General features: G+C 37.0%; 9 protein-coding genes and 1 long non-coding RNA gene across 22 annotated transcripts; 4 read left to right on the forward strand and 6 right to left on the reverse strand.

The window, feature by feature from the left end:
- Positions 1-1829: 1829 nt before the first annotated feature.
- On the reverse strand, positions 1830-9464 carry LOC143450047 (mannan-binding lectin serine protease 2-like). Its single transcript, XM_076950446.1, has 17 exons — positions 9305-9464; positions 8197-8464; positions 6688-6874; positions 5777-5935; positions 5490-5593; positions 5256-5348; positions 4982-5144; positions 4625-4816; positions 4341-4458; positions 3874-3989; positions 3599-3706; positions 3342-3435; positions 3130-3202; positions 2922-3041; positions 2624-2720; positions 2356-2506; positions 1830-2156 (listed from the first exon to the last, which is right to left on the reverse strand). The coding sequence occupies exons 1-17, from the start codon at positions 9307-9309 to the stop codon at positions 1955-1957; spliced, it is 2250 nt and encodes a 749-aa protein (XP_076806561.1). The 5' UTR covers positions 9310-9464; the 3' UTR covers positions 1830-1954.
- A 197-nt stretch (positions 9465-9661) lies between these two features.
- LOC143450051 (complement C1r-A subcomponent-like) lies at positions 9662-17771 on the reverse strand. Of its 4 annotated transcripts, XM_076950452.1 has the most exons (13): positions 17607-17771; positions 16734-17409; positions 16336-16495; positions 16121-16236; positions 15146-15241; positions 14881-15043; positions 14584-14784; positions 13961-14161; positions 13398-13510; positions 12957-13055; positions 12472-12631; positions 12133-12333; positions 9724-11992 (listed from the first exon to the last, which is right to left on the reverse strand). In XM_076950452.1, the coding sequence occupies exons 2-13, from the start codon at positions 16779-16781 to the stop codon at positions 11961-11963; spliced, it is 1590 nt and encodes a 529-aa protein (XP_076806567.1). In that variant the 5' UTR covers positions 16782-17409; positions 17607-17771; the 3' UTR covers positions 9724-11960. The 4 variants fall into 4 exon arrangements, with proteins under 4 accessions (XP_076806569.1, XP_076806568.1, XP_076806570.1 ...); XM_076950454.1 differs by lacking the exons at positions 16734-17409; positions 17607-17771 and having other exon boundaries at positions 9662-11992; positions 15169-15241; positions 16336-16473; XM_076950453.1 differs by lacking the exons at positions 16734-17409; positions 17607-17771 and having other exon boundaries at positions 9662-11992; positions 15169-15241; positions 16332-16473.
- Positions 17772-24980: 7209 nt separating this feature from the next.
- On the forward strand, positions 24981-27269 carry LOC143450024 (carbohydrate sulfotransferase 10-like). Of its 2 annotated transcripts, XM_076950411.1 has the most exons (6): positions 24981-25184; positions 25265-25464; positions 25900-26045; positions 26274-26481; positions 26676-26856; positions 26931-27269. In XM_076950411.1, exons 2-6 carry the CDS (start codon positions 25398-25400, stop codon positions 27121-27123), a joined length of 795 nt encoding a protein of 264 aa, XP_076806526.1. In that variant the 5' UTR covers positions 24981-25184; positions 25265-25397; the 3' UTR covers positions 27124-27269. The 2 variants fall into 2 exon arrangements, with proteins under 2 accessions (XP_076806526.1, XP_076806525.1); XM_076950410.1 differs by having other exon boundaries at positions 24981-25464.
- Positions 27270-34264: 6995 nt separating this feature from the next.
- Positions 34265-63231, reverse strand: LOC143448924 (grainyhead-like protein 1 homolog). 2 transcript variants are annotated; one of them, XM_076948876.1, is made up of 20 exons: positions 63060-63231; positions 50653-50705; positions 45699-45906; positions 45409-45464; positions 43125-43246; positions 42647-42783; positions 42397-42516; positions 41590-41813; positions 40031-40113; positions 39608-39678; positions 39044-39155; positions 38446-38594; positions 38234-38335; positions 38008-38077; positions 37525-37725; positions 37247-37380; positions 36585-36671; positions 36330-36452; positions 36139-36203; positions 34265-35921 (listed from the first exon to the last, which is right to left on the reverse strand). In XM_076948876.1, the coding sequence occupies exons 1-20, from the start codon at positions 63069-63071 to the stop codon at positions 35795-35797; spliced, it is 2256 nt and encodes a 751-aa protein (XP_076804991.1). In that variant the 5' UTR covers positions 63072-63231; the 3' UTR covers positions 34265-35794. The 2 variants fall into 2 exon arrangements, with proteins under 2 accessions (XP_076804991.1, XP_076804990.1); XM_076948875.1 differs by lacking the exons at positions 50653-50705; positions 63060-63231 and adding an exon at positions 48090-50604.
- Positions 63232-63900: 669 nt separating this feature from the next.
- Positions 63901-65684, forward strand: LOC143450481 (uncharacterized). The gene is made up of 2 exons (XR_013114700.1): positions 63901-64868; positions 65027-65684. It is a non-coding gene; the product is annotated as an uncharacterized LOC143450481 (long non-coding RNA).
- A 1579-nt stretch (positions 65685-67263) lies between these two features.
- Positions 67264-95007, reverse strand: LOC143448828 (uncharacterized). The gene is made up of 16 exons (XM_076948727.1): positions 94768-95007; positions 93843-93970; positions 93583-93688; positions 93197-93313; positions 92971-93055; positions 92668-92750; positions 92498-92588; positions 92369-92423; positions 92056-92134; positions 91932-91990; positions 91673-91744; positions 71890-72004; positions 68987-69145; positions 68689-68820; positions 68437-68610; positions 67264-67403 (listed from the first exon to the last, which is right to left on the reverse strand). The coding sequence occupies exons 1-16, from the start codon at positions 94837-94839 to the stop codon at positions 67320-67322; spliced, it is 1611 nt and encodes a 536-aa protein (XP_076804842.1). The 5' UTR covers positions 94840-95007; the 3' UTR covers positions 67264-67319.
- LOC143448826 (protein unc-93 homolog A-like) lies at positions 72241-84477 on the forward strand. Of its 4 annotated transcripts, none has more exons than XM_076948723.1 (5): positions 72241-73479; positions 82055-82216; positions 82476-82640; positions 82784-83557; positions 83877-84477. In XM_076948723.1, exons 1-5 carry the CDS (start codon positions 73410-73412, stop codon positions 84362-84364), a joined length of 1659 nt encoding a protein of 552 aa, XP_076804838.1. In that variant the 5' UTR covers positions 72241-73409; the 3' UTR covers positions 84365-84477. The 4 variants fall into 4 exon arrangements, with proteins under 4 accessions (XP_076804838.1, XP_076804839.1, XP_076804840.1 ...); XM_076948724.1 differs by lacking the exon at positions 72241-73479 and adding an exon at positions 73501-73554; XM_076948725.1 differs by lacking the exon at positions 72241-73479 and adding an exon at positions 79638-80657.
- Positions 88830-93877, forward strand: LOC143448825 (protein unc-93 homolog A-like). Of its 3 annotated transcripts, XR_013114484.1 has the most exons (7): positions 88830-89177; positions 89374-89538; positions 89674-90723; positions 90970-91555; positions 92453-92705; positions 92957-93037; positions 93863-93877. XR_013114484.1 is itself a non-coding variant. In XM_076948722.1 (4 exons), exons 1-4 carry the CDS (start codon positions 89078-89080, stop codon positions 91500-91502), a joined length of 1848 nt encoding a protein of 615 aa, XP_076804837.1. In that variant the 5' UTR covers positions 88832-89077; the 3' UTR covers positions 91503-91811. The 3 variants fall into 3 exon arrangements, 1 of the variants encoding a protein (XP_076804837.1); XR_013114483.1 differs by lacking the exon at positions 93863-93877 and having other exon boundaries at positions 92957-93073; XM_076948722.1 differs by lacking the exons at positions 92453-92705; positions 92957-93037; positions 93863-93877 and having other exon boundaries at positions 88832-89177; positions 90970-91811.
- Positions 95008-97960: 2953 nt separating the features above from the next.
- On the reverse strand, positions 97961-100423 carry LOC143448654 (uncharacterized). The gene is made up of 4 exons (XM_076948475.1): positions 100244-100423; positions 99690-99853; positions 98470-98561; positions 97961-98361 (listed from the first exon to the last, which is right to left on the reverse strand). The coding sequence occupies exons 1-4, from the start codon at positions 100264-100266 to the stop codon at positions 98227-98229; spliced, it is 414 nt and encodes a 137-aa protein (XP_076804590.1). The 5' UTR covers positions 100267-100423; the 3' UTR covers positions 97961-98226.
- A 267-nt stretch (positions 100424-100690) lies between these two features.
- On the reverse strand, positions 100691-108215 carry LOC143448653 (homeobox-containing protein 1-like). Of its 3 annotated transcripts, none has more exons than XM_076948473.1 (11): positions 107933-108215; positions 107647-107800; positions 107470-107550; positions 107045-107198; positions 106610-106810; positions 106328-106450; positions 104505-104595; positions 104045-104172; positions 103202-103297; positions 102871-103004; positions 100691-102617 (listed from the first exon to the last, which is right to left on the reverse strand). In XM_076948473.1, the coding sequence occupies exons 1-11, from the start codon at positions 108112-108114 to the stop codon at positions 102408-102410; spliced, it is 1554 nt and encodes a 517-aa protein (XP_076804588.1). In that variant the 5' UTR covers positions 108115-108215; the 3' UTR covers positions 100691-102407. The 3 variants fall into 3 exon arrangements, with proteins under 3 accessions (XP_076804588.1, XP_076804587.1, XP_076804589.1); XM_076948472.1 differs by having other exon boundaries at positions 107647-107803; XM_076948474.1 differs by having other exon boundaries at positions 102403-102634; positions 107647-107803.
- Positions 108216-120911: the final 12696 nt, after the last annotated feature.

Consider the following 120911-nt stretch of genomic DNA (forward strand, 5'->3'; position numbering starts at 1 on the left):
AGTGTTCACACGAAGTTATTCAGAGCAAGTTTCCAAATATCAAACAATAGTTGAAGTGTTATCGAAAAACAAGTTCATAAACTTCAATCAATAACTAGAAAACACTTTTCCAAAAAATGATATAATGGTTTTAAAAATGCCACTCAGGTCGCTACAGTTGTATTCCTTTAGCCGAACTGACATACTTGGAGAAAGATCGCGAACTGTTCCGCGATAGAGCTGTTGCTTCGATGATTCTCCTGAGAGAATGAAATGGGTTTTCAGTGGAGGGAGAGAGAAGGATGGTAAAGATCTTTCTGCATTCAAACATAATTTGAATTTTCTCATAATTTTTTTAAGGCGGCGAACTTTTCAGTAAGTATTTGAAAGGTATTTTAGGGCCATTTACCATGATTATTTCTGACTTTCTAGATACTAGTTACTAGATACTTGTTGATTGTTACGACTTCTTCTCCCGTATCCCTCTTCGTGCATTGGAAATTTCCCAAGTTTTAACAACCTGACATGTTCAGTAAAACTTTGGCATCTTATCGTGGGTTCTCAAATTACATTGAATTATCCTGTTGTTATTCTGTGTATCTTAATGACTTATGTCCTAACAACAGTCCAATGGTTGAACTACGTTTCTCTGCAAAGTCCCAACGTAGGATTGAAATTCTTGTGCGATGGAAATTCAACAAACGAGACTACAGTTGTGCTACTGCATGTGGAATTGCATATCAACACGACATTGTATTAAATCAGTCAACTTAACCAATACCACAGATTGTTTTTTATATCCTTGAACAAGGTTCATCAACATAATCTTTAACTTTGTAGCGAAATTATCTCCAGTTTAATGAATTCAGTCTTTTTGCCTATTTGTGCAAGTAAAAGATGATTGAGTAGCAATGGATTCCACCAGAAATCCCAACGATTCCCCATTCTTTGTTACACATCGTACTTACAGCGAGCATGTTCTGATATTCTTCGAATCCCAGAGATTTAACCACTGAACTTATTTTAAGAACCACTGTCAAAGATATTGATCGAGCGGACGATATAACGGTATTAACGCAACGCCTTAATAGTTGTAGCTTCATCGATTTGAGCTACACGAATCCGAAAACCTGGATGTGAGGCTTGCAAGTGGTAAATGTGGTATCAAACGTTTACGGTGTGAGGAATTATTAGAACAAGGTCGTGGTAGTTCTAAGTATATTTCTGGTCACTCCCGAAAGCCACGCTTGGCATAAGGTTTACGAAGAGGGCTTTCTCCTACGCTAAAGCATAAATCTTACTAGGGATGATTTTTGGTAACTCATATTAACAGCTTTTACGTCATTGTTTTTGAAAAAAATTGTTTACCGTAATCAACAATAAGTTTGTTCTCATTAATCTGCTCATATGACATTCCGCTAAAAATACGTCGGTTATTTCAATTCAATTACTTAAAGTTTGAAGTTGTATAACTATTTTACTTTCCATTCTATTCCCCAGGTTTCCATGGAACGGTACCCATGCAAAATTCATGTTTAGTACTCAAATGAAAAACTTTACAAGACAAAAAGTAATGCTGAACAGGTTAGAAAAGTTTCCATGAAACAGGTTATGTCCATAGGTACAATACCGTGTTCACCGCTTTTGCTTTAGTGAAAATTTTTAAGAAATTATTTGCATAACTTAGTAATGAATATCGACTAGCAAATTGACTACCACTTGCCTCAGATACTTTCAAATGTAATCTGCTTATTGAATTAGCAGTTTGCACAAAGGTGTTTTTGATGTAGTTTAAACTTCAACCTGTACTCTATAACTTGGTTGTCTTAAGCAACGTTGCCGTGGGCGAGTATGAGTCTGCTTTTTTATTGTGATAAGCAGCAAAGAGCAAAAAAGAAATTTAAGATTTCTTTTTAAACGCTGAAAATGCATGCGGTAAATTTATAGCAGACTGCTGGCATGGTTTCGACCACCACTAAGGAGGAAGGATAATGTGGTTATCGAGAAACTCGATATAATTGCCAACCGTTGTATAAACACCAATAACGTAGGCACGGCAGCTATTGAAGGTTGTGCCAAATGAAACGATACCACTGAGGTACCATTTGCTTGTGTCGTCATCACGGAACATAAGAGGCCCACCGGAATCTCCATCGCAGGCATCCTTAGATTTATCCCTGCATGAGCAGATTGTAAGTTACAGCAGTTATCGACTGAGTTATAGTTTCGCTTTCTGTTTTACAACACCACATGCAACACGTCGAGTACTTAAAGCGTTAGCTATTTCAAAACAAAGCCTACTGCGAGCTCTATTTACTCTAGTTTATATTGTTAAAAGGTAGTTCTACTAAATGTTTTCCTGTCGCTTTTACTTACTCGAAACCAGCACAAAAGTGATTCTGTGTAATCTGCACATATCGAAAAAGTTGAAGTTTTTGGCTTTGGCGTTCGTAAGCTTCTAGACAGACGACACGACTGACGAAGGGCACCCGCACCATTTGTAGCCACTGAGCTAGCCGACCACTTTCTGAAGAGGTAGCAAATTCCATTAAACATGTGATATCTTTTATCAAGTTTATACATTTTGTGCATGTGTCTGCCCGGTAGTCTCAACAAATAAACCTGAACTGATATAACATTATACCTGTTGTGCGGCCCCAGCCTGCAACCACCCCTCTCTTTCCACTTGATTCTTGTAAATTCTTTTCCTTTCGATTTCGTGGAATGCAAATAGGGTGTACCTAAATATGCCCCAATACCAAAAAGAATCCAATTTAATCTAAATACTTTATTTTTCATTTTTAAAATGTGCTAAAAATTTTAGCAGTTAAGCACTTTCTGTATAGTTCCACTTCAGTTTTCTTTTTAAAAACAACCTAAATATTTTTCACACAAGACGTTATGTTCAGGTTGATTACTAAATTGTCGAAAGGAAGTCTTACGTATTTTCCGATGACAGCCTTTCTACTGAGCTTTAGGACAGCCACGTCATGATCTAACAAAGATAACGGGTCAGGGTTTGCGAATTCATCGGGTATCACTATTTCGGTCACGTTGAATCGCTGTAAATGCATTTAAAATTTCTTAAATGCGATTCAATTTTAGACAAGACCGAACTTGTAATGTTAGTTTGTCGGACCACTTACACACCTGCATATAAGAGTTACTTTGATTTCGTCGATTGGTGACCCCTAGATACACCTGCATGTCTTCTGCATATATCCTGCAGGTATGTGCAGTAAACAACATGAGTAGAAAACAATATAATGTAAACAACCATTTTGTTGTTACCAAAAGCATTTTACAAACAACGACACCAGTCAAAAACATTCAGTAGCAAAACATTGACAATGATTTCTTACCCGTCAACACAATGTGCGGCCGTCACCACGTACTGTTCATCCACCAACGATCCTCCACAAACGTCATCTGTATCTTCGCCGAGCTCATCGTTGTCTACATAAAAATCTTATAATGCAAAGTTGATGGTGATTTATCAATCACAATTTAGTTATAAAACACAATAATTTCCGTAAATCACGTTTAAACTACATTGGTTCTGTTATATTTTATACATAAGCATCACGACAAACAAGATTTAGTTTTAATCTTTGCGTACCAAGGGCAAGAAATGCCATCCATGGCCATTCTCCGATCTTTGCTTTCTTGCCTCCAATGATATGTGGACCAAGAATACTGACTTTTCTTCGATTCTTCATACCGCAAACTGCAATGTGATGTGATAAAAGCATCGTGGAGAGAACGCACTATTTATTACTGTTTCGGAAAACTATTCTCTCAGTGATTACTACTGTAGCTACATGTCGTTTTGATGTAGTAAATGAAGTTTAATTGTTTTCTTACATGAACGTGTGCCCGCTTTAAAATACTTACTTGGCCGACATTCTGGTAAATTGTTGTTTTCATTTGGAGCAATCACTCTTGAATATGGGATCCAAATCTCATCTTTTGAACACACCCATTCAGCCGCACCAGAAACCATTTCATACCTTGATAAATAGGAAAAAGAATGCTTAGAAAGGCTGACCTTATTTATTAACCATTTCATGGTTGCAGCTTAGAGAAATGCTTTTTGAAAATATGATACGGTATGATTTCACACTTGCCCATAATGAAAGTGACACTTAATTATAACAGGAAAAGCAACAAGATGTCATTTTAACTCAATGTTACTACAAGCAATGTCATATAGGCTGGCGGTTTACCGGGCTAGCTGAATATATGTCATTTTTAGGTCGTCTTAGCCAAAGTTGCTACAGAAGTATACTTTATTAAAAGGCTGAAGTTAGACGCACGCAGGCTACAGCGAAATTCCAGTAGATTGTGATGTTCCGGCTTACCATTCATTCTTGCAACTGATTGTGACTGTGGACTGATATACCAACTGGATGTTATCTCTTGATTCTACGACGGTTCGCTGGATATTGACAAGATGGTCAGGGTATGGACATGATTTTACTGAAAACAAATGCTGTATTAACAATCAAAATAGCGGCGGCTTTTTTACGAAAACAGATCAATGTGTAAAGGAATGATTGAATGGTGCTAAAGAGAAAATTAGAAAGATGTACCCGTTCGGAAAATAACTTGCAAAATTTGCATGAAACATTTCTATACCACTCACTTTCACATATTGGAGGCTTGTTGCTCCAGGTACCGTCCTGCTGACAAGTTGTTTGCTGAGAACCAATCAAACGAAAACCATCGTCGCATTCGAAGTTAATGACGTCATCAAACCGATAAATTCCATCGTCAGGTGCAGCAGAGGCTATAGTGCCATTTTGAGGCGGCTGGATTGCTTGGTGGCATTTTACACCTGAGATAGATCAACGTGACGTTAGAACAATCTTTAACAATCCCAGTCACATGTCGCTAAACCACACTATTTTGTCAAAGTCCAGCTTCTGCACACTGTAAGTTTTCGGTAATATCAAAGAATGTGAAAGTATAACTGATTTTGTGTTTTTGTACTGATGCTTACTGCCGTTTGTATGGTAGTAAATCTTGTATCCCGCTAGTTCGAAGGTCAGATCCGAGTGGAAAAGAACAGCAACTTCATTTGAGTTTGTATCAATCCAGCTTCCGTTTTGTGGCGCCATGTTGCCGCAGAGCTTTCCAGACTCGTAGCCATTGTTTCCGTTTATCTACGCCATCAAAAACAACGATTTACTGTACAAGTGTACATAGTCCAATAAAATTCAGCTACTTGCAAATATAATTGTTATAACTATAGCTGTACAAAATACGTTACTTACAGTAAGCCAATCATATGCGCAGCCTTCTTCGTAATGCTCTTCAATGTTAAACTCTTGTTCGAAACGTACTTCGACAGCATTCCCGGGCGTCGCCTGAGGCGGTAAAACAAAACATTGAATTACTGTCGGTAAGTCTTTATAGATGTACTGTATACTGTGTGTCGAAATTTTGTAATGAATATAACCTTATGTAAAAGCAAAACTTTCGCTTGAATATAAGGGCGTTGTTTTTACCTGAATTGTTCTTCGACAATCGGATAACTTTGAGTAGGACTTGGGATAATCGGAGGATGCGAGGAAACCTTCTGTTTCGGTAAAAGTTTCCGGCTCGCAAATTTCTTTTGGAAAGAAAAATAACTTTTTGTCTTTAAACTTTGCAAAGTTTTGCTGTAGAAATCGATTTATTAACAGTGAATTGAAAATATTTCCAATACTATACAACAGTATAGGCTAATCAGAATTGCGTTTTAACGCCGTAAGTTATTGAACGTGTGTGACGTCTTACACTTCTAGAAGCTTACCCACGCAGGTGTGCTTGTTTTTATTTAACTCAAATCCGGGCCTACAAGTGCAATAATAAGAGCCAGGCGTGTTATGACAGTAATGGTTGCAGTACAATACTTGATCCCAGTCATCACCAGATGTAGCCGCGATTTTCAAATCGACACATTCGTTGATATCTAAAGTTTTACAAGACTTATGAAACAACCACAGTTTTTATCAGGATTTCTTTAAGCTTACAATTAAATTATTAACATTAATTTATAGTTATTAGTAGGGCAACCAGTTTTTTGACCTAAAAAGTTAAAATTTTGACCTTAAAATTTGCAAATTTTGACCTTATTTTGACCTAAAGAGTTTAAATTTTGACCTTATTTTGACCTAAAATGTTTAAATTTTGACCTTATTTTGAAAAACGCTATTCTGTACTGATAGTCTCTACACTGTCTATAGCAACTTTCTAATCTAAAGCTGCAATTAAAATTGACAAAACGCTTTTCTAGTGTTGACTTTTTTTCGTTTCTGCGTATTAAGATTGACAACTTGCAGTTTCAAATGCAATGCCTTCACATCGTGACGTCACCAGACGCGCTGAAAGGCCTTCCCTCTCTTTGTGGCTTTGGTTCTAAGTATAATTTGGGGCACTGGAATTGTTTGCGGTACAAGAAAAGAGAAAAACGGAAGAATAATATTACAAAATGGTTACAAAATTACAAGTTTAATAGATTTTGACCTAAAAAGAAGACCAAAAGAAACAATTTGACCGTATTTTGACCTAACGTAACATTTTGACTTTATTTGACCTAATAACTTCTATACCACACGTCGTACAAAGCTGAAATTTGTTTTGTGCTTGTTTGATAGCATTCTGAGCAGGTTAAAAAAAATTGACCATATTGACTTTTGGTTGCCCTAGTTATTAGTTAGTAACCTTCTTCGACAAAGTGCGCTTCAAACCCGACAGGTATTGGGTCCTCGTTGGAATAATCAGACACAAAGTGGACGGTCATGGTGTTGTCAGTTGATAGGAAAACTTGGTGTTTGGAAGGGGCGTCATAGGGATAGAGGTGAAAGTTTCCACAGTATTTCCTGCCGTCTTGATGGGTCACTCCCGATATCTTAACAATAAACAGGACCGAATTTAACGATACGGTATCATGATTATTGTGACAAGGAATGATTGCCACGACTGATAAGACGCTGGTCAAGGTAAGCAACCATTTTCAATAGTCATGAAAGTCATCGTGGCAGCCGAAATGTTTAACCGTCTTTAAAATTGTGTAGCTGTAAGGTACCTGTACCGAATAAGGCCCACCTAACACTTTTTTGAAAATAACTCAAGAACCATAAATGAGAATAGACTGAAAAATCGTATTGTATTAGTGAGGGTATATGACTACAACATATTCAAACCGCAATAACTGACAACCCCTCAAAAAAATTTTATAAAGAAATTAAAAATTCCAAAAAATGGGCCTTATTAGGAGCATAGGCTCCTAATAAAGCCCACCAATTTTGTGAGTATTTTGATTCAAAACATAGTAATAGACAACATATAACATTATTAGAAATTTCACATTTTAAGTTGTACAAACATTTAAAAAGATTCCACTAAGCGCATCAAAGTAATTGCAACAATTTGCCAACTGATGACTGGAACCACTCTTGAAGTCTGGACATCAATTAGCCAAGCATCTTGTATGGGCCTTATTAGGCGCATGTGGCATCCACGAAAAAAACGTCACATTTTTATCATCAGAAAAGTTTTAGCAAAAAAAAGTGCATTATCCTTTACAATACTAAGTTCGTTGTTACATGAAAACTTCAGCCGGCAGACAACAGTTCATTTAACCGGCCAAATTCTCACTTACTTTTTTTCTAAATTAACAAAACCACCTTAACTGCAAGTATCAAATTTTTGTTGTGCTCTAGCGAATCGGTTGATCACTTGACAAGGATGAAATCTGGTAAACCATCATGAATTTATATTACTTTTTATGTAGGGACAAAATCTTTTATTTATTTGCACGGGTTTGCGAAATATGAGCAATGGGCCTTATTAGGGACCGGGCTTTATTCGGTACAGGTACCTTATATGCTACCTATTAAAGATATTAATCGTAAGAAAACTTGATATCAATTAAAATTATCTTAGAAATTACTTAAATTGGCCAGGTATTTTATACCGAGCCCTTGTTTCCCTGTAACTTTGGGTTATCTATGTAGAAAAATGTTTTGAAGGTTATAGCTGTCTTCTAAATACCACCTTTCAAAGTATTTACCAAAACTCACACAAACGACGCGTATATTGCTTATAACCAACGAGAAATGTTCTATGATGTTTAATCTCATGGTCGCACTTGAATGTTCTGGAGGCAGTTCTAAAGAAATTACTGCGGAAGCCACAAAGTATACTTAGATGGCATAAGATAGACAATACCTGAACGTAATCATAAACGCAGGAGCCACCAAGTTCTTCGTCGTACGAATCTTCGAGATTGAATGTTGAGAAATATAGACGGACCCTGTAGTTCTCTCTGACTGTTATCTTCCATGTGATGTCCATGTTATCGCTGTAAGAATGCGGAAATCCCCCGCTCATAAACCTGCCGTGTCTTTGTCCGTCGATGTTAATGATCTCTTGTGCAGAAACATCACAGAATTCGTTCAGAAAAAAAATTGCCAAAGCAATTAGGAAGGAAGATGCTCTTGAAAACAAACGTTCAAAGTTATTTTGTATGGTTACAAATATTGTTTACGTATGCATTTATGGGAAACGCACAAGAGCGAAAAATGAGATGGGAGTAGATACTTTACAATAGGCTTTTACGACCTACTGTTTAACACATTAATCGAATGACGTATGCATTTTTCTGCACGAGTTGAAATTCGTCTTTCATGAACCCTTTCACGTTATAACGTTTGCTATCAATGTACATTGGCACTAAGAGTTTTAGTAATTTAATAAAAGGAATATGATTAAAACGGGAATAACGTTTTGTATTAGAAGTATAATATCTTTAAAAGTGTTAGAATTAGACCATCGCCGAACGGAATAAAGCCAAAAGCGTAATTTCTTTAGAATAGAAAAGATACGAAAACTTGAGGATTTGATATAATTATTTAGACAAGTGTGAACTTATTCCGGTGAGGATATTACCCTGTTATTGATATAAAACGCGTCCTCATGGAGGTATGATACTATTATCGTAACAACACGGTATTATGAAGCAAGATATATAATACTGTAACTACGTATTGTACTTGTTACGTTGACTGTGAAACTCAGCTGCAGGTTTTTTAAGGTTTGGCGACCGCTAAGAAATACTAAAAGCCCGAACTACTTTCAAAGTCTAGCAGCTTGTATTTTGCTGTTTTTACAAAGGATAAATTTCAAGCGGTCGTTGAAGAAATTTAAGAAACCGTTTCGGTCTGTCAAAACACCTTAAAAAATTCACAGCTGCTTGAGTAAGTGTCTATATACACAATAATAATTATAGCACGACAAAAAGTACATTTCAGTTTACAACAAAAGTACACCAGCTTACCTCATGACTTCTCGCTTCTACTTTCTATATTCGTTAATAATGTTGTTCGATAACAACAAGTGAACGATTTCCTTATTCTTCGACGTCCTTGACTAGTTTGTGTTACTTTATTTGCCCGATCACGATTTAGGCCTGCAGGCTTCTTTTTTATCCGATAGCTTAAGGTTTGACTTGTTTATCAAAAACGGTTGACATAAGCGAGAATAAGGAAAAAGGTCTCATACGCGCAGAGTTGTTCTCACGGCACGCTTGTTGAGCAATCAACAGCTCGATGAAGGAATTCCTTTTTCTGCAAGGCATTTCAACAAGTCTTGCGTCATGGAAAGTTTTTGCTTGTATTCAAAGCTCATTTCTTAAATTCGACAAAAACAAAGTTGGTAATGTTTCGTGTTATACGTCATTGGCTCAATGTTTTGCCACTTTCAGGATGGTGTGTATTATGTGTTTTTTTTCTAGTGTGCTAATGTTGTACAATTCGAAAACAATATAAATTTCACACTTTGAAAGTGTTATAGAGCGAGATCGGAAATTCGTTCGTCTGAAATATCCCAAATGTTTATCGGAAGTTTGTTTGTGGCCAATAATTCACGATACTGTGTTGGAAACGTGTATTCTGACAACTACAACTGGTATGTTCGTTACACCGACCCATGAGCATTTGTTGGGCTGTCGTTAACACTACGGGTATACTGACAGAAGCCAGACAGACCTAAAAGCTTTTACATCCGAAATGACGCTACTACTGTGTTCGGTCTATTCTTTGCAAAAGGAAGCCCTGTATCCAGAAGTTATAGATACCACACATAAATAAAACATGTTTTGGTTCAGTTGTGTATTCCTCGTTTTGTTCATCCTGCAACGATCCAGGTGCCATCATCCCCAAAAGGAAATCAAAACTCTTGGCTATTACTTAACTAGTTAACGCAGACCTGATCGAATGCGGTCCGCACAAACACTGATTTTGCCGCCTTTGTCCGGTCTTGTAATTAAACTTTATGTATCTGAATCGAATTCCATGAAGTGATTGGTGTTTAGTTCGGTCAAGTTTTCCCTTTTGAACCACCAAAAAGAGAAGTAATAAATCACATCTAGAACTTTTGATAAGACGAGGTTATTAATCGGAAATTTTAAGATAAAAAATTGATATCAACCGTTTGCAATCTGCCAAGGCGTGATTTAATATGGCCCACGGGCCCATACATTTACAACTTTGGGCACCACTGATTTTACTGGTATCCATCAAATACATAAAACAGTCAACAACTTCATACAAATTACACAGCAAAAACAAAATAAAATTCTTGACCGAATGACCATAAAAGTGCGCTCACTGTTGCAGGCGTTACAAATGGGATTTTTAAAAAGACTTTTTTGGTGTAATGCTACTAGACCAAATGCGTAGCACAGAAATCCATAAATCTCTAAATGTTAAGCCTCTACTTCTTCGAGTTGAGAGGTCCCGACTACGATGATTTGATCACGTCACCAGAATATTTCAGGAAACACTTGCATACCAAGTCATACTTGTCGCACCAACCGGTTAAAGACCAACGGGTCGACCAAGAACCAGATGGTACAATAACCTCATTGACCTGGTCTAGTCACGACTAGGTGTGCAGAGGCTTCACATATCTTAAATTATGTTATGTTAACTTATCTCACTTTGCTTGTTGAATTATCTGACTCTATTGTTGCGTGCGGTTAGAGTACTCTAACCTTTTGTCGGCCATATTACAACAGAAATAGTGCACAAGAAAAAATTTTTATTGTATGTGCTGTTTACCCTTTCTCAGTATTACGCATAGCCAAGAACATAGTAATACTACTGCTTATAAGATGTCTATTGAGTTGCATTCACCATGGCTAGCGTAGACAACTCATCTGTTGGTGTCGATGATTCACTCGGCTAACTCTGCCTGCTGGTAGAAGTACGAGCTTATATAACGTGAAAACAATGGGAGTTAAAATGTTTGACATGAAAAACGTAGCAAGTCGTAGTAGATACAGTGAACAGAACAATGTTTTGACAACGTGAGATATATATAGCTAGGCTGACACATTGAGACATAGATAAATGAATAATTATATGAATCAGCGTTAAGGTTAAGAAGTGGGCATTTCCAATAAAGAATTCTTATCAGCATTGATGTTGGAAAACAAACAAGTTCATGAACTTCAATCAACAACTAGGAAACATTTTTGCAAGAAATGATGTAATGGTATTAAAAATGCCACCAAGGCCGCTACAAAGTAAACCTACTAATTCCACATAAAATGAAAAATTGGAGAACATTAAATGCTTTTCAAAGAATAAAAACCGCTGCATTTTTGTTGATTTTATTTTTTGTCGGCTTTCATAAATATGAGAAATACTACAACTATTAAACTTTTCTAAAACATAAATACTATTAAACTTTTCGAAAATGTGTTCCACGTAAGTTTTGGCATTTCTCAACTTGATGTGTCTGGCGTTTAATATTTGAATTAAAGGTTTAGCGAATATACCAAAAGCTTAAAACATGAAAAACGGATCTCACAACAATTCAATTTGAGCGAGAATAGTGGACAAACTTGTTTTTGACGTTTCGACAAAATTGTATAAGAGTTTTTCCAGGTAAAGCTTGAAAGAAGCAGATTCGTTTTTATCCAAAGTTTTTTATTCTTCTTTTGAATTCGATTGGTCGGCAACTGTAATTAAACGCGTTTTTAACTTTTAAAATAATCGGTATTATACTGTAACATTTTCTGAAAGTCTTACCGCTAATTCTCTTCATGATTGACCCTGCCGACTTAAAAATCTGTCAAAATATTGCAATAAATCAACTTACCGCAAGTTGCGATTGGACTATTCCAAGATCCAAACTTGTTACATTCAATTAACAACCGTTTTCCACCGTCACTTGGGTGATAGCCGTCATCACAAAAAAAAACCGCAGATTGTTGCACAGTCCAATAAGGTTCATTAATGTCTCTTTCAGGATCTATTTTGGAATTTGTCGGTGCTTGAGGAGGTTCGAAGCATTTTGCAGCTAGATATTCAATAAAAAAGTATTACTTTTATTTGTTAAATATTTACATATTGTGATTCAGTAAAATGTTCAATAATATAATCATGGCTTTCTTAACAACAAGTGTTTTTGGAGAGATGTGCACTGTACAGTAATTACGTTCTATGCGGTATTCCAGTCGGTAGCCCCAACCCTGTGTCGTCGAATCAGAATGGAAATGTACAGTAATTTCACTTGAATTCGTATAGATCCAGTCTCCATTATTAGGCAACTCCTCGCCGCAGAACAATAATGGGCGGGTTGTACGATTTCCAGTTATCTAGAAAAAAGATATCAAAGCATAATCCAAGCATTGCTCATCAAGGATTGTCTACTTAGATAGGCTTAGTACTGGTTCATTATTTCGCTGTTAAATGTACAAAATGATCGTTTGTTTTCATGCGCAAGACTTTCTTGTCTAATGTACGTCTTGGTTTATCCAGTATATATGGTAAATTGACATTTTGACAAGGTTTCGTGAATTGGAAAATATTTTGTGATCGACTATAAAAATGTGGTCGTTGTGATTGATCGAAGTACTGGCAATACTCAAACAGCCGAGACTATAATAATTTAACACTGTTGCTAATCTTGTATATACTTACGTTGAGCCAATCATAAACACAGTTCTTTTCTTCATCACTTTGGATGGAGAAGTTTTCTACGAAACGTATCTCGACAACAAATCTTTCGTGGTCTGTCGTCTGGTAAAATACACTTTTAAGCAAAAGCAAAGGAATGTAGAACGTAGATAAAAGCTATCCGCATAAACACTCCACTGTCGGAACTTAATTGCTGAAGTATCGTGGTAGAGCTGCTATAAAGCCCGGCAAAGACTTTATTTATCCAAGGATTAATGATATAAAATTTCAAATTACCTTTCATGGGCTACACAAATTTCATGTTAATATTTATTAAATCGTTCGTCTTATTTGGAACGGAACAACAGAACGTCTTACTAGGTTTATGTTATAGGTCTACAAGTATTATGGCTTATCGTAATGATAATAATGACATAATTAATTGATTTATATTATTGTATGTACCTTAATAGTTGTTTTACAGTCGGACGAATTTGGGTACGGATTAGAGTAATCCAAGGATGTGACCAATCCGATTTCGTTCAGACCTTTTACCAACACTTCGTTAGTGCAGTTAACTGCTCAATACAAGAGGTTCGAAAGTTATTTTAGAATCTCTTTTACCATGAATTTTTCAAGATTTATGGGTTTTATTACTTTTCTTTTTATTTCCAGGCCTGTTAAGAAGATTCTCCAAAAACAATCAGACGTATAGGCCTATGCATTTTTTTTCTCATTAATGTAGGCCTAGTTTTCCAGCAATATCTTGCATTACGCAAGTAAATCTGTTATGAAATGTTTTGCAATAAGTTACTGACATTAAATCTCTTTGTGGCCGTTGAAAGCTTTTACAGAATAATGTTGATAAACTTTTGCAATTTAAATCGAAAGTATGTGATAAGAAATATATGTCCTTAAAGTATTAATTCCACGCAAAAGGAAAATTTTGAAAAAATTGAATGATTTACAGTAGCTACAAAGTATGAAAAACCTACTGGCAAAAAATGTTGCCATAGCTCTAAGCCTACATTTGCAAGTTGGTGGTCCAGAGCTCCAGCACCCGTCTGCTTGGCATTGGATCGAAGAAGAATTTTGGCCGTTGCTTAATCGGTAACCCTTGTTACATTCAAAGTTCAGGAGGTCTCCAAATCTCGGAGTTTTTTCAGGATTTATTAAGGACGTTAGTCTGCCGTTTGTTGGCGCTTGGGGTGTCTTCAAGCATTTCACAACTGAAACGAATAAACAAAATTTATTATTACGAAAAGTAATCTGATGAAAAATGAATGTTTAACGTATTAGCTTTTATCTTAATAATATGGCGAATTTTTAACGAGCTTAAGTAGATAACTTTATGCACGAGTGTAAAGACATTTGAAGTGGAAGTTGATCATATCATTTGTCTACACAATACAGGAAGTCATATTTTGAGCAATGGTTCGCTTTTACAGTTTGGTAGAAAAGCCAATAAAATAATTCGTTGGAAAGCAAATTTGAATGTTGCCAACCTGGACAAAGAAGTTTTGGTGGATATTTAAAAACTTTACTAACTGTATGGAGAAATCCTGTTGAAGTTTTCATGTTAATTTACTTCGTGTCTATGCAGTATCGAAAACTGACTGGCCCAAATATGTTGCAATGGATCATGGCTTACTTTCGCAAGTTGTCGGTTCAGCGCTCCAAGTACCGTCTGCTTGGCATTGGATCGAAGAGGAATTTTGGTCGATGCTGAATCGGTAACCTTTGTTACATTGAAAGTACAGAAAGTCACCAACCCTCGGAAGTGTGTCATGGTTTACGATGGACGTTAGTCTGCCGTTTGTTGGTGCTTGAGGAATGTTCAAGCATTTCACAACTAAAAGAAATTTTGAAGATAGGCTACACAACCAAAATTTTAAGATGGAATATGTACCATTAATGTTAGTAGCAAGTTTCGTCTTGAAATAAATACCATCTATCCTGTATTCAAGTCGGTAGCCCGCTCCCTCAAGGGTCAAATCAGAACGAAAATTTACAGTAATTTCGCTTGAATTTGTATAAATCCAACTGCCGTTGTTTGGAGCACCTTTGCCACAAAGCTTATCGCGTCGTTCGTTGTATTGATTTCCAGTTACCTTAACAGAAGGCCTCAGAGTAAAGCTCAGGCAATGCCCGTGTCAAAACAAGTATAATTTTTACAACTATTGTTCGCTTTGATACAAAGTTATTTCACTTACAAGCAGCCAGTCATAAATACAACCTTCATCCTGGTGTCTCTCGATGTCGAACTCTTGTTCGAAACGTATCTCAATACGAAAACGACTCCGTGGTACCTAAATTTATGGCAAATACTTTATATTTTGGTGATTATCTTCGTTTCGGCACTTCCTATTAGTGTGGCGAACAGGCTCAGATTTGGGCCTGACCACAAAACAGAAATTATTAAAAAAACTCTCGGTTCTATAGATACTATGGCAATATAGCACAATTCTTTCCCAACCGAGACTTAGAGTGCACGACCAAAATCATGCAAAGACAATTTTCATGTGGAAAAATGTTACGATACTATACCGGTACTTTTTGTTAGAAATACTCAACGTTCAGTAAAGTACAGTAGATTAAGGCATATGGTAGGCTGACGATTTAAAAAAAAACAAAAATCGCGTTTTCCATAAAATTGCTTAAAGGCCAAAGTAGAAATATAAGTTTTTTTTAAAGAAGGGAAACTCATAGACACTAGACAGTCCTTTGGCCATGCACTAAAGCAAAAACTAAAATTATCCAATTTACTGCTTGTTTGTAGGCCCAATATTTAATTAAAGAATTTCATTTTACTGTTGCAACTTACCCTGGTGCTGGAGAATAACAAGTACGTATGATGATCAACCTAGTAATCTTAAAGTATTTTGTTTCAGTCGTATAGGCTACTTGCTATCATTTAAAAATAAAAATATTTCTAAAAATTTACTTGGTTTAAAAAGCAGAAAAATTCTCCTTAACTCTTACTAAGGAGTAAATATAAAACTAGCCATGTTGCAAGATTATGAATACTAAGATCGAATTGTGAAAATTGTTTGTTAATCGAAACTTTTGCACGGAAGTTATTTAGAAAGCTTTAGCTTACCCTATACCCCTTTCAGCTTAAGCTCAGGTCTCACAAAAAGTCATTACAATCAATCAGAGCTCCTTCTTAAGTTCAATGTTAGGCTTACTGTAATATTTGTTTCACAGTCGAATAACTTCGGGTACGAGTACTCAGAATATTCGGTAGATTGCAAAAACCCGCCTTCATTCAGCTTCTTATGTAAGACTTGATGAGTACAATTAACTGTTCAAAAATGTTTGAAAACTATTAAAACATTGTTTTACCACGGTTATGTCTGAGGTTCTAATTTTTCACTTTCTATGCTTACAAAAACTTACCTACACAAATTAAGTGTGGTTGTTCTCGTGCAATACAAAGCCAGGCCTGCAAGTGCAATAATACGAACCAGGCGTGTTGTGGCAGAAATGGTTGCAGTACAATATGTTTTCCCAGTTATCAGAAGTTTTAATTGCAATTTCCAAATCCGCACAATCGTCCACATCTAAAATTTCAGGTGTTGAACTGAAACTTGGCGCATGCCAAATTTTTAAGATTACTCTTAAAGAATTAAATGATATCGTATTTTATTGGCGAACGCGTTGGGACAGTTTGGGCTTACTCCAACCATTTGTTCACAACTTACATTATTCATTAAAAGTCACGGCAACAGCGTTTGACAAACCGTGTTACCACGCAAAATTCTATTTGTGAAAAATTTCTCTGTAAATACGAATAAAAACCTTCTTCTTTAAATTGTCCTGAAAATCCAACGGGAGAAATGACCCCATTGGAATAATCAGACACGAAGTTGATCGTCATGTTATTGCCGACCGATAAGAAAATTTGGTTCTCATATGGCACTTCGTTGGGAGTCAGGTCGAAACTTCCGCAGTACCTTCTATATACCGTTTGCAGTTTCCACACCAAATATCTTAAAGTTAAGGTAGATAAAGTGACAATGAATTAGGATTAGTCGAAATAGACGTTCATAGGCAAAAGAAATACACTACTTCTTTGTCAGTGTAAGCTTTACTTTGAAACAACTCTAAGCGAAACCTTGGATCATAATGGTAGTCTAAATGCATGTGGATTAACAACCATAACGTAGGTCTCGTACCAATATTTTTATAAAAAGCATGGCGTGGTACGTCACCTAATACCTGAACGTAATCATACACGCAAAAACCACCAAGATTTTCGTCGTAAGAATCTTCAAGGTCGAACGAATTGAATTAGAGACGGACTCTGTAACCTTCTCTGACTGTTATCTTCCATGTAATGTTCGCATTGTCGTCATATGGTAGAGGGTACCCGGGACTATTCAGCGTGCCGTAAGCTTGTCCATTTATTTCGATAACGTTTTGGTCCAACACAATGCTTGGAAGGATAATCCCGAAAGCGAATTCAAATGATGCTCTATCGAAAAGATTTTTTTGGGGGGTTCAATCAATTTCGCTATTTATTTGTTATAGCGGTTAATTTCATTCTATTGTCTCGTTGAACAGCCGTAAACAATATTGAAAATTATTCAAAACGTCTCGCATAGTAATACGAATACAGGAAATTCTATTTTAGGTGCCTTATGCATACAACTTGCACTATCGAAAACTTACCTCATTGTTTCTTGCTAATATCCGTGTATTCGAAGTTTTGATGCGATTCACAAGTATATGTGTTACGTTGTTTTCTGATACCCTTGGTTTGTCGTACCTCAGTCTTGTCTGTTTTCGGCTAGAACAACGAACTTATTTCGTTACGCCTCGCCTGTTGTAGAACGAGTACTGAAATCGGATATTGTGTACTGCAGGTCTCTTGGAACCAGTAATAAGAAAAGGCCGGAAACATATTCTCTATTTTTGAATCAATCGCTTGTTGACCTTAGGACAAACCTAGTCCACTTGAACGTAATTTGACTTTGGTTTGTAGTTGAATCCGTTTCGCATGTTTTTTTCTGTTTATCGTTTGAGTTTGACTTTGGCATTGCAGTTCATGTTGTGTTGTTTTCTGCTTGGTTTGTCGTGCCTTTGTACTTTTTGCCTTCGACCAGGAGCACTGATAAATGTGATTACGCCTTGCCTGTTGTCGAACGAGTGACCATTCTACCAACAATTCTACAACGTACTGCTGTGCAGACGTGCCTAATTTTTAACGTTTTGAAATACAATCTGATAGTTAACTGCAGGTCTCTTCGAACCAGCAATAACAAGAAGGTCAGCTAAATTTGGCGATCACGGCAAGACCTGCAGTTTCAAAACGTGTATAAAGAAAGTGTCCTGGACCAGGTTTTATCCACGATGAATTTTTTTTATCCTTTTCCGAAGTTTGAGCTTGGAGAAAGTTTTATCTCGTTTTTATCCATGTTTGAAAGTTTCTGCGGCAGTGTGGACGCAACAGCAGCTGCTCGAAATCATGCTTTTGTGCTGAGTTTACCGGAAGAATCTAAGTTGGAAACGAAATGCATTGATGCAGAAGTAGGTACCATGAACTATGAAGAACTAAAATTAATCGATCTAAAGTAAATCAATCATTTTATTTTTCGTCAAAAGCGCGGTGGGGACGAAAAAAAACAAGCCAGTTGTTACTAACACGCGCCAATGAACAGAAAAAAGTGACAAAACCGAAAAGACTTAAAACGTGCTCAAGAGAAATGAAGTGAATTTGGCTGTTAACAACTAGCACGGCCACTAAGCCAATGAATAATTAGTTACATCCATAAAACATAAGTTGAAAAAGCGGAAATCAGGCAGACGAGCAGGTGGTGTGTTCAAGCAACTGAGCAATGAAAAATGCTTCAATGCTGTACATTAGTGGATGGGAAAAGAAATCTAGTGTAAAAGAAACCCCATCCTGGGCGAGAGCCCGGTAGTAGTATAGAGTTGTCACCCTAAGAAACCCCCCTGCATGTAATTTTGAAGGCTCAGGTCTATTTTGATCGCGAGCGACACCATGCGTCTGACTGCAATACAATTGTACATAAGGTTAACCATTCTAACACCGCTTTGTGAAAAGAAACTAAACACCTTATATACAGTTTGCATCTGATTACAATAAGATTGTAGAAAGAAAAAATTAACCATTACAAACAAAATATCTCGCGTTTTAATGAAGTCAGTCGAGTGCGTTATCCAATCCGTTAAATTCGCTTAAATAAGAACAATAGAAAGCAAAATGCTTTGAAAGGATTATGACGGTTCATGTCAGTACTGAAACGCAGCATGTTAAACTTGTTTGATAACGTCTTGCACAATCTTTGTGAAAGAAAGGTTATACGGGACATGTTTTAGGCAGGGGGTTTCTTAGGGTGGAAACTCTATACTACTAATGATGTAATGGCTTACCTGGATGACATCATCACATATGCATGCACCTTTAAAGATCAGCTGCAATAGTTGGACGATGTACTTTCTCGACTAATTGCAAGTGGCCTGAAACTTAAACCGTCTAGATGCAATTTGTTTAAAGAAGAAGTTAAATTCTTGGGCCATGTGGTTTCAAAATCTGGTGTATCCTGCGATCCGAAGAAAATATCTGCCGTTTCCAAATGTTCTGTGCCCTCTTCCATAAAGGATGTAAGGCAGTTTTTGGGACTGGCATCTTACTATCGCAAGTTTTTCAGAGATTTTGTAAAAATTTCGGCGCACTGTTCGATTTGACAAAGTCTCAAAATCAGTTCTGCTGGAATGGTAAATGTTTACAGTCATTCAACTTGTCTGGAAGACACATTAGCAGGAAAACGCCTTCAGTTACTGGTTCCTAAAGAAATTCGTCCCAGAGTCCTGAAAGAGCTTCAGGACTTATCACATGGAGGAGGACACCTGGGTGTCGATAATCATCGTCGTATGGTCTTCACACGTTCGCCGTCATATTGTCAATCCAGTTTTTTAAGTTTTGGCCACATTGGTTGACGGTGCTGTAGCCTCCAGTCAACTTTGTATCGGGGCATTTTATCACGAGGTGGTCGGTATCTTGGGGAGCTTCGTTACATGCTGGGCATGTTGGGAGTCAATTAAGCCCCATCGATATAAGTTTGAAGGTGTTCTTGCCTGTCTTGATCGTATTCTGTTTGCCGTGGACCACATTTTTCGTGTGGCTGAAGAAACCGGGTAGTGCTTTCGTGGGGTCGGTTATCAAATCTGCTCCAACAGGTTTGCATTTTGAATGACTTGACTGAGTGGAATGTCGTCGGGCAGGTCGTCGATTTGGTCGTGAATCCGTTGGGTGGTTTCCTGTCTTCGGAGGTGTGGTGGAGCTATAGCTGCCATGGTTGGAAGCCAGATCTTGGGTGTGGATTTTAAGGACCCTGAGAGAATTCTCATTGTATTATTGAGTTGAATGTCAATTTTGTCTGTGTGTTTGCTGCGTTCCCATAGTGACGCACAGTATTCTGCTACACTATAGTAGAATGCCAAGGCTGATGTTCTAAGTGTGGTTTGGTGAGCACTGAGCACCCCAAGTTATTCCAGTAAGTTTCTTCAGAATCGAGTTCCTGGTTTTCAATTTCTGCGCTACATTTTCAGTGTGTTTGCTGTAAGTCAATGTTCTGTCTGGTGTTACTCCAAGATATTTTGGGTTATGCTCTGCTGGTAGCAGCTTGCTTCCAATGCGTATTTTCAGTGTCTGGTTTGCCCGTTGGTTGTCCAGGTGGAATACAGAAGTAACGGTTTTCATTTTCAGGTACCATTTATCGAAGAAACTATGGAGTGTGCTGACATCTTTGGATAGCGTATTTTCTAAGCTTTTGAGTTTTGTTGATTGGGTTGTTATTGCCCAATCATCAGCATATCCGAATTGTTTAGCGCTTGTAGTTGGCAAGTCACTCAAGTATATGTTGAACAGGGTTGGAGCCAGTACAGAACTCTGGGGAACTCCGTTTTTAAGTTTTCTGATTTTGCTCGTCTGCCCTCCAAGACATGCATAGAAGCGTCTGGTTCCTATCAAGTTTGAGAGTAAGCAAAGAGTCTTTTTGCATTTGATTATCCTGGCTAGTTTGAGCATGAGGCCATCGTGCCAGACAATGTCATATGCTGCTGAGAGGTCAATGAATACTGCTCCAGTTTTCGTTTTTTGTTCATAGACAGCTTCAATGTATGAAGTCAAGGCAAGTACCTGTTCTGTGGTGTTTCTATGTTTTCTGAAACCAACCTGTTCTGGTGGTAGATGTGGTTCAACTATGGGTGTGATGCGCGATAGTATGATACGTTCCAGAAGCTTAACAGAGCAATTTAGCAAGGATATTGGTCTGTAGTTGGCAGGATTTTCACTTTCTTTTTCGGGTTTCAATAGCAATTATTTTCGCTAGCTCCCAGTTGTGAGGCAGTTTTCTTGTTTGAATTATGTTGGTGAAAGCATGAGCTAGCCAGGTGATGGCCTTTGATCCAAGATTTTTCATCCTTTCCGTGTAAATACCGTCTGTTCCAGCTGCTTTGTTTGCCTTTGTGTTGTTCAGTGCTGCTTTTATCTCTTCCGGAGTTATGGCGGATGTTAGTTGTTCGTCATCATCAGGGCTTTCGTTGAAAAGGTGTTGGTACGTTTTCCTGATGTTTGTTTCAAAGTGATGGTTGGGGATGTGGCTTCCGCGTTGTTTGATGTGTTTTGCTATTTCATCAGCATTTATTGGTGCTGCACTTTGGGGTTTAGTTGCCTTAGTCGAATCAAGCTTCTGTATGAGTTGCCAAGCTTTTTTGCTCGAATGTTTGAAGTCAAGACTTTCAACAGTTTCAATCCATCGTGATCTTCTGGTATCTTGGAGGAAGTGGAGGAGTTTATCAGCGACGTCTGCACTGTGTGTGCGTTCATATTCTTCCAGGAGTTCCTCACTTTCGGCAGTCCAGCAAGGAATATATTTTGCATTTTTTGGATCTACTGGGCTCCTAGCAGCAGAAACACGGACCTTTTTAGACTGGTCGACGTCCGAGCCAGCATGGTGCGTTTGTTTGTTGACTTTCATAACGATGTAGGTGTGGGCCCAGGAGTGGGTAAACCCAGTTTGGGCACCGGGGTAGGATCACTCTTTGTCTGACTTCTCATCTTCGGCCGTTCCAGCATAATTGAACTTGGCTGGCAGCGACCTTAGAATCCTTGAGGTGCTCAAGCCCCGGCACGACAGCAACGTGGTGATCCTGAGCGCCGTGGAATAGATATTGACGTTCTGGGAGGACGTTCAGTGACACATTCAGGTAACCGTTACATACTGGTAGCCACTGGTACTTTGTCAATGGCTTTGCAGACAGCCCGACAAACGGCATTTGTTCTCTATCATAACTGAATGAGAATTCATGGTGTTCCGAAGCGTATTCACAGCGACCGAGAAGGAAACTTTGAGAGCTTAAGGATGTTTTCGGCTGCAAGAAATCAAGAACCACTGCATACCACCCTTCTGGGAACGGCGCGGTTGAAAAGGCCAACAGAACAATCCTTTCTATCATGCAGATTTATGTCCAGCGCGATCCAGTATCTTGGGATAAATCCCTCTCCTCAAATTGTGCGAGCTATAACGCCAGTCGACACGACGAAACATTTCTCTCTAACAGGACGAGAATTGAGGTTACCAGCAGATTTGATGACTGGACAGCCTTCAAGTCATCCACCATTGTCGGCAATGTTCCATTTACAAGACCGCATGGCGCTTGTCCTCGAAGTCGTGAAAACAAGACTAGACCAACGTCGACAATCCATGAAAGCACGTTACGACAATTAGTCGGTGTCGAGACAAGCGGTGTTTCAAGTATTGGAGACAAAGTCATGCTGCGAAACACTGTCATATCAAAAGATTAAAAGCGAAAATTTCACCTCCCGTATACGGGTCCCTACAAAGTTGTTGAGGCTTTGCCGCCCGTAAATGATCTCATTCGCAATCATGAACGAACGTTAAGGGTACATTTTAACAGGTTTAAGCTAAGCAGAGGAGACCATCAAACAGGAATGCCTTCCCATAGTCAAGCTAGTAGCCCAGAAGATGTCCCCCAGCAGTTGGACATGCCCTTGACTGGAGCTTACATGTTTAATAACCGGTCAATTGCAAATCGTCACGACAGTAACGATTTTAATAACGTAAGTAACTCCCGAAATAACGGTCGACTTCGCCGAAGCCTATGTCGACTTATTCGTTACCCAGACATCGAAACGTATTAATTCTTTTTTTGTGTAATGCAGATTTTATGTCTTTGACGATTTTCCGATGATTTGCGTTTTAAATATCACAGTTTCAAGTATGATCCTATTTTACTTTGGATCCGTTTATATACGGCCTACTTTAGCCATAAATCTCACGTTTTTGTACCTTTTGTAGTGTTATTGACATGAATTGCAACCCACCGATACTCTTTACTGTGTTTGTGCTGTTCTGTTGATATAGTCATCATATGTTTAAATTACTTTTATAACAAGTTGTTTTAAATTTTGCTTTGGTTTGTAATGTAGTGTTTGTGTTTACATCATCTGCATAGAAATGCTGTATACCTTGATTTTCGTTTTATATTATTGGTATGATAATCATAATTTCTGTCACTAGTGCACCATTTTGCTGTGGGTAAAGAATCGTTTTTGTAAACCTTTGTTACGTGGTCCACTTTAGTATACGTAGTCGAAAGGATTTCCTTAAAAATTCACAAAGTCATACTGGGTAACAAAAGTAATGGCTGTTGCTTCGTGATTACATTGTAGCTTATCTTTGTATTTACCACATGCTTAGCCTATATAGCCAGTTATGCTAATTGACGCTCAAACAATGCCGAAGCGATAATTATTGGAGGTGGAGGAGTGTTACGTTTTTTTCTGCTTGGTTTGTCGTGCCTTTATATTTTCTGACTTCAGCCAGAAACACTCATAAATGTGATTACGCTTTGCCCGTTGTCGAACGAGTGATCATTCTACCGATGCCTGTACTGCTGTGTAGACGTGCCTAATTTTTACCGTTTTGAAATACAATCTGATAGTTAACTGCATGTCTCTTCGAACCAGCAATAGCAAAAGGCCGGTCACATTAACGCGTCACGAACCTTTTCCTTTAATATCATCGCACATTTATCACCACGAAAGATTTGAAATAACATCAGGTAAGTCCCATAACAATCATCGACGTAATGGAAATTTTCGAATATTCCGGAAGATCTGTCTACAACTCAAGTCAAATCATAACTTAGTTTTTTGTTGACTCTTTCTTCGAAGTTCAAGGTAGATTAAAAATCATAAGATTTAATTTAAAAGCAATACACAGTGGCAACATTCAAAGACAATGTATCCTTAGGCTGTCAAACCAAGCATATACAGTTTCTAGGTTAAAGAGTGCAATCACATAGCGCAGTAATTTTCAACCGCTTCATGCTTGAGAGCCGTTAAAAGTCGGAAAAAATACTTTGTTGATTCGTAATACACAAATGTGATTAACCAATTGTTATAAATTGAAGAAACAAACAAAACTGATTGGGTCCACATGAAATGATTAGCAGGTCAGCCTGCCAGCATCACTAAAACTTAAAATGTGTCAAATCTAAGGTGCAAACAAAACCATCTATTCTGAATTTGCGCGAATCATTGCGCCCATATGTGAAAAACTTTTAGCATTTCGCTTGGTACTACCACGTTGATTGGCGGTCGCAAAATGTGGTTTGATAAACAGACGTTTCCCTTTGACTGGAGAAACTGGAGACAGCAAACGTATTTGAGTGATAACTGTAGAGACCACGGTTACTTGCGTCAAAGCAATTGCTTGGTTTTTTAACCAAATAACTTTTTATCACTTTCCTTCCTGAAAATTCTTTAAAGGTCTCAGTGGGTTGCAGTTTAGACAAAAGTGTTGTACTAGGCTACTATATTAAGGCAATGGCGTAACATAGCATCTGAAAAACAAAGCAACATTTATCATACCGCAAGGTGGCTCTACGTTTTCAACTTCTAACTTTTTGAAAGGAGTAACCTTGATTGACCATCATCATGCAATGATTTTTATATAGTGTTCAAATCAAGTGTTTTTGTTTTACAGATTAACGTAAAGTATCCTACGAAAGCGAATAAACAGCTATATGAATAGCTTATTGACTTTGTCAAAAATACAATAAACAATGAATCTAGCATTGCATCCTGTAACGTCATGCAGTATGCTATCTTGACAGTATCTAAGATTGCCTCATCATAAACACCTATTGCGGGAATTTGAAGACAGACAACTGAGATTTTATTTAACCTGAGATCAGGTACATGATATGGCCTTCAAAACATCAAAAGCAGTGATATATCTGACGTTTGCAGTAATATTAGTGACGTGGTTTTGCAGTTCGTTGTTCCTGATTCAAAAACCAACTAATCACAGCAAGCTTGTAGCCAAAAGTTACAACTCGTTGAGGTGGAAAGATTCAACATCACTTCGGGCTCCCAAGGGACCATTTATAGAAGACAGCAACTCTTTTATGAGGAGGATGGAGGAGAGAATGTCACGACGAAGAATGCACATTAAAAAAATCTGCAAAGCAAAAGGTAAGTTTGCTGTTTATTGAGCGCCAGTCGCTGGTGCAGTGCGATCTACTACTGATCTTTTGACAATTAAGCCAAATGTAATTGTAGAACGTTAACATTTAATTCAATACTTGCAGTGCTTAGTTTTCAGTTCTTTCAACAATAAAAGGAATTGTTGAGACCTGGAATTTCTAAAACTATTTTAGAATAGTTACCGTAGTAACGCTGTTTAATTCATGTTTGATGTAGCTTGCTCCTGGTGTTGTGTCCAACAAAGTCTAATCATTACAATGTAAACAGCTGCATCATGTATATGTGCTATTAATCTAAAATATGCCAGCTCTTTTAACCGTACAATACAATCCTATTGTCAATTGAAAATCCAAGAGCTGTCTGTATTAATGAATCGTTGTATTAAGGATCTTTTTGTTTTACATGATATGTTTTCTCTTGCAGGGTATTCGGACGAAGTCAGTTTAATAAGAAACCGCGTAATCTATCTGCAAAGCTTTAAAGTATTATTTTGTCAAAACCCGAAAACTGGAATCACAAACTGGAAGATGCTTCTTAACAAATTAGCTAACTATGAACAAGACTTAGAAGTGAGTAATATGTTTTACCGTTTTCTTCAATCTTTGAACTAAACGGGCCTTGGATAGGAAAAGAACGAAACTCTTTAATTAAAAAGCTATAAATTGCCTTACACCGCTGGCCGTGAACCTTCTTTGTACATTAAACGCTTGTTCATGCTTTCTGATACTTGACAAAGTTGGGATGGAAACGCAGTGATAACAATTTTAATGCAGGTATTAAAAGCTACGTTACCACAGGTGTCGCAGCAGAAACTATTTCAGTTTGATCGACCAACAATTTTTTACCTTCTGTCAAAGCCAGACGTTCTAAAGCTGACCGTTGTTCGTGAGCCATTTGAAAGAATCTTGTCCGCCTACCGTTCCAAAATTTACGTCGCTGAGCCGTGGAAGAAACCTTTCATTAATTACATTCATCGCTCATTCGGAACAGACAGTCCTGGTCCAAGTGGGTTTTTTGTGATTAATTATTCAACGGTTTTGCAAAGGAGTGGATGTTAATTGATTGGATACTGCTATGACATCCATAAGCTTCACAGCATCTGTGATTACAGTGGATATTCCGCGTGGATAGTTCAATGTTATAAAAGTTCCTTTAAAACGGTTTTGGTATAAAATAACCTTAATTTTCGACTTCCACAGCAACTTTTAGTGACTTTGTGTCTTACTTGGTAAACGAAGATCCAAGTGAACCCGAAATTAAAGGAATTTTAGAAAGATTGAATTTCAATTATCACTGGAAAAAATACCATGAGCTCTGTCAACCGTGTGCTATAGATTACGACGTCATTGCTCACTTGGAAACGATAGAAGAGGATTCTAGGTTAGAGGCAGAGTCGTCTGCACGGTTTTTATTTCTTAATGTTGCTGCATTTCTACATTTTGACTTATTCGTAGGTATTTGCTTCAGTTGATTGGAGCTCCACCAAATATTACCTTGGAAGGGGCCTATCAATCTACGCCGGAGCATCACAACATGAAAAGTTATTTCAACAGTGTTTTGCCACGCGAAAATCTTGAGCGTCTTTATCGAAAATTTGAAAGCGATTATTTGCTTTTTAACTATTCTGGTCCAACAGAATTCATCTAAAAGTCTCAGCTTTCAGCCCTTTCCGTTTATCTCATACCGCGTCGTAACAAAGAGTCACAGAACAGTGTACACAAAAGCTCGAGTTTGCTGCATAAAGTTGAGATAAATCTTTCTGGATTCTGTCTTGAAATGCGCGACAAAGCGAGGAAAAGGGGCCGCTAAAAACAAAAGTTTCATTTCTAAAGCTTTCAATACCCGATTAAAAACTCAAAGGCTTTTCACAGAAAACAGATAAAAACTATTAATAATATTCAAAATATAAAAGATAAAAACAGTAACTTTACCGTAAAGATACCGTCAATACCTATTCTATGTTTTCTTGATATATTTAAGCTTCGTGGAATGCAGATAAATGAAATGTTAAGTAACCAACTGCAAGTTAACATATCAGATTAAATTCGTGGTTTGTTTAATTGTTTTGTGAGTCATAAGCTATAATGCGTTATGTAAGCTAAAACAAGTTACAAGTTTTTTCCAGTTTTATAGCTTTCTATGTATAATGTTTCATTGTTCATCCATTGCTTTCTCTCTTTTTAAAAAAAATTTTTGGGGAAAGTCATTTCCATCCAGAAGTCGAAAACAACCCTTTATAATTGTTCCTCCACAACTTGAAGTTTATTGTAGACTAGCTTTTAACCCATAAACTTTTTTTGTAATTACGCCGTGCATGATTTCTGCAAACGGTATTTGCACTGCAAAGAATATTTACTCTGTGACCTCATCGTCCAACGAATAAGTTTAATTTGTTATACAGTATAAAACACATTGAAAAATTTGCACTTCAGGTCTTATCCGTGATCAACCTACGCGCAATCACAGGTTTGCAAAAACAAATCCGAAAAACTAACGGACTAACAGGTTAACTTTTTGTGATGGGTTAAAACGACGAGAGAGACGAGACGACGTCAAACAGCGATGAGCGTTAATCGATGATCTACCGGTTGAAGTTATCGTATTTGCCGTTGTTTATTACTATCTCAGTGATATTTCAAGATAATAATAAGCAAGTTCACTTTATAACAGGGGCGGGCAACATACGGCCCGCGGGTCGGATCCGGCCCGCGACGGGATTTTGAGCGGCCCGCAGACAGTTTCCGGTCTTACATGATAATGTTGCCTGCGGCCACATTCTGCCGCAATCCCTGTATTGCGTCACTGAATAAGTCCAAGTTTGCCAACCTGAGAAAGATGGCCATGAATCTACATGTTCTGTTCGGGTCTACATACATTTGTGAGCAAACATTTTCGACCATGAACATTAATAAGACAAAGCTGCGTTCCAATCTATTCAGGAATCCGGCCCGCCAAGTACTTCATTTTCTCATATCAGGCCCGCCGACCGAAGAAGTTGCCCGCCCCTGCTTTATAATATCTATTCTTGCATCATAATTAGGTCTAACCTTTACCATCGGCACTGCGGCAATCTAATCGTTTTTGGAAACTTCCATCGCACTTCCTTTACCCAAGCAACAGTAACTGACCAAGCAAGTTAGCTCACTTTAGATTGAAATTAACTCATTTATTCCTTGGTTCAACCAAAAACACCAAGATAATCGTTTTAGCAATTTTTTCGATAGCCAACCTATGGGCGCGTATGTTATTTGCATCTAACATGTGACGTGAAAGTATTTTAAACTGTAGAACAAACTAGATGTTGAGTTTTTTAAAAAAAAAAAACTCTTTTTGCGACAATTTAAAACTATCAGTTAACATTCTGCGAGATCACGGAATGAGTATCTTGGAAAAGTGAAATCCGTTTGCAAAAGCGAAGCTCAACATAATTATGTCAAATATGTATATATATATACATATATATATGTAAAGATTTTTACAATTTAAAACATATTTTAAATAACTGTAATGGTTTATCAGCGACTTCTCAATAGACAGATTGTTCCAAACAAAAATTATTTCAAAAAAACAACCAAAACACAAGAGTCTTGGTAACTTCAACAATTAAAGCTTCTGATTTGCTATTGTTCTTTATTATCGCAGCAATCTTCAATCAGTAGTAGACTTAACTTCACTTTGAGTTGCTAACTTACAAGGCAATTGAATCGACGGCTAACAGCGATCCTTTATCAGTAAACTATACCGGTTCAAGTTGTCTTATTTGCCATTGTTTGTTACCATCGCAGCCATTGTTTAAGTTACTGTATTGTATAAATATAATTTCACTTTCAAACATCTAGTTATGCACCCATATTAACCCTTATTATCGGCACTGATAATCGAGGCATTTCGGGGGAGCTCCCATCGCAATTCCTTTACCCAAGGGTAACCTGAGCAACACAGATCAAATTCCATGGAGGTTTTAGTAGTAAACTAGTGCAAGGGAAATTACTATCAAGAGATTCAAACCAGAATAACAAGATTTTTAATTGTAGGAAAAGCAAAGTAACACAAAAACGTTTTCCAGATTTACAAACTAATTAAGCATTTTTTCACTATTTTTTCTCTGCATAGGAACACCGCTATATCAGATGTGATTGTAAAAAAATCTCTTAGAATAATTATATATGATGCGTGGTTGATTTCTAACACTATAGTGCATACATTCTTTACAATAAAGCATATCACCCAAGAAAATTTCTTTCAGTACTGATATGTTATAGTTACCAGTTTTGCCGGTGAACTTTACTTATAAAATGTCTTTGTTTAACTGCCTGATATTTGTGAAAACTGGCTTTCTGGGTGCAGTCATATAGAGTCATTTTTTATTTGTTCCAAAACAATTTAAAACAAGATGGATTGATAAGCTTCGATAAGAAAACCTTTACCTATCCAGGCTTGTCAAACTTTGTGGGGCACACGCGCTAATATATTTGTGAACTTGCAAAAGTCATATAAGCCTTATAAATTTTTTCCTTTTGTTTTTACAACAGAATTTCTGATCCTGAATGACTTTTAACTTTTGACCATCGTGCAAGATATTGTTAAGGTAGAGTTACCAAAATATTTCATTGACTTGTCCTTGATAGGAATAAAGATACTCTAAATACGAAATATGATATTGTTTCCTTGAAAAAAATTGCTTTTCTGAAGCTTCATGTATTTGAATTATTCAAATGCTTTCGTTGATTATTGACACATGATCTCAAAAATGTGAGGATATGACCATATATACGCAAAAACCAAAGTTGTTCTTATCATAAACCAGTGTTAAAATCAGTGGCATTTGTAGCAGTTAAAAGATTTGGTTTACGTTTGACTGGCAACAAAAACTATAGCAGCATACTTGAATGTACTTATCGGTGGAAAATCTTTGTGTATGGTAGTGTACTGTGGGTGCGATTTTCCACATATAACAGCGCAATCTCACCTTCTCATGTTTAGTGTGAGAACTGGCTTTCTGGGAAGCGTTTTTATTGGCCCGAAAACAAGTAAGAAGAAACTATGAGGGGGGAGGGTGGGGGTAAATCGTTCAAAGAACTTTATTATAACGTTGCTTAAACGAATAATTGCCAATTGCTTACAAAACACTCTCTCTTCTATCATGAAAAATTAACAATGGCCCAGTGTAAAGGTTTTACGCATAAATAATTATCGTAAAAATAAAAAATGTATTAGTGTCCAGACAATGTTATGCTGTCATGTATGTGGATATGTGAATCTATTCAGTTCAATGTCCCCCCCCCCTCCATCATCTCGAAAGCAGTAGGCTAGGCTCCGTGGGATTTATCTTTCATGACGATTTCTTGTAACACAAATTACTTACCGTTAATTGACGCTCGCGAGTTTGTTTATCTGTGGCATCTTTTTGTAGCTTGTTGTAGTTCACGACATAAACATGGGCGACTCAATTGAAATCCTTAACAATGCAATTGATTTCTGTTCTATTGTATAATCATTATTTACTTCAATTGCTAAGTGATGTTGTCGGATTAAGTTGTTCATTTGTTTCGTAACAGAGAAAACAAAATCGATCTTTTCAAAAAAACAGCTTGTTTTTAAATCTCATGTACTGTATGGATTGTCGCGAAAAAGCATTAAAGTGATATTTAGGTTTGTTGTGTGTTGTAAAAGTGCGACAAATATAAATACATTAAGTGGAATATGATATGGTGTGGTATAAAGTGTAAAAGTGTATTTCAATTACACGTTAAACCTGCATTGAACTTTACCTTGTGGCCTCAGGCTCACAATCTTAATTCTACACCCGCTGAGAGGATGGTTCAGTAATAAAAGCGAATCACTTCGTCATTCTCCAATGAACTTCACTAATTTAATGGTCTCAATACTTCTTGCTCTCAAACTCAGAGCGTGGGTGGTGGTGAGCGTGGTCCGTAAATAACAATTCAAAGAAATTCCGTTTTCCGCGCAGGGGTATTTGACTTTCGACATCCGATATGAATATTCGATATGTTGTATGCAGTAAATTCTAATTTTTAAATCTTTTCTTTACCCCCATTTTCCCAGACAAGGCGGGAGAGGGTGCCGCGCTTTTGACAATATTTAACCCTTTCACAGGCCAAGTGGTTCTTTTCGCAATTTTTAACATGATGTCTGGATCAACTTTTCAAAGAAAACGTCACTCAGGCGTTTTTGACATTTCTTAGCTCGTTTTCTGGTCTCCAGTCAGCGGCTCAAGCGCCGGGGTCAAGACAATGTATCCCGGGTTCAATACCCCAATGTGCTACTGTTGTAATGATCTTGCGCAAGGCATTTTCGACACTAGTTCTTGTTCAGTGACCGTTGCAAACAGTGGCGAAAGCCTATCTAGGCAAAGAACCGAAGATCGGTCAATATACCCTATAATTTACAAGTAAAGTGAAAATTAAATAGACGAAATGTGGCAATGGGCAGGAGCGCAGTAATGCAGTGCATAATCTGTTCCAGTAAAGGTTAGAATTAGAGGCAAGAATTGCTTAAAAACTAAAGGTCAAACGGTTTAAAGAGCTCGGAGAGAAAAATCGACTGGAAAGCAACAACGTGATTGAAAACAGTGAAACCAATAAGTAAACAATAAAAAACAGAACAATGTATAATCAAACAACACAATAAGGGCGGAAAATAGCTGTTGCAGATTATACTTCGGCAATGAAGACAACCCGGTGATGAATGATCTTTCGGCTAGCGTAACGTTAAATACACTTAAAACAACACGTCAGACTAATTTTGGACAAACAACAAAGTGAACTTAATACCTGGGTTCGGCGTACTTATGAGCAGACTGTAAATATATAATTTACTAATACTGCGGGTGCAACTATGTTGCAATTTGCTCACATCTGTACATTAAGTGTCCTTGTTTTTATCTATATTAATATTTAAATGGCTGCTGCTATGATGGCCTACCAAACCTACAATTAAAATTTGCGGTTAACGAAAAGCAATCATGATACGTAATCTTCGCCTTTTGTCTATATATGGATCTGTAGTTGCTCAGATGTTGTGCCAAACATACAAACAAAAATTATGGTTAGCCAAAAGCAATCGTCATAATAAGTAAGAGCCGAAACTGTACAAACATGATTTGCAAACACTGGAATGTATAGTCAGAACGCCACCAAAAACAAGGGTTGAAATTAAGTTTCAGCATTTACGACTACCACCTACTTTGGTTAAACTTTAATCTTGTTTTGTGAATTTATTTGAACATTTTGTACCAACCATAATATTTTTTGAAGTTGCATAGCATTACGTCATAGTTCAGAAAAATTATGTTCCTATTTCAGACTTTCCGAAGTGCTTTTTGAGACAAATTATCGCATCAGTGGCACGCCTTAAACTAATGTAAATAATCTCTTATTAGCAGCGGGGCTCATTACAATATTTCCATTGTAAGCCATTGCTGCAAACTCTAAGATATTTTTATGAATAATAGTTTGTTGGTTATATTGGATGCTTCCTCTTTTTAAACCGTTCATAATTTACAATCAAATAGCTTCACGACATAATTTACCCGGCGTAATCCAAAGGAGGGGTTTGAGTTGTTGGCCGAACACATTCGCCAAGCTGTAAACTGGTGACCCCAACTACTGTGAATCCATAGAGATTATATGAGCTAGAGCACATTTCCATTCTCCCTGATGTTACTGTTGCGGTTTGTGATGGATAAAGAAGATCGTCCACTGCTTACTGTCGTCGAAGACAGCATCAAAAGCTTGTAGCCATAGTCGCAGAAGTTTAGCTTCTGTGTAAGAGTAGAAAATTTAAAGGCATATTTATCATGCATACACACATCTGCAGTTTTCCTGGCCACCTTCAAGCAAGCCTTTGTATTATTTATTTATTTGGCCTCGAATATAATCATGTATTAATCCGTGTCTACGCTTAAACACGCTGTTCCAGCCAGACGAATTAAATCTCCAGCTAGAATGTATACTTTGCCAAAAATAGCCCACGACCATCACGTTCATCTTATCATGATTGCACAAACTTTATCATAATAGAGCAGTGCTTTTTTAAATTTTCAGGCACAACCCAAACTTTAGCTTTAATTCCTCTAAAACTCTTGACTATATTTATATTTGTCACTTGCTATAGATGACACAATAAATCATAGTAAGCCTGGCTCTTATTTTTTTATCTTTCATAGTATTCAAAGCATTGTTTTAATGCAACAAAAGTTATCCCATACTGCAAAAGATTATGAAAGTGCTTGTTAAATTTACCTTACAATAATTAAAAATAGTCATCTGAATAGCAATCTTGAAATGTCGTGCAATATCAAGCATAAAACGCCACACCCATTCTTCGTACGTTGAGTCCAAATGCCAAAAATGTTTATTTCATTTGTGTTGGCGCTGGTGTTGGCATTGCAGTACTTAAGCTTAATTTTTGTTTCAGAGGTTTTTCTAATGTTTGGTGGACAGCCTGTAAAATGACCCTTTATGACGTAATAAGTGTGCAAGTTTTTCCATTCTGTGTACCTTTGGGTACAAATATAATCTTGCACTTAAAATCAACGGTTATATAAAAACATCACCAACTCCATGCCAACACCACAAGCTAATGTAAGTTTTAAAACTGTAAGTTAAACTCAATACCACAAGCTCTGTTCAATAGAACATTAGGAACCAAATTGAGTAACTGACTGCAAAATTCAGGGAGAAAACGCGTAAGCGTGACTGACATTCTGTGCTTAAAAATTTTGACAAGTTTTCTGGTATCACCTTTGCAGGGAAGATTACAAGCGTTTCTGGCAATTTTCATCACTTATTTTTATGTTTTATTTTATTTGATCGATCAGACGTGCTTTAATTGGGCGACGTAGCTATTATTCACCAACCATGCTGACATCACGAGAAGGAAACATTGCAACGCTCTTTAAAAAAAAAAACAGTTGAAAATTTTATCTCATTGTTTTGAGATTATCGGTAAAATGAAAAACGGTTTTGCTCTATCACTGGTTAACTAGTTGTCAATATCTGCTCAACCAGTCTGTTATACGGGTCTTATACATGTACCATAAAATAGAAATGTAACCATTGCAGTTATAGCAAACAGCGCAGCAAGTTCATTTGGAACAATTAGGCGCTGAACAATATACCACAAATAAAATTTTGTATCGTAGATCACATTCATTTAATAAGTGTCAGTGATACAAAGTAAAGTATGGGACATTTTTATGAGATGATCATGAAACAATTTTAAACTTGATTTTTTTCGACACGAGAACATAAGAAGTATATTTAACCACAAAAAGTTTTTGTAAAGAAAAGCTGATAAAAGCACTACAAGGAAAAAGAAAGCAAATCTCATGAAGGCGCAAATTTAAAGAGGGTGCTTTTAAGCTGAAATGGTTCAAGTAAAGGGCGGGCCGTGTATGCCTGTTTAAACGTAAACACGCAAGCATCTGCACGTTAAAAAGGCATAACTTCAAGCAAAGCAAATGAACTTATGAAATTGTATGAAACAGTTGTTGACAAAATAACTTGGGTTGTACTGCACGAATATCCTGTGATCTTATAAAAGACCTCCGGAATTAGTAAAATTTCAAAATTATATATTTATTTTATAGGTTAAACTTTCCCGAAGCTTTAGCACCACGAATTGTAAACAGCGATAGAAAATACAGTGAATATGATAAAATTAGAAAGTTTTAAACTTGCTATTAGAAAGGCAGCGGTTTTCTTTATTTTTAAAAAGTCGCACGGAGAGAAAAACCTTCCTATATATACAGAGTGTTAGCTTCACACGTGACGAAATTGGTAAACACTGGTAAGCATAAAACGACAAGGTATAAATTCTAAATTTTTGCAAGAGGGAACACTGCTTGACATAGTTCAAGCATGACTGTAATACTGCACTTTCTGTGCATATTCAAATGTATGTACAGTGACCGTATTATGGGGAAGATAACATTTGTATACGCAAGTGTGTAAAGTATAAATTTACGTGATAACTTTCGACATGCTTGGTACGGTGCCAATCTCATTGCGGCGTTTGTGAAAACATTTTTAATCTCAGGCTGACGGTTTTATAAACGAAAACAATGCATATATGCTCATAAACGTACAAAAGTATCTACATAGGTTGAACCTCAAAAAAGGTTTCGACTGCAAATTGATTTCATACTGAACGAGTGTAAATAACTTCGAATGGCATGCGACTCATGTGCAGTCAACCACCGGAAAAAAACTTGTGTTCCAATATTCCAGGACTTTCAAGAGAATATGACGCAATTTCTGCGTGACGCCATATTGCGCGTTAAAAGTGACCAGCCTCAGACGACGCTGAGAGTAACTTTATACGTGACGTCATCGCCCGTTTTTTCGGTGGCAATGTCTATTACAAATATATCTTCGTTGCTGTAATGACGCACAATGTTGTCATCGACGTTGACCAAAATCCTGAAATTTATTTATAGTTTTAATATTAATTTCAACTTTAGTATATATATATCGGTATTTAATATTTGCAAACATAGGACGCAGGAAAACCACGATGAAATACATAACATTCTTGTTGCTAGATTGAATATTTACAAATTTATTTTTTACAATTGCTTAAAAGCACGTCAGACAGTAATAAAAGTTGTAAACAGAGCACAGCTCGTGATAATCTTACCCTTTCTTAGATTTTTTCAAGACCTTGGTAATTTTTTCCGCCGTAATATCGTACTTTTCCTGTAGCTGATATAAAAATAAAATAAGAAAATACATATAAAAACATAAAATTTCAATCTGTGAAAAGAATTCTCAGCATGACCCAAAAGTAAAATAACTAACGCCCAAGCATTATCACGTCACAATACCCACCGCTTCTTTTAACCCGTTTAAGGAAGGTTCCTTCAACATGACGCCATCGTATACGTCATTACCTTCTTTTCTGACGTAAAGCAGAACCTTTTTCGGGATGTCAGGTTCCAGCAGCCGCGACATCTGTTAACAATGACGTCATTGGTATGGGTTAAAAAGTGAAAAATTTCAAGCAACTATAGAATACCACCGTATTTCGTTGAAACTGTTAAAGAAAAATCATTGTTTCTTCGCGAATGAGAATAATTCGCTCACCTTATTTGGCGGGTAATCCCCTTCTTCGGAACTGATTATCGAATGTGAGCGTTTGGTGCCCCCATGAAGTGGATCGAAGTATTCTATCTGTGAGACACAAAGAACAGAATTAATAACCGTGTTCGAATGCAGTGCACGTTATTACATTACGTTACATTAGTATAGTAGTACGCACGTGATTACATTAGTAGGTATTGTAAACTAGGGCACAGTTTTACTCAAAGAATTCGACCATTCGTCAGCAATCTCGGTGTTACATAACCAAAACAATAAACAGCAAGAAATTAAGGCATGTAGTCACCATGCTGACATGGATAAAAGGCGTTAATATGGTGTGCTAGAGCTTTGTAAACTTTGCAAAGTCTAGTTCGTTTACCATTTATGTGTTATAAATATAATAATAAACTGGGATTTAACTTTTAAAGCGCTTAATAACATCAGGCTAGCAAACTTGCACACATAAAAATAAGCTTCAAAAATGTACTGTACTTTAAACAAGAAACAGTCGTCATAATTCGGTGAACTTCTTGTAGATAAAACATTCAAGCTATTCTAGCTTAAATAAATAATTTACGGACTCACTGCTCCTCCAGCGCAGAAATTATGACGACATTTGACAATAATGAACATTAACATCTTAGCTAGATACATTAAAATCATACCTGGCTTGAGAGAAAAGCTTGTTCCAACTCTCCACCTCCGGATGACGTCAGCATTCCTCCGATGAAACCGGGTTCGCTTGGCAGACGACCGCCTGGTGAGAGGGTCACGTGATTTCGCATGCTGTTCGAATTGGCTAAAATTAGAAATGGCAGGTTAACACCAATTGTAGATTTAACGGTATGTGGCGCTTTGTTGTTTGACTTCAAGACTCCTACGCAACTAAGTATCTCAGCAATGCGTTATGCACACTGTAAGTTTTAGGGTTAAATATACCTACCGTAAATGTCAGGCACGAAGTACACGGCGGGAACGGAACAGTCGGTAACTGTCTTAAAGATCACCGTGTCTTGTTTTTTCTGCGACGGCAGACTGTTGGGACAGGTCACAAGTGGTTGCGGGGAATGACTAATTCCAGATGTGGTGATGATTGGTTTTATGTCGACGGGCGACAACGTGCGATGATGGGTAACCGCTCCTGCTGTATGGAACAGGATTAAAATTATCATCATGACAAAGGCTTTTCTTACGGGCTCTATTTCGAGTAGTTTCTCGTGGTGTTTGTCATGATTTTTATTAATATATCAGTTGCTGTTTTATTAGTGTTGCTAAATCTGGTTATTGAATCATTTTTGATGTTGAAATCAAGCAGTGAAAGTAGAAGTTAAAAACACGACAATCATTGGCATAAGTGCGTGATGGCACTGAAAAACGTGTCACTAAACTAAGAAATTCGACGTCTTTCGTCAACAGCTTCTCTTACTTTTTGATGACGTTTTTTGCCTTTTCCTCATTGCTTTGCGTTCTTCGTCGCGAATTTTTCTTTCCGCGCCCTTTAAAAAAGACATCACTTATTGTAGATAGAAAACAATTTACAGCTGAAGGGTATAAGATTCAGAGCCAAAATCAAATACATAAATTTTGTATAAAATTCTTTTCTCGTTAGTCATCAAAATAAACACAAGCGTCAACGCAATCATCAAAATTACCTTATCGCAGAAAACTTTGAGTTGACATACGCCTCTGTGGTCAGGAACACCCCCTCGTCTGTTGTCGACGTAGGTATCAATTTGCATGAGCAAAGGGAGACCCTAAGATGATGCAATTTACTCACAACCGACTGATAAAGAGAATAAAGGAATCCAGCAAAATTTGCATATAAGCTGTCGGGTGGAGAGATCGCGATTGTGACAAGACCTACCTTGATTCCCTTTTGGGCGCTGAAGTCGGTGCTGAGACAGTTACAGCTGACAAAGATCTTGGCAACGTCTGCTGCATCCCAGTTGAATCGAATCGCGTTGTGAGCGAATTCGTCGATGTCACTGATCATGCAGCTTTCCTTGTAGTCGGCTGGAGGTAATAAAATATGTTTTGAACATCGCACAAAGTGGAAAAGTAGCAAAAAATAATACGCTGGACACGCCCTGCCTTTATACCGAGGTCGTACAACTGTAACAGAAAATGATTTTAAGTATCCAGCAATGTCATCACAACATTGTATTCATCAAAACTTACCGCTTAATCGATCTATGTTGGCATATGAGACAGAGACGAGAAAACACACCATTATAACACGCAATAGTTTTTTAATTAACACATTTAAGTATACAGTATATATGCGCTCACATATCTTTGCTATGAGTTATCGTCGAATTAGATTAATCTTCGTGTAGCCTGTCCCAGGCCAAGTCGGTTTTATTCGTTGCCGCAAACAACACAATCCACAGAAAATGACAGCGAAACGTGCCGAATGTCATACAAAATTTTTTCCCAAACCGACTGGTTTGTATACAACTCACCGATATCTATTATCCGTTGTTTGGCGGTGTGTTGCCTGGCGTGCCAGTACTTCCAATGGCGAATCTGTTCATCCTCGGGTTTACAATCTCCAAATACAATCTGCACAACACTCTGCAAAAACAGAGTAAGAACTGTATTAATACATCCGTTCTAAATTGAACAGATCGAAGAAAGAGTTAATCTCTGGCCAACATCAGGATTGGATCGTTGATTTCATTTCATGAAATTCGTTGAGGATATGAAATTAACTACTGGCGTAAATAGATCAGATGGCATCCCTTCAATTGTTATAAGCTTTCCATAAAATGTTGACAGAAACGACTACAAGAATACATTTATGGATACAAGTTTTGTGATTTTATTTTGGAGTGTCTGTTCGAAAGTCACTGAAGGTAATTTACAGCTTGCTTGCGTGAGTCGCAAAATGCAGAAGGTAAATTGAACAACGTATAATCACCTGTAATTGGCTGCGTGAAACGAAACAATTATCAAACCGTAAACAAACTGCTACTATTTCAAGCCCATATAAGGAACTTAATGACATATAATGAAGTGTAACTCACCGTAAAGCGGGTGCTTTTGAACTTTGCAACCTGGCCGCCGCATTCCCGCAAAGAGATGCAATAAAATTGGCCTAAAAATAAACGTTTTGAGCTTGTTTGTAGAAAAGTGTCTTTTGATGAAAGGATTTTTAATTAAAACATTTGTTTGGCCGGTGAACAGGTGGATTTGGCAATCATGCTGCTTTTTAATTGCTTGTTTGTTTCGATCCCGCCAGTAATTTTGGAAAAAATATTTTCCATAAAATGACAAGCAAATGCTTGTCACGATATTGGCATTAACTCAAAGCCGCAAGCTTAGCCCCCCCGGCAACTAAGGCGTTTATTACACGTCCGCAATTGTCTGTGAACTTTTCCAACTAAATCAATGCTTATTGCGAAAAGACTTCATGGAAAAGTACAGCAAAGTGACTCAAACACTCTCACCTTTGTTTATATAGGACATGGTCGGCTCGCCTTCCTTTTGTTTTAGTGACTTTGGCGCCTCCATTGTGTATTCAAAGCGCTCTCTGCAAAAAAAAACAATTGTAATATAATTTATGGCAAGGATGAGTAAGCAACCGAATATGGACGTAGGTCTTAAGCTCTTTCTTGTGAGAAAAATAACTCAAATTTTTGACAAAATTTGATCTGCATAAGCAACTTACAAACCATTCCAGGTTATCGTTTTTCTATAACTTGCAAATGCAATTTTACGATAAAGCGGTTGCAGACAACTAACTTACAAATAATGACATAGTGGCGAGTCTGAAAATATATCGTGAAATCTTTAACCTCGGAATTGCGAGCCATATCCTTTGATCGAATGACGATAGACATGACCGGTCATAACCCTGCAGCGAAAATTATAATTTTCCTAGAACGGTAGCTGAGTGCGATGCGTAACTATTCTTACGTCCTTACCCTTAAGCTTACGTTGTTTGCGGTTGTTAAGTTGACGAAAGGTCGGAACGGTGTCATTGCCAAAATTGCGCCGTACCGGCCAAAAACTTCGCCGTGGCTTCGGGCGCCGTCACGAAGCCTTGTGGAATTTAATTCTTGGGCGTGCCCCGGACGCAGCAGCTTTGTGATAAGGATGCTATAAAACTTTTACTGCGTTGATGTGAACGTAAACCGTGAAGCGATGTGACGTTGTTGCTGCAATTATGACGTATGCACATCCCTGCTGAACAGAGAAGTTTATGGAGAAAAAAACATGGGCAATAAAGCTCCGAATTTGCTGAAATCATAATCCGGTCAATCATACTTCGACAATCGCTGCGCTAAATAAATTTAAAATAACATGTCAGGCCACCTTTTGGCAAATAACAATGTAAGCTGAATACCTGGGTTCGGCGTAATAATTACCACGAGTGAAATATGCAATTTAATAATTTTGCGAGTGCAACTCTGCCTAGCTTGCTGACATGTGTACATTAGGTATTCTTATCTTTTTAAGAACCTTCAACTTTTGTCTGTAGCTATAGTAGTTAAGATGTTGTGCCAAACATACAATTAAAAATTATGGTTAGCAAAAAGCAATCATCATAATAAGTATGAGCCAAAACTACAAACATGAGTTGCAGACACTGGATTGTATATAATTTAAACGCCACCGAAAGCAAGAGTTACAATTAAGTTTCAAGATTTACACGACTACCATATATTTTGGCAGAAAATCGAAAAAGTTGTAATGTCTGACAAACTTATTTGAATGTTTCTAACCAACCACAACAATTTTCAGAGTTTGCGTGGCATTACGTCACGGTTCAATAAACGCATCAGTGGCACGTCTCATAGTTTCAGGTTAATAATTTCCAATGGCACTTTTACCTATTAGCAGCGGCGCTCGTTACAATATTTTGATTGTAAGCCATAACATCGTATACGTCATGACCGTAAACTCTGCGTGATTTTAATGTATAATAATCTGTTGGTTATATTGGACATTTCCTCCACTTAATCTGTCAAAATTTACAATCCACTATTTTGGCGACAAAATTTACCCGACGTAATCCGGAGGGAGGGTTTCGAGCTGATGGCCGAACATATTCGTCAAGCTGCAAACTGGTGACCCCAACTGCTGTGAATCCGTTGATACTGTGGACAGGAACACATTTCCACTTTCTCTGCTGTTGTGGTTTCTGATGGATAAAGAAGGCCGTCTGCTGCTTACTCTGGACGGAGATTGAAGATGATATTTGTGACCGTAATCGCCGAAGCTTAGCTTCTGTACAAAGAGTAGAAAACGCACGTTTTAGATTCTAAAAGTTCTTTTAGCTTGCAGCGCCACACCTGCAGTTTTTGTGGTCGCCTCCAAGCAAGCCTTTGTTTTATTTATTTGGCCGCAAATATAATCATGTATTAATCCATGGCTACGCTTAAACACGCTGTTTCAGCCAGACGAATTAAATCTCCAGCTAGAATGTATATTTTGCCAAAAATAGCCCACGACCATCACGTTCATCTTATCATGATTGCACAAACTTTGTGCTACGAATGGGAGCATTGCGAAATCGGATGTTAAATAACTTAATCATATTAAGGAATGTTTAGCACTATGCTACTCTGTAGCAATTCAAATTTGAGCTTTGTGGTTCAAATGGTGTGCTTCTAATCGTTCACTTGAAGTTTATGTGCATTCATCTGCATTCAAAACTAAAACTTCGGTCGATTTATTAAGTATTTTGAGGTTTTACCAATATAATTAAGTCAACCTAATTTTTTTGTTTAAAGTTTATGCTTTCTGGCTCTTAGTTTGCAATGGCGTCGACTGTAAAACATATTGTTTATATTTAGCACATTTTTCATACATGGGGAGAAGTGGATTTGTTTTCCGACATCAGGGATTCCGAAGTCGGCTGATTAATCTTCAAATCATTGGGAGGAGCACGTCCGATGTTGAGATAGTCAGATGAGCTAGCGGCGGTTGTCTGAAATGTACGAAACAGTAGATCCAATGCGATGAAGAGAAGGTTAGGACAATATGCATCCTACATGATAGGAATCTATACAAGGGCGAGAAAATGTCGTGGCTGGTTCGCGAACACTCTAAAACCTCACCTCGGGGTGTAAAGCCGACTCCGATTTGACTGTTGTGAGAGGTGTGACGTCATCATTGCACCCACTAACACCTTGACTAAGCTGGGTGGGGGAAAAGACTCCGTCCGATATGGTGTCCTTCAAGGGGGTACCTAGTGCTGCGTGGAAAAAATCAAAAATGATCATAGGTCGTATTTGATATGTTAAGAAATTAGTTCATGTTTGTAACCGGTACAAACTGGATCAAGGTAGTTAATATTCGTTGCTTACAATTATCTTTTGAGGAGTTCAAACTCATTTCTACGTTATTTGCCTTGACGTAATTATTTCATTATTTCGAGTCTCGGCTAATAACAGTCGGGATTACGCATACCGGCGTATAGTTGAAAAACGGCAGCATGGTTCAGACTTGCCTTGAAAGCGCAAGTTCGCTGCAATGGAAAATTACAATCGCTCCGCGGTTGGTGGTTTGCTAAATCGAAGTATTTAGGTCATGTACCTTGGTTGGCGACGTGGGAAGGCGCTCTTGACCCGACCGTGGAAACAGGAGACAAGATTGACACTTCGTCTGAAAGCATCCCTGTTCCGGAGGAGTCGCCATCCTGACAGGAGGAGGATGACCTGCAAAGATGAAGATGAGTGAGACAACTGATTGGGAATGATTTTGAACTCATTCCATATCTTCTAAAAATTCAAAACCTACTGCACTGGCGTATATTTTCGGAGAATTGCTGATACTGATCGACTAACCGTATACAAGACAGGAATAGGAGAGTAAAATGGAAAGAGAGCATTGTTTTGTATCTAAAGGGCATTCTTAAAGGTTAAATTTCTCCCGGGATCGTTAAAAAAAGACATTCTCACTGATCATATAATTTGCAGAAATGTAGAATGATTTAAACAGCTGACTAATTTCTTACGATACTATCGCTTATGAGTTATTTCAAGAATCGAGGGTAAAATGGGTTTAAAACACCCGGCCCTGCGCACATACACTGGGAGATGCAAGAAACCTATGTGACTCATTATTAAAACATTCTAGAACTGGTAGTCGTCAAACATCTCTTTGTTTGTATGGGCGTTTACGTGAAGTTTAAACCAGCCCTTAAACTTGACGTGTACGACGCTTGCAGGTAGCGCTCAAAATTCAAACTATAAATATTTACTAAAAAGTTGTAATCATCTTAGATCCATAAACGCCGGCCGACATTGATAGGTTTAAGGGCCTGTTATCATCGATCAAGTAGCTCTAACCGCCGCCTTAAACAAGTTTGATTAGAAAGCCGAACGAGAAGCTATAATCCGAAAGAAAATCTCCAAGCCCATATGCGACAAAATCACGGGCGTGGATTTAAAATACCGAGATCACTGTGCGTTTATCCGCATAAAGACTTTGCTTTACAAAGAGCTTGTAAAAGTGGGCCGTGAGATGATCCATTAAAATTTTGCGGTTAATTTGTGAGGTAAGATTAAATACGCATTTCGTTGAGTTACGAATTAAAGCAATTTGACTTATCACGAAATGTTCCGGCGGTCATAAAGTTTGTTTTCGCTTAAAACCTAACAAGAGATGGCAGATTGATTTTCTTTGACCTAGTTAAATATCAATCAAAGCCCGCTTCTGAACGCGAATGAAATAAGCCGTGTATAAACGAATCTAAAACTAATCCGAGACGAAAACAAAAGGCTTAATTGTGATTTGCGAAACCCAAAACAAGTATTTTTAATGATAGAAAAGAATCACGACTGAAAGCTTCTTGCTTCATAATTTAAATTAATGTTTAAACCGAAAACATTATCTTGATCTGCAAGATCTTTACCTTCCAAGAATAAGTTTGCTCAGTAAAACCGGAGCCCGAAAACCGGTTGTTAATGTTAATCACCATCAATCTCCAGTTGACAAAGCACACATTGTATCGTGCATGCAATAAACACTGTGAGGGAAAAAGGCGTTAAATATGTTCATTCTATTACTTTGGTTGATTTTTCGCATTTCTACGTCTTGCGTTGTGCTTACGGGTCGTTTTGCATCGACTTATAATGAAGATCGCCGGTAAACGTACGAACAGAGACCTTCGGCGTCACAATCAAGATATTTTGAACGATAAAAACAAATAGTAGGCGTGAACTACGCCTCGTGTCCAAACACCGCCTGATTAAAAACTGGTAATCTATCTAAAACTTCAAATCACGCGATATAAATGCAATGCATCGCCATGGGCCCACACCTTTTCCTTATTTTTTATTTTACTGGTATCTGTCCGGAATGTGAAGATCATTAAAACAGTTTGAAAACAAGGAAATAATACTTGATAAAACGTCCTTTCATTCCACAACTTCGACGGTTCTTCGTGGAAGATGGACAAAGCCCGGATCGTTATTAACAACATGAAAAGAATCTGATTGCAGCCTTTTCCGTTGGCTTAACTTTGTGTACAGTCAGAACGATTTAGGAAAGCTTATAATTACGGGTATCGATAATTCACGCGATGTCTTTCTACCACCCAATCAGCTATGAGATAATCCGACAATGTCTCGACTCCAATATCGATAAGATCAAGCAAAGTTTGTTTTGCAAAAATTATTGTCGACTGTTTTTTACGCGTAGGATTTTGACCTATGAGCTGGCAAAAACACAGTGAAGCTATAGATAGTAAATTAGTCTGTTTGCAAAGAAGGCTTAACATTTGATGGTTTACTGCCACATGCACATATTTGGATTTTCAATAAACATTATTGCTAGAAATTAGTTTTCATTAGAAACTTTCTTGTAGGTTTCTCACCTCGTCTGAGGAATATCTCCAGGTTGGTAAGCCAAGACTCTCTTCTCACGAGGTACCTGACCAAATACCAAACAGTTTCATTAAACGCAATTAAATGCAAAGGCATCTGGATCGTATTTCGGCGCAAGTTGAATTTAGGCAATAGTAGTGTGGGATATATTTGCGGAATACCAACTAATGCGCCTATATAGTTCAAAGATTAACTGGCATCAGTTATCCAATTAGCGGTTTTGAGCTCACGTATTTCCAAACGATAGAGACCGGCTAATCGAGAAACCCGCAATGCGCACCTTGTAATAATCGTAGAGAATATCCAATGCAGCGGCTGAATCTTCATCGCCTTGTATAGACATAAGCGCGGTGGTGGCGGCGGTTACCGGGTTTTCAAGATAAGAACGCCACGCCTCGTCCTCAGTTTTGGAAAATCTCGGGTCCATGGATCCAGAGTGGACTGCGCCAATGCTGCTCGGAATTCCGATCGTTGCATTTTCGACAACACTGTTCAGAGAAAAAGATTTAGCATTAAGGCATATGACCTTTACCAAGGGGTTACTTTCGGTCAAGTTTTAATCGGAAGTGATCAGCGCATTTTTAATATGTAAGTTAAAGAGCGCCCTCATGAGTATAAAATATTTATAGCAGCAAGTCAATGTCAATGTCAATGTCAATGTCACCCATTGTTATTCAACAAATCTGTTGGTTTTAGTCATCTTGTTTGCGACTTTTCGCAGATAAACATGACGAATTAAGTGAACAAATACACACACGTGTCCTCTTATCTCACCAACGACTATATTTCAACAAACAAAGTAGCCTACTTTGCGGATCAACAAAACAATGCGATAAGCTGCTTGTGCTTCCCAAGCCACTTTTCAAATAAAAGTTGTTTGAAGCGAAAGGTCTAAACGCAGTTTCTTGTAGCTGATGCGAAATGTTGTTCGGTTGTTTGAAAAAAATAAAAACAGCTAACAACTGAAAACGATGATTCATTGCATCCAATACTAACAAACATTAACAGAAAGTAATAAGTTTTCATGATTTCAAATAAATTTATTTATCTGGTTTTATCTGGTTTTATCTAAGTTTTATCTGGTTATAAGGATTCTGTACATCTGCAACCAGAGCTGGTTCGCATCGTTAACAACCTGACCTTTTAAAAGATTTAGCTATTATAGAACAAAAAATGGGTTTATCAAGTAAAAGCTTAAAAACTAGGTATTTACAGCATAAGTTAAATTTTCCGTTTTTTAAGAGTATTTGTCCCCAATAGCTTAGGTTGCTTAGATAAGATAAAATCACGAATAGAATCTGGTAACCAGTAGGCTTGTTGCGTACCGATCTCAAGTGTTTGTCGCAACGCGAGCGGGTTTCCACAATGTTTAATGCTTTCAAGTAATGCTGCTTGCGTGCGGCTGCGGATAACTAAGTTTTAGACTGAAACCGCAAAATATGTCTGCAGTTTATATATTTATAGCAGTTTTCGCAAGTAAAGAGGTTGGTTATTAAAATGACAACCAACTAGCCAAAATTGTCTGGAAGTTAAAGCAATAATAAGGGCGTATGCTGATGACCTTTTTAACGTACTCGGTCGTGTTTGAAATCGGTTTATAATTAATAGTAGCGGGATGAAACGGATTTTGCAAGTGGTGATGCTTAATTTTCATAGATATGTGTCCTAGATATATACTGAGTCATACACCGTATTAAATCCCAAATAATCTCTACGCCTTAAATCCCTATTTTCATTAAATACTACTCAAGCAAAGAAAAGGGTTTGTCTACACTCCGGCGTTGCACACTTTATCGAACGTAAAGTAAAGCAATAGACAATTTATAGCGATTAACCGCGATAAACAACCACGGTGAAACAAGGTACCTGACATGCGGCATGTTAAAAGCGTAAAACCGATCTGTGAATCACAACCCAGTGCAAAGCACCCACTTGTACAACTTGCCAGCGACATCTTTAAATTGCTGCTGTGGTACAAAGAAAAATAATGCAAGAAAGACGTAAAAATGTAGAAACGTCTTGCAGAGATCAACCTATACCACACACACACACATGGATTTGTGGTTCGTTGTTATATGATATAAAGTTAAAACGTAATTAAGCCAACCTTGGATGCAAATTTAAAGGCTATTACCACACACTAAACTATCTCAAAGTTCTTTCCAGTATGCAATAAATAATTAAAGTTATAAAAAACGACCGACTTCGAAAAATAATTACGTAACAATAAAAACCGCGGTGACAGCGTAACGAGGTTCTGGAGTCACGCCCGTAGCCAACTCGACAACTTTGTCAATTTAATTGTCACGAAGAAATATTTTTCCAGACAAGTCGACAAGTTTACACCTCTCGTAAAAAAATACACCGAGATTTGATAAACAAGTAAATCTGTGCCACGAGATTTCGTCACCAAAAATTGAAATATTTTTAAAATCGCATTTTAATTGATAAAGATGTTATCAGTAACAAATAACTTCTTTCTCTCTTCCAAGTAATTAAAGTAAAAAATATCTACGAGACGGTTGTCATTACAGAACCTTAAGTTATTAAGCTTCTTTTTTCGACCTCAAACCTGTAGCTTTACTAAGAATGTGAGAATAATAATAAAACGCCGCCAACACTTCAAAGTTTATGAAATGTTTTGAATCGACTTATTTTATCCGTTAAATACCTGGTAATAGGTAGGTCGCAGACGTTTTTCTGTGGAGTTAACCCGCGTTCGGGACTGCACGCCGGAGAAACAAACTCAGTTTCGGCGCCATCAAAAAAAGTTTCCAGAGTATCGTCTGCTTGGAACTCCGATGTATGATCTACATCCGGAGTAAGAGTTAACATGGCGGGGTCCATGAACCCTAAATCCCCGAGATGTGGTTTGAAATTGTTCGATTTGCAATGAAGTTTGTTATCGACTTCGCGTTGAACCGCATTTGAATAGTCGTTTGAAAATTCCGTAACGTCCATGGACGAATCGAGTTCGAGAAAAGACGGTTGGCGGACGTGGTTGATTCCGCTGTCAGAGTGCAACCTGCGAATCGGATCCGGCCGGACCAGAACGTTCGAAGCTCGATTAAAGTTATTTGAGAGTGGAATTCCATTCGTGAGAGTCCCTACAGGATTGCGTCCACCTCGATGATCGCAAGAAGTGTCCAAGTCCGGCTGTGGGGAGCGGAACATCTCATCATCCAGTAAGTGGACATGGGATGGATTAATTTTATTTGGAAGTTTTCCAGCGTCGCGACGCAATGCACCGGTGGACTCGGCTAAATGAAAACCTGCATAGGATTTTCCGTATCGGCGCGTATCGCGTCGCGTAAACGCAGAGTTTTCCATCTGATAAAAAATACTTCCTGATTTTTCGTGATTTAAAGATTTTCGTCGACTCATGGGTACGTTGTTTCCGCTCAAAGGGCTTCGGGTTGCGTTTTCGTTTAAGGCTTTATCAAAAGTCAAGAATAGTTCTCCTGTGCTGTCAAAGTTAAGTGTGTTTGCCATTGTGGAATCGGCAGATGGCAGGTTGTGATGATCGTGTTCAAACCCGAGTTCCGCGGCGTCTGGGCTGTTGTTGTTGCTGCAATAACCAGGGTCCGCAGTCGAATCCCTGCGACTTCTGAAATCGTCTGAATGGTTGGAAAGTGTCGAATAAACGTTGACTGGCTGAAACATTTCAGAGCATTCCAGTGGCCAGTCGCGGGAGAATAGCCAAAGAGGAATTTCAGTTTATTTAAATCACTTTTCAAGAGAAGTTCTAAGTTGCTACCCCTACTTTGCAGGAGTCCTTGGCGATATTTACAAATTTTCTACAAATAAATACATTCATAGATCTGACAACGAATGACATATAGTAATAAACACTCACGAATTTTTAAAACAAAAACAACAGAGCGACTTGTCGAAAACAATGTAACAGACACTGCTTGAGCGGCAAGTGTAAACTGGTAGTAATACAGTGTTTACTTTCAACAGCACTTCGATGCGGGCATAGCGAGTTCAACCAAGAATAACAAGTATGGCGATAATGTTCGTGTTACGGCTTCAAGCGCAATTTAAACCAAAATCCTTTGAACTCTGAAAGTGACATTTATCGTAATCGAGCAAGAAGGAATTCGTTTAAGTTTCATCGTTTCAGGTGAGATCTCCGTCGTTAATTACAAGCGCGATGCCAAGTGATTACGATGATGTCAATCTGCACGAGATGATGCGCTTGACATAAATATATTTTCGTCAAGACTTTATGAAAACCGCACTTGGCATACAACACTAGAAATTACACGGTGATTCAAATTTCTAGTCGACAAATTAAATTTGACGCTATTAGACTTTTCTCCTTATTTTGTAATTAGCATCGTGAAAGTCGACCCATCTGTGATGTAATTTAAACCTAAACTCTACCATTTGAAACTTGGAAAACTAAAAAATTAATTTCTTTTTTCATAAAATTTAAAAACGTTATTCGATTCTTCCACCTAAAATATAATTGCCTCATATTTGTTCTTTTAAAAGCAACCTATATTCAGGACAAGCTATATAGTTAAACAAACAAGTGAACATGGTGATAGCAATGCTGCAAAGATTTTCCAATTCAGACTTAATAACAAACCTGACCATGTCATACTGAACGAAAGCGGTTTCTATGCTATGTTGTAGAGTACGCCTTGACACACAGATCTCGTCTGAACGTGGTATTTTCAATGTCAACTATTATATATGAATTTTTTTTTATCTTTTTTAGTTTTTATTACCATACGACCATGGTCGATTGAGATAGCCTCCAGGCATAATATCTTTGCAGTGATCTTGTATAAAAAACGGCGATGTTCACAGGCGAGTATATTGTAAGAAAATTGATCAATTTACCAGTAAAAGTAAAGTATTGCCTTACCGCGGTTTTTCGATAAAATCACCAGCAATCACCCGCAATTGGTTTAAAACGGGGTACATTTTCTTTTTTTGTAACATACACGACTTGTAATAAATTACAAAAATGTTTAAAATTCTAAATTTCAGCGTTGAAACTCCAGTAACCTTTTTCTAACCATATGAGAATAATTCCATCAAATTTTTGTGACTCTTATTGCCTTTACCATTTTGAAAACATTATCAAGTATTATAAAAGTGAGCTGCAAATGTTAGCAATACAGTATTGCCCAAAGTGATCATCGCTGGATTTAACGACGCTTTTGTTTATGATTTCTTTTAATAATGCTTACGCTCTCGAATAATAAAACTCTACTTACGTCGCTTTTGCGTCACTCAGATTGACGTCCTTACGTTGTATGTAGATATGAATCTATAAATACGTCAAACAATGAAACAGACGCAATAATTTAAACATATTTTTAGCAGTTATTCGCGCGTATCTATAACTAAAATCTATACGTAGAAATTAATGTGATAATAATAAACAGTTTGTTGAAGAGAAAGTAAAAATTATTCAACATTTTTATGTCACGGAAATCACCAGATTATAAATTCATTACCGTATAGCGAATACAAAAAATTTCACAATACAAAACCAAAAGGATTTTGCAGATTTAAAAGAATTTGTAAGGTAAAATTTCATCAAGTTTTCAAATCGTACATTGCGCATACAAGCATTTGAAAATTGAAATGCTGTGTATTTGTGTGTAAATAATTGTAATTGTAACAATAATAATTGTAATTGTGTGTAAATAACCACAAGCCGTAATTGATTTCAAAAGCAACGATGATAACCTGAGCTATGTAGTGAGCCTGACGGACTGTTCTTTTTGCTTTACATTGAAATTATTCCATGTTTTCAAAGCAAATTCGCATTTGAATACCGAGTAATAGCTGTTTTTGTCCTGAAATTATCACTTGTATTTAGTCAGAAAGAGCATTTCTATCAAAGCTTGTCTTGTAAAAAACACTTCCGAAATAGTTTGATGATTTGATTTGATGTTGGGCTATATATTAACAAAAATCAAAGAGCAATAAATTTCAAATGTTATCAACACACAAAGCCTTTACAGAATTATTATTATTATTATTATAGAACGGGCGGTTTTGAAAGATGCAGTGATCTTATATGGTTGGCCTATACGGTTCACTTGTATGTGCAATTTTTTCAACATTAGGAAAATCTTCAGGATTATTATACGCGCTTACCGTATATGAATTAATTAGAGTCTTAGACCTATCGTAAGACACAAACAGATATCTATAAAACAAAATTGTTGATTATTATAATTTGACTCTTCCATTTTTACCGTACGTATTGTTTTATTTTAATTATAAATCATAAAGATATGCAAGGCTCAGTCGTGTCGCCTCTTTGGTGCTTCAAAATACTTCTTCTAACTTGTAACAAGAAGAATTCTTCTGAATTAATGGAATTAATAAAGGAAATGAAATTTTCATCTAGTCTGGTTTTTGCTTATTCAATTAAAATTCTTTTTCTAAGGACACGTTGTTCGGTCTTTCAACAAAGACGTCAGAGAATTGTCTTTATGGAATTGGTGGCGTATGCGGTTAGTGCATGGCGTGAGACATCCGGCCTTAACTATTTTCATCTTATTTTCAGGCTCAGTGGCAAGATTTCAAGCTGAGATGCTTTTGAAGCTATGTTGTCTAGGTAAAGTTCATTGTAATTTATTGACTGTAAACGACTGTAAAATATGTCGTGACATTTGCATTTTATCGTATGAAGCGATTATGGCATTATCTTAAAATTTATTTAAATGATGTTATAGTTTATTATTCGTCCTTCCTGGACAAACAAAATTTGTAATACAGTGGTCCACGTATTTAGTATATTTATCATTTCTTTATGTCAAACATTAATCATGCAATATTAGGAATAAGAACGTTGCATATGTTCACCAGTCAGTGTTCTAAATTTGAAAACAGGTTTCCTACAACTAATCTCTGTGAAAGAGGTACGCAGCCCAAGTAGAAACAAACACATGCGGTTGGCACGTGCTTTTTGCCCATGTTGTCCGGGCTCACGGGTTACATTGCTTCGTATCACGAGGGCGAGCATGCCAGTAACACGCGTTAAGCCACAGAATTTAATCGTATTTTTTATCAAAAAACATTGGAGAAAGTTCAGTTCCCGACAAGTTAACCCGAAAAAAAAACAACGTCTGGAGATACCGTACAGTCAACCTAACTTCAGAAACAAGAAACTTTTCAACTAACCTCTGAGAGCCACTATTAAGCCACTTGATATCCAATTTGAAAACAACGCCCACACTTCCCGCAACCTATATTCGCAGCTGCTAAATTGTCCTGTCAAACGTTTTGTTGACCTTTGACAAAAGTATTTCACCAAGAACTACATTGAGACATTAAGGACAATCTTGGACGACAGATTGGGCGAAATCGACTCCATAAGTTAAAAATTCACCAGATATCGTACTATACCTTCGTACATGCAGCCAAAATTCGTATAGCCCAAATTATCGACACGGCAGCTTACGTAATACTTTTTGATAACTTCAAGCGGCCCAAACATGAAGCGAACACGTGGAAAGCACGCATTACTAAATGAAGTGTCTTATAACAAGTTTAAAATTTCAAAACAAGAATTTTCTATATATATATATATTAAATACAGTAAGAAAACTTATATGCTCAACAGAGAATCTACTTTCAGTAGAAAGTATCGTGTGAGTGAGTAAGGGATAACTATAACACTAAATCATGGACATTTCCTCACATTTGTTTCATCACAATGCAAAAGTGTGGTTTTTGCAAATCCCTTTTGTAAACTAAATGTTTATCGACTACAGCAATTGCACTACTGGGTGTCGAACACCGGCTGCATTATTTAGAGCTCACTGCTATCATCACTCTGTTACCGAGTCACCACAAACCAATACGATAAAACCGCATCAACTGTATTTGCATCGCATCAGGCTTTGGAGCGTTTGCATGAGTTATGTGGAAACGTATACGCTTATTTACCTGATGTGGTGCAATTGCAAATCATATCTAACACTCTTAACAGACAAAAATTGGATTTAAGTAAAGCAGACTTCTTTTTTACCTACACACTAGTGTTATGTAGAATATCAATTTTGTCGCAGAATTTAAATTTACACGACTGACTCAAACTTCTAAATAATGCTTGATGACAAAATATTTTCGCAAAAACATTGGGCAGTTAACAGCGTTTTGACAAACAACTGAACATAGCGCTAAAAGTTATTAAAAATCTCACAAGAATCTCATAAAATCATTATCATGCTCGAGCAATTCCATGAAAAAATTAATTTTACATATTTTTACAGTAGTTAAAAAAGGACTGATGGCTATATTCAAGTTACCAGTAGTAATACAATCATTTTAGCACAGCTTTGATCTTACTTCTCAACTTGATGGACTCGTGGGTGTTTTTTGGATTATAGCGCTTTTGCTAAACTAGAACATCTTTCTCGTTTAGTGAGAGCACAAATATTTCGGGTTAACTAACATATCGTTAACAGGTTTACATAAACTTTTGCTGAACCAAAGTCATATTTTTGGTGGGATAAATCGATAACCTATGACTGATTAGGGTTACAAAATAATGCAAGGGAATCAACAGTAGAATATTTTTGGGATGTTTTAATTTCAGGGTTATCAATTAGCTCGTCACAATGCAAACCGTGTGCTATGCAGGTCCTAATTGAAAACTAAAAGCTGGCTATCACGGTTTAATAACATTCTTCAAGTTTTTGGAAACTGTTGCCTTGGGTTTACAATTGCATCCATTATAATTACACGACTTCGGTTTCGGGGCATGTGGTAAAATGTTCTGAAACAGTAAATGCTCGGATAGTTGATGTGGCACAAATCCAAACCAACTCAGAAAATAAACTTAAATTCGCAAAAATTCACCCTCTCTAACTATACCAATGTTACCAATAATAATGGTATCACTTTTTTGAAGTTCTTACAACACTTGTATAAAAAGCTTAAGATGTATATTAGGTTACGTTTTCAACATTAATTGTCACAATCTTAATTTTACCCAAAGAAACTAACGTCAGTAACAGGTAGTGTAGATATAAAGTAAAGCACCAATTGACGTGCAACAGTAAATCACATGAGTAAAATTAGATGCCATCTTAAAGTGGTAAGAGCTTGTTTCTAATTAGCCGCCACAAAAATTCTCGTGCGTAAGCGCGGTTGCTGGGCATGCAAAAACAAGTGTCACACTCTACAAGCCTTAATTAATTTGAAATGGACCATATGGAATAAATAGCAATGAGTAAAAGTGTAAAGACATAAAACGTGGTACGAATACACTCACAACGGTATAATAACTATGCCAGGCACAAAGTGGTATAGTAGAATCATCCCGGACCGGACATAGGAGAAAAACCCAACGCCTACGCAGAAACATGTCATGAAACTCAAAGGTATAAAACGTAATTAGCAACAGAAATATTTATCAAATCCAACCTACAAGATAAGTAGCATTTTGCTTCGGTATAAAAAGGGCGTGCTAATGCCATTATTAGCATCAGGAGGCTTTCGCACGTCACTCGGCTACTGTCGCACTTCTCGCGATGTTTTCAGAAAGGGAAAGGGAAAAAACTTTAAAAATAATGAAAATATGCGGAAAAAGAAAACCTCGAACAACTCCGCAATTACGTTATTGAAAATCGGAAAAAATTTGTCTGTGAACGTTTGTTTACCAACCCGCCACGTATCAATGCAACAACAAATATGACATTTCAATAGTCCCAACCTCACCCTACATTCTAATGATTGATGGACCGTCAACAGTTCTAAATTAACTGGTATACGCAAGTATTTGTGCTTGCCAAGTGTAAAATTACTGTAATCAGTTGTTAAATCTCGTGCCTAGTCTGCGGTTTTCCGTCTAACTCCATCCGGTCCACTTGAAAATATCAAAACTTACAGAGCTTTCCTTAACGTATTTGAGCAACTATAGTGTCATCTTATCATACATGAATATGCAAGTTAAATATGTAGGACTATGCAAGTTGCAAATTTCAAAACAGTTTTAGGTAAAGCAAAGTTTAAAAAGCAAAATTGTAAACAACGCGAATGTTTTAAAAAAGGCAAAGGGCAAAATGTAAACCTGTGAATTTTTTTAGTAAATCCGTCGAAACATGCTGCTTATTTCACCTTAAACACGTTCCTAATTTCAGGTGTACAAAGATCTTGGCCGTTTTCGAAATACTTCATTTCTGTTTAAGTCGAGCGGTGATTCAAACAGCAGCATGAAGTGCATTTCCGGTTAAATTTCCAAATGTTTTAATCGAAATTCCAACACAAGTACCTGGTGGCACCGGTTTCAACAATCGGCTACACACATCGTTGCTAATTATACGTAGTTTGGCGGAGGTTATTATAGATTCTAGCGATTAAACTACAAGTTATTTTGACTTAATTGTCTCTATACATAAACTAGTGGCTAAATATACATCACTGGTTAAAGGAAAACAACCTCTCAGATGGGTGAGGTCGTCTCATAATCATTTATCAAACTGTTTGTTGAGAAAGTATCGACATAACTAAGTGACTTTGGTAGCCGACTGCAATTACTAATCATCACTTAACTTTACCTGAAATGCAAGAAAATTACACCTTGCTCTGACTCAAGCTTGGCAATAAAAGGATTACCTGTCGAAAAACATAAGATTAACACATCCCGGTTTTTACAAAAAGTATTGTGAAATTTTTACGAAACAAACAGCAACTGAACAAAACAATGAAGTCACAGTTCCGCGGAATTTGACAGATATGATGAGCATAGGCAATTAATGGAAGACATTTAGCTTTTGACACTTAAAAATTCTCAGGAGTTTCGATAACAATTTTGACCTAGACTTGATCCGTAATCAAGCTACGGAGAATTGCTTTCAACGCCTTGATCTGACTGGTATGTAGAAGAAGAAATAATGCCCTCGGATGATAGCATTGATTGTTTAACAATTCCCAGAACATCCGTTAACAATAAATGCAAAACTTCACGTTGTGGGTATATTTGAGACGTTGCCGAATTAAATACTTGTATTCTGTTGTGATCAAAGATTTGCCAAGACGTTATTAGATTTTTCCAGCGTAAGTGAAATACACTTGTACTTGATAATGTTTAGACTTTAGAGGAATCGGATTGCATGGAACACACATTTAAAGTATAGTTAAGAACTATAGTGAAAAAGGTATAGTTGAGAACTAAAATGAAAAGTAAAATATTATGTAAGTAAATTAAGGTAAAGTATATAATGACCAAAGATGAAAAGCATCATGATTAGGATCCTGTGAACAAACATATTTAGACAAAATAAGATTAAGGTAAGAGAACGGAACAGTGTCCCTTTTTCACAGCAAGCGTGTGGTAAGAGAGTTTATTGTACATACAAATTGTGCTGTTCCCAAGTAAGAGAAAATCTCCTTATAGTTAGTTTTACGGGAAACGGTGGCAGTCACCTCTGCAGAGCAGCTGTCAAGAAAAAAGTAATTTCAAAGAAATGGAACAAAACCGAAGTAATTTTGAAGAAAAGACCGGATTTGACGTTGATATTCATTCGCTTTTACGTTAGTAATGACTTTTTGCATTTATCGTTATAATTACCAAAATTTTAAAAGTTTTAACATAATCACAAAAGAAAATAACTTTTGCGCAGACACTGAATAAGTTTTATTTTTAAAAGAAAATCACATAGCTTATGAATCATCATCCAATATCGTGTCAGGAACGCAGAAGGTAGAGTTGTAGTGACGTATGCTATTACAACGATGCCACGGTTTATTTAAATTCAAACCTACTAAAATATGCTACTCACCTGCAAGAATTCTGTGCATAAATCTGACGCAAGCTCGTTCGCTTTTCAGAAAAAATCCGGGCTATTTCCGAAAATATGTGCTTAAAGTTAATGTCATTTATAGGTGACACATAGATAAGGATCCTATTGTTTTGAGAAATGTTATCTATTGTTCGTTTAATGCCAGTCTTTGAGCGCGCTACAGACGTAAAACAATGCATGACATGTGTTTTAGAGCTGAGTGATGACAATGGGCACAAAGACATAGAAAATATGCCGTTTGAAATTGAGACAGCATGATTTTGCTGAATAAGTAATAACTAAATAAATCCAACTTATCTGAACTCAATAAATGCCTCAAAAGTTGTCAAATGCCAAACTCAAATAGCTTCTAGTCGATTCAATCTCTTAATGCACAACGAATAATCATAATTGACCGATGGCATATGCGATAAATGATGTTTTTTTAAGACAACTTACTCTGCAAAAGGCAATGAACGTGTTTTCAAGTGACAACTAAAATCATCGGCGGTTATCCATTTACATAAAAAAATTTAAAACTTCAAATAGATTGTTTTTTCGTAGAACACGTGCTTGAAAATATGAAAATATCTGTTAAATTACGTTACAAGGTTTATGTAAACTCTTCAATGCGACACTTGCTTTAGACGTTAAAAGGTGAGTTTTATTTATCTCGCCTTGCAATTTACATTTTAAACCGGATTCTCAGATGTAAACGACAAGGCCGATCCAGGTCCTTATAGGACAGTAAAAAAAAATATTTTTGAAACCTAAGCCAAAGTTTATTATTACTTGAAGGATATTGTACTGGTATGATAAGGCGAACAGGGCAAACCGCAGGTTGACGCTGTTTATTAATTTATCAGTGAAGTGACTTTTAAAACATCTTGAACGGAAACAGTCCAACCATACGGAAAAACAAAGATTCATATATATATATATAGTTGAAACACTGCCTTATGGCGCTGTACCACCACTTTGCGGGAAAGTTTACGGCACAAACTGTTCACAAGAGGGAACTGGCCACTACGTTCTCGTCCATCATCGTTCACCAATTAAGGCTTGATTAAGGCATTAGTTATGTAAATTATTACAGACACCGAGCCAAGAGTGAAAGTCTGCTACAGTATTGAGGCAAGACAAGCTATTCTCACACAAGTTCAACTAGTAACTTACATGCACAAATAATTAGCCTTCTTGCAAGTTAAACCACAAATCTATTTGTAAGTTAGGTGAAATAATGTTTATCACATATACACATACTTATATATGTTATACAAAAACTTTCTTACTCTGAAAGAAAAGAAACACAGTAATTTGAAATTGGATGAACAGCGTCTTGCTGCAACTGCAATAGTGCAGTATAATCTCAAACGGTAAAAATGTCTAGGCCAATTACGGTTGAGCTCTTTTAACCTTTTCTAATAAGGTTGCGCAACCTGTGTTGGTACTACTAATAAACCCAACAAGCAATTTGAAACATCTCAAATTCTTTCTTTTGCAGCCCCAACTAATCAGTTTTACGCTTCAAATTTTACATTGGAATCTATAGCTGCAGAAAATAGGGCAAGGGGTTGCAGAAATAAAGTGAAATAACTTTACAGCGATTAGATCTTCCCTGTTGCCCCAACACTGGTGTGGAAATAAACCAATCATAACCTTTCATAAAGCCAAAACTTGCAGCTATCGAAGATATAATTTTCTGCTCGACCTTAACTCGATGATTGTACGAATATGATATGACCTACAAGCCCAAGTTCAAGTTTATCTTCAACGTTCGGGTTTCATTATCAACATCAGAAAAGAAAACAGGTATTTCTGAACTACAAAAGATAAACTTGAGATAATCAAATAAAATTCGCAAAAAGTAGTTGAAAATATTAACCGATCGACAAAATCTGGTACTTAGTACCACGATGACTCTTGGCAAAATTTTTCACTGAGAATCTGCCTTTTTACAAATACTGTAAATATTTTCACCTGTTCAAAAAAGATGATGTAGCTAGAAACACGGTATACGCTCATATACGGTGTTTATAAATATACTTTGCTATTTAAAACAGCATTTCTATATTTTTATTTAGTGCAATCACGCCTATTCTGTATATCTGTAGATACAGCACACCTCCAGAATATTTTACTCTTCTGAAATCATCTTACCATTAAAGTTTAATTGTTAACTCTGTGGCAAACTGGCATGAGTACTATATTTTCAATCCCGTTTGGCTAATCCTAGCTAGTGCATTTCTTTCATTAGCCCACTTGAATATTCTAGCATAAACTGCATGGCATGCGAACTTATTCAAGTGTTGCTTTACAAACTAGCATCAAACTTTTACCATGTAAACTTTTGCATTTGTTCAGTTCTCCTGTCCGCTTTTTCTTACACCATTCTCATCGTTGCTCAAGTGGTTTATAATCACGTGTTTGTCATTTTAGGGAGTTCCCGAAAATGCTTCCATAACTTTCTTTAGTTGACGTTATTTTTTAAACAATTTCTTACAATGATTCCACTGCCATTACTTAATATGTCAAAAGTTGGTTATAACCACGTGACTTTCGATTAACGGAATTCCCCAATTTTTCTTCAAAAAATGTTTATCTTTGGAAAAAAGCCACTTTACGGTGTTATCGCCAAAACGCGATCGCATACCAAAGATTTTTAAAACCTACACATTTTATCTTTGGCAAAAACTGAGACTGGGAATCCCCAAATGTAAAAATTGCGTTATTTTTAGCATATTAGGTACATATTTAGCCAACTTCTGATCAAAATTGTTCTAGCAAAAACTTTCAAAACGTTTTCCATGAATCACTCTACAACATCTTCGGTTCGGGTTGGAAGTTGAAATCAATTTCCAAATTTTCACAAACATTGAGGAAGTTATGAAAGAAAGAATTACTATTATATATATATAATATACCATAATATACATAATAATATGTATATATAATATTATTATTTGTGTTCAAGGAATTCCTAAAATACTAATCACGTGATTGTCAACAACAATAACCGGCTGTATTCACTAGCTACGTCAAATAAAAAACACACTTTCAAAAAAATTAACGGTTTAAAGGAGTTATTGTCGACGAAAGAAAATGTTGTTAACAATAAAGAAAAAAATTGGGAGAAAATCCGCATATATAAAATCGAAAGCTTTAAAAGTTACAGGTTCTGTTTATATCGACCAATAGTGCCGCAAGATGTCGCGGCGTAATATTGGGAAATTTGAGATAAAATGTTTTGAACAACTGACGTGAAGCGTTTGACGTAAAATTTATGTGCGCAGCGAAAGCACGTACGTCACGAACGATAATTTACGTCAAAAACAACTCTACTACAGTGAAAGCACATTTTGCAAAACAGGATCATTTTTAAAATCAACAAATACATTCGTTTGAACGAGACTAATGAGAGAAAGTTGACCGTTGTTTCATAATATGACCACAAAGCTGAAAACGACCGTACAAGCAACAACTTTAGTGGAAGTTCAAAATGTTTTTACACGAATCCCACAATTTAGCCAACTCCTCACCATGTACCAAGCAAGCCATTAACCATTTGCCGCCTTCCACCAACGACAAAAACTATCAGCAACATCATGCATGTTGTTCTGTGTCTAACTGAATACGATATCATAAATATAGCGCCAAGCTAAACTCACTAGCATCGAAATACAAACGTGTATGACTGCTTCAGTGCAAAAAGATTTAATTTTAAAATTATAAAAACTAAAATGGCGTAGACTTAGAGGAATTTCTCTAATTATGATAATCAAAAGATAAATACAGTACTTATATTTATTTTAAAGCAAATTAGTTTAAAACAGTAGATTATGTCTAAGCATACCATATACACAAAATCAATAAATTTTCTTTGCCACGATAGCAATCTGTTACCATTCATTAATTATGTTACACACGCTTGTATACACCAAGATACGTATGACGTTCTTATACGAAATGAACTTTAGTTCTAAGCAAAAATATATCGGGAATATTGCAATATTCAACTACAAGTTGACAACAGGAACTCCAAAAACACACCCTAATGTTTTCAATCTTTAGCTTGCTTCGCTTTGGAAGTGACGATTGCGCAGACGGATTAATTTTGAAACGTGTTAGGTGTTTATCGTACTTCGACAAGCGTTTAAATAACCGCATCATGATGTATATATATCTATTTAATCTGACATGGAATGTACAGGACTGAGACGTGCTGCCTTTTACTGAATCCAGTTGCGGCATTGCTATCGTTTGCTCCTGTTCATGCTTAGACGTCTTATCAAAGACCTTTATAAATAACTTTATAAAGGAAAAGTTGCCTTGTCAAGCAAATTACGGTCAAAAGCTCACAGAATCACAATTCACCAATCGAGTTTCGCTTTTTTATGCATTTTTATTTTCTGAAAAGTGCAAGTTTAAAATGAGAAAATGACGTCGAAAGGTTACATTCTGCATTGGATTAGATAAAAACATTTAAAATCATTAAACGCATTAAAAACCAAAGATTGCGTCTTCAATACCAAGACAACAAAGATTGTAACGATAGCTCCAAGTTCAAAATACATCAAGACAAAAATCCGCGGTTGTTACAACGAGAAACAAAGCTATCATAAAAACTGAAAGCGGTTTTGTTGTATATAGGGTAGACGATACGATATAAAAGGAGATATTTGCATTGAACTAACAAAAGAAATAGCAATCTTTAAATTAAGATCAAAACCCAAAACGCACCAAACGAAGGTAATATAACGTTAATTTTTATTTTATATCAATTTATTCAAATGCTTACTTTAATTGAAGCATTGAAATCTATCGTGTGTTACAAGCAGAATACTTTGATTTAATGATTTTGTCATGGCAATTTCAATTTTTTTGTGCACATTATATATAAACCTCTACTAATAGAGCATAGTAATTGAAGAAAATTAATCAAACATTTTACCATATTAAATTATATACTTAAGCTATATACGGTACAAAAGAATTTCAAGAATTATGAATTACAAAATCATTTAACAAAATATGTGAATTGCCAAATTAAGAAGAAGCTACGAGTTACATTTCCACAGCATACTATATCTTGAAAGGTGCTATTGCTGCAGCAATCAAAGTCAGTTTGACCACGCAATACACATAAAACACAGCACATATTTCTCAACTCAATTTTATATTGCTTTTTTCGTTGATTTTTTTTTCTTTTCACGTAATTGTTAACACCTATGGCAATAATAATACCATATCATACAACCATCAGCACCTGCGTAATAAGCCCTAAACCTACATTTTTCTCTGTGCAAAGTTGTGCGCTTGTTGTCAGTAGGATATAATAAAATGACCGTAAGTCCACAGTGTAAGTAAGACGTCAAAACATTGTTTTTTTTTCATAGAATTCGCATGGCATTGGTGACGATATAAGTATAACGTGCATGGAGCCAACGACCACGTATGGAAGAAAACTATGTACTTAGCTGCAGCACAAAAGCTAACCATTCAACTGAATTGGTCAAGACACAGGGTACCTTGACCGAAAGCAAAGAGCCCATGGAATTGGTTAGGATTACAATTACGTTATAATCCATGGAATATATAGCCTGAACTACTAACAATATAACAAAAACAGCATTAGACGGATTACTACTGCCAAATAGTAGTCTAAAGTTTTAAACAGTAAATAGTGGAAAATGAATTTATCAAAAATAATAATAAAGTACCGACAGAGAATATTAATCAGAAATGGTATTCCTGAAGTATTGTACAAAAACACATTTTGTGGCGCAATTATATATGTATGTCGGCGTTATGTTAATCAAGAATACAAAACAACTAAGTTATGTATACTAAACATAAAGTACAAAGGGTAAACTCACTTGTCTGTGCATTCAGTCTTGTGTATTGCTGTCATGTTTCTTGATACCTTTGTGTCAGTTCCTTTATTTATAATCTTGCTACCCTTTTTAGGTTCAAATCCCGCAAAGCCTGTTCCTGCACACTTTATTAAAACAGTGCAAATTGTTAACAGTAAAGCCACGCGCTGCCAGCGAACAGATACAGGTAGCCTAAGAGGTTAATCAAAATGCGATAACAATGTCTGCGAAAAACGCACCGGTCTGTTTGTGTTTTTGTGACGTATTAATGGCTCGTTTCGTATTGAAAACACGCTTTGGAAATTGTTCTGTTGCGCCAAATGTGTACAACGACACACAGTTGTTTTTAAAAAATTCAGTACTATTAATATGGTTTAAACTGTGCGGCATTTTTAAACTTGTAAAAGATCATCTTAAGTATCCGTACATGCGAAATACAGTCTCTTCATGACTGTCATTCACCGCAGACAAACCAAATCGACGAAAGCTCTGATTTTATCACAGTATTTTGCTGATACAAGTGCTGCGTGCCATGTGAAACCGAACAATTTGTTTGAGAAAATGTCCAAAATGTACAAAGATTTGTTTCATTGCAACATATGATGGCCAAGTTTCTGATATTTGATTCAAATAAAAATTCTTATGATAAGAAATTACTGTTTCTTTTACCAAAAGACGGTGGACGTTTCGCTTTAGTATTGCACCTTAACTATATGGTCAAATCGCACTTCACAACAACTTAAAAAAGTTTTGCATAATGTTCACATACCTGTTATTACTAACCAACATAAATTGTTTCTTATGCACAAAATTATAACGCGGTAAATCATATTATTCAAGTACAGCAGTTACCGTATTCTAAGAGCTGTTTCACGAACTGGACTAACTGCTTTCGGATACCGAATACTGGTCGGTCGTGTCTCTATACAGGTTTAACCAGTGCTGTTCGCATATAGCTTCTTACACTTGTCACTTTAGAATCAGTTGTAGGAGGAATCATTGACTGCGACTTGCTGCAAATTCTTGGGACAATTCTCGTTGCAAACAAAAATTATGACAAGTATTGGAACTGGATTGTAATGTGACACTTTCGCATGCGTAACAGCTAGGTTGGGAAACACTCAAATCATTAACTTACAGTGTTTGTACAGAATGAAAATGAGGAATAGCACGTATCAATCATTAGTCAAATCTCCGTCATATTAATACAGTGTAGGCAGCAAGACACAGGCAGCTTGCTTAATGTCATATTTCGAATTGAGTTTGAATTCCAAAAGACCTGCTGCAATTAACGTCAGTAGTAAGCCTACATGGATTTATGATTGCTGAGAAAGTGAAGATAATACGTAGTCTATAAGGGTGCTGGTGTAAGACTAACCAAGAAATTCTATTATACAAAGGTTAATTTCTAAACACTTAGCTACTGCAGAAGAAACATGTTCAAACGGGATTTATACGACTGGTAAAACGATCATGAATGTGCTGATTACCACATATCTTCAACAATCTTTGCAGGGTCTTGCCGTCTGGATGGACCTAATACGTTACTTTCAAGTCAAAAGATAAACGTTAGTGTTTTGTGTATCTTTCTTATACGTGGATTGAAGTCTCTTTGTGTAATGTATTTTGGCCGCCCAGCGTCAAAAGAAACAAATGGTACAGAAGAAACTTCAGGCGTTTCATCATGATAACAGGCAATTTAACAGCTTCGCCCCGGGCGTATAAAACTCCGGAGAACATGTACAAGCCAACAAACCGCAAGAACTTAAATTTTACGTTTAGGATTTCCCACACTTGCTATGCTTTAAACAAGTAAGAAAACATTTTTGGAAGGTATTTCTGTAATGCCCCGTGTCCAACCCTTTCCTTGATGATGATGACTATGTGTGTCGATCAACAAAAACTGACATTTTGTAGTTGCAAAAAGTTATATTTCATTGGCGTCTAACATTTTGTCGTTGCATTTGCAGTGAGGCAAACGCACAAAACTTGCGACCCGGGGCGAACGGCGAATTATGTTTTAACTGCCGAAAACCACTGCAATGTGTTTGCTTAAGAAAGGAACCATATTCACGTGACTTGCTGGGGAAACTGATCGCTGGTCATAACAAGATAAGAAAAACATCTTTCAAAACTGTGAAAAGATTTTGAAACCACACATGCAAAAAAACACATGGGATTATAATACTTTATTACGTATTTGCTAGCTCGTTTTCCTATAAAATTACATATTTTATTGAGATAGATAAAAGGGTCTGTTGATGGATAAAAGACAAAACACTGTAATTTAGTATGGTTTTTGACAGACTTTATGTAAACAATGTATATACCTGCACGTGAACTGACTAACGGCTATCAAACAGACCATAACTGTGTACAATAGCAATAACGCTTCTGTATTTGCAACGATTATGTGTTTTTTAATCACCAAAGTTGAAGGTATGTGCCTATATGTTTATGATAAGATACGGCCAAGTTTTGGGGAGATTTATTTGTGTATTTCTACTGTATATACTGTATAACATTTCATTTAACTGTGGAGCAAATTGCACTTTGCGCTTTGTACAGCAACTTTGTTTTGTTGAAGCAAATGTTGAAATTAAAACGATAACTATCTCTTGTAAAGAACTTGTCACGAATTTTCAACTTTAACAAGTTCATAAGAGGATTACACCTTTGATTTCGAATAATGTATGGTTTCCAGAAGAAATTTCCTCGCAAATGACCCGAGGTCTAACCATGCCATATTATAAGTAAAAACGGGGATTTTTGCTAATTGTTAAAATACATATTTATTTTCAACAAATGAAAAATAAAATATTAGTCTATTCTCGGGATCATTAATCAAGGATGATTGAAACTTTTGTTTATTTCAAAGGATGACTAATTTGTGCATGTCCAGGAAAGCGGTTTAGTTATAAAATAATAGTATATTATGTTTTACGGCAACCAAATTGATAGGTTAAAAAACATGTTTATTAATCAGAAAACGATCAATTTGTGTACAATTTTTGAACTTTTGGGCGGTTTCATATCATTTTATCCTGACAAAAATAAGCAATTCACTTAGTAATACTTTCTTAAATTTGTTGCTAGCGGGCAATATATTTTGAGGAGTGTCGTACACAAAGCGGTTTCCAATTTCATAATCCGCTTTCGATAAATCTAGAATGTCGTACATTAGTTGTCGTAAGCGTTAGTCATTGTACCAATAAATCAATCTGATTTAATTATCATGTTTAGTTCTTCACCGCGTATTCATCTCTTAATGATGCTTCATAATATCATTAGTCACTTAGACAATTAAACCGCGTACGTACGGTCGATTTAAGCCATGTCCTTTGTCCAGACAACACAGTAGAAAACGTCGGCAAAACATTGCGCAAAAAATGTGAAATAGCGACATCAACTGACGTTTAATAAAGTGTACAACGCGTCACTAGAGAGCGTTGTTTTAGTTTAATGGAGTATGAAAGGCTTTCGATCTCAACAGTTTTTTTTTCAATTGATATGTAGAACGTACGGCCAAAGGAGAAAAAATTCCTGTTCCAGAAGTTAATTGAACAAGTTAATTTAATTCTGAGAAGTTAATTGAACAAACTTTGTCTTTGTCAGTTGAATCCTGATTGTAAAATGTGAGGGTTAGAGCGCAAACAAAATATTTTGTGTATTTGAACTTAATCTATAAAAAAAAACTGTTTCAAAAGTGACAAAACGAAACAAAACAATGCATGCAATTTTCTATAGAACACAGATCGAGAAATAACAACAAAAATGTGCAACGAAAATTACAAGTGATATACGCCTAGCACCTTTCATCGCTTAAGCAAGACGAAACCTCGATTGAAGTAAATTGATTCATTGGATTGAAGCGAGGGCAGTTAGTTTTCAAGTCTCGGTGGAAAGATTCATATTTAAAATGACATGGAAACCATACATGCGGCAAATATGCGAATATTGTTTGTAGGGATATTATAAGATAACCCCTCCAAACCGTATGTGCATACATTTTGCATATTGAATAATTCGTTACAATGCGCTTATACTGCCGCTTATTGTACCCTTGGCATCACCTAACGGTATTTTACGCCGTATTTTAACATATTGACTATATCGTAATAAGCAATTTACGTTCAACCCACTGTGAGGAGTAAAATGATATATGCAGAAAATTTCATGAATGAATCCTAACAGTTGGTAGTATGACTTGGTACCGGCTGAGGTACTGGTACCGTGATAACTGATAAGTGTCCGTTCCAGGTTTTAGTTCTGAGGCCGTTCTAGTGTTGGCAGAAGCATGACTGAAGGCTGACAGTAGGCGGTTTGGCAAAAATCATCTTCATTCATCTAAACCAACACATGATATTTTTCTATTACGGTGATGCGATATTAAGATTTAGTCTGAATGAAATTAAAACATTGAGCGGCTAAAAATAAAAAGGGGGAAATATGGCTGGAATTAGCAAATGAAACAAAATGAACTGGACGTCCAAGGCTTCCACCACTTGACGATACCCAAATATGGGCATTCCGATAATTTCGATTCCATGACTCGACATATTTGAGACGAAGTGCTGGTCAGTGCTAGGTGCTTCAGGCAATTTATCTTCTTAATTCCGGTACGCTATAAACGGCGAGAAAATTTCGGGGAACGAGCTCTAATTACGCGACGATCACCACGCTTATTAGGAAGTTAAAAGCATTGTAAAACAATGCAGGCGGTAATTTATAGCGGACTTAGTCGCTGATACATAATAATTAGTGACGGCCTCGTACCAACAAGCTATTGTGTTTGGACACTCCCGAAAATGTCAGTGAGGTTGTCACAGTAAACTATTCGTGGGTTTAGGCGAGTTTCGGTAAAATCCAAATATGAGCGGTTCGCAGAAGTCGAAAAAAAGCGTTTTTAAGCCCTTCCCAAAAAACATGTAAAGCGACAACCAAAAACTAATAAAGTTACCAAATATTGTACAGAACGTAGTTTCAGTTGAACATTCTTAACACGTCATTTTACTGTATTTATATAAATAGTTGACTGTTACTTTAGCGTCGGATAAGGATACCACACAATATACCGTATTTGTACTTCTGCGCGCGTACACTCCGTTAGCGCTATACAAAAGTTACAAGCGCAAATGGAGTCCTCTGTAAACGTAATTTAATTGTAATTTAACATTCCTTGCAAATGGTGCTCTCTGTAAGACTAATGAGATTTCCTTAGTATGTTTTGCACAAGGGTAAGTTGTTATTTTTCTTCTATTAGCTTCCTATGTTAAACATCTGTTGATTAATTTTTATAACATATTTTTTCCTTTATACTTTAATGGATCTTTAAACGAAGTTCAAAACGGCCGTTCAACTACTGTAAATAGTTTCTTACCACATCATAGAAACTTTCCATTTCATGCAGCTTCTCATGTTGACGAAGGAAGTTCTTCTGCGCAAACCTCATCAAGCAATGCTGGCATTGGTGGGGCAGCTCACGTGAGTGCATCTGGGCGTGACGGTTAAGACTCTGACGAGTTTGTACTCTGATACCACAGACATCACAGACCTGAATATGTTGAATATTGTTATGAAAAAGATGGTTGGGGTTTCTGCCATCACGAATTGATTCTATTTCGGGACTTACGGTCTTGACTTCGGAATGCAGAAACTTGTAGTGTCGATCGAGATCTTGATGGACGGCGAAGGATTTCTGACAAAGCCGGCATTTGAAAGGACGAGACCCGGTGTGGGAACTCTCGTGACGTCTGAGGTTCACCTTAAGCAACAATAACCTCTGATCATTTTTTATAGCACTTTACGTAGTTTATTACTTTCAACTGAAAAAGACCTCGTAATAAGTTGCGATTGCGATTTACAGTACACTGCGTGTGATGCGTCACAATAAAATAAGCACTGACGCAGTTAAATGTTGAAAGTAATACCTTGCTGCAATAACTAAGTCCGCAAAATGAACAGACGTGTTGCTTTTCTTTGGTATGTACTCTGAAGTGTTCCTTCAAGTGGCCTTTCTGGGAGAATTTCTTTCCACATTCCTGGCAAGAAAACGCTTTTATTTGCTTGTGCGCTGTCTGCTCGTGAACCTGCAACAAAGGCAAGTCTTGATCATGCCCAACTGTTGGTCGCCAACTGTTCGGTAAATACAGGCAAACAAGTTAATTACTTAATAATCATAAAACACTGAGTGCACCAACACAAGGGGTACATTGGAAGTCGCCCTGCTTTGGAAGAAAACCACTTCAGCAGGAAAATGGGACACGCACGAACATTTGGAGAAAATCAAGTAACAAGGTTTCACAAAAAACAAAAAAAGCACTGGAAATGTCCACACTGGAAAATAACAAAACACACGCTTTCATTCAAAAGGACACTGGATAAGTTCAAGAAAGGAAAAAGTCGAGACAGATGCTAATTTCGTAAAACAAATTACACCATGTTGTACATGACCGAGGGCGCGCAAGGAGCTTTTGTGTAACACAAGAAACAAAAAAATTTCTAAAAACATCGGTATGGTAGTTTTCAGTATACTGAATGGTACGTAGTAATAGTATGGTACGTGTAATGGTAATGGAACGTGGTAATGGTATAGTAATACGGTACGTGGTAATGGTGGGTGGTAATGGTATGGTAATATTGTACGCGGTAATGATACGCGTGATACCAAATTATCAGTATTGTAGTTTCTTTCAGCTAAAATTCCAATTACTGGTTCTTTTGTTATGTTCTTTTTTTGAAAATTAAAGATTTTTAAAGATTTAAAATTAATTGAACGTTTTGCAGCCTACGTAGTTTTTCCGGGTGCTTTGTTTACTGCTTTGGAATTTTCGATTTGGTAAATTTTATTCCGGTATTTTCGGTTAAGCATTTGCATTTTTCTAATCATAACTACACCAACGGCAAGCTCTCCTAAAACTATACCAACGTTAACAAATATCTATAACATTCTACACGGTGGACAAACTCCCGAAAACCAAGACGCATAACCAGCGTAGAAAAACAATTAAAAACTAAACCAAAACGTGTAGAAATTAAACCTATGCTGGCATTAAAACTTTGGGTTTAGAAAGTAATAAACTAACTTCTCGTTTGGTGTGTGCCTTCCCCTTACTTTGGTCTAAACTCTAAATTGTGTGGATGATGAAATGTTACCTCAGTAACCTCCTTTCACTGATCTTTTGGCGTGTTTTAGAATATTTTCAAGACGGTGAAGTACAAAATTGTTCAAAAATGCGTTGATTACAGACATGCCAATAGTAATTACACAATGCGTTTGTGAAACTAACTTGATTCGGATTGGCTAAGTCGCTAATGCCTGTGTGAACTGCTATATAATGGGCGCTACTGTCTACTGCAGTCTAAACTAACGTCAGCGCAAATACTTTCCAACATATTGTTTCAAATAGAACCGAATTTTAGTGTTGAAGAAAATCAAAAGCACAGAAAATGTTTCCACTAATTAAAACTGGGCTGCACAAAACAGCGTCATGCCACAAAATTAAACGTACTGCGTCAAATTGGTCAAACCAGGGCTCTTGTGTACACATTCGTGTTCGCGTTCCAATGTCAAACGTTAAGATAACTCATTCAATAGCGTCATGTGACACACGTGAGAATGTTTCAACTTTGCTGGATGACGCCAAAGATGAAGGAGAAAAAGTCAACGAATTTTCGAGAAAGTTTGTTGCTACAAATGGCTGTGTGCAGATACACAAATCATCATCATGGGCATCCTTCGGTCTCGAGAGATCATGGAACTGCGTTGAGGTTTTTCAAGATCGAGGGTGAGAACAGCGTCTGTTGTGACCGACTAACTCGATACCGGAGTGACGTCATTGGAACCATGTGTACTGGCCAATGCGTTTTATTGGAATATTTTTACCAACGTGGAACGAGAAGACTTGTTGCAAGGAACAACCTGTCTCTTACGACTTTTTACCCTGGTCTGCGGACTGGAGAAGTCAGCCGAGCTTCGCTCACAGATACATAAATATAGAATTGGTATTCTACACATTGAACCAATACAAAACTGATTGTTAAGCGAAGGCCGACTTGCTTTTATGGCCACGGCTTGTTAACGACGTATTTTTGGTCGTAAAATCTGTAATAAAATGTTGTCAAATACGTGTTTCTGGCCGTAAAATGTTAACGTGGTTGCGTTAGCGAATCGGCTTGGCCTGAAAATGAAAATACACAAATATATAGCATACTGCAAAGTCAGAGAAGGTCAGAAGGTCTCAGAAAAAAGCGGTAGTCACATTAACATGTCTGTATACGGTTGGATGGAAGGGCAAAGTCTTTGTTGTTCCGAGCATTTAGTTGTCGCAATAGATGGCGCAATTTCCAGAGTAAACAATAACGTAATAACAAAATAAATTACTAACGGCAGAAATAGATTGATTATGACTTATCAGTGAAAATGTTTCTAATGAAAAATTGTAGTTTTCCCACCGTGAAGTTAATAACGTAACGCGTGACCTAGCAGTAAGAAATTAATCAGAACATTAAGGAAAGGTCCTGTAACCAACTCGAAGAATCGAAATTAAGAATATATTTGAATCCCAAACGTATAAACCTGACTTGTGCGTGTGTTAAGTAAATTTCAAGCTTCAGTAAGATTATGAGAAAACACTAGCATGTGGTATCCAAGCACACACGATGAGCACGACAATGAAAGGTGCGCGGAACGGGTCGTATGAGTTGTTTTAAACTTTTAAATCAAACACTAATGCTAAATGATAAACACAAAAATAAATCCGAATACCTTTATATACATACGTTTTGTTTTCTCCATTCGTACCTATAGATATCTTATACGGGTCGTTCTTACCTTCAAACCAGCTTCGGAAACGTATTCTTTGTCGCAGTACGTACACTTGTATTTGGTCTCGAAAAAATGGAATTTTGCTGCGTGTTCTTGGAGTGAGTTTATACCGTCAAAGTTTCTAAAAAAAAAGATTTATGATAATTGAAGCTAAATACTAACGTAAAAGTAACATGTGTAATACCACAAGGCTGCGGTCAGCACAATGAGTGCAGAAACGGATATACAGTAATTACTATTTACGTAAGCATAAAACGTGAAAAATGGAAGAGAAAAACAAGGAAACAATATGATTCAGTATAAAAAAATGAAGTGAAGCAAATTTCTTGTGCATTAAACTTGAGTAAATAAGCGATGTGGGCAGCAGAGCTATTGTGTTACTTTTTATAAAGTCTTTGAAAAGAAAATGTTTAAATGAAGAGTTTGCTTTTTTAAACAGCACTGATTCAACTTTTTCTTTGGTTTCTCCATCTATAACTGTCCCTTATCGCAATCGATTAGTTTTGAGTAATTGATTAGGTTACTAATTTATTAGTACTGTAATAGTAATTGGTTAGATCCATTTGTCCTTACTAAACAAAGCTCCTTCTATATAATTATGCCCATGTCTAGACTCATTTTGCTGATTGCAATATTTTGGTATAGTGAAGCAGTTCCACATTTCCCTTAACTATTACTTATACAAAGTGTATTAACACTAAACCATTGAGATTCATATATGTGAGCGAGAGCAATGTTCAAACAGATCTTTTGCTTATTCAAACGTGAAGCATTAAATGCCAAGACAATGATAAAACCATCGTTTTGCAACCGTCGGTCCAGGTTAGGGTTTTGACAAGTCTGTCAATAAAAAGATTGGGTTTACTTTTCATTCCTTCAAAAGCCTTTTATGCCGCAACAAAATACTTGTCAATTTTTCGATTGACGGTTTTTCAGTTGACGGGCATCGCGCAGATCAATTGGGGGTCTCGAGACCGCAATTGGGCAACACCCCAACAGGCAGGACGTATTTGCTATTACAGGTATTAATTGTAGCAGAAGGTCTTCTTTAACCTTTTCACAAATTAATTGCATTGTGGCAAAATAATCGTCAAGCAGCTAAATTTCGATTTTGTGCAAGCTCGTCAGATTTACATCTGCATGAACTCTGCAGTGCTAGCATGGAACCCTGACCTTTATATGCGTTGAATGCTTGTGAATGTGTTGTTGACAATACAAACATTTTTATGGTGTGGGTCGATTATTTTTAAAGGTCTGCAAGAATGAAAAGGTTGAAAATCGCTGGTTTAAGCTTAGGTTTAAGCAAACTGAACAAGTTCATGGCATGCGCGGCAGAGAGCGACCATGACAGCTTTGTTGCACTGTTAACGTGGTCACACACCACTCCAGTGTGTTCTGACGTAATGACAGATCCAGGCCTATGTTGGTTGTGCAGGAAATATTCAGCACGATGAGGATATGAGGAAACGTTAGATAAATTTGTTTGGGAAATTTCCGAATAAGCTGTTGTGTGCCTGCTGGTACTCATGGTTGCACCGATGAATCGCCAATGCTGTATGGTGAAGCATCAAACAACGTGCACCGTGAAGACGGCACGTAAGAGCTACCGTGATGTATATTTCTTAGGACTGCAAGCAAAGACTTGCACGGTTTTATAGCATATGATCGCAAGTAAGGGGAGATAAAAAAAAGACACGGTGTATGTAAAGTGATATTAACACAGTAATAGACTGTGGAACCGGAGTAACCAGCCAGGAGTTGGAGATGCAAACTAACCGTTTAAGGGGTGCGAGGAATACAAACAGTTGTGAACCCCTGCCGTAGAACATGCTTAATAAACACATCTCTGACCCTGCCGATTTTAGGTTTACGATTTTACTACTTTGGGTACACTGTTTTGGGCAAGCGATCGAATCGACAAGACAAAATTACCAAAAGTAGAGTCAAAATTGCACACCTATTAACGTAGTTTAAATAAATAGGCTTGTTGTACCTGGCAAAACAGCAATGAGGGTTGATTTGTTAAAAATTAACTTGACCTACAGATGATTGAGTTAAGTTTAGGTCAAAAGCAATCAACCACGCAATGGGAACATAAGTTTGACGCTTGCGTAAAAGAGGTGTCAGTTCAAGGAACGTAATTGTTTCTGCATAGTCGAAAGCATTTTCGGTAAAAGGATAAATTTTATCGTTTTTCGCAAGAGAAAGTAATTCCATTAATTTCTTTTCTATTTTTTTAATGAGGAATGCAAGTGGATCAACAAAGCTCGTTTTTTTTCATAAATCGACGTATTTTCTATGGAAAAATCCCGTACCCTAGCAAGTTGTAGGCTACATGGTAAGTTGGTGGATGAATTAACCTCAGACTCATTGGGCGAATTCCAATGTATGAGGTTACTTCAAAGCAGGGCTTGCATTTTGCAGATGTAACTTCTTTAAAACTACGTAGTTGCGCTTAAAGCAACAAGTGCAGCAATCCAATTTATTTGCAAGTTGATCTGACATGTTTCGGACATACAGTGATCCTTCTTCAGAAAAACATTATGTTCGAATAAGTGATAGAATTAATTGTGTAATAAGCATACATAGTCAGCTCTTTAATCCGAACCCCAACCAACCGGAATTGCTCCTATCCGACATAAAACTGCAGGGAATCGATCTCTTCCCGTGTATTTTACCCCTTTAATCCGGAAACACCGCTGTCCGACTCCGACACGGAAGTATCGGAACAGACGTGCTAAATCGATAAAAAGATCCGATAAACCGGATTTCCAAGTGCGGAGCGAAAAATTGGTTGTGAATGCAAGTTTTTGTGCGTTTGTCGTAAATGACGAACACAAAAGCCAATTATTACACTGGTCAACAAAAATTTTGTTGCATTTCTACCAACACTTGTTCTTACCTATTTTGGGGCCGCTGAATCCGAATCTGACCTTAGTTTTTTTCTGCAAGGTCTAGATTTTTTGCAAATTGAGATTTTTAATTTTATCCTTACTAAATTCTAATTTTCTGAAAAATTACATGATTTGTCAAATGACGTTCTTGCTTATAGTCGAATAACCAACCTCAAAACAAAAATAAGTTCCCAGAAATCATTGTGTTACCACTAGAAATTGTATTTCCAGACAATTAGGCACCAAATGTTTGAAAAAATGTAACAAAGAACATTTTTGCTGGTAAAATACATGTAATAAGCGAGTTTTTTTTTGCAAAATGACATTGAAAAGAATGATGGCAACCCACAGTATTAACTCAAAGCTATCGATGAAAAGATGTAAAAAATTCAATTACTCTACAACCCCGGAAAAAATTTCCTCTTATAACTTCTGCGTTTGTGCGCTTTTTGAGGACAGTCACGTTTGATGCCCCAACAATAATCCGCCATCATATGTCGATCCCACCGACCTTGGTAGCGTTCTTCCACTGTCATGAGATCCTGGTGGAAACGCTCTCCTTGTTGATCACTGACAGCTCCAAGGTTTTCAGGGAATTTGTCCAGGTGGCTGTACAGGAAATGTACTTTTATGCTCATGTTGCATCCTAAATCACGAAACCCTGAGAGCATCTTGGATACAAGTGTTTCATAGTTTGGAGCCTTTCTGTTGCCAAGGAAGTTCTTTATAACATCTACAAAAGATAGCCATGCAGCTTTCTCCTTGACATTCATTCTCTGAATGAAGTTTTTGTCACGAATAAGTGTACGTATCTGTGGTCCATCAAACACTCCTGCTTTAATTTTATCATATGACAAAGCAGGGAAAGTATGAAGAAGATGATGAAAGGATTCATTGTCAGGATTTAGAGCTTTAACAAACTGTTTCATGAGACCTAGTTTGATGTGCAGGGGCGGAAAAACAATTTTGTCTCTGCTTACGATTGGGTTGTGTGTTACATTAGGCATGCCAGCTTGAAATGTTTCACGTAAGGGCCACTCCTTCTGTGTCCAATGTTTTTCACGTGCTCTGCTGTCCCACATGCATAGATAACATGGAAATTTAGTATATCCTCTTTGCTGACCTAGCAGAAAACTAACCATTTTGAGGTCAACACAAATGATCCAGTTGTGCTCATGATATCTGAGCAAATCCATAACAATTTTGATGTCATCATGTCGTTCCTTCAAGACAGTTGAGTGACCAACTGGAACAGCTCCATAAACATTTCCATTGTGTAAAAGGACACACTTGAGGCTGCGCTTGGAACTGTCCAAAAACAATCGCCATTCTCCTGGATTATACGAGGAGATACCCAATTGTCCGAGAAGACCAGGTATATCGTTGCAGTGTACCAGCTTATTTTCCTCTGAAAAATAGGGAAGAAAGAGTTCTTCTCTTTTTCGAAAAAAGGATACCTTTACAGATTGATCTAGAATCTGTTTTTCCTTAAGTCTGGAGGCTAAGAGCTCCGTGACGCGACACCTTATCGAAAGACACTTTATCGAACGACACTTAATCGAACGACACTTTATCGAAAGACACTTAATCGAACGACACCTGATCGAAACGACACCTGATCGAAACGACAGTTGATCGAACGACACTTTATCGAACCGAAAGTTGATCAAACGACACTTTATCGAACCGACAGTTAATCGAAACGACAGTTGATCGAACGACACTTTATCGAACCGACAGTTCAAGCAAGATTTTTGCGTGTTTCTCAAACATTGCAACAATGGGTCATTGTGATGTTCAGCTATCTGTCCATGTTTGTTTGATAAAGTTGGATTTTGTAATTTTTGAGATATTGTGATATTTATATAATTTTGCTCTCTCTCCGCATTGAAACGTATTACTCATTTACGCACCAATAACTTGACTAACTAATCTTTTTCGTTCTCTTTTCACAGCGGGGGCGCGGCGTAACAAGAAGAATTTATAGAAATGTGACACTTTTAGAAATACCTAATTTACACTAAATTCACTTTCTTTAGTTTTACAATTATGATGTATACAGGAAGCCAGATGATGTTTGTACTAACCTGTAATAATCTCATCAGTCTACGACGCATAGGTTTTTAGTAATTAACGATTGCAAGTGTGTGTGCGGGGTTGGCCACACCTAGTTTTTTTAGTAAACTCGCGAGCCTGGTTAGGATAGGGTTAAAAGATCCACAATTTATTGAAACAACTGACGATATGCACTGTTAAAAGAACGACAATTTATTAAAAGAACTGACAACATGCACTGTTAAAAGCACGACAACTGACGAAGTGCACATTTCAATCGCATTCATTTAATTACAAGTTGTGTGCAATTGCTCGAAGATAACTTTTTATGTCCATATTTGTTGAGTCATAATTTTCAACTATGCTCTTCAGCCGTTGGTTGACAGCGTCGTAGCGCTTCTTCCGAGGTGGGCCATCGATTCCAGCACTCAATTGCTCAATTAACATTTCGTTGGAACCTTGTTCCCGCTTAATTTTTTTGACGAGTCTTCGAAGCGTCGGATGGGATAATGAGACACGCTTGCTGAACGCATTGTGCCATCCTTCAATGCTATTATTCGTTCTTGGAAGGTCATCTTGAACCCGGTGGAAAACATTCCAACACCGGATAGGAAATAGAGATTGACGACGATTCCTGCGACACAATCGTCCAATCCAAGTAGTTTCAAAATAGTCAATGTATTCAGACAAGACAAGACTACTCATAAATAAATAATAACATATAAATAAATGAAATATTTCCTGTTGATTATGAATTTATATCACAGACTACGGTAACACTTTTTCCCTTCTAGCGGTTAGTCACTTTATTTACTTACCTGATGCCTCATTAATACAATAATTCACACTCACTTCAGTACATTGACTCTGCAATCTCAATCGTACCAATCACAAGAAGAGCAAAATATCTGTATTCACACTTCAACAACACAGCATTAAAGTGACACTTGATGCTGCTTGCTTTGTGAAAGTTTTTCAACATCTGGTGACAAGTCATATGAAGCAATAACCAGAACATTTTCTAAATAGGCGTCGGAAATGCGTGATCTTAGCTTGCTTTTCGTGAATTTCATTGTTGAAAATATTTGTTCACATGTGTACGTGCTACCAAGCATCGAAGCCATTTATTTTGCGCTGTCGGTCAAGCTGGGATAAAGACTACTTTCAAGAAGCTACTTTGTGTAAAAGTCAGGCAGCGACATGCCCCTTGCTATAAAATTTTGCCTTCAATTCCTTACTCTTTGTATCTATAATGACTAGTCTAGTCTACTGTACAGACAATCTCGTACTTAGTAATTCTCGTGCGTATTCTTGTGATATCTTATTAATATGTGGGCGGGCCGGCCGCCATGCGAAATCGAACACTTTATGATACAAATATAAAATATAGACATAAAATATAAATTGTCAACTTTATGATATATACATCACAATTCATTAATGCACACCATTACAAAGACCGCACATCACAATGGCTCATTGTTTCAATGTTTGAGAAACACGCAAAAATCTTGCTTGAACTGTGGGTTCGATAAAGTGTCGTTCGATCAACTGTCGTTTTGATTAACTGTCGGTTCGATAAAGTGTCGTTCGATCAGCTGTCGTTTCGATAAAGTGTCGTTCGATCAACTGTCGGCTCGATTAACTGTCGTTCGATAAAGTGTCTTTCGATCAGCTGTCGTTTCGATCAGGTGTCGTTCGATAAAGTGTCTTTCGATAAAGTGTCTTTCGATAAGGTGTCGTAGTACCTAAGAGCTCAGCTGCTTGCTTGGGCAAATCTAAATCACGTACTAAGTCATTCAGTTCTGATTGATTAAACTGCTGAACAGCTACTCTCATTTCACCAGAAGACTGTTCAGATTCTGTATCTGTTCTTTTATACTCCATTTCCATAACCTCTTCCCTTTCCGATTCAGTTTCCCCATCTTCAGAAAATGTAAAACCACTAAAGACTGGAGGAGGGAATCTATCAGAGTGCGGAACAGGTCGTATAGCTGATGGTATACTTGGATAAGAAAGCATTTGTCGGCTCTTCCTGCCAACACCTTTTATATTTACCATGCAAAAGTAGCAGTCAGTCGTGTGATCTTGGGGTTCACGCCACACCATTGGAATGTCAAAAGGCAGACTCTTCCGCTTTCCTTTTGTCCAGTCTCTGAGCATTTCTTCACAGTTATGGCACACAATATGTGGAGACCATCTCTTATCTTGATCACCACGATGGATGCCAAAATAAGCTCTGTAGGCACGCTTCACAAACGATGTTATATTTCGTCTTTGACGAGAAAACGTGTACACACCACAGATATAACAAAATGAATCAGGTTTAGTTTTGCATTTACGTCTACTAGAAGAAGCCATGACCAAATCTGAAAAATATATTTGCTTAACTGTGGAACAGAGGTTTACCACATACAACCAAAAAAAATAAAAAAACATGGTTCTAATTAAGGCTACCTGCAGACGAGTGTAAAATAGAGTTTACAGTCTATCCTACAGCATCTATCCGCAATACCTCACTATTATCAAAATGCCTAACTTCTTTAAACGCCCTTAAACAGCAGGAGGCAACTTAAAAGAGCTGAAAGCTTCTATCTGAAATGTACCATAATGTACGTTGTCTGTATGTACCATACAGACATCGCACACTAAATATGAGCCAGAAACGAAAAAATTTAAATTGTCGATTGCATGAAAACTACAGCATGCATAAAGAAACTGATTGCAGATTTGAAATCAGCATCCCAAAATTGTGTAGAATCAGTTAAAAAATCTCATGCAACAAAAAAAAAAAAAATTTTGTTGACCAGTGTTATTTATCTATGCACAATGAAAGCAGCAATGATATAGTTAGTTGAGATCGTTATACAAAACGCTGAGTCAGCGCTGACGAGCTAGTTTACTAAAAGCATGCACGTAAAATATATTTTCGTTTCTAGGCAATCGTTAAAATTCTTTTTTGTTTTTTTTATAAATGACGCAATTTGTGACACTGACTAGCTTCTCCCATCTAATATGCATTACTGTTCGCCAAACCTATCCGATATAAAATGCTGACAATAAAGCATTGTGACGTATTTCCACTCCATTATATCTCGTCCTATTGTTATTGTTTTGATTCCGATTATCCTGATACCAGCTAAACTGGCATTTTGTGACGAAACAAAGTGGTCCGGATTAACGAGGTGTGACTGTAGGTACTTTGCAGGAAAGTAAAACGTCAAAAAGTTTGTCTCTAACCGGCCGCTGTTGAAGTACCTACCCAGTGTTTGTGTTAAACGTTAACTCGGTAAGAAAATATAAAGCTACTCGATGCAGAAGGCAGACCTGAACCAGTTTGGACCTTGCAGACAAGGATAAGAAATGTAAGGCGTGAGGATAAAATTACTGATAAATGGGACGACGATATCGTTACGATCTAAACGAGATGTAATAGTAACAGATGCAACGCACATTAGCATAGAGTATAAGTAGTACCAGCGATGGCGTTGACAACGCTGGACAGAGATAATGGTGCATCGTGGTATTGATTGTGACAGGTTAAATTGTAAATTTTTGTATCGTTTATTTAATAACCGCGATTTTTAACGTGTAGGCAAAATAAGCTACGTACCGCATCAGTGCAAGACTTAACTACCTTGCTGCAGAGACAACACAAGGTGTCCGCTGGCTGATTGAGCGCTTGTAGCAAACGCACAATAATTATTGATAGATTTTGGTCAAGAACTTTCAGCATATACAAAGACCTAAAACAGAGTGAATGGACAACTGGTTGGAGCGATGACTGCTCCAGTTTAGGCTGCCACTATTTCACCGGAAAAAATCGTACGTTTAAAGCTATTTTTACAGTTAGTTGTTAAGCCAGCTTTAAATGTTCTAACATAGTAAACTAAATCTTCCTTCTAATCTAAATCTAACTTCAATTAAAGCTTAAATAGCTTAAAACAATTTTTGTAAATACCAACTCTCCTTACCCACCCGTCTATCTTTAACAACGGGCTGCGTGATCTACAGTACTTTCGGTGAATTAGTCACTTCCCCCAGTTTAATCCTTCTATTTGTCTGCAATTGATGCGCGATAATAGAGTTTATCAGGTTGTGGTATGAAACTTGTTGTGTACTTTGTGTTTACTTTAGGCAGGTGTGCTTAGTCGCGATAATTAAAACACCTTTGTAAGGCAGAATATTTGTCGTTCTCCCCCAGTCCCCTTTGCAGGCATTAATATATGCGAAACTTTGAACTTGTGTTATTAGCGCCCCTTCCAAATGAGAAATGAACCACTTCAACAAACAAACATCGTCATTTAGCTTTATGAGTAATAAAGGCATTGTGACAAAACCATGTCCAAACAATGCTCCAATTCTTCACAATGCGGTGCTATGAGCTTAGTTTGCGGTCTTGACCTAGTTAAGTGTTCTCTACGTGCCTTTCTGGGTTTTAGTGTGGTTATTTCACAGAAAGCTGAGTATGTACTATTATAAGCCAGTGCAATGTTTGAAGTATAAAGTAGACCAGCTACGTTCAGCCGAGTCAGACATTTTCGTTGTTACCTACGCCCAGTAATGACAACTGCTCTGTAGTAGTTGCAATAAGCAGTTGTCAAGGACAATGCGGCCAGATGCTCACATTTATAGGCTGACAAAAAGTTCAGGTCATATTCATTAGGAATATTCTCGCAAAATCGTTTAATAAAAACAAACTAGCCTACTGTATAAGGATTATTCGCAGAGTGGATTGCATCGCCAACAAACGCAATTCTAATTTCATATACACCCATAGCCAGCACAGTATTTGCAAGAAGTATGTTCGTAATTTAACGATCATACAGAAAAACCATATGTTTGGTTATAGACCCGCAGTGTCAAACTTAGTCACTCGAAATTTTTCGAGTGCAGCCCGTTGAGCATGCGGACCACAGTCACAGTAACAACAACAACAACAACAAAAACAACAACAACAACAACAATCTCGTGAGTGAGCATGAACAGAACAATAACATTTATTAATCCAGTAAAGTGTATAAGTTAAACATATCCGACACGGTTAGGTAAGACTTGAGTTAGCGTAAACCACAAAACGCTTTGAGTTTCACCGCAACCGCCTGTACCGTTGCAATAGTCCCAAACCTTCAATGCAAGCATAGGTTTAATTTCTCATCCACTTTGGTTTAGTTCTTAACAGATTGTTTCTTTTTCGGGAATTTATTCTAAATTTTTCACAGACTTTGGTTTGCAGTGTTTGTGCAGTGACAACCTGCTGTTAATTGCGCATGAGTCAAACCACCAAGTGAAAATGCCCACAACGCCAGACAGATGCAACAGAAATTTACTAATAGCTTCCATTGCTGTGTTCTGCAACATGACATCATGGCGGTCACTGGAAGGTAAGGATTCAGAAAATAGAAAACGCCTTGTAAAATAAAATTGCTAATGTAAGAAAATGCATTGGAGCATTTGTGAAAAATAAAAACCTAAGATTAGACTGAAAGTATTGTTTCTGCTTTCTTGTAATGGTAGGTATTTCCAGTAAGTCTGTTTTCGTGGGCCTGGTTGAAAAAAAGGTATAAAGTTGATACATCTTATTGTAGTTGAACTACAACAACAAGCTTGTTGAAAAACACTTGTAACAATACTTTTTGTCAGTTCTGCAAAGCAGCTTGAACCACGAAGTGGGCACAGTGGCAGTAGCCTCAATTTACGTCACTGCAATGTTGTCTTCGTTTGTTTTTCCGGCTTACTTCATAAAAAAGATTACACCAAGAAAATGCCTGATAATATGTCCTGTCGGATATGCGGTCTATACGGCAGGTACGGTTGGCCTTACAATGCATGACTTACGCCAAGTGAAAGTGTAACGAGAAATAGAGTAATCTGCTTGCTTCGTATCAACGAAATTATGGCGAAATCGAAAAAAGAAAACGTCTCTAACATACATGTTCTCCATCTAACAGCAAATTTTTATCCCGTTGTCTACACGCTTGTGCCCGCAACAGTTCTTGCTGGAATATGTTCAAGCATACAGTGGCCAGCAGTACTTGTATACATCTCAAAACTTTGCGACATCAAGTCGTCGTGTACAAAGAATGAAAACAATGTCAATGCAAAATACTTTGGAATATTTTACTGCATCGTGAACTTTTCATTACTTGTCGGAACTATTTTTCTGACAGTGTTGTTTGCAATAACAGACCAAAGAATTTCAAAGGAAAATAACACGTCCCTTGTTTCGATGAACTATACAAATATTTCATTCATTGTAAATCATGAATGTGGGTTGTATTATGAAGAAGGGGGCCAGGAGAAGAGTACAAGTTCAAGTACACTAAATGACCATATAGTTTATATCATAATTTCCATATTTCTTTTCCTAAACATTGCAACATCAGTACTTTTTTACTTCCTGGATGAAATAACAGACTCTAGTGACCATTTGGCAACTTTGAGAGTGAAAAACATTGAAGAAAGTGATACAAAAGACACCAAAGAGCATATCGATTCCTTGGCAACACCCAACCATTGTTTAATGAAGCAATTGCATCCAAAGCTAAGGAAACAACATTCAAAAAGAAAGTTTTTCAAATGTTCCAATTCAGCAAAAGCAGTGTTCAAATTAATTTGCAGTGACAAAATATCTTGGCTTTCCTTTTTAATGAGCATGCATGTTGGAACTCTACAGGCATTTAGCAGAAGTACTTACAATGCAGCTTGGGTGTCTTGCTCACAAGGTATAAACACAACAATTATGTTATTTGTAATTTGTGCAAAAAAGTTTTGACTATTTGGACAAGTAAATTTGAGTTGCAATCAATAAAAATCTTACGATTCCAAAGAGATATTCAGAAAAGAATAAAATATATTAAGCAACGCCTAAACAAAAATATAAACATTAGAATAAAATTGTATTAAATATAATAAGAAAATAGTGAGAGCTGAAAGGCCATTACTCTACTACTCTTCTTGATGTGGTTCACTTACCGAAACTATATTCACCTAATTCGTTGGTTTATTTTATACATATTACTAAATTTCATCCATTTATTTTAGGTATACGCTACGTGGCATATGTGTCACTTTGTCTCGGCGCCTTGCAGCCTCTTGGAAGTTTGATCTCTGTTTATGCTCTGCGTTATATGAATCATATAAGCCTTTTTACAATTGCAACCTTCCTAGAAACATCTGTTACTGTTGTAATATTTATTTGGACACCTACAGAGGACGGGAAAGTGATTTTGTTCGTAATTGCAGCAACACTAGCTGTCGCCCATGGGGTGTTTTTGAGTCAAGTGCCCAGCGCTTATAACTTGCTATTTCCTGAAGACAGGTCTGCAGCAATGTCTTTGCACTATCTTGGTCTCTTTCTCGGAGGAGGAATCATAAATTGTATAACTGCACTAAGTCATCCGATTGTTCCACTAATATTTAACACGTCATGTCTTCTGCTAGGCTACTTGCTTTTTATTACTGGATTCAAGACAAAGAACAAAAAACGCTGTGATCATTCCAATCAATCATCATCAAAAGAAGAGCTATGAAATGTTACCAACTTTATTGGTGGTCGTTACTTGTTAATTAGCGAGTGTGTGGATAATTAGTCATTTCCTGCAAATTCAACTCGAGTTGGATAAAATAAAACCGGCCAATTCGACAGCGTTTGCACTGACATCGCAAGCACCTATGGCGGGCGAGTAGAATATCATTTCCCGCGCTGGGGTTTTAATTCCTCGATATGGAATGTGATTATTCATGACCTGGGTTTCATCATTCCCCTCGTGTTTACGTGCCTTTGTCGCCCCAACAATATTATCAAAACGCCACTACGCATTTCCCGCGATAACGAAAGTTGGTAACAATGAGCACGAAGAAATCAAATTGCTGTCTGATAAAATCATCACATTTTCGCGGGTCGATAAAATTTAAAACTCAATTTAATATTCCCTTAAACTTTTACTGGTCAAGTATAATCGTTTTTGTTTTGAAACGTATAACCTATAAAGTTACGGTATGATGTAGATACGTCTTTCCAAACACTTTTAACATAATCAACTTAACGAGACGCAGGAGGACATTGTGGTGTGCGATATGAAAAGATTAAATAACTTCAAAGTGAATACCATACTTCTGGGTACTTTTTATATTTCTGAGAATCGAAATAAAAGCAAAGTGAAATATCGCAATAACGGCTAAGCTTGGCCGACTTTCTTCTAAATGTCTTTATAAAGTCGTGCTTTACCAAACGATATTATGTCAAGTTTAAAGTCGCATTTTTTGAAAAACGTTTGCAGATAAGTGTTGCAACGTCTACACAAATCATAGGTTGGTGAAAGAAAGGTACAAAATAATGCAAACTGCAATTTATCATTACATGACAGGTTATGCGACAGGTCAGTCGATTTACTATTTTATTGAGAAGTTTTTTTATCAGTTGTTGCTAATATATGCTTTATGGCAAGTGTGAGACCACAAGTTATTGGGGCAGATAAAACCCCAAATTGTTCAAATAATCGACTAGCTAATCTTAAAAAAAAGAAACTTTAAAAGCAAAGCAACAAAAGATAATGTTTTAAACGGGATCACGTGAAGTGACCGTGAACAAATTCACCGGCGACAACTGGTAGTGGACAACTGACCGGCAACAAATTGGCCGGCGATCAAATTAACCGTGACGTAAATTGGCCGGCGATCAAATTAACCGTCGATAAATTGGCCGTCAAAAGGTCAAAATTCTAATTCACTATCTAGTCGCTATCTAGTCACTATCCAATTTAGTATGTGTATTGCAGTCAAGGTTGCCACTCGTGGAGTTTTTTGGCCCCTTGTAGGGTGTAGGGCAGGCATGCACAACATACGGCCCGCGGGCCGCATGCGGCCCGCGAAACCTTTTCATGCGGCCCACGAGATATTCCGTGATTTCGCTCATTCAGGCATTTTCTCCACGGTTACAGTTACATAATCAACGAATCCGATGCTTTACCGCCGCTAAGCCTTAAAAACAACTAGATACTGTAGTGCGAGAGGCAACCGTCTCTTGACTGTAACCATCTTCTCAACGATATCTCTTATTCAACGGTTAATCGGTCACATTATATAAAGTAGGCTACACGTTAGTTACAACAACGTTAGCACGCGGCCCGCGAAAAATATTTTTTCGCTAAAACGGCCCGTGTACTGTTTTGAGTTGTGCATGCCTGGTGTAGGGTGACCCTACGGGTTTTTCACCTTTATTCATAGATTTCCTATTGTTACATGCATTTTCCCGGTCTAGACGAGTTGTTTGATGAGATTATGAAACAATGCGTTGTAGCCTATCTCATGTTGTAACAATGGACTCATTGCAATAACAATGGACACTTTAGTTAAGTAAATTGTCAGATTGAAGCTGTACGTCAGGACTCCCCTAGTTTTAAGTCTTGGTTATGGTTATACTAATAATTGTAAATTGCAAAAAGAGTTGGAGATCAACTTAAACACAATAATTCAGCACTTGCACGGTCAATTTACCTCCCGGTCAATTTTCATTCCGGTAAGTCTGTTCCCGGTTAGTTTGTTCGCGGTCAATTTACATCAAGGTCAGTTTGTTCGCGGTCAATTTACGTCACGTTCAGTTGTCCCCGGTGAGTTTGTTCGCGGTCATTTTCCCGCGGTCATATGTCATGGAACCGTTTTCAACATGAATGTCAAGATGCAATAGAGTCAATTAATATCAAGTGATAGCATAGAAATGACGCCAAACAACAGGCAAAGAGGCTATATTTAGTTGTCGTGACTTTAACTAGTTTGTCGCGATCTTCTAAGTTGTCGGACCAGGCGCTCAAATTAATTTCATTAAAACAATAAAATCAACACAGGAACAAAATAAGAATTTTGCAATAAGACCATCACCGGATGAAAGAAGACTAAAACCGTAGTTAGTGAAGCATGAAAAAGACGCGAGAACATGCCGCTTTGATGGAATCGTTTAGGCTATTTTGAACTTATTTCGGTGGTGATGTTATTTTGTTCTTTTAACAAAAAAATTGTTCTAGTCAGTCAAATATTATTCAAGGTCTGGCCCCACCTGTACCTTTATTACAGCAACGACAAGCTTGTTCATGTAACCGTATTATGACTCGAATAAAATCAAAGACAAAAAGGTGCCAATACTGCAGCCTTGCACTTTAATGAGTGTGATTTCGAACAACAAGCGGGGTAAGTTTTTCAACGAAGTGGATTTAAACGGAAAAAAGTCGCAAATGTTACGATAGCTGATAACTTCCCTTTACTTCTTCACATAATACGTAGCAGCCAATACAGACATATTTACCTAGCACAGCACGCAGACTAGTAATGTTAAAAAGAAAAGTTTCTCTAAACCTTATCTCTATGGCGATTCTTTATTGACCAGAAAAACTTAAAAAATGACTTTATTTTTACAAAAAATTGATCTTATTCAACAAAATATAAAAAAGAACGAGAAAAAAACGGAAAATTCACTTTAATTAGTACTTAAATTTTAATGTTGACACATATAGTATTCTACATTGCATTAATGCTTCATAAATATATGATATTGATAGTCAAAATGCTATGTCCTGTGCAATCATCTGCAGTATACAAACGGTTTTTATCATCTTTTCAGAATACTGAAAAGTAAAAGTGTTAACAAAATATTATACAACAAAATGTGCATAACCTGTGCGAAAACGTAAATTGACCTTACAACAAAAAAATTGACCTAAAAACAGAAAAATTGATTTTATAAAAAGAAATTGACTTCGAATCGCCCTACTTATCTCTGATGCCTGTTCAGATGGGCCGCGCGAACTTTCCTACTAATTTCATTAATCGTTATTGTTTTTACGCAATATTACATTGGCTGTAGGCAAAAACTGAAATTTTCGCTACAAGTTGAAGCAAGGAATTGCGAACGTGCTAATGAAGACGCGTTAAGGGCCTGTAGTACCATTTTGAGCAGTTTTGAAACGGCAACACGGCGATTGTGACGAAGGTCGCTTGCAAGACGTCACTATAGAAAAAGTATAAATGGTTCCGGTCCAGTGCGCATGTGACATTAATTTGTTATGGTTTGATGTTGTTATAGCGTTTGCTGAGTGTAGGTTCAGGCTAAAGTTGACGTTTTGTGTTGGTTCAAAATTAAGGCTTTTTGGCTGGTTTTTTGGAAAAATGTAAGGAAAAAGTTGTTTAAAAGTTGAAGCATTTGGTGTGGGAATTCAAGAGACAAGAATTTGCTCAAAATACTGCATTAAGTCCTTTTGTCCTACATCTCGGTGGATACAAAAACTCAGCTAGGTGACCGGGCTTGTTTAGTAGCAAATGCAATAAAAATGCAAATTAAAAAATGTTACTTTGCATTGTTTAAGATAGGCCTTCGGATGAGCCTGCAGCCCCTTAAAAAACTTCGAAATAATAGAGAATCCTTTCAGTTTTTGGCATACTACGTTAACGGTTCTCAAACAGTGAAACGAGTTTCAGCTGTCAAAGCAATACCCGTATTAATGCGATCATTAATGCGATATCAGCAAAATAAAATCGAATGTTTACAATTGTGTATCAAGGCACCGGTTTTGTCCTGACGACATTGTGTCACGTACGCGTTTTCGGTACATTCTAATATTCTATGCCTATAAGTAAACAGCAGTATATTTATTCTTTGAAAGACAGCTTAAACAGAAGAAAGAGTATGGCCAAAGCTGATTTTAATTAAGGAATAAATAGTCGTTACATTTAGATTTGATGAAAAATATTCCTTCCAAAGTTTTAAGTTATTATACTGTAACGTTTTAGTTGATATAATTTTTGCGAAAAAAACTTCGAACGTACGATTTTTTTGAGGTAAAATAGTGTCAGGCATTAACCATTCGTCCTCAACCCCGGAAGATTAGGCGCCCATCATCGACATGGTATTTAGATTATTGCTAGTTTTTCTCAAACATCAGCATAACAACAAAATAATAAAATAGCCTACAACGTACGACGATTTCACGTAAGCTCAATTCAATACCAATTGTTGATAAAATGTAAAAGCACAATATGATAGAGGTAAATGCCAAAGGCCAAGATTAATGATTAACCACAGAAAATAGTGAACACATCACTTTACAACTTGAAAACAGGCTGGACAAAACATGCCATAAACAGAAACTATATCTCGCTTAGCAACACTAAAGAGAGATTACAGGATGAGAGCTTAAACTGCAAACGTAACCCTGAGAATAGAATCCTTTTCAGGTTAAAAAATTTACCCGAAAATGACGGAAGCTGCAAGTGCAAAGAATAGAAGCGGAAGGAACTTGGCTATTTTAACAACAGCAACACTCTGCAATATGACATCCTACCGAACTTTAGAAGGTAAGAGGCCAGTAACTGCCAATACACGCAAGGCTTAAAACTATAATTAAGTAAAATTCGCCACAGAAAATTATACTATCAATTAGTGGTAAGCAAGAAACCTATTAATTAAAATTATATGAAAAAGCTTGTTTATGTGTAGTGAAAGCAGTAAAAACCTTTACTCTCAGTGAAGGTTTATTTGAAATGTTAACAGCTATGCAAAGCAGCCTAAATGTTGGTGTTGGAGTAGCTTCCTTGGCTGTACTATACATCTCAGCAATGTTATCTTCACTATTGTTAACCACTGCCGTGATCTCCCGTTTCAAATGCAAGAGATGCCTCGTATTCGCCGCGATTGGATACACAGCATACACAGCAGGTACCTACGTCACTGATTTGGGAAAGTTCGTCATAAAACTTACATAACACTAAAGCAATAGGTGTTTTAATAAAATCATTCAGTTATTTGTCATGGCCCTTAACCAAAATTTAAATCTGTTGCATTGTAATGCAGCTAACTTCTACCCTGCTATATACACGTTGCTACCAGCAGGACTGATCCTTGGTGCAAGTACTGGCATTTTCTGGCCAGCTGCAATTGTTTATGTCATTAATTTGGCGAAGCTTAGAAGTTTAAAAACAAAAGAAGACGTTGAAAAAGTTACTGCGAAATATTTTGGGATATTTTATGGAGTAACTAATTTTTCAATTGTATTTGGAACAAGTTTCCTGGCCGTTTTGTTTTCAACTACGAAGAGCACTGGCAGCAGCTATCACTATGACGTCACAAAACTAGAAACTACAAGTAACCAAATCTATTCCATTGCAATGAGTGTAAATTCAACCTCTGCTCTGCCTCTACCACACGAAGATAACCAAATCAAATGTGGCTTGAACTATGATACAAGTGAGGGTCTAATAAGAACTGCCACTCTGTCTGTAGTGGTGCAATATGTTATGTATTCAGTTTTTCTAGTGCTCAATATCATTTTTGCCTTACTTAATCTATGTCTTGATGATTTGCCAAATGACATTGAATGTAAAGCAATCTCTAAAAATGTTCAACTCCCTCAAGAAAGAGCACCTGTGAATTCCAATATAGATAGCAATGCTTCAAACAAAGCAATAGATTCATGTAGTGATGGCTCAACATATGATACTCAACTTAAAACAATTTCTCAAAATGTTCAACTACTTCAAGAAAGAGCACCTATGAATTCCAATATAGATAGCAATGCTTCAAACAAAGCAATAGATTCATGTAGTGATGGCTCAACACATGATACTCAACTTAAACCAATTTCTCAAAATGGCAATCTGCTTCTTGAACGGGAAACTGAAGACATTGAAGCCAATGTCATTACTTCAAACAGAGAAACACATGAACATAAAAGCAACAAGACACAACGGAAATCCAATATTTTATCTAATGTCAAGGCAGTCAGCATGTTAATTGTCACCGACAAAGCAACGCTTCTTTTAACCCCGCTTACAGTTCACTTGGGTATGGTTCAAGCATTTTCAAGAGGGGTCTACAACGGAGCATGGGTGTCTTGTACACAAGGTAAAGTTTTTATTTAACCCACTCCAATTTTAAAGTCTATAATTTCAATGCAAATGTTTCTAGTTGCATGTCTCGACAAGATAAGGGTCTTTCAATGACTTTATATTTAAAACTGAGTTTTTTTGTAAATGGTGGGAATTGTTAGTAACATAATCCAGAGAAAAATGCTTAATAATGTATTAATCACAATCAAAAAATAGAATTAATAATCACTTTCAAATAATTCATAGTAACTTATATTTACAGGTGTGGAATATGCAGCTTATGTCTCACTATGTTATGGAATTTTCCTTGCAATTGGTGGAATATGTAGTGGTCAAATCATGAAGTGGATGAAACACATCCCTCTATTTACACTTGCTATTATTCTTGAAATATCAGTTTTGGTACCGTTGTATGTTTTAGATTTCCAAGTAGCAAATAGTAGTGTTCTTTTTATCCTTGCCGGGGTTCTAGCGTTCAGTGATGGCATGTTTAAAAGCCAGATGCCAAGTGCTTACAATCTAATCTTTCAAACAAACAAAAGCCCTGCGGCAACTATACAAAGTCTTTGGCAGACGACAGGCATTGCCACATTGTACATTATAACAGTGGCAACACGTCCAATCATACCGCTGTCCATTGTTCTTGCCATTGGAGCCCTATCCTATGTCTTATTCATTGTTGGTTATAAGTTACGAAAGAAACCATATCGCTACTGGAAAAATAGAAAGCCTAAACACGACAGAAACATGAAAAAAGAAATACTGGAAGGAAAGTTTGCAGAAGAACTGGCGTAAGAGAAGAGTATAAACACGGGCTTTTGACCTGAATTAATCGCTTAGATACTCAGGTGATTTCTTTAATGCAATAAAATTGCACTTTTGATTAAAACTTAATTTTTGCTTCCTATGTTTATGCTTGAAAATAGTAATCAAGTAATTTGCTATAAAAAAACAAGTTTTCTTACTTGTTGCAATACTTGCACTTCAAAAGGTCTTCCTTATGCTTAAGTAAGTGTTTCATCAAAGTGTTGATATTGCTGAAAATATACAAAGTGCAATTTGTGATAAACGTTAAAAAAAACTTAAATAAACATGCATGATCAAATTAAAAATGTATTATTGAGTGTTATAAAACCCATTAGAACTTTTAACAGCATATTTTGTAAAGGAAAACCAAGAAACAGCGTGAGATATTTCTCTTTAACATGAAGTGTAAGTGACTACCTGAACAGTTTTGTGCAAATAAGGCAACCAATTTTCGTTGTCTTTGTTTTGTTTTTGTCCTATGAAAAATAATTAGCATTTAATTGAGGCAGTTTATGAATTATATTCCACAATTAGAACAAACCTTATTCATTGCCTGGATGGGAGAAACACTTTCAGCATTAATCAAAGCTTGCTGTACTGCAAGTGAAGAAACATCGCACCTAATACAATGCATAAAATTTAATATCACAGAAAACCATCTCTTAGTACACCTGATGAAGCAAGCTTATGCTTGTGAAAGCTTGTGTAAAAGAATTAAAAATAACCTTAGATTGTCATCCTATATCTTGCTGTTTTATTTAACTATGTACTGAGTATATTGGGTTCAGCCACCATCAAATTTTCAGGAAATAATGTGTTAGAGTTCAGATACATTATATGCCAGGTCAGCTTACTGTTCTTTATGAGCCATATCAGTGTTGTTTGTTTCAGTTTTATTTTCCAGGCTATCTGTTAAAGTAAATTAAAAATGTTTTCAGATCATCAACAAATCACAGAAATATAACCGAAATTATTTTTCTCACCTTGGCTGGTGAAAAGGAAATCTTTACCACAATCTAGACTTGGCACCTCATTCACAGTCACAGTGTCTAGTAATGGTAAAGGTTGACGTTTCTACAATTTGAGGAAATGTAATGAGTAAATTTCAAAATTGCTTCAACAGCAAACCAATAATCATTCACCACAATCATACATGAAAGGGAGTATCTTCTGGTCCATCTTGTTCGCCGGGTATAGTTGTAATGCAGACAACTATTGGTAGTTGACTAGAGCAGTCTCTTGACAAAACACAAATGCCAAACTTAGAATCCGAAAAGCTAATATACCGTAAAAATATTATATATATATCTATATGTATTAAAACTTTCAGTGAAATTTGCTTGCAGATGAAATAATTAACAACTGGAACTTGAAAACTGGAATATAAAATTTAAAAATCGTAAAATGCTTTATGTCTTATGATAACTATGTTATTTTTATAGTATGCCTCAACAACCTTGCTTCTTCATATTTCTCGATTTGAAATCTGAACAATATCTAGTCAGAGACTCTTGCTTTAGCAGGTTTGCAATATTTTCAACCTGAATATAGTTATAAGCCTTGCATAATTATTTCCATCATTTGAAATTTAATATGATAAAATATATTGAACTACAATTAGACAGTTACTTGTGGTATCACATTGTTTTATTAATCTAACAAAAGCAAAGCTTTAAACTTACCTCTGTTACATTATCTTCAGTCAACTCTATGCTACCAAGGTAAATAAACTTCCAAACCAATCCTAACACTTCAGCAGAATACTTTTGGAATTTGGATTCACAATCAGAAAAACCATTCTGTTTTTTATAAAATTTAACAAAAGGTAAATTAAATAATAACAACTGAAGAAAAACATCTAGGCCTTCAGGTATTAAGAAAAATTAAGTTTTCCAACCTAAAGAAATGAAAAACTATAAAACCAAAAGCTAAAAGCTGTGCTAGTTAAAAAAGTCAAATTAATGAACATATATATTACAATAGAATTAAATACATATGATATTGCCTAATAATCTTCTTAGACCTAACATATATAACACCAAGACATAAACACATAATTTTTGCTCACATGTTTCTGTTTATTTTCCACTAAATTAACTGTGTCAATGTTTATTTGATGAGATGCAATTGAATGAAGATCCATGATGAGTTGTTCAGCGTGCCCAAAGTTGTGCCTATTGAAACATCATACATGCATAAATGCTCAATTTCTCACAACAAAACTGTCAAACTTTCCAGCTGAGGTCATCAATAAATACACAGTGCAATAGAGCCTAATGGTAATAATTATAATGAACTCGTATGACATGACAATAAGTTGCAACTAACTTTTCCAACTTTGTTTCAAGAAACTGAATTAAATGTGGACAAGCAACAGCCAAAACACTGGAATGAAGGTAGAAATGTTTCCAGCCATGCTTTAGGATAATATCACAGGTGAATGATTGACTCACAGCCTGAAAAATTTTATTAAAAGTCTCAAACTTAATCGCTGTGAATAGAACAATATTTCCATTCCAATATATAAACATCCACAGAATTTTTTTCTTTCACCGGTTTGGAAACATTGCAAACTACGTATAGGATATTAACTACACACATTTCTTTAGTTACTGCTTTTGAATCTTGTTGCACTGTGAATTTCTCCAACAAAGTTGGTAATTTTTTCAACTAGATATTTCGCTGATTTTATCACAATGATTCAATATTACAAATTGTACATGTATGGTTAAACGTCCTAATTAGGCGCACTTTTTTGGAAGCTTTCCGATTACAAGTTTGCTTGTGCAACAATTTGGAATAAGTCACACTCAGGTGGAAGATGGTACCTACTTACACTTAGTAATAATAAAAGTTTTAAATAACAGAAACTACTTTTCGTGTAATTAGCAATTTGCACTGCGATTTTATTGCGGACCAAAAACATCAAATTAACCGCACTGATCCCCAAAACATACGCGGTGAGTATATATGTTAAAAAAACGATTCACTCGATTTGCTTCACGACGCACGTGCTAAATAAACGGAACAGACGATGTACGACTAAATAAGATAACGTGCAGCTGTATTTAATGATTATTCTCGGTACCTAACTATTAGGTCATACATAAATATAATTTTGAATCAAGCTAAAACCTAAAGTTTTATTTACTCGTTGTATTTATGACAACATAATCAACCAGTAATTCAAAAACGTTGCAAGCAACCATACAACACTTTCTTACAATCTAACACAGAAAAAACATATTCTCACCAATTTCCACAGTCTATTCATAAAGGAGCTTGCATATCCATTTGTATGGTAATTCTCACTCTTCATTTCCATAATCAGTTTCTTCCTAATCCGAGGCTACTATGTAGGTGTATTTTCTGATGGTTAGGCTTAGACAACAGGTCTCCGGGAACCTACTATGGTCTTTTCTAACCTATACAGGTGTATAGGTTAGAAGATGAGCACAGCATGTTTTCATAAAAGCCTGCGTTCTGCACAAAGAGTCACTAAAAATATAAAGCATTCTGTCATTTAGCGAAATCTTCCAGGAAAAGTAGACAGGCTACTGAACAGGTCCTACAACAGTTGGCTGTACAATGATCTGCGCTCTGCTGATCTAGTGATCTATCCAGGTTTAATAGCTATAGCCTATACCCTGCCTCCGAAGCGCTACACTACCCTTGTAATGTCTTCATGCAAGGCATATATAATTTATTTTAAGAAATGAAGGGAGTATTGTTATTTTTATGCGTCTTTGCTGCTCCTAGGTCCAGGGCTTAGTCGGGAAACTAATTGGAACTAGTTGGAGGTAGTTGGAACCTATTCCAATTTCGGACAAAACAAATTGTTTTGTTACTTTGCAGAGCATGGTAGGGAAACTACCGGAACAAAAAATAATTTTACTACTTCACATAGAAATCAATAATTGCTAAAAAGTGAAAGCGAAAAGGCAAAAAACTTGGTTCCTATCTCTTATATATATCTAAATTTTACCTTAGGTAAACTACATAGTAAAAGTTTAAATGAATGTAAAGTTTTTTATGATAGTTTGTCTACTTGTATTTTCAAATGGTTGGTGGACACAATCTCTTGAAACAAAATTCCCTTCTTCAATAACTGTATAAATATTTCTTTAGTATGAGGGCTTTCAGTGAAAACACTTAGACATCCAGGTCTTTTAAGCTAACAGCTTTTCCGACAATCTCTTAACAACAACTTGAATTAGTAGGACGGCTCGGTAGCCAAGCGGTTAGAGTGTTGGGCTCGCAATAATGCAAAATCAGAGGTTTTGTGCTGCAGAGGTTTGTTGCACTGTTTTTTATCAGTCTTAACTTCTGTTATTTGGACTTAGTTTACCTGCCGCATTAATGATCTGACTCCGTGGTTGCGTGCGGTTAGAATTCTCTGACCTCTTGCTAGCTTAAAGCTCTTACGATATTACAGGTACAATTTATCAGAAACGGTCCTTTATTGTAGGAACTGTACAGGTTCCGAATATTACACACAATCACAAACTTAGTATTCACCATTTAAAACAGGTCTAAAGAATTGTAATTAACACGACTAACGTAGTACGTTCGTACAATTCTGTATCTCTCCGTCTGAGCCGTTACTCGCGTAGAAGTTTGAGCTTATAACAGCGTGGAGCGGTGTGAGCGGAAATATCCGACACAAAATACACGAACATTTCAGAATGTGCGAACGATCAAAATAAGCGTTGGCAATGGGGATTACATTCAGTTAAAACTAGGAAGTTATGAAATCACCTGGTAACGTACTAAACGGCGTTTTCACATGAAGTTATTTAGAGAATGTTTCCAAATATTAAACGACAATTGCAGTTTTATCAATAAACAATACTTCAATAAATAACTGGCGAACACTTTCCCAAGAATGATATAATGGTATTAAAAATGCCACCCAGGCCACTACAGTGCAATGTTTTCGTTTGGCTAAGAATAAGATAGGAAAGCAAAATAGTTTCCTCTATTTTAAGCAAATAAATATCACTTTCGTATTTCTATCTCAAACTACGCCGCTACGACAAATAACCATGAATTGTTTAGTGGGTAACATTTTCCGCATTAAATCTTGTTTTCGGAACAATCTGAATGGTAGGCTACACGTCGCACGGCTTAGTAGTTTGTTTGTAGCAATCGCCCGGGTACTGATTTAGTTATTACTAGGGTAAGTTTTTGTTGCACTAAAAACGTGAGAAAGTTGCACTTAATTTTAACAAAAGTTGCAGTCAAAAGTTGCATTTATGCACAAGTTTTTAAAAGCATTAGGGTATGAGATACTCGAAAGGATCCGTTGTATAACTCAACAGTTTAAGATTTGCAGGGTGTCTGCTTGTTCCGTTTCTTTCTTCGCTATACAATCGATCATGCATACATTTATATGTTCTTTAGGTTTGAAACCTACATGACAGCATTTCGCTGTCAGCTCCTGTAGAGCTGTCAAATTTGGTACTTTCCCATTTCACGGACGGCCTGGCGAGACCGCCGAAAATAACATTTTTTGCCGGTACGCAGCAAGAAAATAACGCAATGCGGAAATAATTTTCCGCAAACAGCAAAGCGTTAACCCACCCCTCCCCTCCCCCCAAAACAAGTCAAATACCACACCCCAACCCCCCTAGGTCTCCAACTAACTAAGCTATCTCAACAAAAATTGACCTCGAAAGACTAGACACAACCTGTTTCCGTTTGTGCGGGCTTGGCCAAAAGCCAAGTCATACTTCCACTTCTAATTTAGTTCGGGCACTGTCGTGCTTGGCTGGGGTTGTTGAACTTCTAGCTTGCAAGCCAAGTGTTGCGTCATAGATAACATTGAGATGCAGCTAATCCAACACATAGCTCTTTGTTATGCAAAGCAAAGAGAATAGAAACATACTAGAAATAGTTTTATAGCATGTTTTTTAAGTCACTCCTTTACATTTTGCGCAATACTTGATAAAAGTTGCAGTAAAAAGTTGCATGAAAAATAGAAAAAAGTTGCAAAAAGTTGCAATATAAAATTCCTACAAACAGCTTAAAACATCATAATACATAAATTCTGAGTATTGAGGAAGCTGCCGGAAGCTGTAAAAAAAAGTTGCAAAAGTTGCAAAAACTTGCCCTAGTTATTACTGAATGCTATGCATTGCTTTGCGATACACACACAGTTGGAAACCCATAAGCAACCAATTACTGCATATGAAAGACAGCAAATCTGGTAAGTCAGCTTTTTTATCGACAGTGCGTTGGCTGCTTGTGTTACATAGTTAGCTGTAGTTTACTTAGTTAATTATTTAGCGGTTTTTCGCTTTTCTGTTGAGAGCATGATTTCTTTGTATTGGATCAAACCCAGAGAAATTCTTTGGACGAAAAATGCTGAAAGCCTAAAACGAAAAGGAAATGACAAAGGAAATCTTTTAGTTTAAAAACAACCACGATTGACTGAAAACCAATGCACCAAAATTACATTTATTGATTTACTAAATTTATAAAATTTAATTCACGTCCTCAGAATACATGCTTGGGCGTAAAAGGTCAACAAATTAAAATGAAGCCAGAAGGCAAAACTAAGAGAAGTCAGAAATCTCCACCGTAACTTTAAGACATAAACATCTTTCAAAACAACGGTTTTTTCAAGTAAATGGCTCAACGGGCAATATTTTACAAAATGAATAAATGAAAGCAATTGAATTAAAAAAACATAAACAGTCTAAGCCACAGTTTATTCCAACATGTTTCTCAAAGGCGGCGGTTGTTGGGCAAATGAAGTTTCGAAAACGTTTGAATTTCTTGGCTGAACTTGAACCTGTTGGTGTGGATTCGAAGCGAAGTACGTCGGTGTATTGTCGCTGTATCTCTAAACAATTAGCAATAAGACAATTAACATTATTTTGCTTTGGTCAACGGCGAGATAGTCATTGCCGTTGATTAAAAGCATAATTGTCTTACGCTATTGATTTATCACCCGGTAGGTAATTGACTGGGCTCGCTTGCTTTTAGCTTCCGCTTTTCTTTTTCTTTTTTCAGCCGAAGAAATACAACATCCATGGGTAAGACCTGAAGATAAAAACTTCATTTTGTGAGTTCAAATCTTTCATGTTGAATCAAACAAACCTACCAATAAACGGTCTAAAATTTACGCTCAATTTTATATTATGTTCATTTAAGATTAATGTTCTAAGCAGGACGTGCAGCCAAGTGAGGCAAAGTACAGGAGATACGGTGTTATTCGAGTAGCAGTAGGCATTATAACTGCAATTAGGGTGCTAAGCATATAAGGCCCCCCAGCGAAGTATCTCAGACAAGGTAACATATTTTCATCTTTATGCGCTATTTCCAAGGAGTTGCCAATTTTCTTCGGTTGTTTTTAGCCTATTGCGCTCATCATGAGATCGTTGGAATGTAACAAGTAAAGCAGATTGTTTTTTTGTGCTCCACCAACATTTGACATTATTATTGGTCACAAAAACGGGATTCTTGGTTGCTTTATTTGGTCATAATTGAGATGGCAATGACAAATTTTTGAAATATTATACAACAAATTTACCCAATGTTTCGCTATACCCATGGCCGTGAAAATTAACATAGCTGTATCCTCTACAGTCTACACAGTCTACAGTCCAGTGGTTCTAGACCTTTTTCGGCTTACGGCACCCTGCAAACAACCAAAAGATTTGGCGGCACCCACAGTCAAACCAAAAAGTTTCTGCATTAAATAGAAATAATTTTCGCAACCGTTTTCCTGGACTAGTGATTAGTGCACAATAACTTGCGGCACCCTTGCGAAGCTTAAACGGCACCCTAGGGTGCCGCGGCACCCCGGTTGAGAACCGCTGGTCTACACGATTAGCTACCAGTATTTTTTCAACTTTTTTGTAACTTTCAAACAAGTGTTCAACACTTCAGTAATGGTTAATATGCAACGAGTATGAACTACTCATAACCTTAATACAAGCCCAAGTAAAAGGAGCCATGATGTATGTATCCAGAATTGTTTTTTTGATTGTTGCTTTCATTGGCCATTTTATTGCCTCTCAACCTGTTGACTCATTGCACGTAACACGCTTTAAGCTACTTATTACAGTTTGTATCAGTCTTATAATTAATTAATTATCATTAAATAGCGAGATCAACACAAAGCTGCTGTAGAACTTAACAGCACACCACTCTTATTTAGCCACTCACCAATGCAACAAAGTAACGTCATACTGCTGACAAACACTATTAAAATAATGAACAGGGTCAAGTTAAACTTGTTCGAGAGAGGATCTTTACTGCTTAAGTCTGCTAACGTTTTCCCTGTAATGACGACTAAATACTCATTCAACTTTCTTTTCCATTCTGCAAACCTTCAAGGAAAATCACAAAACAAGTTATTTATTAATCTCTGTTTGACTTTAAGGAAATCAACAGAACGTGCAAATGCTCACGCCAGCAATCTGTTTTGAAATGGTTCGCATTTTTTATGCTACATGCTTATGACAACTTTGTTGTCCTTAAATAGTCAAGGAAGAAGGAAGTATTTGCGTTAGCTTTGCGGTATGGCAAATAATTAATTGTAGAGCCAATCACTTATTTGTAATTTCTAAATAAACCCAACCCAGTTATTAGAACTGATACAAAAGTTTAAACTATTTTTGTCATACCGTGCTTACCACTATAAGAAGCTTGTCTATATCTAACCTAAAATAATCATGCTTTCTGCATATACATACCGAATTATTCTATTTATAACTTACACATTAGATATACCATTATCCATGACGTGTTTTTTCTCTCTGGTTTCCAAACTACACGTAATAGTAGGGTTTGCTGTAGCTTGCCTCGGTTTGGCAGTTGATGATTTAAGAGCTGAGTTTCTATGTCGTCATTATGCATGACAAGGAAATGTTATTTGCTGTCCTGTTCTTGCTTCATCCCGATAACAATAGCGCTCTTCCTGTCAACGCTTTAAAGTTTTATGCAAAATTAGCAAATATTTAAAGCAGTTTTTGTCTAGATTACAAGCGAAAGTATTCCATGTTGCAGTATTAAAAGCATGTTTTCTATGGCACTCGCCGCGAGTCGGTGCAAGCTTTTTCCACTTTAACTTTTGCATACAGTACACTGTACAGAGCTAGCCTACCCTGGGTTCAATAACCTTGCAAGCAGGAGCATGTAAGTGTTTTAAAAATTACGAACAAAAATTGTCCTGGTTTCGCTGCTTTTATTGTGCATTCAACGACCGGTTTTAACAACGCGATCAAATGACGTCACATGAGAATACGTGACAATACACTAACATATGCATGCACATTTCCGGTATCCAACAAGGGATTAATTTGGGTTTCGAGGTCACCATACAGCACTTAAACAACAATATATATATATATATATATATAAACTGTATATAAGATATACAACGCACGGTGGCGTTGGAGCATTTTCTCAAAAAAAGTAAACAGAAAATTTTAAGAAGCTATGTACAAAGATATCCTCTTATTGCAATGAGTAAAAACAAAAGAAGAACATGTAATCTCATTCCTACTTCCGCAAAAGATCTCTAAGTGACGTCACAATGGCAGATAAAAAGCTCGGCAAAACTAAGAAATTAATACTCGATTTGGGCTTGGATGTTATGGGTCCTTTTAAGGTTTGGAGTAGTACGTCATATAGTTGGCGCAAAATGATCAAGTTTGGACATTAGCTTTGAGCTAAAAATAACATAAGAGAAAACTCTTAACGCGCCCCGGCGGAAGCCAGTTTGAAAATTGACACAGATAGCACCGAAAGCTCTGTAAGCGAGAAAAGTGCGTGCAAACGTATATATATATAACACTGTTCATTCAGCAATATTTAGTTACAGTAAAGAACGACACAGAATTGTCTCTTTAAAATATATGTAAGAATAACAAAAGGTACCACGTTGTATAACAATAGGTATAAAAGACGCTGTATATTTTCTTCGGTGATGGAAGAAAAGCAGGAAAATGTATTATCGTTGTCATGACGACATTTGAACTGCGGCAAACTGAAACGATTACTACAAGTAAGGGAACGACTGTCGAAAATGGGGCGGACAGTATGCGGAGGGGGCGTCAGGTAAGCGAAGATTATTAATTAAAATTATCAGAGGAACGAAATAACAGCACGGGACTCGAGCTAAGAAAAGCTCACACACAAAAAAGAATATAAACAAGAAAAAACACACGGACAGAATAAGTTAAAAATAAAGTATTGTTTCAAACAAAACAATAAAATTGCAAACACATTTTTGGACAAGCAAGACTAATGGCACTAAAAGTAAAAGAAGCGGAAACAAAAAATGACGTCAAGATCACGTTACCAAAAGATAAGTACGTCATTAAAATTCAAGAGCAAAATTTAGTGACCCATTGCAAAATTGCGATGTTATTATTCTTACATCATTTAATATTTTACGGGGAAATATTATCGTTTGTAAAAAATATGGACAAAGGCTAGTATTAAAGCGTAGTATTAGTCCTGAAGACTCTGTTGAACATTATCGTTACCGCGGTTATTATCCAAGCTAAGTACAAAATTGTTTGTACAAAAAACGCAATAAAACGTGTGCTACAAGCACCAAGATAATTTAAACAAAGAACTGACTTGTGGCAAACACTTTGACCAGGACGAAATTTCGTGGTTGCGTGATGTGAGGAACCGGGAAAACTCAGAAATTTCTTGAAAACGACTGATTCGAATTACACAATGTAAAGAAACGCATAACCCTTGTAATGTTTATCTCCACAGTTTGCCCGAAAATCGCGAAAGTTACCCAAAATGAGAAGAATGAATGAAAAATGTAGCTGGCATTAAAGTCAAGCAAGATGAGAGTTTCTCCCCGGATAAATAATTGCGGATGACACTGAAGACATCGGAGGATGGTTGATGCCTGGATCTTCATCGCATCGCGTCCGCTCGAACGTAGTGATCGTTCGGATGATGTTCGGGAGCTCGATCGAAGCTCGACTCATGTCGATAATCGTCTTCGTCGTGGTGGGAGGCGTCGTCGTGATGAGGATTGACGAGAGCGAGGATGGAGTTGTTCACGGCAGCCATTTCCATGGCAACGGACATCGGGTCTTCTCTTTTGACAACAACTCCTCCGTTCTGCAAAGATCAGGCTTCTTTTAAAAAAGAAGTAAATAATTTAATTCATTAATTAGTCAAACAGAACTTAAACTAACAAGATAATTACAGATAACTCAACTTGGCAGTTAAACAAGAAGCTCAAGGCCTAGTTAATAAGCATTCCAGCGCTAGTAATAATAGAAAACTAGCATCTAAAGAAATAACTAATTGCCCAGCAAGTAAAAAAGTTTGCAGTACACCCCGGCATTTGAGTGGAGCAACTTAAACTCACCTTGTCATTTAAACTGGGATTATGCTCAGCCTCTGGATGACTGTCGTTGGAATGGCAAGATGGGGATGGCGATACCATGGAGTTTCTCCTTGGACTTATAATGACTTGTTGATGCCCCATCGACTCCACGTGCTCTGTTTAGTGACACAAAATATACCTTACTTGGAACGCACACGATGACGTTGCAATGCATAGTAGGTGTTGATCTTGCTTATCACTTACAGCAGAAACAGTGCAACCAATGCCTTATCGGAGAGCAGCTTGCTTAACTTGTTTATTGTATTTCTGCAAGCTATACCATACAGCACCCCTAGAAATAAGAGCAGCTTACCGATATGCCTTCGCCGTTTGTCGTCCTTCCTTCTGTTGGCGAACCAGTTATAAACTTTGACAGTCGTCACTTTGTCTAAGTCGGACAAGATCATACCTAGGACATGCATAAAACAAATATTGTTAAATAAAAGCATAAAAAAACAATAAAATACGACATGCACTAATCCTGGATTCACAGCATTTTACGACGCCAGGAAAAATACGATAGCCGGGTATTTTATCATCACATGACCTTTTGATGGGAAATCTATTACAGAAGAGTTATTATAACCGAAAATCATGAAATAACGTCATGACAATGTGAATTAATCATGAAAAAGGTGAATGCTGTTTCTTAGCTTGTTAGTTGTTACTTGTTTTAAATAGATGCGCCATCCTCAATAATTCTTATGTAGCATCATTTATAACCATTCGGTGACGCGACGGTAATTAACCTGACATTATGCCGGACGAGAACAAGTGCGCCTATCTGCTTCACGTCCTGGGTAACCTTTCATACTTCCTAACCTCACTTTATCAAGCGAAATTTGGTCGGTGACAACGAGAGATATTTTAGCTTTTCTACAAGAAATTTCGGCATAAAGCTTTATAAGTCGAGTCAACCATTTGGGTTTAGTTTGCCTGTTTGAGAAAGTTGGAAATGCTCGCATGGGAATGAATGCTCGCCATAGCAAAATAATTGCTCCTTAAAAGAGATCCTTCTAATTAATCACTTGAGTGCAATTGATTAATTTATTTTGGATGTCGTTAAGTGATTTAATGAAGGACAACAGATGTTCTCTTTTCTGTACCACAGCGCATCAGCATTTGACCAAACAACTCAACTTATAAATCAACTCACCGGGTTTTTGGTTCTGAATTATGGCATTGCATGCGTGGGAGATCTCCTCGCGCTTGCATTCGTCGGGGTAGGAATTGGAATTGTAGTAATTCTCCAAAATCGAGAGACATTCTTTAGGCCAAGTGAATCTGAAATTGGACAAGTTAATTGATGAGACGTTGGTATTAACTATTACAATTGCTGCTTTTACAGGTGTCTCATAATTGCAGGCTATACATAAAAGATTTGCAGTGGCCACTGTCCTCAGAAACAATTAAATCTGCATTTCAGCTCATTTTAAACGTTCGTTTTCGTGGTACGTCGGTTTTATATACAGGCTGTGCGGCTTCAGAACTTAGAATTATCGAGTAAGTGGTTTTGTTGATCTTCATAAAACACAACCCATATGTCGCAATCAAATAATTACTGTAAATCCTACTTGACGAAAAACAAATTAGAATTTCCTTGAAAAGTCAAATACCTTGCCCCGCGTTTTGACTTTAACAAAAGTGGGTTTATAAGTTCTTGTTCCATGTCATTCCGATAGACCACTGGTGTGCCCTGGCTGACACCTGCCATGAAACAATATAAATTTGACAACTTAGATCAAGTAAAGCATACAGTAAGACATGTACAGTGCAAAATTCGTACTGATAATGCAACCATGTTGTGTAAACTATGCACAATGCAGTCCATTGAAAACCTCGTGATGTGTTATTTGAATTTTCATGAAATCGACGATACAGTATAATAGATAGAGTAGAGTAGATATCGGTGATAGAGTTAGAGTAGAGGATAGTGGTAGCATATATTGTAATAGTCAATAGACAATAGTCATAGTTGTGATAGAATTGTAACTTTAATCGAATACATTCCCATGTGCAACCAATGTTCACATCTGATTGCACGCCTACTAACTAATTTCTGGCAATTAATTACGTCATCTCAATTACGTCTAGACGCAATTAATATGGCAACAAATTTAGTAAGAAATAAACCGTAATTAGCGTTTTTCCAGCTCTTGTTTTAACTTTGTTGACATGTAGGCAGTGCATGTATTATAAATTAGGAGCCTGGGGGCAAACAATGCACAATAATTTACACAATTACTTTAATTAGGGTATAAATACGCTGCTAATTATTTCTAAGGATTCAACAAGGCGATTCGAAAAAATAAGAAGACAACAGACACAGCAGGTTGCAGCCATATTTATGCCATTATCACCGGAAAAGCAACACAAAGTGAAGCCCTCACAAAAAGAAATTTGCATGAATGTGGTAGTGGGTACTTGGTTGTTTATTGTGTTTAATATTTCCAGCAATTATTCTTCTGACAGTACGTGGTATTGAGAGCCAAGATTCGATACGTAGCCAATAAAGGAAAGAATATTATTTCAGCAACGCAAAAATTTTGCTCTGTCATCATCATTTATCATGCAATAAGAGAATTTTGGCAAAGCTAGATCACAAATATAGAATAAATATTGAAATATTCCAATTAAATATTCCCGCATGAGTTGCAACTTTCGCCTACACAAGCAATATGATAACAGATTAGCAACGACCGCGCTTCCTGTCCAATTACTTATTAATTGCAGTTCGTGTAGAAATGTCAAAACAACACTGAAATAGTTTCAACACGATTAGATTAACGACGCAACATCGTGTAGCAAATGCAGCGCAAGGAACAGTGCCGCTAGGGAGCATGTCGCCCTGATATTACATGACAGTCGAGCGTAATGTGCACAATGCACACGGAGCAGAAATTGTAAGAGTGGAAGGTTCAACTAAAATAAACCGAGATGAATAAAATGCGCAAAGTAAACAGACGAAGGTCTCCGGCAAGTCATGCAGTAAAATATTCATTACAATTCAACGTCTGGCTGATGTGTGGCAACTTAAATATGCAAAATGCCATTAACACATCAGGCGCAAAGACAAATAATGATCACTCCAAAAGCGACCGCTAGCAGTAAAAACCAACGCGAGTCTATCGTTTCAGGTCCTATCGCATTATTTATTGATTCATACAGTAAACAAGTTCGGATTGTAACGCATACCTAAACACTGGGGTAGTGCGGATGCTTTAAAAATTTATACTTGCGAAAACGGGAGGGGGTTTATTTAACCCATTCCGACCGCAAGTGTTTACGTTGAAATTGTGGATAGGTTTAACCTTTACGATGACTAACGTGCATAAGTGATTGTCGGTAGCACTCGACATCGGCAATAAGCAAGGGATCAATATATGGAAGGCTAAACTAATCCCTTACTTGACAAGACATTCATGGCTACTTGACTTACCGTTCGACATTCCGGGGGGCTTCCTCCTTTCAACGATAAACCAGGTGTACATTGCCTTCTTTTTCTGGCCACTGATGTCTTGTGGTTGCGCGAGCCACTGCGATATGTAGCTTTGGCTGATTGCTGGAATTAAAGAGAAGCATGTTCAGCTGTTGCATAGGTGATAGGTTACAGTTACAGTAACCGTTACAACCAACAGGAGCAAGAATTAGAAAGCCAAGTTTCGTGAATCTTGTGCTGAAACAGCAAAGTCATTAGGAATAATCTTGAACCAGTTTGTACCGTTTTTGGTCGCTTTTGCTATCGCTGATTGCGAGATGTGTCTTTCGCCGATGAACTTCCGGATGTCTTCTTTCACTTCCGCTTGATCTCTCCGGAACAATTCCTCCAGCTCCTCTGTGATGTCAACTTTTTCGTCATCGATCTCAACAATCGTGCTTCCCGTCGATCCTCCGCCAGCAGACAAATGACATCGCATGAGTCCTGGAGAAGCAAAAGGAGCATTACACTTCTAGAATTTTAACAAGCGACAATTCGTCACCAACTTATCATCATTAACTTAGCGACACAATTTCAATTTAGAATTGAATGGGTGGTGGACACCATAAAACAAACAATTAAACGAGTGATGCTAAAATCGATGCACCTAACCACTATAATTTATAACAAACCATCTATAATTTATCTAATGCAAGTGGGGTAGGATCTCTTAGGTACCTCTTCCATTAATTAAGCCTGGATAAACAGTGGGGGGGACATTGCCGTGAGCGAAGCCGTTTTGCAATAAACTGGCCGCCGTTGCCAAAGTAACAGCCTGAGATGTGCTTGGCCACGATCCAACTGGTGGAATAAGTGGCAACTGATTTCCATTCTGTCAACAAGAGATGATAAAATATGTAAATAACAGACATTTAGAATAAACTAACACTACTTTACATTTATGCAGAATTGAAAGTCGCGTTATAATATTACTAAAGCAACGTTTTCAACGAAATAGAATCACTGAAATAATGCTTACGTGATGAACGTTTAAACAATGTGGTACAACATATGTTCTATAGCCAAACCAGCGTCTATTTTGCATATGCATAATATTGGACAACACGCACGGTAATCATAAATAGAAATCAAACGAATTATACCGAGAGGTGATGGGCACTGAACATCAACGGACTTGCTTGAACCATTTGATTGGGTACGTTGACAGTGGGTGCAAATTTCATCTGAGAGATCAAAACAATACAGAAGGTTACCAGTGCTTCAGTGAACGGTAAATTGGGGAAAAATTTATTGTACTTTTGCAATAGTTGCAATCTTACCGGCGGTGACTGAGGGCTGGTACTGTTTCTGTGATAATCTTGGTCTTTAGTGGCGGAATTTGATGAAATCCCATGGCCATTGGTGATAGGTCCATTACTGCAGCTACTGCTGGGTGATGCGCTGGTGTTACCGTTTGTGAAAGGCGTGCTTACACTACTGAAAATTGATCACCTTATTTAATTAAAACCATCAGATAACAGAATGTTTGGAAAGCGAGAGCTAAACGTATTCTAAGCATTAAAACTATTTCAATATTATGAAACAAATTTGTCAAAAAGAACTTACGTTGCCCCGGGGCTACCTAGGCACATATCATCTAGCTTTTCCATCTCGTCCAAACCTTTCAGGATTTGGTTTTTCGTGAGTCCAGATTGCCGCAATTTTTGCAGCAGCACTATTTGACTTACAGTGAATTTTGGGGCCTCGTCATCCATATTGGCGGTCCGGCCCGCTCTATCACCGTGCATTCAGTTTCGTTGAAACTTAAATTCAAGCAGCAAATTTATACCCTACGGATAGGCAATTTGGTAAGAGTGCCCTGTCAGCAACAGGTATGAGTTATTACTCTGTACCGGAAAAAGCTCCAAACGTTACGTAATGGACTAGGAATAAACAAACCACATCTAACTGTTAATCTGATTAATTGCTGTTTCTTTAAAATAACACTGCGTCACGTTTAGCAAACAGGCCGTGTCAATACATCGTGAAAAAAACAAATGCAAAATGTTGTTCAAGTTGTCAATGTTGCTTGAACGTGGTAAGCGTAATAGACAGGCAAATTTCCTGAATGCGGTTATCCATTTCGCTTCGATCCAACAAACGTACCAGCGGTCACGTGCCGTGAAAATTCAGCTTACAATGACACATACAAGACTGACACAAAATCTGCAATTCGTTTGGCAAACGGCACTGTAGATCGTGTACAGACGAACTAGAAAGCTTTCCCAACGACTGCGCAGTCCAACTGGATAAAATGGACTGCGGATACAGACCGACAAGTGATTTGTTTAACAAGTTGGTCGCTTGCTGTAAAATTCTGTCTGCAATTCTGCCACTGTTAGGCTAAAGATCGATAACTCGTCGGCTTGTGGTACTGGTAAATTACTAAAGGAGGTTTTGTGATCATGACATATGGCACATTGCTAGTGTTTTTCATTGTTCGTCATATCGATTATGCTATGAGCATTTCGACTTGGCTTGTAATACGCGAAAATAAAGGAAACCATTGGATCAGCGAAATACGCATTGATGTAAGGAAATTTTAATGAAATGACAGTGGGTTACTGGAGTTACGAAAGTTCGCTTTATTCTAAGATTTTTTTACGGGTTACCGCCGCTAACCGCTGCTACATCTACATGGTTGTTCAATTGCTAGCAGCCAGGCTAAATACCAACAAACTCCGCCTCGTACTAAAGAGCTCCCCAGATTATGAAAAAACCTTTGCTAAATTCGAACGATTATAGAACTTTGTCGTAATATCCTGTTACCAAGCGCAACTAGGTCTGACTCCCGACGTGGTATAACCAACAATGAGCAAAGTTCGTGTCATGTCATGGACGGACGCGCATAACCGCTAAAAAGTCCGTTTTTCACTGTGAGCCAAGCAAGCGGAATAAAATGTCGAGAATCAGTCGCACCAAGAACAGATAAAAAAATACTTGCCTTAGAGCTCGAATGAAGTTTTGGTAGTAGTACGTACAACCACATAGCTACAAGGGTAGCGTATTGCTAAACTATCTTAGTCGTTAAGTATGCATAACTTCAACCGATAACGATTATAAGGCTTCATTCCCGGACTCTTAACGTTGATGTTTCAATGCTCAATTGACAATGTTTAACCATTACACAATGTGTAAGAGCCAGTGCGCAAGCGAAATATTAGGGAATTTCAACATAATTCGAAACTATTTCAATAAATTACATTATCTGACCAAAGAACAACTCTTGCAACAACTAACGCTCGAACAGCGACTCGTCCACTGCAACAAAGAAACTGATCCTTGCCGGACTGATGTTTAGTTTTTACCAGACCCGTTAGCCCCTTTACACGATAATGACGCCTTCGAGTAAGCAAAGATTTTCTTGATAAATGAATATAGGAAAAAAATTCGCAGAGGACGACAGCATTGTCTAATAAATAGTACCCACAGGAACGGTCATTACGCGGCTAATCACGGTCATTAAATGTCCTTAACTACAATAGCGAGAACGCACTACCACACATTAGCATGAAGTCATGGCGGTCAGATTGTAAACAGAACGCGTTACGACTATTTGGACGATGTCGACATGTTTTGAATAATTCCCGCTTGTGTTTGATCAATTAGGGTTGATGTTGGTTGTTGATTATTGTGCGACGCGGTATTAAGCATCAAATTAATGACAAATTGCGATTTACGTCAAAGCACATACAAGGTCACTTAAATAAAACCTTAGGGCAAACCGAACAAGAAATAAAAATAACTATCAAGTCGCCATTAGGATAAACTAATCGGTAGCTGACGTTGCGCCAGACGGCGATAACTATTAGAACGTTAACGGAATACCAACCAGGTAGAAATATGCGATTTAGACAACGCCTGGATTAGTATCACCACGACCTATGCTCATATGACCTCATACTCTCAGTGATAAAATCTCAACAGGCGATCGATTTTCTGTACAGATACGAGCAATGTATTTCGTCTTGCCACAAAGACAGCAATTATGGTCGCAAGTTTTTGCACAATTGGTCCTATTTTTTTTTTTATCCAAATGGTAGTTAACTTGCGATGCTTTATCGCACGATCATATGCACGTACGCATAGCGAAAGTGATGCAATATTTTAGCTCGAGATGGCTGTGATCGATTTTCAACGTTAACCTGACTTCCGACTTAAAAAAATCATTGGAAAAATTGCAGTGACGCCCACGAATACCTGCACTTTAGTTAAGTTGTTCACTTAAATCACGAACTTGTCCACACAAATCAAAGTTCAAAATTGCGCAGTCATCTCTGTCCAAAACAACGTAAAACTGTTCGACTAACTCAAGAGAAGCTTGTAATTACCAGCGCTATTACCTACCTCCACAATACAACACCTACGAGCCGCAAATGGCAAGTGAGGTAATGGTTTGTAGAAATCCAGCAGATGGTAGAGAGAGAAAAGAAAGTAATAACCCAAGCTTTTCCATACGGACTATTTTGGAACGATTGAAACACGTTTTCATCCAATTAATGATGCAAAATCACTCATGACGTCTCGTTCGGGTATTTTCGTTGGAACTTCAAAGAAATTGTCGTCGCCAGACCGTGTCGATTAATTATTGGAAAATATGTAACTAGATTGACTTAACTGTGGAACTAACTTCAAAGCAAATACCGCAAGATTTAACAACTTTCGCACTAAATAGCGAAGCAAAAGCACTAAATCATTAAGACAGGTAAGAAGGCCAAAATGGCTAATTAATATATACTTAAATGTTAAATCACTACTCAAAGCCAATAAGCTCATCTACTGGTTAATTCGGTTCTACCTTCAAAGCCAAACATCGGTCGCTTGTGATCTCTTTCTGCAGTGACTAGCCCAGCTTTAGAAGTAACGTACCACAAACGACATAGGTTAGAAATTACTCCCGACATCCAACAGATAATTAAGACCTTGCATTATTTTTCGTTTTCGCGATGGAATGCGGCAATTTTGATCGATAAACTTGTAATCTAAACTGAAATACTAACCGTGCGCGTTCGGGTTAAAAGGCAATACCTGCATAATATAAGGTGTGCAAACACACTTTCGGCTTGATCCTGTTATTGTTGATTAAGTGCAAATTTCCACCTAAAGGTTTTTTCAAACCGGTCTGATTGCTTCAACCCTTCGTATATTGCGTGAGAATGGTGCTAGCATGGAAATGTGGAAAGTAACGAACTTTGATAGTATCACCGATTATGTGCTTTTTGGCCGACGATTTATCAGTAAATCACAAATACTTTCAGTTTATCGTCTGGATTCGATATTTGCAACGCCAAACAAAGTTAATGCCACGTTAATGGTGTGAGTACTTTATCCTAGTCGACACAAACTTTCATATGACCTACGGCGCAATTCGTTGGACGAAACCCAATCATCCTGCAGAAAGCCTATGACAAACGTAATGAGAAATACGACGTCAATGTTTTATTGCAAAGATGGTGAAACTTCCGAGGGTTCATTCGGGTTTGTAAGGCGGATAACTGCTTAACAAATCTTTCCAGTGCTAATAGCTATCATAACTGCTTTGGAGCATGCTGCTCGTCTTACCATGCCATGACGTCAATAGAAATTCGTCCGACTTACACAAATAGACAAATACTGGATTTTAGTTATTAAATGTCGGATTGGGCGCATTTATAGCATGTGCACATCTTGAGGCGTTTTTCAAATTAACCTTTCCTCAAATCGGATTACCTCGTTTAAAACAGCTACAGATTACTTATGATTAATAACTCAAAATAAAACACCGCTGCTAAATTAATCATTAACAAAAACGTTCTGCCTTTAACGCGATATTGGCCTAAAACTTAAAACTACTCTACCAAGTCGAAATATTGGGAGGAGCTTTCTGACAAAACCGAGAAAAATAACGATAAGTCTGACTTTTACATAAAGCACTCTATGTAAGTGCCGAGGTCTTATCCAACCAAAAGGGATTTATAAGAAAGCAAGGAACGATAAAATCTAAGATTCCGCAGCAGAAACTAATGTGAATTATTCATTACGTCGAAGCTCAGAAAAGAAATAATAAACGCAATATTTATTAACTTTTAGGCAAATTTTAGGCAGAAAAATGGAGCACGGTGTTTCGTGATTTGCGGCCAGCTTTTGGGATTATCGGTTTGCGACATATTTACAAAAAACATTTCTACTAAATCTAGCAGCGCTTGCGGCTTGCCAAAAACCGTAAATCCAAAACAAACAAGGCCGAAATGTCTTTAACTGAAGGCTAGGGCAATAGACGCCATAAGTTAAATGAAAAAAAATGCCTGCCAGCGTCTATTTCGAGTCTAAATCAAATTAATTTAAATTCAAATTAATTAGTTTCTAACAGTAATCTCGTTTGGTATATCTTGCGTTAAGTATCGACAACAATTACCGACGGTTCGGTTGAATCTGTTAGCACCACGTCATTGTTACGACAGGCTAATTGATGTTCGCATCGACTTACGCTTTTAACGAGCTATTTATTGGGCATTTAAAAGTGACATCATCGATCATAGTAGCAGAGAAGCTACATGTACAGACACCATAAATAATAAGTGAAAAGATGGATAGATGAATTATCGAGTCGAACAGGTTTCTCGCACCCCTAGTCCGGAAACTATTCAAAATTTAATGCGCTCAATAACAAGGTTTATCCGACAGTTGGTTACCCTGACGCGTCGTAATTCAAGGCAATTCAAACGGAATAATTGCTCCATGCTTAAACAACTTTTTCGTTTTTACTACACCTTCCTGCTACGGTTTAACTAAAACGCATCTCCAAGTCAATTTATCGTGGCAATGTATACATTATTAATTGGCAGATTGCGTCATCTATTACCAAGCGTCACATTAACGATAAATAAGGAGCTCCGCCAAACAGAGCGAGTGACAGTGAAATTCCCTGAATATATCACAAAATATTTGTACGTTAAGAGTATGAATGACGTTATTATGAACATTGTAACTAAATCGAACAGGACGCTAAGAAACAATTCCAGCAGAGTTCACAGCAAGTTAATAAATAATTTCGTACATCACTACGACTAGTTAATAATTAACTTTTTATGACAACCTGTAATTTAAAGGTAAGTTACCTTGAAACCGTTTCCGTTTAGTGATCGATAGGTTGGTTATTATTCTAGTTAATAATTAATCGTCAGGTAATTACGTAGGCAGAAACGTGCGCTGAATCTTGTCAACAGCAAAAAAACATAAGAGAAGAAAGTTTTCGAAAAAACATTCTGGAGCTCATAGCAATTGCACCACCTATGACGTAATTTTAACTAGCAGCGCCCGCACCCGCATGACTTAACACGTTTCTGAAATCCAAAACATTTTAAATTATACGTTTTGGAGGATACAGAAAAACCGACTTACTAGCACCAAACGCTTTCTGTGGACGAAAAGTTACTACCTGTATATGCATAATTACGTACTACAGCACCTTGCTACATCAACATGTCACTCACCTATCTACACGCAACAACTGTATGAAAATTTCTCCCGTTTGGAAAATCTTTTCGCACACTTGTACAACCTGATGCAGTTTGAACGGGAAGTCACGCATAGTGTTGGGTAATGTTTCCTGCACGGCACGAGTGCAGTAATGTCTTTCCACGGCAATAATTTGATCACAACAACTTTTATATTAAGTCATCTGGCTCAATAAGGCTCAACAAAGGCCAATGCTTATTCAGGTGACTGGAAAATTCCAAACTCATGCCTACGGGTCCCTAACTGCGCTTTATCTACCGTGAGAAAACTGCTGTAAGTCGGGTTACATGCGCCGGAAAAAAACAACACGCGTTATTTAGACGTAAAAGTGTTAAATGCTCTTGCGCCATTTTGGAAAAAGTGACCAATGCAGACATTCCAAATGCTGCTTTGAGGCTAAATATAACTTAATCACGTGACCCAAAATTACAAGCGGTCACGACAAAAAAGCTAATACCGCCTGGAAATATGATTAATAATAAACATGCGTTGGACTATATTAAGCAGCGCAATACGACCATATTCGGGTTTGTTTTTTTTTCAATCGGTCACGTTTTATATTGCAGATGTGGTATTTTGATTTTTACCAGCAAAAAGTAAAAAAAAAACCAATCGCGTACGTTAAAACCTGTCTGAAAGCTGTCAACTGTTTAACATGGACGGGCAAAATAAAACTGCTTACTAAACATAGTGAACCGGGATATTTTTAAGGTAAAATCTTATATAACTAGAAAAACTAAAAACCTCAATCAACAAAAATGCCGTAAAGATGAAACCTGCGTTTGCAAGGTAGCCTGAGGGTTACCGCTTAACCGCGTAACTGATGGTAGGCAGCACCCGATTGTCTTGAAATAATCGCAGTGAGAAACGATCGAAATGTTTAACTTTTTCTCAGGCAGTTATGGAACCGCAAGAGTTCATTTGAATATTTAAAAGCGTAGTTCGATGAAGATGAGTTTTCGCTCATTTAGCTACGTCGAAAGTTTCCATAAGTATGCTGACATCCAACAATTACTACAAGGTCACGATCTTCAAACAACCAACAACGGTGCGACTAAAATGCAAAATATAACCTTTAGCCATTGTCTGACTAAATTTTTGACATCGGCGCTCTAACGTCGTTTCATCGCGTAGAAAATAAGCCGTCCATCCAAACCGCGTTCGATTGTCCATTTCAAGGGGGATCATTTTCGACGGATTAGTATGCGCGAAGCTTTGGCTATATTAACATGACTGCATGCAATGATTTAGTTTCCATTTAAAACTATGTTATATGGGTTTCGACGTATACGGTGATGCTTTTGAAATGCATTTAATTATAATTTGAATATTTACAACTTAATTTTATATGAACAAAGTTTCAGCAGTCTATTTACAATATTTAGACTTTTGATGCAAAACAACGTCAAATTGAAGCTTAGTTCCTATTGTAGTCGCTGTGCTACTGATGTCGGGGTTTATTAATGGCCTAAGGACTGCAACTGACCTAAAAATACTGATCAAATCTGAGAAACCAACGCAAAAAATTCGTAAGTTTTTACAAATAAGATTGTGCCACTAAGCTTCTACGTAACAAAGCTTGCAAAGAATTACATCGTAGTTTACGCAGCGATAATTTCACCTGATTTTTTTACTGCCGAAAGGGTTTTTGGTAGGCATAACGCTTCCCGGCTTCTTGGCATAGCTGAAATGCCCCAGTCCTATTCATCACCGCCCATATATTCACGTAATTATCAGCACAGCTATCAATAAACAGATACTTTTGCTCTGGCTGGTACAGGCGACGCGAAATTCTTAACATCTTGCCTCAATACAAGTTTAGGACAATAGGATCGTATGAGTTTAAATACCCTGTCGACAACCACTGCTTTTCATTTTAATGAAAGAGTTTAAAATGACCTTTCGTAGGATCAATCTGAAGCCTTAATAAACGGCATTCCGGCTTTGTTTAACACCGAAGCACATTAGGCACGTATGAGCGACTATTCATGAAAACAGAATATGTCGCTAGGTAAACGATTACTTCAAATGTAAACGGACGGCATGAATTTCATCACGGTATCATATGGCATCACTGGTTATTATTAAAATCTATGCTCTGACACGCTGGGCCCAGCGAGGGCACAACAACATGACGTGCCAATCAGAATAACTGGAAAAACTGGTGGCATTGCTTGTCTCTCATTTGGCAAATTACCTAACGCTGTGTGTATGTGCGTATGTGAGTGTGCCCAAAAGCATGATAGTTTCATTAGGCAACGAAAGTCACGCGGTTATCTGCACGAAGCCCTAAATGGCATTTCCGAAACGCTGTTTGGGCATAAGTTTGAAGAAACATTAGCAAAGCGCCCCTTCTTTACATACAACTTGAAATTGGTATAAATAAATTGCAGATAAAACCGTACCCTTAAGGCATCGTTAACGGTACGTCAATATGAATACCATTAACGCGTCAATGCAAATATTGAAAAACAATGGCAAGGATGATGGGTAGAAGCAAAGTTATACCAGTAATATCCTTAGCAGGCAATAAACGTTTTTTGCGAAAAAACTGGTTTGGGCAGCGCTACTGCTGAAACTTGGTTGATGTTTAACCATCATACATCTATTTACGGGAGAATGCGTTTCAAGATCATCCGCGATGGCTTCTAGGAACATGACTATAAAGTCAATTGATAAACATTTCCTGGTACTGGGATATTTCGTTGGTTAATCATAAATACCAACGTATAAAATTGAAGTCACAGTGGTAACAATAACTTGCAAGTAAATTTACGTTATTTAATACTACTATTTACCAATCAACATGCTATGAGTCTAAAAATTCCATGAAAACCATGAAAGTTACAAATTTAGTAAACGTTAACATCAGCAAAATTGTGACAAGTTAGATTGACAACGAATTGACACCTAAGACTAAACCATACCAATGCCACTCAGTACTCACTTTACCCACTATTTGGTTCACAATCAGTGATGTAAGCTCATTAATGAGTTACTTCGTCACTTAAGATATATGAATGCATTTCACCTTGGTTTATCCACAGGAAAGGTCTGCGTGAGTTAGGCATGATTTTAAATGACAACTCAAAGCGATGCTCTATAAGTATTAGTCCATACAAGTTCATAAAATTACAGCTTAGAACAGCTATAGCTGCGAAAGGTTTCGGTATGAAATACTCAGCCAGTACAAAGAGCGTGTCGAAGAGGACAAGTGTTTGAAATATAGTTCTAGGTGTTATATTAAGGCTACCTTGATCACACTCCGAATCTGGTAATACCTGCAAACACACACCTTAAATAACACAGCTCAAATAAGTGTATTACACATATAATGTGTTATTATCACCACAGTAACTACATGATAGCACCATGTTTTTGGGATTTTATGGACCTAAATAAGAACAAAATCTTGATACGCTCAATGCAAATAAATTTTAATTAGATATTCTTCTTTGATGACTCATAAAAATGGAATTATTATTATGTATTTCAGAATTACGGATCACCATGGCACTAATGACCAAAAACTAATACCAATATTGATGTTATTGTACAGGATAGCGAGCATAAAAAGCAAATTAGCCAATATGTTATTGGCACAACCAAACACAGTATGGAGAAATTATACCACTTAACGCAACTAAAGTGAAATGATGTTAATTACATGATGTGTAGTGATGTACCTTAAAAGTGCCTAATACGTCATTGATGGGATATTTTAATATTATCAGCTTTATGTTTATTTTATATACAGAGAAGCTACTCCACCATTTCCAACAGCTTTTCAAATAAAGTCATCGAATATTTTATAAGTAAAGCACAAAAATAATTATATGAATATATTTAACAATTGGGATGAGAATTTCTTTCATAATTGATCATCTTTACCAGGTTATTGTGAATGGAACCCAAAACGCTTACATAGCCCTGCTCTAGTAGATGTACAAGTAAATAAACAGTTTCATATCTGCAATATAATGAATAATTACAGGAAAAGCAAAGGTATAACTACTACGTAAGCATACAGCTATCTGTTTATGCTGCTGTTTTCCAGTTGCCCACTAACTGCAAAATCAATACCGGTACTCAATCTCTGTTATTTACGTTGAAACACCAGTACTGTTGTTCCTGTTGATAACAACGGACTAATAATTTTTATAATCAGTAGAGATAATCATTGAAAACAAAATTTAAAATATTGCATTTATGTTTTATGCCAAGTTTTCTGATCAGAATAAGTCTGGCATCTAATAGGGAAGCCCCTAAGCCTTAGGCATAAGACATAATTCACAATAAAATCAGTACATCTGAAGTCCACAGGAAGATATCCCAAATTGTTTGGGCTCACCAATGACCCCGTTAAATAGAGTTAAATTTATTAAAAGCTCGACAACATTATGGTAAATATCAGACTAAATTAAAAGATTCAAAACAAATTCAATGCGGAATCTTCTTACTAGCTTACAATTCCTTTACATTAAAGTGGTCCACTTGTGAATTAAAGTTATTAGAATGCTAGTAGGCACATTTGATACCACTTCTTGTATTAGTTTGCAATAAATAAACTTACCACTCTGTTTAATGAAGATCAGAACAAATAAGAGTAAAAAAACACAACTTAAAATGATAAAAATTGCTCCAGAACAGCCACAAAAAATATTTATAATGTATCACACTATATAAAACAATTTTTACCCTGTTTAACTTAACTGGTTATTCGATTCAGATCTTTAATAGTAATAACTATTAACCACCTACTTGGTGATGTACTGGCAGAAAGTCTGACTGGCAATTACGGTGAATTAACTGGCTTAGTTGTTCAATCGCTGATAAATCTGCAGCCTAAAATAATGATTTCAATACCATACCAACTAGTCTATTCGATTTACATACCCCTTGTTTTCGAGTGTCAAAAGTATGATGCAGTTTATGATGTAGCTTTTTTAACTGATAATTCATTTATTTTGTATAAACAGGTAATTAACTATGAGAGTGAATCTCAACATTTTTCTGTCCAACTCCTCCCTTACACATCTTAAAGGTTTCAAAATTCTCCAAAACATAAATTTGCAAGCACACGCAATATTGAATACACTGTAATCTCATAATGAAAGGTGGAATTCACTCAGGCTTACAATTTGGACAAATAAAAACCCACCAAAGCCCTAATAAAAAAATCAATTTCCTTTACTAAACAAACACAATCCTGATCAATAGATAATTATATGTATACATTTATCTTATTTCAGAAAGTATAACCACAGTTTGAGTAAGTGCTTTAACTCGCAAATAACATTTGGGTGCATGAGCAATACCTGGTCTCGGCATATTTCGTGGCAGCTGCGATTTTTTGTTTACTAACAGTATAAGATATATATCCAAGCAGCATTAGCAATGACTGCACTGTACCATTCTCTAAGTAAGAGATTTATCGTTACGGTACTGGTAGGTTGATTATGGTAGCCTAGCCTACAACTGCTACAAGCCATGATAACCATAATCTACAATTGGTCCACCCCATGTCAATCTGACATGTAGCGGAACTTCATAGTAATCCTATGGTTGGTACCTCAATTATAACCACATTTCATGGTTTCATTCATGCGTAACTTCATTTATGGTAACAGCCTAGCTTATACTTTGCATGACAGATGTTCTCAAGAAATTCGATCACAATTTTCTGCTCTTTCAGTAAAGCTACTTGTACTTGGCCTATACGCCCAACATGCTAGTAGGACTAGGAAACAGTCAAACGAAAGAACAATATTTATTTGACTCGACTAGGATTAATCAAAAGTCAGTTGTCGCAAACCATGATAATTTCATTAGGCAATCAAAGCCACGCGGTTTTCTACACGATGTCCTAAAATGGAATTTTCAAAACGTATTTTTAAAGGAAAGCAATTAACTATTGCAAAATCCCTATAAAATTTCTTGGGTTGCCTATATGGGTTTCCTAGTTCACTGCAAAGTCTAGGGTTTACTGGATATTGGGTTCTCCGGGTTTCCTGATTACCCCAAGACTAAGTTTACCATAGGTTCACTGAGCTCCCTGGGTTTAACCCGCTGTTATTTATAAACATGGAGTGTGTTTATAATGTTTATAGAGAGCAGTGATTTAACCTGGATGTAGGCTGCTTGTTTGTATGGTTTATTAAGTTTCTTGATTTCACTAAGTTGCTTGAGTTCATTATTATAGGTTCCCTGCACGAGTACATTAGGCTTCTTGAATTTAACTTGGGTTCACTTGATTTCTTGACAGGTAGCGCCCTTTATACTTAGCGCTAAGAGATCTTTACAATCTGGTGCCAAAACGCTTGCAATATGAAAAAGAATGAAAGTGGGTCAACAATTTTCACTGTTGAGTAAAAGCAATCGAAAAAATTTGGCCACTCAGGCAGTACCTCAGAAATGATCTATTGAATTCAAGGGCGCCCACAAAATGTTTCGAAGTAAGTACGCACTATCTGAGAATATCTTAAAACATTAAAACGTTTCGGTTTAATCACAGTCTATTAACATATTATCAAATATCCTGAAAAGTGTTTGAAGTTTTTTGAGAAGCAACTTGGAAGTTGTTTAACGGACATCGCTAACGGCCTCAGGAGAGGGAGAGACTTGTACAGCCTCCGTGCATCTATAACTCCTTTCAAGTTATGAATTCTTCATGACGTATAACAACGGATGGGTGAGTAACGTATCTGTGAGTGTTGACTGTTGATACGTGAGAAGTCACCACCGATAGAGCTCGTTTGAGCTGTAGAACTTTTTGGTTATTTGACTCCTCAGAAATCAGAATGGGCTATTCCCCGGCATAACAAGCTGGCAAACTAAAATCCAATCGTCCTTTATTTGGCCATGCAAAACTGCGTTTCTTTTCCACATGCGTATGGTTACAAATAGGCTTTGATAAGCAGCAAACACGAAGCATGCGAAAACGCGCATACCGCAAATACAACACTGACCTCAGTTACGTAAGTAATTATAAAACAAAGGTGGCACTATACGTCACAAGTGCTTAACCACCTCATACTTTTTAATAAAA

Source organism: Clavelina lepadiformis, chromosome 3, assembly GCF_947623445.1.
Source record: "Clavelina lepadiformis chromosome 3, kaClaLepa1.1, whole genome shotgun sequence".
Classification (NCBI taxonomy): Eukaryota; Metazoa; Chordata; class Ascidiacea; order Aplousobranchia; family Clavelinidae; genus Clavelina; species Clavelina lepadiformis.

What these genes read in the sequence shown, in the direction of transcription:
- LOC143448826 (XM_076948723.1), top strand. Translation starts at nt 73,410, where the DNA reads ATGGTTGCACCGATGAATCGCCAATGCTGTATGGTGAAGCATCAAACA. An exon ending in GTGCACCGTGAAGACGGCAC is followed by an intron (nt 73,480 to 82,054) that starts GTAAGAGCTACC and finishes AATTTTTCACAG; the next exon opens with ACTTTGGTTTGCAGTGTTTG. An exon ending in ATCATGGCGGTCACTGGAAG is followed by an intron (nt 82,217 to 82,475) that starts GTAAGGATTCAG and finishes ACTTTTTGTCAG; the next exon opens with TTCTGCAAAGCAGCTTGAAC.
- LOC143450024 (XM_076950410.1), top strand. Translation starts at nt 25,194, where the DNA reads ATGGCCTTCAAAACATCAAAAGCAGTGATATATCTGACGTTTGCAGTA. An exon ending in AACAGACAGTCCTGGTCCAA is followed by an intron (nt 26,482 to 26,675) that starts GTGGGTTTTTTG and finishes CGACTTCCACAG; the next exon opens with CAACTTTTAGTGACTTTGTG. An exon ending in ACGATAGAAGAGGATTCTAG is followed by an intron (nt 26,857 to 26,930) that starts GTTAGAGGCAGA and finishes ACTTATTCGTAG; the next exon opens with GTATTTGCTTCAGTTGATTG.
- LOC143448654 (XM_076948475.1), bottom strand. Translation starts at nt 100,266, where the DNA reads ATGGATAATGGTATATCTAATGT. An exon ending in GATAATGGTATATCTAATGT is followed by an intron (nt 99,854 to 100,243) that starts GTAAGTTATAAA and finishes TTTTCCTTGAAG; the next exon opens with GTTTGCAGAATGGAAAAGAA. An exon ending in GACGTTACTTTGTTGCATTG is followed by an intron (nt 98,562 to 99,689) that starts GTGAGTGGCTAA and finishes TTTTATCTTCAG; the next exon opens with GTCTTACCCATGGATGTTGT.
- LOC143450051 (XM_076950452.1), bottom strand. Translation starts at nt 16,781, where the DNA reads ATGGGGTCATTTCTCCCGTTGGATTTTCAGGACAATTTAAAGAAGAAG. An exon ending in ACTGTAAAACAACTATTAAG is followed by an intron (nt 13,056 to 13,397) that starts GTACATACAATA and finishes GTATTTTACCAG; the next exon opens with ACGACAGACCACGAAAGATT. An exon ending in GTGTTTATGATTGGCTCAAC is followed by an intron (nt 12,632 to 12,956) that starts GTAAGTATATAC and finishes TCTTTTTTCTAG; the next exon opens with ATAACTGGAAATCGTACAAC.
- LOC143448653 (XM_076948472.1), bottom strand. Translation starts at nt 108,114, where the DNA reads ATGCACGGTGATAGAGCGGGCCGGACCGCCAATATGGATGACGAGGCC. An exon ending in CTAGGTAGCCCCGGGGCAAC is followed by an intron (nt 107,804 to 107,932) that starts GTAAGTTCTTTT and finishes ATCAATTTTCAG; the next exon opens with TAGTGTAAGCACGCCTTTCA. An exon ending in ATCCCAGTTTAAATGACAAG is followed by an intron (nt 102,618 to 102,870) that starts GTGAGTTTAAGT and finishes TGATCTTTGCAG; the next exon opens with AACGGAGGAGTTGTTGTCAA.
- LOC143448924 (XM_076948875.1), bottom strand. Translation starts at nt 49,081, where the DNA reads ATGTTTCAGCCAGTCAACGTTTATTCGACACTTTCCAACCATTCAGAC. An exon ending in ACAAATCCACTTCTCCCCAT is followed by an intron (nt 41,814 to 42,396) that starts GTATGAAAAATG and finishes CTCTTTGTACAG; the next exon opens with AAGCTAAGCTTCGGCGATTA. An exon ending in TTGAAAAAATCTAAGAAAGG is followed by an intron (nt 35,922 to 36,138) that starts GTAAGATTATCA and finishes AATAAATTTCAG; the next exon opens with GATTTTGGTCAACGTCGATG.
- LOC143448828 (XM_076948727.1), bottom strand. Translation starts at nt 94,839, where the DNA reads ATGGAAATGAAGAGTGAGAATTACCATACAAATGGATATGCAAGCTCC. An exon ending in CTGAAGATAATGTAACAGAG is followed by an intron (nt 93,056 to 93,196) that starts GTAAGTTTAAAG and finishes AACTATATTCAG; the next exon opens with GTTGAAAATATTGCAAACCT. An exon ending in TTTCCTTTTCACCAGCCAAG is followed by an intron (nt 92,424 to 92,497) that starts GTGAGAAAAATA and finishes TTACTTTAACAG; the next exon opens with ATAGCCTGGAAAATAAAACT.
- LOC143448825 (XM_076948722.1), top strand. Translation starts at nt 89,078, where the DNA reads ATGACGGAAGCTGCAAGTGCAAAGAATAGAAGCGGAAGGAACTTGGCT. An exon ending in ATACACAGCATACACAGCAG is followed by an intron (nt 89,539 to 89,673) that starts GTACCTACGTCA and finishes ATTGTAATGCAG; the next exon opens with CTAACTTCTACCCTGCTATA. An exon ending in ATGGGTGTCTTGTACACAAG is followed by an intron (nt 90,724 to 90,969) that starts GTAAAGTTTTTA and finishes TTATATTTACAG; the next exon opens with GTGTGGAATATGCAGCTTAT.
- LOC143450047 (XM_076950446.1), bottom strand. An exon ending in AGCGCACTTTGTCGAAGAAG is followed by an intron (nt 5,936 to 6,687) that starts GTTACTAACTAA and finishes GTAAAACTTTAG; the next exon opens with ATATCAACGAATGTGTCGAT. An exon ending in CAAGCCTCCAATATGTGAAA is followed by an intron (nt 4,459 to 4,624) that starts GTGAGTGGTATA and finishes ATTTGTTTTCAG; the next exon opens with TAAAATCATGTCCATACCCT.